The 133,206-nt window shown below is 45.6% G+C and overlaps 20 protein-coding genes and 1 long non-coding RNA gene across 32 annotated transcripts; 12 read left to right on the top strand and 9 right to left on the bottom strand.

The window, feature by feature from the left end:
* The first annotated feature begins 42,403 nt into the window (after positions 1-42,403).
* Positions 42,404-44,509, top strand: LOC9654505. 2 transcript variants are annotated; one of them, XM_024688437.1, is made up of 4 exons: positions 42,404-42,430; positions 42,478-44,084; positions 44,131-44,201; positions 44,261-44,509. In XM_024688437.1, the coding sequence occupies exons 1-4, from the start codon at positions 42,421-42,423 to the stop codon at positions 44,361-44,363; spliced, it is 1,791 nt and encodes a 596-aa protein (XP_024544205.1). In that variant the 5' UTR covers positions 42,404-42,420; the 3' UTR covers positions 44,364-44,509. The 2 variants fall into 2 exon arrangements, with proteins under 2 accessions (XP_024544205.1, XP_024544204.1); XM_024688436.1 differs by lacking the exon at positions 42,404-42,430 and having other exon boundaries at positions 42,442-44,084.
* Positions 44,510-68,754: 24,245 nt separating this feature from the next.
* Positions 68,755-70,101, bottom strand: LOC9654781. Of its 3 annotated transcripts, none has more exons than XM_024688369.1 (4): positions 69,666-70,101; positions 69,531-69,604; positions 69,338-69,470; positions 68,755-69,272 (listed from the first exon to the last, which is right to left on the bottom strand). In XM_024688369.1, the coding sequence occupies exons 1-4, from the start codon at positions 69,777-69,779 to the stop codon at positions 69,270-69,272; spliced, it is 324 nt and encodes a 107-aa protein (XP_024544137.1). In that variant the 5' UTR covers positions 69,780-70,101; the 3' UTR covers positions 68,755-69,269. The 3 variants fall into 3 exon arrangements, with proteins under 3 accessions (XP_024544137.1, XP_024544136.1, XP_024544135.1); XM_024688368.1 differs by having other exon boundaries at positions 68,755-69,254; XM_024688367.1 differs by having other exon boundaries at positions 68,755-69,470.
* A 174-nt stretch (positions 70,102-70,275) lies between these two features.
* LOC9654503 (methionine aminopeptidase 2B) lies at positions 70,276-72,341 on the top strand. Its single transcript, XM_002983324.2, has 12 exons — positions 70,276-70,381; positions 70,437-70,560; positions 70,611-70,644; positions 70,702-70,809; positions 70,875-70,974; positions 71,046-71,191; positions 71,243-71,334; positions 71,393-71,487; positions 71,532-71,628; positions 71,681-71,821; positions 71,872-72,089; positions 72,146-72,341. Exons 1-12 carry the CDS (start codon positions 70,319-70,321, stop codon positions 72,254-72,256), a joined length of 1,329 nt encoding a protein of 442 aa, XP_002983370.2. The 5' UTR covers positions 70,276-70,318; the 3' UTR covers positions 72,257-72,341.
* A 3,728-nt stretch (positions 72,342-76,069) lies between these two features.
* On the bottom strand, positions 76,070-76,784 carry LOC112351110. The gene is made up of 2 exons (XR_002993996.1): positions 76,660-76,784; positions 76,070-76,597 (listed from the first exon to the last, which is right to left on the bottom strand). It is a non-coding gene; the product is annotated as an uncharacterized LOC112351110 (long non-coding RNA).
* Positions 76,785-77,488: 704 nt separating this feature from the next.
* On the bottom strand, positions 77,489-78,823 carry LOC9654780 (blue copper protein). Its single transcript, XM_002983195.2, has 2 exons — positions 78,444-78,823; positions 77,489-78,381 (listed from the first exon to the last, which is right to left on the bottom strand). The coding sequence occupies exons 1-2, from the start codon at positions 78,601-78,603 to the stop codon at positions 77,678-77,680; spliced, it is 864 nt and encodes a 287-aa protein (XP_002983241.2). The 5' UTR covers positions 78,604-78,823; the 3' UTR covers positions 77,489-77,677.
* Positions 78,824-81,849: 3,026 nt separating this feature from the next.
* Positions 81,850-83,848, bottom strand: LOC9654779 (tRNA threonylcarbamoyladenosine dehydratase). 2 transcript variants are annotated; one of them, XM_024688439.1, is made up of 11 exons: positions 83,743-83,848; positions 83,641-83,699; positions 83,529-83,583; positions 83,311-83,458; positions 83,024-83,236; positions 82,836-82,970; positions 82,654-82,788; positions 82,378-82,593; positions 82,199-82,323; positions 82,093-82,150; positions 81,850-82,037 (listed from the first exon to the last, which is right to left on the bottom strand). In XM_024688439.1, the coding sequence occupies exons 1-11, from the start codon at positions 83,841-83,843 to the stop codon at positions 81,933-81,935; spliced, it is 1,350 nt and encodes a 449-aa protein (XP_024544207.1). In that variant the 5' UTR covers positions 83,844-83,848; the 3' UTR covers positions 81,850-81,932. The 2 variants fall into 2 exon arrangements, with proteins under 2 accessions (XP_024544207.1, XP_024544206.1); XM_024688438.1 differs by having other exon boundaries at positions 82,199-82,593.
* A 34-nt stretch (positions 83,849-83,882) lies between these two features.
* Positions 83,883-85,287, top strand: LOC9654778 (ribosome production factor 2 homolog). Its single transcript, XM_024688204.1, has 7 exons — positions 83,883-83,954; positions 84,007-84,216; positions 84,289-84,534; positions 84,596-84,661; positions 84,723-84,896; positions 84,961-85,026; positions 85,079-85,287. Exons 1-7 carry the CDS (start codon positions 83,886-83,888, stop codon positions 85,205-85,207), a joined length of 960 nt encoding a protein of 319 aa, XP_024543972.1. The 5' UTR covers positions 83,883-83,885; the 3' UTR covers positions 85,208-85,287.
* A 98-nt stretch (positions 85,288-85,385) lies between these two features.
* Positions 85,386-89,835, top strand: LOC9654501 (probable LRR receptor-like serine/threonine-protein kinase At1g56130). The gene is made up of 23 exons (XM_002983321.2): positions 85,386-85,510; positions 85,575-85,761; positions 85,821-85,892; positions 85,945-86,016; positions 86,083-86,154; positions 86,215-86,286; positions 86,361-86,432; positions 86,488-86,559; positions 86,611-86,682; positions 86,744-86,815; positions 86,866-86,934; positions 86,989-87,060; positions 87,126-87,194; positions 87,249-87,311; positions 87,370-87,405; positions 87,467-87,534; positions 87,585-87,952; positions 88,009-88,189; positions 88,254-88,421; positions 88,474-88,803; positions 88,858-89,098; positions 89,156-89,306; positions 89,361-89,835. Exons 1-23 carry the CDS (start codon positions 85,405-85,407, stop codon positions 89,751-89,753), a joined length of 3,078 nt encoding a protein of 1,025 aa, XP_002983367.2. The 5' UTR covers positions 85,386-85,404; the 3' UTR covers positions 89,754-89,835.
* Positions 89,836-90,214: 379 nt separating this feature from the next.
* LOC9654500 (hydroxyacylglutathione hydrolase) lies at positions 90,215-92,163 on the bottom strand. Of its 2 annotated transcripts, XM_002983193.2 has the most exons (9): positions 92,008-92,163; positions 91,757-91,960; positions 91,560-91,677; positions 91,390-91,490; positions 91,254-91,328; positions 91,091-91,189; positions 90,831-91,034; positions 90,449-90,777; positions 90,215-90,389 (listed from the first exon to the last, which is right to left on the bottom strand). In XM_002983193.2, exons 1-7 carry the CDS (start codon positions 92,158-92,160, stop codon positions 90,888-90,890), a joined length of 897 nt encoding a protein of 298 aa, XP_002983239.1. In that variant the 5' UTR covers positions 92,161-92,163; the 3' UTR covers positions 90,215-90,389; positions 90,449-90,777; positions 90,831-90,887. The 2 variants fall into 2 exon arrangements, with proteins under 2 accessions (XP_002983239.1, XP_024543973.1); XM_024688205.1 differs by having other exon boundaries at positions 90,215-90,777.
* A 36-nt stretch (positions 92,164-92,199) lies between these two features.
* On the bottom strand, positions 92,200-95,176 carry LOC9654777 (arginine--tRNA ligase, chloroplastic/mitochondrial). Of its 2 annotated transcripts, none has more exons than XM_024688203.1 (17): positions 95,042-95,102; positions 94,878-94,934; positions 94,677-94,813; positions 94,551-94,626; positions 94,388-94,489; positions 94,126-94,341; positions 93,985-94,065; positions 93,851-93,934; positions 93,694-93,798; positions 93,466-93,644; positions 93,316-93,400; positions 93,082-93,265; positions 92,944-93,013; positions 92,819-92,888; positions 92,678-92,767; positions 92,446-92,613; positions 92,200-92,391 (listed from the first exon to the last, which is right to left on the bottom strand). In XM_024688203.1, the coding sequence occupies exons 2-17, from the start codon at positions 94,905-94,907 to the stop codon at positions 92,281-92,283; spliced, it is 1,788 nt and encodes a 595-aa protein (XP_024543971.1). In that variant the 5' UTR covers positions 94,908-94,934; positions 95,042-95,102; the 3' UTR covers positions 92,200-92,280. The 2 variants fall into 2 exon arrangements, with proteins under 2 accessions (XP_024543971.1, XP_002983238.2); XM_002983192.2 differs by having other exon boundaries at positions 92,203-92,391; positions 95,049-95,176.
* A 49-nt stretch (positions 95,177-95,225) lies between these two features.
* Positions 95,226-96,159, bottom strand: LOC112351062 (fasciclin-like arabinogalactan protein 14). Its single transcript, XM_024688206.1, has one exon. It carries the CDS (start codon positions 96,090-96,092, stop codon positions 95,328-95,330), a length of 765 nt encoding a protein of 254 aa, XP_024543974.1. The 5' UTR covers positions 96,093-96,159; the 3' UTR covers positions 95,226-95,327.
* A 287-nt stretch (positions 96,160-96,446) lies between these two features.
* Positions 96,447-99,425, top strand: LOC9654776 (pentatricopeptide repeat-containing protein At1g76280). 2 transcript variants are annotated; one of them, XM_002983320.2, is made up of 12 exons: positions 96,447-96,534; positions 96,592-96,881; positions 96,936-97,043; positions 97,103-97,282; positions 97,336-97,623; positions 97,680-97,775; positions 97,834-98,022; positions 98,070-98,297; positions 98,358-98,504; positions 98,564-98,752; positions 98,815-98,934; positions 98,995-99,425. In XM_002983320.2, the coding sequence occupies exons 1-12, from the start codon at positions 96,465-96,467 to the stop codon at positions 99,364-99,366; spliced, it is 2,277 nt and encodes a 758-aa protein (XP_002983366.1). In that variant the 5' UTR covers positions 96,447-96,464; the 3' UTR covers positions 99,367-99,425. The 2 variants fall into 2 exon arrangements, with proteins under 2 accessions (XP_002983366.1, XP_024544194.1); XM_024688426.1 differs by lacking the exon at positions 96,447-96,534 and having other exon boundaries at positions 96,702-96,807; positions 96,858-96,881.
* A 49-nt stretch (positions 99,426-99,474) lies between these two features.
* On the top strand, positions 99,475-100,649 carry LOC9654775. The gene is made up of 3 exons (XM_024688249.1): positions 99,475-100,368; positions 100,448-100,535; positions 100,588-100,649. Exons 1-3 carry the CDS (start codon positions 99,475-99,477, stop codon positions 100,605-100,607), a joined length of 1,002 nt encoding a protein of 333 aa, XP_024544017.1. The 3' UTR covers positions 100,608-100,649.
* A 613-nt stretch (positions 100,650-101,262) lies between these two features.
* On the top strand, positions 101,263-102,457 carry LOC112351105 (zingipain-1-like). The gene is made up of 4 exons (XM_024688392.1): positions 101,263-101,472; positions 101,524-101,762; positions 101,822-101,962; positions 102,027-102,457. Exons 1-4 carry the CDS (start codon positions 101,274-101,276, stop codon positions 102,267-102,269), a joined length of 822 nt encoding a protein of 273 aa, XP_024544160.1. The 5' UTR covers positions 101,263-101,273; the 3' UTR covers positions 102,270-102,457.
* A 2,695-nt stretch (positions 102,458-105,152) lies between these two features.
* On the top strand, positions 105,153-106,423 carry LOC112351104 (zingipain-1-like). The gene is made up of 4 exons (XM_024688391.1): positions 105,153-105,384; positions 105,436-105,674; positions 105,735-105,875; positions 105,940-106,423. Exons 1-4 carry the CDS (start codon positions 105,186-105,188, stop codon positions 106,357-106,359), a joined length of 999 nt encoding a protein of 332 aa, XP_024544159.1. The 5' UTR covers positions 105,153-105,185; the 3' UTR covers positions 106,360-106,423.
* Positions 106,424-107,954: 1,531 nt separating this feature from the next.
* Positions 107,955-109,873, top strand: LOC9654499 (mannan endo-1,4-beta-mannosidase 1). Its single transcript, XM_024688224.1, has 5 exons — positions 107,955-108,403; positions 108,511-108,705; positions 109,059-109,181; positions 109,230-109,429; positions 109,485-109,873. Exons 1-5 carry the CDS (start codon positions 108,011-108,013, stop codon positions 109,843-109,845), a joined length of 1,272 nt encoding a protein of 423 aa, XP_024543992.1. The 5' UTR covers positions 107,955-108,010; the 3' UTR covers positions 109,846-109,873.
* Positions 109,874-109,941: 68 nt separating this feature from the next.
* On the bottom strand, positions 109,942-113,346 carry LOC9654774 (probable 2-carboxy-D-arabinitol-1-phosphatase). 4 transcript variants are annotated; one of them, XM_024688219.1, is made up of 12 exons: positions 112,846-113,338; positions 112,645-112,750; positions 112,371-112,587; positions 112,188-112,309; positions 112,042-112,134; positions 111,760-111,813; positions 111,607-111,705; positions 111,434-111,535; positions 110,795-111,366; positions 110,654-110,735; positions 110,517-110,599; positions 109,952-110,458 (listed from the first exon to the last, which is right to left on the bottom strand). In XM_024688219.1, exons 1-9 carry the CDS (start codon positions 113,214-113,216, stop codon positions 110,968-110,970), a joined length of 1,563 nt encoding a protein of 520 aa, XP_024543987.1. In that variant the 5' UTR covers positions 113,217-113,338; the 3' UTR covers positions 109,952-110,458; positions 110,517-110,599; positions 110,654-110,735; positions 110,795-110,967. The 4 variants fall into 4 exon arrangements, with proteins under 4 accessions (XP_024543989.1, XP_024543990.1, XP_024543987.1 ...); XM_024688220.1 differs by lacking the exons at positions 109,952-110,458; positions 110,517-110,599; positions 110,654-110,735 and adding an exon at positions 111,913-111,967 and having other exon boundaries at positions 111,009-111,366; positions 112,846-113,346; XM_024688221.1 differs by lacking the exons at positions 112,188-112,309; positions 112,371-112,587; positions 112,645-112,750; positions 112,846-113,338 and having other exon boundaries at positions 109,942-110,458; positions 112,042-112,136.
* Positions 113,347-113,388: 42 nt separating this feature from the next.
* Positions 113,389-114,500, top strand: LOC9654773 (peptidyl-tRNA hydrolase 2, mitochondrial). The gene is made up of 6 exons (XM_024688248.1): positions 113,389-113,460; positions 113,546-113,812; positions 113,870-113,930; positions 114,012-114,048; positions 114,235-114,307; positions 114,426-114,500. Exons 1-6 carry the CDS (start codon positions 113,389-113,391, stop codon positions 114,498-114,500), a joined length of 585 nt encoding a protein of 194 aa, XP_024544016.1.
* A 15-nt stretch (positions 114,501-114,515) lies between these two features.
* On the top strand, positions 114,516-116,700 carry LOC9654497 (DNA repair protein XRCC2 homolog). Of its 2 annotated transcripts, none has more exons than XR_002993984.1 (10): positions 114,516-114,573; positions 114,637-115,068; positions 115,144-115,282; positions 115,340-115,473; positions 115,537-115,610; positions 115,675-115,737; positions 115,793-115,964; positions 116,020-116,142; positions 116,191-116,421; positions 116,467-116,674. XR_002993984.1 is itself a non-coding variant. In XM_002983316.2 (10 exons), the coding sequence occupies exons 2-9, from the start codon at positions 114,691-114,693 to the stop codon at positions 116,233-116,235; spliced, it is 1,128 nt and encodes a 375-aa protein (XP_002983362.1). In that variant the 5' UTR covers positions 114,516-114,573; positions 114,637-114,690; the 3' UTR covers positions 116,236-116,239; positions 116,291-116,700. The 2 variants fall into 2 exon arrangements, 1 of the variants encoding a protein (XP_002983362.1); XM_002983316.2 differs by having other exon boundaries at positions 116,191-116,239; positions 116,291-116,700.
* Positions 116,621-117,142, bottom strand: LOC9654772 (60S ribosomal protein L38). Its single transcript, XM_002983189.2, has 3 exons — positions 117,040-117,142; positions 116,787-116,970; positions 116,621-116,722 (listed from the first exon to the last, which is right to left on the bottom strand). The coding sequence occupies exons 1-3, from the start codon at positions 117,040-117,042 to the stop codon at positions 116,700-116,702; spliced, it is 210 nt and encodes a 69-aa protein (XP_002983235.1). The 5' UTR covers positions 117,043-117,142; the 3' UTR covers positions 116,621-116,699.
* A 48-nt stretch (positions 117,143-117,190) lies between these two features.
* Positions 117,191-118,334, top strand: LOC9654771 (peroxisomal membrane protein PMP22). Its single transcript, XM_002983315.2, has 7 exons — positions 117,191-117,326; positions 117,395-117,493; positions 117,556-117,657; positions 117,716-117,791; positions 117,865-117,935; positions 118,000-118,085; positions 118,140-118,334. Exons 1-7 carry the CDS (start codon positions 117,258-117,260, stop codon positions 118,189-118,191), a joined length of 555 nt encoding a protein of 184 aa, XP_002983361.1. The 5' UTR covers positions 117,191-117,257; the 3' UTR covers positions 118,192-118,334.
* Positions 118,335-133,206: the final 14,872 nt, after the last annotated feature.

The following is a 133,206-nucleotide window of genomic DNA, read 5'->3' as shown; positions in this document are numbered from 1 at the left end:
ATCACCCCACCCGAGGCTTCAAGACCCAGTGCCTCCCAACCATGAGTAGCCAGAGCTAACTCCCCACCGAGCGAGTTCGAAGTGGGAACCTTACTCGACAAAGTCCGTATCGGGCCTTCAGCCTCAGCGTGTTTGATTGCCCGGATGTTTCCCTGATTGATGGCTAGAGCCATCTCCAGGCATCCAAGTGTTCCCACACAGCTTGCCAAGATTCACGGTGTGGCCTTGCCACCAGCCACACCGACTCCTTGGTTGCTTGTCAGGCACCCAAGTATTTGCCTGCCAGAGCCGCTCTTGTGGATTGCTTGGCTTCTTGTCTTTTGCTTCTATTCCGGCCAGTCATCTCCACTAACTTGCCTGGCCTTGTGTCTATTGCTCCTATGGGCAAGGAGAGTACGAGCAGGAATCCCAGGCATCACCCTCGGTTAACTCCCATTTCCCACTCTCCATTCCCTTAGTCTCTCTCAAGGAGGAGAATTCCCCCTCCTCTGATTTTCAGAGGAATTGGTCTTCCTCCTCCTTTTTAAAAAAAAGGTTCCCCCCTTAAACCCCTTTGAAACCCCTTTTAAAAAAATGAAACTCCCCCCCCCCCCCCCCCCCCCCCCCCCCGGGGTTTTTGGCCATCTGGTATGGGCTCCCATATTTTTTTCTGGGAGTGAGTGGTTGACACATCAGCAGGAGCTATACTTATAATCTCTAGTACTACCAGGGTAGTATCTTCCATGCTAATTCTGCCTAGCTAGCTGAACAGGTCTGACATAGTAGGACTCTTGCCACGTCATCATACTACAATTAAATAGATGTCTTTTAGAGAAGTTGTGCACAGCTATTGCCCTTAACTTATGTGTTTTCACATAACACAGTTTACGAGGAGAAATGACAGTTTATGAAAAATGGAGGGAATTGGGAGGGAAATGTGGTTATGGCTTTTGTGTTTAGTTAGGGCTTTTATACAGGTATTTGATTTCTTGATTCAAATATGTCTTCACCCATTAACATTGTACTTACTTTCAGATTCATGCTTGAATGTTTTGCAAGCCGAGTTCAACAAGTAACATCATAAGGCACGAGTCATCGTGGAACAGATGTTTGGGTTGCTGAAGCAGAAGTTCAAGTGTTTGGATCAAAAGCAAAGGATGCATTTGGATGACTTGCCAAATGTTTGAAAGTGCTATTGTATCTTGCACAATCTGCTCATTGATGTCAAGGATGCAGATCTGGAAGGTGAACTACGGGAGCTAGAGCAAGAAATTGCACAATGAAAGGCAAAGCGTACGCATGTTGACTACCGTGATCCAGAACCAACTCTTGAGGAGAACTTTGACTCTATGGTTTAAATCAAAATTAGACGTGTGTATTTGTTGTAGATTAATTTTTAAATTTAAAAAATTTGATATTTAATTACGTGGTTGGTACGTCCCATACTTCACATACATAAAACTTATGTTGTTTTGGTACGTCCTCACACTACATACATAAAAAAACCATATAGTTTTTATGTATGTTATGTGGCCGGTGTGTCCCCCTTACCACATACATAATTCTTAATTATGTGGTTGGTGCATTGGTTCCTCCACATACATAAGTTATGTGTTACTTTTACCTTATGTGTGTTATGTGGGCGGTGCGCCCCCCCCCCCCCCCCCCCCCCGAACCATCTTGCTCTTTAAACTCTGTTTGTCACTTTCCACCTTAAGCTGGTTCACAAGTCTTTGAGCTTTGGTGTCTCGTCCCTTGCATGTCTGCTTCGGTTTTGAGCTTCCAGGTTTTGATTCATCAGAGTCCTGCTTTCCAGCTTTGTTTGACTTCTTCCCGAGCTCAACAAGGGAATCTCAAAGCCACACGGCCGAGTTTGCATTCTACCTCTCCGGTTCCTTGGAGACTGAAGATCAACAGACACAGACTCTGCTTCTGCTTGCTTTGCTTTACCATATCGCTCTTTAATCCGGATTTCATCTCGACCACTGTTGATTTCAAATCCTGTGACCTTGGTCAAGCCAGATGTTTTGCTGAGTTCCTCATCCGTCTGTGGAGGAGGAACTATTGCCTGTAGGAACTATTCCCTGAGGCAATTGTGTTGCATACTGCGGCCTGATGAACACATTGGGAGGTCGCAAGGAGGATTCTTGAGTTGCAGATCTTCAAATTGAAAGGGCAAGCTTGAACGAGAAAGGCAATTCACGGGCAAGAATGATGTGTGAGCGATTGAGCTCAAATCTGATGGTCCATTAGCCGCTCCTTCTTGCTCCGTGTTGCTTTAAGTCACCACATGAACCCGAAATTTGGCAAATAAGCTTTCTCTAAAACGAAATGCAGCACTGAAATTCCCTCAAGCTGGCAACAGCTAGGAGCTAGGGAGCTAGGGTTTTCTTCCATATTTTTCCGATTTTCATTTCAAGGCAGGGGTTTTGACATGGAAGCTCATCATCGCTCTACTACTATTGCAATCAATGAACAATCTAGGCAAGAGCAGATCAACAGCCTCAGCAAGTACTCTTGCTTGATCAAACGTGTCCCCACCCATGAAAGCGGATTGTCCTCCTGCTGCAATTTCATTGAGCATTTGATCATGATTTGAACATTCCTTAAACCTGATCTATGTGATTCTATGGCTGGCAAAATGGCGGAGGATTTTCAATCCTGTTGCAGATTCATTTTCTATTTTGGAGACCTTATTTCTTCATGGATAACGAATATCCAGAAAGGTGGCAGCTACTATAATGAATCGTCATTTTTTCTTTTATCTTTCATGAGCACTCTTTCAAGCATCCACACATTCATTGTTCGCTGAGGGAGAACAAGCTGATTACGAGGGCATGAACCTCAAAATGCAAATTGCCTCCTAAAGAGTTGGTAGACTTGTTGTTGGCCTTTGGCTCTGGTGACTGTAATGATTCTTACTTCTGCATGATTTAGGGTCTTGTATATATCATCTTAAAGATTGCAAGAGCACTTTATTCAACATTTCATTCATTTCAAAATTTTAATAAAATTCAAAATGAATGGATTTCTCTTAAGCAGATGAAGCACTTCTCACTGCTCCTGAGCAGTTGTAGCAGGGTCAAGGAAGCAAAAAGACTTCATGCTCTGATCAGTTTTTGGCTATGGATTTTTATGCTAAATGCGGGAGCTTGGAAAGCTTGGGATTTAGAACTCCTACATTTTCTCATGGGGAATCATGGTTTTGGCATATACTTAGTATGGGCAATCCAATGAAGCAAAGTTTGTATTTAATTTTACCATTTATTAATATTTGAAATAGTGGGATTTTGGTAGCTGTGGGATTGGTTTTAATCCGGACCACTTGCTCCTATATATAACATAAGGTTTTTGAGCTAATTAATATGTATATTTTCTATATTCCCTTTTCATATTCTGAGCACTCACATTGGTGGAGGTGAGGGGCACTTTTGATTGTCCCTAAGGAGTGCTTGGATTTAGGATTTTAGTTTAGATCTAACTTTTGTATCGTCTAGATCTAGCTTTTTTCATTTCCTTCATTTTTTTCTTTTCTTTTAGGATTTTGGTTTAGATCTAATCTACCATTTCCTTCTAGCTTTTTGTTATTTCTTTTGCTTTTTTTTTTTCATTCATCTTCATGGCAAATTAACAATCCCCTCCTTTGACTCTGGAGTAGCACTTGGTACAATTGCTTGATGCTATGCACTTGCAATTGAACAACCAAACTCAGTTGATGGCGGCGTTCATGGCACATGGTACACCTCCTCCTACTCTTGGTGCTAATCCTCTGTAAGCGACTAATTTTTCCATTCTACTTGCTTACGGTCTTGAACCTAGTCACTTAAGACTAGAGTGAACTTAGTCACTTAAGACTAAAGTGAACCTAGTCACTCTAGTCCATGTTCACTCATTCCACTTGCATTAAAGTGTTTATGTTAAATAAAGCAATCTAATAGTGTATCACAACTCCAGGGCATCCCCTACTTGGAAGTGTGCCCAAGCCAATCTCATTGAGAGTTCATGACTACCAAAAATTGAATGTCTTTATATTCCAAACTATCACTACGCTCTAGTGAGTTGGGACTTAAACCCAAGCACTAGATGTAAGCGACTAAATTTTTCCATTCTACTTTAGTCACTTAACCACACCTCCAACCACTTGAAGGAGTCTCATTCACAACCTCCATAAGTCCTATTCAGGACCTAGGGCTTGTTAGCCCCGAAAATGGTATCCATGCCACTCCACCTTTGCACTTGGTCCAAGTGCTCCACATGTCCAATCCCATGACCGACACCCCAAGGTACGACTAACCTCTCAGCCCGTTACGCTAAGGCCATGCCCATTTACCTTGGTCACACTAGTGGTTCGACACCACCTGCATTGCAGTCCTGTCTTTCAAAGACTAGGCCATCCATCCATGAGTGATCATCCCAGATCCACTCCTTAGCATCCTTAGGATGCCCATAGACATAGGGAATAACCTTCCCCAATACCTCTTTTCCAATGCCCATCAGTGGAGCTAGTTTGGCCAGGAAAGGCCAGTTTAGCCCAAGAAGGCTATACCCACCCACTAGGAAGTCCAAGACTAGAGTGAACACGGACCGACAAGCGGGGTAACTTGGTAAAGTGTTCAAGCGCCGACTCTAGTTCCCCCAGGAGATCGAGTAGCCGATGCTCCCGATCCAAGTGTGGGTGGCACTACCTACTTGGATACTTAGCGTGGCCCACTGTAAGCCCATGGCTAGAGCACCAAAAGGTAGAAGGTGGGGAAAGTACCCATGAGGCTCACGTAAGGCCACGGTGTTCCGAAATGTTGTCCCTGAAGGTGAAAAGGAAGAGGAGCAATCCTCTAGTGTAGTGACCAAGGATATGGTCACATGGTGAGGAAGTCTCAAAAGACAGTGGGATTTAGAGGTCGGGCTTGAGGGCCTTGATCTAGTGGCAGTGTTGGTGAACACAGCCATGGATAGAAAGGGATTTGGTGGGGATTGGAAAAAAGATATTGGGGAAGGCTATTCCCCATGTCTATGGGCATCCTAAGGATGCTAAGGAGTGGATTTGGGATGATCACTCATGGATGGATGGCCTAGTCTTTAAGAGACAAGACTGTGATGTAGATGGTGTCGGACCACCAGTGTGACTAAGGTAAATGGGCATGGCCTTAGCGTAACAGGCTGAGAGGTTGGTGGTACCTTGGGTGTCGGTCATAGGGTTGGACACGTGAAGCACTTGGACCAAGTGCAAAGGTGGAGTGGCATGGATGCCATTCTCGAGGCTAGCAATATTAGGGCGTGGCCACCGAGAGAGTGAGAGAGAGAGAGGGAATATTCTAGTCCTTAGAATATTCCTCATCTTCCTTGTATAAAACCCTTGCCTCACAAGGGCAAGGGGGGAGGGGGGGCATTTTTGCAAAGAGCGGTGAAGCATTTCTCGTGTTTGAGCGAGCATTGGGGGAGGTGCCCCTCCTTCCCCCAATAAATAGTGAACCCAGCATGACACACAATACTTTTTGAAGTGTCATTTCTCTCTTTTCTTTTGGCCACAGACTTTGGGAAGGAATTCCTTGTTCGTCTTGCGGTGGTTTTCTTTGATCTTGGGCGTGTTGGATAGATCTAGAGCTCCTCTTTCCAGAAAGTTATGGCGCTCATCAAGCCGTGCAGTATTTGAAGAGATACAACGTTTCTTGGTTCGGTCGGATGAACATTTTGGGGTTTTCACTTTCTTGCCTGGATCCTCGGTCCAATTTCTCAAGGTAGTGCATTTGGGCTTGTAGATTTGGCCTAGATCCATGAGTAGTGGTGATTCTTAACACTAGATTTGGGCAAATTGGTGGCATGCAAAAGGATTTTCTTCTTCGGCTAGATTGGGTCATCTTTGTGGTAGGAATTCGTGCTCCTTCGGGCTTTGTTTTGGATGCCGTTTGTTTCTAGAGGTGCTCCTGGTCCTAGGCTTTCCAGAAATACCAACAGTGCCTCAGTATCAATCTACATCACGGACATGCACATGTTTTTCCACAATGTTGGCGTTTTGGGCTACCTCTTTGTGGATTTCAGGGAATATTGAGGTGGCTTCTTTCCACATTCCTACAATAGAGGGTAGATGGGGCTGAGCCCTTTCCAAGGAGCCCACCAACAGTCAAAATGGAGAAGGATCGAGACTAGAGGACTCATTTTTCTCTTTTGGGTTAAACTTTGTTAGGGGTTCCTTAGGAACGAAGCAATCTTCAAGGAACAGGTAACTGTAGGAATAGGAACAGGAGGAGCAGGAACAAGAGTTGGTATAGGAACAGGGATAGTAGGAATAAGCACAGGGATAGGAGTTGGTGTTGGAGCAAGCGCAGGGGTAGGAGTGAGAGCAGTGGTTACTGGTTACAGGTCATAGGTCCCCAATTACTGGTTACCAGTGGCTGCTACAACAGCTACCCCAGTTACTGGCTACCGGCTGCTCCAGCGGCTACTCCAGTGGTTGCTCCAGCGGCTACCCCAGTTACAAGCTAGCGGCTGCTCCAACGGCTACTCCAATGGCTACTCCAGCAGTTACCCTACGGGTCAAAGGTTACATGTGTTTGAGGCCTACATCTCCTTCCATTTTGACCCTTATTTCTCTTCGTCACAAGCATTTTGAGCAACTTGAGCACTAGCCTACAGTCTTCTTGCTCCTGTCAACTCAGTTGCCTTGACCGGGCATTTGCAGTGTTCAGGGTATTTGATGCCGGTACAAACTAGACATACGACAAATTGGCGCCCTTTTACCATACCTCAAGGCCCTAAGGTATGGAGTAAACTTTCTAACATCCAAAGGCAGCTTAGGTACGACACTGCACCTTCCCGGGCCAAGTCTTCTTCATCCTCGGCAGATTCTAGTGACTTCGATCTACGAGCTATGGCGCAACCACCTTTAGCTCGACCTCAGCTCCATGTTTTTCAGAAGGGAAGTGATTTGCCGACCTTCTCAGGTGTTGGAACAGTCTCTCCAACATCGCATATCAGTCGCTTTGATTACTACTGCACCACAAATATGATCGTCGATGATGATCGTATGTGCCGCGACTTCTTGCAGTCTCTTGAAGGCAAAGCAGCAACTTGGGCAGATTCTCTCCTCCCAGAGGACTGGACAGACTTCCAGACACTACTTGTTTCTTTCAGAGAATGCTTCGTTGAGGAAAAACCCACAAATCGGCTACTTGTCGACCTCTTTTCATTCCGGCAGGGTGCTCATGAGTCTGTTCTTGACTACACCACACGGTTTCGAGCTTACTGGAAGCAGTGTTGGGATCGCAGAGTGGTCCAAGATGAGCAACATGGGATCACATCATTCACAGCAGGTCTCCGTGGAAACTTGCAGCGAAAACTTCTTAAGAAGACATTCAGCTCTTGCCGCGAGGCATTTTCGTTTGCCACAAAGCTGGAAAGAGAGCTTCTGATCGACCTGGGGATTGCTAGAGTTGATTTCAACCAAGCCATCATCCCGTCAGAGTCACCTTGTGCATCTATTCACCTGTCCACATCAAAGCCTGTCGCTATTGAACATACACCTCCGGCTCTTGAGAACTTTGCCAATGAGATGCAGCACCTGAAGGAGATCATTCTTCAACAGCAATCACACCATGACAAATTGCTCCAAGAGCTGGTGGAGTCCAGGAAAGAGGCCGCTACAGCTCGGGAACACAGATTTAAGTCCCGTTGGTGCACTCACTACGAGACGAACACGCACAACACACAGTGCTGCTTCAAGCTTCACCCAGAGCTTCGGCCTCCATCTTCTCAACGTGTCCAACAACATCCTTTCGCTGATAATTCCACATCGTCTCGGGGTCCAGAGACGTATCAGGAGCAGTTGGAGCGACAAGCAATTGAGGCAGCCCCTTCGTCAAGCAAAGGCAAGGCACCAGCCTCATCGGTCAACACGATTTTGGTAGCCAAGGAACTCTATAGGCAACAACAGCAAACCGCAGTCACTCAAGCCCAAGTGAAGAAGAAGGTAGCCGCTCAGCCTGCCACAAATCCCCCAGCGCCAGTTGAGAGCGAATCTCCATTGGCATCAGGCCCAATGACACAGAGGGTGGCTTGTAAACTCCACTTCAAGTCACTTCTCTCTTCTCCTCCTGAGATCTCACCAACAGCTACTCTTGTTCTGGAGCTGGTTCTTCAACAGTTGGTTGACACTCCTGTCACCTTTTCGCTTCGAGATATGTTGTGTCTTGTCCCGGGATTCGGCTAGCGTTTGGAGGAGTTTGCATAGTCAGGAACACCAAAGAGCACTCTCAAGAGGACTCCTCAAGAGGTGCACATTGTCGATATGACAAGATATGGAGGAGATCCTAGTTCGTTCTTCGTCCCAGTGCAGATTGGTACTTCCTCTTGTAGGATGGATGCTTTGGTTGACTCCGATTCTGGAAGCAACATTATCTCTCTCGAAGCTGCCCTTTCAGCACAGCTACAGATCACTGAGAGCTCCTCCATCGTGCTCAAAACCTTCGCCAACCATACTGTTCCTCTAGTGGGAATTTGCTGTGGTGTCAAGGTCTCTGTGCAGGGTGTTATTTCTGAGGTGGATTTCCTCGTGGTTGACTACCAACGTCTTGAAACGTCCTCTTTGAAGGAGTCTATCATCCTCGGCTGCTCATGGCAAGTCACAACCCATTGCACCATTGACAGTGCAAAAGGCAAGATGGAAATTAGCAATGGAACCCACAGTGCCACCTTTCTCAACAACCACGGTAGAGCTCTTTCTCAGCAAACCCAGCAAGCTCAGACTAAGATGGCCTCCACACCACACTTTCCTCTTGAACTCACAAAGGTTTTTCCTGAGTTGGCGGTGGAGTCGACCATCTATATGACGGATGTTTTCTCATGCAATGCGATTGACATGGTTGGAGTAGCCAGAGACATCTCTCAGCTTCACTCTCTTTATTTGAGAGTAAGGCCGAGCCTTTAGCCATGCCCTCTTTATTTGATGGTGGGGCTTATAGAGTACGGGCTGCTACATCTAGCTTTCCGGAGTGTTTCTTGATAGAGGAAGGGCTTCTCGACTCGTTTCTTGCATGGGACCGACTTTCTCTTATGGAGCTAGATGACACAATCACTCCAGACCAGACCCATCTTTCACAGGACAGAACTAAACTCCATTCTCCTCAACAACTATCTAAGGTATCGCACAGCCAGCATCTTCCTACTGAAATTGCGGTAGCTGACGACTCCAAGCGTATTTTGTCATGCTGTTTTTTGGAGACGAAGGATGACATCCAGACCCACAACTGGCAGAAAGAATCAAGCCAATCGAACGTGCTGCATACGAGTTATAGCTCTTGGAGTTCAGAACTTCCTACCATAGAGCACCCGATATTCCAACCACCAGAACGATTTCGTCACTTTCTTGCTGGAGCCCGTATCCATTCCCTTGTCTGTTTTACTGTGCTAACCTTTCTTTTACAGCGATTGGTTCACAGTCCTCATACTTTATCTTGGATTGTGACCATCCAAGAGTTCCAGCCAACTTTTCATATGCCGCGGAAGTGTGTGATGCATCTTCTCCAGTAGCTGCAGATCAAGCACGTGAAGAGTAGCAGCTATTATCCTGAGTGCAATGGTCAGGCAGAGTCCAGTAACAAGATATTGAAGACAGTCATCTCAAAGCTTGTGGAGGATCACCCAAGGCGTTGGCACGAGCACTTGGTTACAACGTTGTGGGCCTTTCGGACGTCCTTCAAAACATCCATCTCTGCAACCCCATTCTCCCTTGTCTATGGGACAGAGGCCATGCTTCCAGTGGAGATCCAAGTGCCATCACTCTCACTTTCACTTTGATACGCAGTAGTGATGCAGCTTAGCAATGAGGACAAGCTTCATGCGACTTGGAGGTTCTTGCCTTGGAGGAACAGCGACGATTCACGACTGAACATCTCTTTCGAGGCAAGTAGAAGATCAAGTCAGTCATCGATCACTAGCAGTTTGCCGAACCATTCGAGGATGGTGATCTCGTTCTACTCAAAGAGTTTACGCCACTTTCGAAGTTCTCCCCTTGCTGGACTGGCCCCTACTTTGTCCAGCGACACATTGGAGGTGGAGCATATGTGCTAGTCGATACTGATGGACGTGAGCTCCCACATGCTCACAACCACTCTTATCTCAAACGCTTCATCTAGTGAGGCATTCCTTTTCTTTTCTTTTTCTTTTTCTTTTTCTTCCTTTCTTTCACTTTACTTTCATGGCTACTTTTCTTACTTTTAGCGGGTGTTTCTCCATTGGACTATGGCCCATGCCTTGGATTTCATGCTCAGGCTGCATTGTTGTTTGTATGGAGGTTCCTCGCTTGGCTCGGTCTATGTTCCAGGTTCTTTGGCCCTTCCTTTATCATTACTATACCCCGCACATTTCCCACACTCATTCCATATCATCTACATTCACAGTTCCATCACCAATCACTTCCAGCAGCGTTGCTCGCACTTATCTCTAGATGCTCGTCTTGCATCTTTCATTCTTTCACCATCATTCACATCTCCGTTTGAGGTCACATTTACATCATACCGCGGACACACATACGTGCACCAGCAGCAAATGACACCACCTCATTTGGACGTGCCATTTCTGAGATATTCGTACAACCATTTGCCAACAATGCACTAGCTTTTTTGGAGCGACTTTCTTCCAACCAGGTGAACCTGTTCACTCAAGGCACCTAGGTGGATCTTTAGGCGAGGCCACAGAGGCCGAAGCCACTTTCTTCTGCTCCAGCACTTAGTGGACACGTGCCACCTCCCTTTACCGGCAACTCAGCGACTACGCCGTCCTTTTCAGCTACTGTCTTCTTTAGTCCGACACATTAGACTGACCACCATCTCGGCGCTCCACCATATCACTCCACCATATTGGTGCTAGAGCTGGCGCCCAGGTAGGAGCGAGAGTAGGGGTCACCGATTACAGGTTACAAGTCCCCAGTTACTGGTTACTAGTTACTGGTTACCGGTTACCGACTACTCCGAGTGGTCAGCACTTACTCTACGGGCCAACGGTTATCAATGGCTACCACTTCAGAGTGCCACCACCATCTCGGCACTCCACCATATTACTCCATCTTTCATCATTTCCACACTTACCACCCTTGGGCAACGCATCCCCTCTTCTACCTCTCTTTCTTTCTCAAAGTCGGCCAATCCTTGGAGCATACCAAAAGTCATCAAGAGGCTGCATTTGCATATTACACTTTCTTGAGCTGAAATCCAGGTACGGGTTAAGTTCTTTGGGTACTTACACTTTTTTTTCCTCTATTTTCCTCCACTTTTCACACTTTTTCTACACTTTTCTTCACCTTCAGGGTCCAGCTTGACTACAGGGTTTCCCATCAGGTTTTCCTCCCTGTCTCCAAACTTCACACCTACCTCTTTTCTTTCTTTTCCACTTTGCTTTCTAGAGTTTCTACTATTTCACACAGCTACCAGCACTTGGCATCAGTAGTAGAGGTACACTCTACACTCTTCGGAGGGTTCTCACGCGTCTAGAGCCAGCGCGATCCACTGTGGTCGCATGTTAGGGTGTGGCCACCGAGAGAGTGAGAGAGAGAGAGAGGGAATATTCTAGTCCTCTGAATATTCCCCATCTTCCTTGTATAAAACCCTTGCCTCACAAGGGCAAGGGGGGGGGGGGGGGGGGGGGCATTTTTGCAAAGAGCAGTGAAGCATTTCTCATGTTTGAGAGAGCGTTGGGGGAGGTGCCCCTCCTTCCCCCAACAGCAAGCCCCAAGTCCTGAATGGGACTTATGGAGGTTGTGAATGAGACTCCTCCAAGTGGTCAGAGGTGTGGTTAAATGACTAAAGTAAAATGGAAAAATTAGTCGCTGACAATTTGGTATTGAAGCTGTTCCTTAGTCCGACTCTTATTGGTGGCTAAGTATATCACCACTTGTATTAGAATTGGAAGGTCCTAGGTATGGACCTATCCTTGAGGAAGAGCATGTCGAGAGGACATGGCTCTCCACTCAAGTTCATACGTGAACTTGTGCGCAATATGGTGGATAGAAAAGGGCTAGTAAGGGAACGACTTTGGGATCTTGGGAATAGTATAAGGGTTTCCTTAAAGAGTTGAGGATGTGATCCAAATGAGCGTTTGACTTAGCAAACTGGCTAATGTAGTTGTGGTAAACAACTATAGTTGGGATCACGGGAAAGATGCAGACTCCAAAACAATAAAGGAGTCACAAAATTATCCTCATATAATTGAGGTTAGTGCTCATGAATTTGAGACCAGAATTAATGACCGTGGGAGGTCAAATACAGAAGAGGACACAAGTCCTTGAAATGGTAACCGGGGCTACCTTTAATAAATGCTGGAACAACCCAAGGAGTTGGGGGTGTACTTAGAGAATAAGTTGGTATTCTCATCGCATGGACAAGTAGTCCTGAGGGGCAAAGGTTGGCCCTAGAGAACATAATCAAGTGTCAGAGTAACACTTGCAAAGATGGTCCTTGTGAGTAGGACATGAATACAAGAAGTTGTATTCCAGTGAGTTGGCAACTCAAAAGTAGGACCTCATGGGTTGTTGGATTGGCAAAGTCCAAAAAGTTTAATGACTCAAATAGAGTCAAGGAATAATCCTAAGGGATTGATGGAAGCATTTGGACTGAGGTGTGTAGTGCCCCATGAAGGATGGGGAGGATCTTGAGATCCAAGCATGAGAATAGTGTGTATCTCATTGATGGCAGAAGGTGCTATGCTAAAGTCGTGGGAAAGAGTTTTCTGGAAGAAAACAACTTTAACACAAAGTTGTGCGTGAACTCTATGGTGTAGTGCTAATGGATAATTGGCATAAAAGACAGCCATATTGGTCTTGGCAAAAAGACCTAGACACAAGTAAAAAGTGTCAAAAAGATAGACTCGTGGAGCCGATGGTGTGGAGACAACGAATATGCCAAGGCGTGCTACCTTAACGTCAAATTGGCAGGTTTATGAGAACCCCTTCCAAAGGAATCCCAATGGAAATTGGAATGGCATAGTTTAAGCTGGAAGGCATGCGGTTAGAGTGTGGTGACCCAAATAATGATGGAGGTGCGGAAACACCAGCAATGAGTTGTAGAACTTGACAACTATGAGACAACTAAACAAAAGGTGCAAAATAATTTGTTAAACTGGTAGAAGGCAACTACCTAAGACTTTTTATTGGGATAAAGAAGTTAGATATACCCTTATGGGGGAGAAATTACTTATGTTGCGAGATAGTAAGTTAATATCGTAAAGGGAATGCTCATTGCCAAAGAGGCCATCATTGGGACACCCAAGCACTCTAGAACACCAAGAGGTGGTGTTTGGGGTCTTGAGGGCACGAATAAAACCCAAGGGACAAAGTCCCTAGTGAATGATGGATAGGAAGTGTTATCCAAATGTTCAAGGTTGCAGAGACGGGAGAAGTCTGTCTACCCAAATTGGACAAAGCCAAAAAGGGAATTTGGCAAAGCTAGTGATGGGCATATAAAGGCCCATAAGTAGCAACAGTAACCCCAATGTATGGGATTACAAGGTGAGCAAACCCGGATTGAGGAACCACTCCCTAGGCTGTCAGGTAGGTTCTCTATGAATACTTGCTAAGTTATGGTAGAAAGTGCAAAGCTATTTTCCTAGTATGGAGGAGAATGACCAAAGGGAATATATGAGCCCAAAAGGCAAGTAGTAAAGGAATAGAACCAAACCATAGGAATTAGTAGGCATGACCAAAGGTAGTTATACAAGTTGGGAGTGGAGAATCAAGTGGGTGCTCAAGCATATTGTTACTAGCGATCGGGATGCCATGGAAAGTCTAAAGCATAAGATTGTCCATGTAGGACTATATAGTAATTGGAAAGGTTGCGAAAGGAGAAACCTTAGCAAGCTAAGGAACAGAGTTCCTTGAACGTTCTCCTAGGTAGATAAGTACTTAGTCAGCCAAGGGTAAATGGTTCATAGAACGCACAAAATCTGAGTGGCGCAGCAGAAGCGTGGTCTTGAAACTTGCCATGAGGCGAAGCTATCGAGGTTGGGGAAGTTCAAAGAGAGGGCTTTGAACGAAAGTCAATGGTTAGGGATTTTCACGCTTATGCATAAACTATGTTACTAAGTGAGGTCGGATGACTTGCTAAGTGAGATTGGCAAGTCGGGGGAACGAATACCTTAGTTGAAGGAGCCAACTTCAAAGGGGTGGCCCATGGGGCCGAGCATGGAGGAGTCCATGCATGATCACAAACATGTCAAGTGGGAGGACTTGGTTGTGTGGAGGAACTAGGTTCCTAAGCTGTGATCTGTAGCACGCTTTAAGTATAAATTGGTGCACCGGCGTGGGGAGTCATGCCAGGCATCCTCTGCGATGCCGTCCGTAGATGCATATACGGAGGTTGGGTTCAAGTCCCAACTCACTAGGGCGCGGTGATGGTTTTTAATATGAGGACACTCATTTTTTGGTGGTCATGGACTCTTAGTAAGGAGACTAACTTGGGCACATCACCAAGTGGGGGATGCCCCGGAGTCGTGATGCATAGTTAGATTGCTTAGTGTGAAAGCTCGGCATATCTAACTTGAACACTTTGATGCAAGTGGCACCAAGGACGTGGTGAATGAGATGGGGACACTCAGTCTCAGTTGCTATGGACCCTTGGCCGGATGGGCTAGCTTGGGTGCACCACCAAGTGTGGGGGATGCCCCCAGGGTCATGGTCAACAACTTAAAGGTCCGGAAGACTTAATACCTATTGGCAAGTCTATTAAGGTGCCAAGGTTAGATCACGAGGTGATCTTATGATTAAAACAAGGATAATGTCCTTGTGAGGTTAAGGGATAAAGTTCCTAGTTCAAAGTGTTGGTTTGAACTATTGATGATAGTAAGGCTTGGTCAAGGTGACCAAGTGAGAAGGACACCTAAGGGAAATGAGCTATGTCAATGTGATGGCATAGAGAGTCCGAGGAAAGTAGTCTGTATAAGATACCCATAAGAGGGTTACAAAGTTGGATCATGGATAAAGCCTATAGCAGAAGATGCTAAAGAGACGTATTAAGGGTGAACACCCTCCGGACTTGGCAAAGCAAAGTCTTGGCTATGGAACTGAAAGGATACCTCGAGAATGAAAGTAACGATCCTATGTTGCTAAATGCAACAATCACGGATAGGAGCAAAAGACTAGTGGCTAAGTAAAGAGCCATGGGAATCATGGGAAAGAATCCAAATGGCAAAGTTAGGCCAAAAACACTAATGTGTTGGGTGCTAACGGATTGTGAGAAAGGCAATGTGTTCCCAAAGATGGATTCCTAATTGCTCTGATTTGGTGAAAGTGGAAACTCCAATTGTGGAAGCGGTAAGGTAGCCAAATGATAGGGTTGTGGACAGCCTTAGCACAAATTATGGTAACTGGAACTTAGTGCCAAATGTGGCACGAAATTGAAGAGAGGATGATGGTGCGCTCAAGTAGAGAACTTTTTATGATGGGGAAGTGGAGTTGCACCATATTTGCAATGCAAGGTGTCAGAGACACCCAGGAAATTGACTTCGAGAAGTCAAAATTAAAAGTTCCAAAGTGCAAGGGTTACATAAATGGAAATTGAAACTACTCGAGAGTGAGTAATGAGTGTAAGGAACCAGCTCGCCGAGGTGTCGTAGGCTAAAGGACCCCCAAAAGCATGACCAAAATGACAAAGAGTTCATCAGATGGGACCGAGTCTAAGATCGAGTCCAAGACCGACTCTGAGACCGAGTTCGAGATAGAGTCCGGAATTGAGTCCGAGGCCGACTTGGAGACCGAGTTCGAGACCGAGTTCGAGACCAAGTTCAAGACGGAGTCCGAGATCCAAGAATCGGGCCCGAGGTCAAGTCCGAGATTGGGTCCGAGATCAAGTCCGAGATCGAGTCCGAGATCGAGTTCGAGACTGAATCCGAAGTCGGGTCCGAGATCGAGTTCGAGATCGAGCCCGAGACCGAGTCCGAGTACTAATACAGGTCAAGGGGTGAAAGCCCAAAGCGTGCGTCTCCCAGGGGGGGGGCTGTAGGGGGTTCCAAAAGTATAGTAGGGATAGTGAGGTCTAGGAACCAATTTTGAAAGAACTCTTCAGTGGGGCTTCCAAACTGACTTGAGGTTGAGACTGGGACCGAGGGGCCTTGGGTGGGAGTGAGCATCGACTTGGTTGGTGCCGAAGACCAATGCCCTGCTGGAGACTCTCGTACGCAAACTAAAGCGTGACGAGAAGCGGAAGAAAAAGCGAAAGACTGCGGATGCTGGCAGCGCAGAAGGTACGGACCCTTCGATAGGGACTGAGGCAGAACCAAACAAGGTCGAACAGACCAAAGTGGAATCAGTCCCTCAAGCTGTTCCCAAGTACAAACTAAAGCCCCTACCAGTCTTCAAGGGAGTGAACGACTATAAGGTGGTGGAGGATTGGTTTTACGATATGGAGGACTACTTCCGAGCGTTGCAGTTACCGAGCTCGGAGAAGGTCCCATGTGCAAAACCATACTTGGTAGATAATGCCAAGTCTTGGTGGAGAACAATGGAGGCCAACAAAGGACCAGTGGCCACTTGGGACATAAGGCGAGGATCCGCGCGACTTACGTTCCTCCAAATGCTACTCTGCATCTAAGAGACGAGCTAAGTAGGCTGAAGCAGACCGGAACCATTCAGGAGTATGTGAATGGGTTCATGGCAAAAAGGATACTTGTCACAGACATGGGGGATATGGATGCATTCCATGCCTTCATATCGGGCTTGCAAACCTGGGCTCGTGGTGAGGTGATGCGTTGGAACCCAACAAATTACAAAGAAGCGTTGGATGCGGCTATCAAGGTGCATTTCAACGATAATCTGCGAAAGGGGAACACGACGGGATCGGGGTCCACGTTTAGCAAAAGGGCCAAACCAAGGGGAACATATAGCAAAGGGAAATTCAAGAAGAGTTTCTCTAAGAATGAGTCCTTGGGGTTCCGAAAAGGCAAATCCAGTGGCCAGTGAGCAAGTACGTGAGGGAGTCAAGCAAAAAGAGACAAACCCACGGATAAGAAGGTCAAGTAATTTAGCAGTGTGGGAAAAAACGTATGCTACAACTATGGTGAAGCGGGACACTTTTCGAGGGAATGTCCCTACCCGAAGAAGGCCAGAGCCAATATGGCCATTAAATCAGGTGAAGTCTAAACTGAGGTATGTGATCCAGTCCCTAGCTCAAAATTACTCATTACACGAGCAATTTTGGTAGAGAGTCGTTTGTGACATCTACTAGACCTCCGAGGGAAGCTTGGAGGTAGCTTTGTTAAGATCCTTATTGACATGGGTGCTTCGGATAATTTTGTGGCTACAGACATAGCCCAGCAAGCCAGACTAATGGTGCAGCGGCTGGGCGACCCAAGGACTATAGAGTTTGTTCAAGGTAGCCAAAGCACCAATGAGGTATTTCGACAAGCGAGAGTCGAAGTACGGACTTGGAAAGTAGACATGGATTTCACCGTGTTGGACATGGCAGGATTTAACGTGATCTTCGGGATGGATTAGTTCAATTGGCTCGTGGTAGCCCTGCATGGACAAGGTAGGAACCTTGTGGTACTAGCGAATGCCCAAGGAAGAAGATCTAGGGTAGAGGCCCAGGATCTAAAGGTAGGGCAATGCAAGGCCAAAGATTTGTGCTTAAACCTGGTGTCCACGAGAGGACAACTCACTAAAGGGACTAAGGCTGCATTTTTGTGCTTACTCTCGGTGGGGAGTGACAAAAAGACAGGAACGGAAGAAGTACCTTTAGTGATCTAGCAGGTGTTGGACCAATTCCGGGATACCATGCTAGAAGAGCTACCGGTGGGGTTGCCCCCCGCACGACCGATAGAACATAAGATTGAGCTGGCTGAGGGTGCTGAGGTGGTGGTTCGTCCCCCCTATCGTTTGAACGAAAAAGAACTTGCGGAGCTCAAACGCCAACTAGAGGAGTTGGTGGACAAAGGGTATGTTAGGTTGAGCAAGTCACCGTATGGGGCACCGGTGTTATTTGTGAAAAAGAAAGATGGAGCTATGAGCATGTGCATAGACTACTAGTTGCTCAATAAGTATACAAAGAAGAACAAGTACCCTTTGCCAAGCATTGAGGACCTGTTCGATAGGTTGGGAAAGGCAAAATACTTCTCGAGGATTGACCTAAGGTCAGGATACTACCAAATCAGGGTAGCAGAGGAAGATGTCGATAAGACAACCTGTCGAACGAGGTATGGGAGCTTCAAGTTTCTGGTGATGCCCTTCAGGCTATGCAATGCGTCGGCAACGTTTTTGGCGTTGATGAACCATATCTTTGTACCCTATTTGGATCACTTTGTGGTTGTCTATATTGACAACATCCTGATCTATAGCAAAACGCTAGAGGAGCATACCAAACACTTGACGAATGTGTTTGAGAAACTAAGGGAACACAAGTTGTATGCTAAAGAGAGCAAATGTGACTTTGCTCAACAAAAGGTAAAGTTTCTCAAGCATATGGTGGGCAAGGATGGGCTCAAAGTGGACCCTGAGAAGGTCCAAGCGATCCAGGATTGGGAGCGACCATCGAATGTACACGAGTTAAGGGCATTCTTGGGGCTATGCAACTACTATCGAAAGTTTATCAGACACTATTCGAGAGTAACCTTGCCCTTAATAGACCAAATGGGAAAAGGGAAAATGGTATGGACAGCGGAATGCGAGGCGGCATTTGTCCACCTCAAAGGGAAATTGAGGAAAACTCCGGTGTTGGCATTACCAGACTTTGGTAAGGACTTTGACGTAGAAACGAATGCTTCAGACTTTGCGTTGGGCGCAGTTTTGAAGCAAGATATTCACCCCATAGCTGTAAGCGACTAAATTTTCCATTTTACTTTAGTCACTTAACCACACCTCCAACCACTTGGAGGAGTCTCATTCATAACCTCCATAAGTCCCAATTAGGACTTGGGGCTTGCTAGCCCCGAGAATGGCATCCATGCCACTCAATCTTTGCACTTGGTCCAAGTGCTCCACTTGTCCGATCCTGTGACCGACACCCCAAGGTACCACCGACATACCAGCCCGTTACGCTACGCCATGCTCATTCACCTTGGTCACATCGGTGGGCTACCGCCACCTGCATCATAATCCCGTCTCTCAAAGACTGGGCCATCCGTCCATGAGCGATCATCCTTGATCTACTCCTTAGCATCCTTAGGATGCCCACAGACATGGGGAATAGCCTTCCCCGACAACTCTTTTCCAGTCCCCACCAAGTCCCTTTCAGTCTATGGCCGTGTTCGCCAACACTGCCACTGGATCAAGGCCTGCAGGCCTGACCGCTAAATCCCACTATCTTTTGGGACTTCCTCACCATGTGACCATATCCTTGGTCATTGCATTAGAGGCCTACTCCTCTTCCCTTTCACCGTTTGGGACTTTGGGACAACATTTTGAAACATCGTGGCCTTACGCAAGCCTCTTGGGTACTCTCCCCGCCTTTCGCCTTTAAGTGCTCTAACCATGGGCTTAGAGCGAGGTTCCGTTGAGCCACACCAGGTATCCAAGTTGGTAGTGCCACCCACACTTGGACTGGGAGCATTGGCCATTTGATCTCCCGGGGGAACTAGAGCCAGCTCTTGAACACTTCACCAAGCTGCCCCACTTGTCGACTTGTGTTCACTCTAGTCTTGGACTTCCCAGTGGGCAGCTCATCACCCAACACTGGGTCCGGCCTTCCTGGGCCAAACTGGCCTTTCCTAGCCAAACTGGCTCCACTGCAGTCCTCCCCCTTACTATACTTTTGGAGCTCACCAAACCCCCCAGGGTCTGGGAGACGAACGCTTTAGGCTTTCACCCTCTCAGACTCAAACTCGGACTCGGGCTCGGGCTCAGTCTCGGCCTCGCCCTCGGTCTCGGTCTCAGTCCCGATCTCGGTCTTGGTCTCGGTCCCGGTCTCGGTCTCGGTCTTGGTCTCGACTTCGGACTCCATCTCGGGTCCATCTCGGACTCCATCTCGGGTCCATCTCAGACTCCATCTCAGACTCCATTTCGGGTCCATCTTGGGTCCATCTCGGACTCCATTTCGGGTCCATCTCGGGTCCACCTCGGACTCCACCTCGGACTCCATCTCAGACTCCATCTCTGGTCCGTCTCGGACTCAATCTCGGATCCATCTCAAACTCCATCTCGGGTCCACCTCGGACTCCACTTCGGACTCCATCTCGGAGTCCTTCTCGGACTTCACCTCGGCCTCCAACTCGAGTCCATCTCAGACACTTCCACGTGTTATGTGTTGGTCCTTTTGGGTCCCTTTTTGGAGCCTCGCTTATTGCTCGCTTCGTGCTCGTTCCTCGAGCACTTTGTTGGGAGTTCCACTCCCGCTCTCGACCTTTCAAGTCGGGGCTTTTAGTCCAAACGTGTTACGCTCGTTTGGTTTTCACTTTGGCCACCATCACATGGCACCCTTCCGGCTCCACTTTGGGGCCTAGGGATTTTGTGTCTCACAGTAGCATTCTTCTTGAAGAAGTTGGACAAGGCTCAACGGAAGTGGCCTGCCCACGAGAAGGAACTGTTTGAGGTGGTCAAGGCGCTCAAGGAGTGGCGACACTACCTTGGGAGACACTTCAAGGTTTACACGGACAATGTGGCAACGAAACACTTTTTGTCACAACCCGACCTAAGGGGGAAACAAGGTCGGTGGGCCAATGCTTTGGCCAAGTTTGATTGCGAGATTCTGTACAAGCCTGGGAAGAGCAACATCGTGGCAGATGCGCTAAGTCGAAAAGCGAGCTTGAAGTTGGCGATATCCAGCGCAACAACAACCTTTTGGGATGATGTGCGGACAGCATATAAGAACGATGGTCTAGCACAAGAAGTGTTGCTGCGGAATCTGGAAGTGCGGGAAGCTCACCAAAGAGGTGAGCTGCCAACGGAAGAGAAAATGGGCTATGCGGAATGCAATGGACTCGTCTATTACAAGCAAACGAGGGTGTATGTCTCAGAAGGGGAACTAAGGAAGGTAGCCTTAGAGGAGTGTCATGACGGACCTCTTGCAAAACACGGCGGAGTGCCCAAAATAATGGGCTTACTCAAGAGGAAGTATCACTAACCAGATATGGCTAAGGACGTCCAAGACTATATAAAGACATGTCCAACATGTCAGCAAGTCAAAGCCGTGACTAAGGCTAGTGGGGGCTTGTTGCAAAGCATCCCAATTCCAGATCGCCCGTGGAAATGTCTTACGATGGACTTCATCACGGGACTCCCCCCAAGCGGGGGGTTCAATGTGATATTCGTGATGGTGGACCGATTTTCGAACATGGCACATTTCATACCCACCACAACAGAGGTGGATGCGGAAAGTGTGGCGAAACTGTTCTTCAAACAAGTGGTTCGAGTGAGGGGAAGGCCAGAAGAGATTATCTCAGATTGAGATAAGATCTTCACCAGTAGGTTCTGGAGAACTCTCCTAGAACAGTATCGCACCAAGTTGAAATTCAGCACAATGCTCTATTTCGTTAAAGTGGGATTTATTCAGTAAAATGGGACTAGGTACAAATTTTCAAGTATTTGAAAATGACGTGAAATTATATATTTTTTGTCTAGGGGCTAGACATATCTAGGGCATGGTGACTAGCGCAGTGACTTTGTGTCCAGACTGAGTCCATCTGGTTGTATAATAAATCTCATTGTCAAGGTGAACAAGCCGAATCTGAAGCTAAAGAAGAGCGATGGCATGCGCGCACACACTATTTGTTTGTTCATTGAGCGTGTGGTGAGCTTTCCAAGATGAACGTCATTCCTATTAGCCAGACATATAACTTAATGGTGAGAACATTTAGATATTATTCAATGTTATCTTTTTCTAATGAATCTAATTGTGAAGGTGTAGCAAGAGGCATTGCTAGTCTGGAGAAGTCATTTAACTCATTTGACCCTTAGTGTATTTTCATGAAACTAAATAACATTCATATTATTAAGGAATTTCTCTAGTACCTTTTTTTTACGACATAGAGGCTTGCATTTCTTTCAAAGGTGATTTAGTAAAAGGCCTGAGGGCACATGCCATTCTATTTCTCAGACCGGTATTAAGATATACTAGTGCAAAGGGAAAAAGGTATTTGGTGATCAAGTAAATGGCATGAGGGCACACACCATTATAAGCCTAAGCGCTAGTGGACACCTCCTTTTTGGTACTCTCAGCGGTACTATCATCCTTCTCCAGGTCAATTGTTTTGCTTTGGATTGTTGTCTCTAACGTTACTGGGGCGTTCTCGATAGTTGTTAATGTTGCCGTTTGTTCAGAAAAATGATCACCTGGAGTATAGTACGGGGAGTTTGGAAGACTTATATATTCTACATCTTCACCTATCTCCTTCTCCGTCTCCTTTTTTGCCTCACTTACAGATTTTGTGCTTGCTATAAGAACGCTCTTCACCCTAAAATATGGAGTTCGTTGTGTTATAAAAGGAAACCAACACACACGCTGCAAGGGAATGATGGTACATAAAGCACGTAAGCCCACAATATAGGTTTATGTGCCATTAATATAGGCCACACGCCATATTATTAGATTTATGCATGTGTGATTGGTAAATGCATATGTCACATCATCTTTGTTTTACCTCACACACTATATCAGGCCTAATGAACCATATCACATGTGCGCACATGCTATATATATGGAGAAGTATTATGCAAGGATAGAAAAATTCAATGCATGATTGTGGAGAGCAATGGCATGAAGCCACATGCTAAATAACATTTTAGAGAAAGAATTAAAATAAAAACATGCAAACAGTACTGAGTGGACCAAGACTTAGAAGTGCACAATTGAATGAGGTATTTCTAATAAATATTTCACTCACCTCATATAGGAATGGCTACCACTCTCAAATGGCGTATCGCCTCATGCCATCACCTCGCAATTTGTTATAACAATCCGATGAATTCATATTCGGCTTGTTCACCTTGAACTTTAAGTAAGATTTGCTAGAAAAACTAAGAATTTATACTTGTTATTTGTATCATCTCACCTAGGAATAGCGTAAGGCCACATGCCATCATGCCTCCTCTGATTCAGATTCGGATTGTTCACCTTGAAATAAAATACATTAGAAACTTAGTAAAGGAATATTAATGAATCTCACCTTGAACCCGGGTTATGAATGCTCTTGCTGCATCTCTTGCATGGTCTGGCAAGGTGATGGTGGCACTCTGCTTTCGCATCCAACCATGCACAACATTATCCACCGATATGCTCATGCTGGGATCCCTTGGATTCAGCACCCATTTCTTTTCTAGGCAATCCTTCGTATATCTGGAACTTGGCTTGAACCACTCCACAGTTACATTGAAGGAGTTAGTTTCCGCGTCCTCCTCTACATCAGTGATGCAGCGCCCCACCCATATCATTTGTTTTTTATTACTGGGTCTGACAAGCACGACCATTCCTTTGCAGACCTGTACTGGATTGAATGCTGAATCCGGCTTCTTGTTCCTCGGCCCACAATAGTGATCCTCAACATCGTTATCTGTCATTGCATTTCCAGAGGACATTGTTCCGCTACTATCTGGTGCTCTGGGTTCTGGCCAAAAGGACTCTTCCAATTCTTCATATACAACCGGCCCATTTTGGATAGCAAATATAATCTTCTCCTAGTATTCGATCAAAGGTTTGCACCTCTGAAAATAGGATTCTCCACCAAACACCAACCCCGTCTTCCAGAAGGCAATATGCTGTCTAATCCCGACCACTATACTTTCCTGGTCTTTGAGTCCATCCGGGTGCATCGGCCGTGGGGAACCCTGAGGAATCATAGGTTCCCCAGTTATGGGATCTCTCTTGAAGAGTTCAATGCCGTCCACTAGCAACCACACTGTGTCCCATTCTCTCATCTTGTACCTCATCACTGGAGCACTGTCACGCATGCTGAAATGAAACTAAAGAGGCTTGGAGTGGCCAATCAGCGTTTCGGATCTGTCCCTGATGTAGCCTCTTACAAACCCCTTAAAGTCTGGAACCTCTGTCATAAGTGCAACTTCAATAGTGCCTTTGATGCAATTTTGGAATTCATCGTAGAGTTGTGGGAGGGTGAGGACATTGGATCGCCAGAGGGACTCTGCCAGGTGACTGAACATGGCATCGACGTCTTCATGAGTGTGCCCAACCATGAGAAAGCCAAGTGTAACCATTTCAAATATGCCTTTGGCAACAAGCATCGCCAAGTATGCGAAGACGTACATGTTTTTGTTCTCACTGCCAGCATTGTCTGTTTGGAGCAGAAGATGGGGTGGAAGGCCACATCGGCCGCAAGAACTTCCTTGAGATTCTGCTTCGTTTGGATGAGGATGTGCATTCACCGGGCGACTAGCCTCGTCGGAATGGCATAAGGCCTCACGTGATAACCCTACAATCTGACGGCCAACATATTCACTGGGATGGCATGGGGCCCCACGCGATACTGCAAGCCTTTGCTCCTCCTCCAGCTGAACCCTGTATGGGGTTCGATCGACAAGGGCCTTATGCAAGGGTTGGCCGTTCAGCTTAGTCTGCACACTTTGCAGAGACCTTAAGTGTTTTGCTAGGGATGCAATCATCATGTTTGCACCCCCGCCACCCCATAGAGGTACAAAGAAGTTCCCATAGTTCTGGGCACCATGCCCATGAGCAATTATGCCAAACAGAGACACAGGCAGTTGCATGGATGAAGAGATTGCCTTGGGGGCAGGATTGAGTCGAGGTAAGCACGTCTTTTTCTGGTCCATTTTGTCGTGGATGATGCAGAGGTAAGAGTCAGGTCTCTCCATGGAGAGAATCCTGTTATGATAATATGCAGTCCTGCAGCTTCTCTGCTCGATGTTGTGGTCGAGCCGCCTTCTAACCAACGTCTCTCGCTCTTGAGCGATGCAAGAATTCTTCGACAAAGCCATTTTGATAGCAGTGCACTCGTCACACTTTGAAAAGCTAGAGTACTTTCCTATACTCACATCCCTGAACCTGTTGCTCCACAATCTACTAAATCTAGATTGGCTCAGCTTCCTGTAGCCATTACTCTGGAGTTCCCGATTCACATCTTCCAATATGGCCTCCTTGGTATACATGGAAGGGAGAACTCGTTGGGTGTCTCGAGTTCCATCTTCCAAGAGGTGGGTTTTATGTGGTTGCTGCTCGCTACATGTCTCGACAAACCTCTTGAAGATTGCCTCTCCATATACAACATGACCCCTGGTTTTGTGAGTACCATCGTTCCCATGGACTGCCTGTTGAACCCTTTGTTCCTCGAACTCAGTTTTGATTCTGTAGAATGTGGTTAGAGGGACTCCATAAATGATTCTCCATGCCTTCATGCAGACCAAACCCCTCTGGAAGACCATGCCCCCCACCTGATGTTTTGAAGCATCAACAGATGACCGTAATGCCTCATACACAAAATTGCGAGCTACCTTCCAGGACAATGTCTTGTATCTTGCTCTCTCCTCTTCAATAGCATCCCAATCAGCATTGTGAATCCTTCACATTCTCAAACACTAAGTGCCTCAATTTCCACTGCACAATGCTTTCAATAGTCAGACTATTTTCTTCTGTGTCAACAACCTCTAAAATCGCAACTCCAATATCATCCAAGCCCAATTCTTGATTAGCAACCGCATCTCTTGGATCGACAACTGTGGCTAAGCCCTCAGCTACCACCTCCCCCTCGGGGTTGTTTAGAAACACCTTTGTCTGAATCCATGTAGCATGGTTCTTAAGATCCACGGAGGGAACATGCGTCGCACTTGCGAAGGCTATTCTGAAAGTGCAGAAAAGAAGTTAAGACCATACAAAAAATGATTGGAGAATGGCCTAAATCATAACATACCAAACAACCTCAATAGCATGAGGCCACATGCCATTATTCAAACATGCTATTGACACCCACGTGAAATTTCGCATTCACAAAATTGGCATGAGCCCTCATGCCATCTTGATATACACACAGCTGCAGGCAAGTAAAAACATACATGACAATATGCTAGCCTGTTGCTATATTCCTTTTACCTTGCTGCAACTGTATATATCTTTGTGTGCGTGACTACTCACCCATACAAAAATATATACAGTTGCAGCAAGGCAAAAGGAATATGGCAATAGGCTAGTAGGCGCCAAAGATGGCATGAGGCCTCATGCCATCTTGATATACACACAGCTGCAGGCAAGTAAAAACATACATGACAATATGCTAGCCATGAAATTGCAAGGGCCCAAGATGGCATGTGGCCTCATGCCATTTCTAAATGTGGTCCTAAGCCATTCCATGGTGAACATACCAGGAAGCACAAGTGCCGAATATCAAGAGGAAGCGGTAGCCACACCAAAGACAGTGCCGCTCGCAACACCGCAACTACTCGTAGCGCCGCTCGCAACACCGCAACTGCTCGTAGCGCGGCTCGCACAAACTGCCACTCGCATAAACTGCCGCTCGCAATGGCGCTCGCAATGCCGCAACCGCTCGTAGACGCATAAACCACAGCTCACAATGCCGCTTACACAAGCAGTGCTCACTGCGCTCAGCGGAACCAAGAACACGGCGCACAAAAATGATAGACCTAGGAATGAGTTCGAGAATTCAAAAATAACACACGCTTGAACGTCACATCAAATCCTCTGACAAACCAGATCTTATGATTCCTTTGACAAATTTCAAACTGAGTAGCTTCTAGACTTTGCTGTCGGAGGTTGAACTTTGTCACATCATGTCCTTGCCTCGATTCAGCTGTGCCATGTCAGTGATTCGAACTTTGCCATGCCATGTCAGCGATCCGCGCCAAGATTATACGCCGTGTAAAGGAATAATTATGTTGTGTGTGTACGTCCATTTATGGCAATATAAGGCCACACGCCATTCAAAGAATAATGCTAGTCGAGCATTTTTTGGTGCATTTTTGGGTTCAAAATTGCATGAGCCCACACGCTATAAAGTTTACCTGTACGAAAAATAAAAACAGCTTTATTTACTTGGGAATTTAAGTGGTTGAGGCATTTTTAAACTTACAAACACATGCCCTACTTACATTCCTTTGGTTGCTTAAAATTCAAAAATATTATAAACCTTTCTTTTTGCATTTTCAATGTTTTCAATTATGGTTTTTGATTTTCGCAGGACCAGCCTAGTAATCTATTTGCATCCCGTCATGTTTATAGCTATCTTTCGTTTGTCCCCTTCGCTAGCCTGAGATACATCTGCTCGGCATCTGCCTCTTACAGCATTTGCCCAGAAAGGGCATCTTTCTTCACGCAGCATTTGCCACATGTTTAGGGTTTAGGGTTTAGCAATTCAGTAGCTTGATAAACATGCAAATACAGAACTTGATGCAAAATCCTTTGATATGTCAGGACCATAAACACATTTCAATAGAGAGGGTCCTTTCATTTCATAACTCCTTACGTAGATCTTGGTGAAACCAGAGTTAGTGAAGTTGGTTTCTTGTGATCCCACATCTGATTGTGATGTCCCTTTGCAGTATCGATGGAAAGGTCAATGCACACCAAACTATAGAATCTTGGAGCAAAATAACGGTCGGATCTATGGCAAATGCCCCTGAAACATTGTAAGGCTCGTGTGGTCTCATGTGGTGTCCGATCGAGATGCTTCTTTGCAGGGTCATCAAGAAGGACATTGTGTACCATTCTTTATTTAGTTGAACATCTGGCATTTTTGGAAATACAAGATGCTTTGGAATATCCAATCATGCATGGTATAAATATAGCGAGGGTATTAAATGATATCCCAATCATGATCTTTCTTTTGGATTTCGCGTGCATGCAGTCCGAGGAATGATGACATTGCGGATTTCTTTTGGATTTCACGTGCATGCATGCGGGCGGCAATCCAGAAATTAATGGTGGCGCCCAAGTCCGAGGAATGATGACGTGGCGGGATTACCAACCGTCATGACATTTCGCGCGTGTGAGGTTAGGTTTTACATCGTACTCGCGCTCGCACACTCGCGCTCACATCGCGATCACACTCACATTCGCGCTCATCTACTTTCTCTACAGGTTTCTCGTGTGCATCGGCGTCCACTCGCGCTTGCATCACACTCGCGCTCGCATCGCGCTCGTGTGCATCGGCGTCCACTTCAAGACACACCCAGTTTGTAACTTCGCCGCCAACTCCCCCGCCCACTCCGCCACCCACACGCAGCCCACTTGGCGTCCCGGGAGATTTCAGCGCCACTCTCCAACTGTAAGTGGCAGAGTAGCCTTGCTGTTATGATCCACTGCACACACAATGCACATTCGCCAGCGAGTCCGGCCTCGATTGTCATGCCTCCATTCGGCTTCAAATGGTAAGTCTTTTAGGCCAAGTAGAAAATGGCATGAGGCCACATGCCATTCAATAGCAACATTGGCATGCACCGATTGGGCTCTCGAGTGCAGTTCGGTTACAGATGGCGTGTAGCCTCACGCCATCTTAGGATGCAGCCTCAAGACATCTGATGCAGTGGTGAATGGCGTGTGGCCTCACGTTATTTCCAGCTGCTAGCTTTTCATCTGTCAGCTCTAATTGTTGTGCATTTCTGAACAGGCGAGGAATTGCGTTCTTCTTCCAGCCACTGTCAATGTGGATGCAGAGAAGGGGGAGGAGCTCACCAGTTGGACTTTCGGGATGGAAGGCGAGGATCTGAGGCTGTACAACACAGATGGTGGGAGAAAAGAATGCATGGGGATCCTCATCCAAGTGACAGACACTCCATGCAGTTCCATGCAAGAATATGGACTGGCACTTGTGGTAGAGACAGCATCCGCCTTCAAGATCCACCTTGCACATCCTAGCGGCTTCCCGGAGGGGGGCAGCGGCTATAAGGAATTCCTAGAGGGAGCTAGGGAGAGGTTGTCCAGGAGGCCCACAATTTCAAAGACGCTGCGGGTCTATGAAGATCACATGGAATCCACGGACCTCACCTACGGCGATGTTCAAAAACTATATTCCAACATTGAGCCGTTGAGAGTGCCTCCAGTTCACGAAGCGAAGGGGAAGGGGGTCGATCTAGAAACTACCCCGAAGCAGAAAAGGGTGTTCAAGCTCAAGCCGACGTCCGACTCTCCTGCTCCAAAAAAGAAGCTACTCGATGATGCCATTGCCTCGGGTTCGAACACTACACCCACCAAAAAGAAGAGCCGCAAAGAGCAGAAAGAGCAAGAAGAGGCAGCAAAAATCGTCGCAGATAATAGTACTTGTTACTATTCCAACAAAGTATATACAATCGACGTGAGCCGTATCGACATCCAAAGCAAATACAACCACAGGCTAGTATCTGATGAGTGGGTGGAGAAACTGAAGCAGAAGATGCTGGCAAGTCCAGTAACACCCGACATTGCAGACGTGATCCCCTACTACCGAACAATGAAGGGCGAGACGAGGTTTCCAGACTTGATCAATAGGAAAGTGTTGGACGATCAGAACATCCGGTTCTATGCCGTCTTCGGGCAGCATTCTAGCTTGGCGATGCAAGAGATAGTTGTGGATATTATGGTGGGCGAGGAGGTGAAGAAAGTCTTCAAGACAAGAGTTGTCCGCCTGATAAAAGGCAACTCGCCCCTCCGATCTATCATATACATCTCCCACGCGCAGAATGTCAAGCAAGAAACGTACTACAAATCGGGTCTGCACGAGACATTGGCACGAATACGGAAGCTCTGGGTTCAACTGAAGAAGCCACAAAAACCAGGACAAGGACATGCACTAGCAACTAGCGCCTGGCAGGTAAGCCTCGTTGCATGTGGCATAGCATGTGGCCTCACGCCATTTCCATTGCAGGAATTCTCGAGTCTTCTCTCGAAAACACTGGGGGTCCATGACACACTCAGCATCCATAACATTCTACTCGCGACAAAAGTTGTTTTTGACAAATGGGTAGATGTGCTGAGGAGGTACCATGACGGGGAGTTGCTAAACTCAATGGGTGTGGAGGACGGCCGGAAGCCCAATGATTTGAAGCTCAACGCCTTGCGTTTCTTGCGGTCTCTAGACGACGACGACCTTCTGATAGTGGCTAATGCTCTTCTACGTGGTGAGGTAGTCTTCAACAAGACCAAAATGACTCCCAGCCATATTGTGACATACGAGGACTTGTGCACGACTCTGAGAGCTCGTGCGCTATTGAAGGATTGGATCTTCGAGCAAGTGGCCGTGGAGAGGGTGAGCATCGACACCACGCAAGAGATGATGGAAGAGCTGGAGTTGTCAAATGAAGACATCGACAAGTACGTGAAGGGGGCCCCCAAGTTCATCGATCTGCTACGGGATGCCACGAAAAGTAAAGCTGAGAAGTTGGATCAGTATCCAAATTTCATTAAGAGGGATGTCGACCGCCGGCTTCAGAAACAGCTCGACCCCATAGCAGAGGCCTATCGAGAACTTTACCGGGTATACGTGAATTCCGATGAGGATCAAAGGTGGAGGAGCATCGTTTCCCGCGGAGATGAGCAGGTCAAGAACATCTTTTGTGTGATGGACTTCACAAACGAGGAGATCACTCATGCAGACGAAGTTAGCTCCATCATTAACTTAATGGTGGGACTTGCGGAGGTGGAATCTTCAGTCCACTATATGATCTACGACTCCGAATCCTATCACAAGTTCTGGAAGGCCTTGAACGAGGTGAAGGCTCGGTTGAAAGGCAAAGAGATGTAGGAGATCCATGGGATAATGGCTAAGAAGAAGATACCGACGAATGTCTGCATCTTCACACTCGCCCTTGTTATTGGTCCTGCAGCAGAGTGGGACTAGAGTGACTTCCCAGCTTCGTTCGACAAGGCCGATCGAATTGATCTGAGGGAGGTCAATTTACCTGTGCCTGAGGAACTGAAGACGGCTATGGAGCTTTCGAATCCAGAGAAAGCTCCAGGTGCAGCATGGGAAATGCTCAGCTGGGTCTTCAACGCAATAGCGGGTGGGTCACCTGCTTCCGACTCCAAGGGCAAATGCGTTGTCGAGTACAACTGCGGCGGACTATTCTTTCGAGCCGCACTACTCAAGGGTGTCCCGTGTGTTGCGGTGACAAACTCCATTGAAGAGGTGACTTCAATGGAGCATATAATTACAGTTGCCAAAGAAAAATAGTATCTTCTCTGCGAACCTGGTGAGTACGCACTTTAAGTTTAAATGTTATCTCACAAGCTCTGTATGCAGGAGCGTGGCCACCCCCAGATGCTGAAACGGCGTTAACAGCTACTGTTGAAGATACCCATGTTGGGCCGAGCTCACAACCTGCACAAGGTAAGGTCACGTGAGGCCTCATGCCATTTTGATTATAGATCGTTGTGAATATTCAGACATGAGGACTGAAAAGCACACTGGTGGCGCGTCGAAGAAGGACAAACAGACAAGCAATAGGAAAAAGGAGGTACAAATTATATTTGCAATGGCGTGTGGTCTCATGCCATTCCTTGCAAGAGACACTTCTTCAAAGGCAAAACAGGCAAGCACCAGCCAAGCTCAAACTGGCAGTGGTCATAAAAAGCGAAAGCACGTTGGACAGTCGTCGGGATCAGAGGCGTTTGATTCGAAAAGGAAGAAGGGCAATGAAAAGATGATAGGTAATGCCTCGCGGTTATGGCGTGTGTGCTCATGCCATTCATTGCAGATCAAGGGCTGAGTGAAGGTAGCCAGTCACCACCTCCTGACTCAGATTCCTATGGCGGACTCCCCTTCCCCAATCTCAATGGAGAGGTACAATGGATGAGGGATGCTTTTCAAGTCAGGGCCACGTTTTTCTCATCTCGTCGTCTTCGAAGGGTGTAAGAATGTGCAAAAACCATGTTAAGACAGTCGGGTGAGGATACGGTCCTAGGTCACGCACTAAAACAAGCTATGGATGTCTTGTATTTTGAGATGGAGACTCGGCCAGATGATTTTCCCAAGATGGTCCTGGAAGAACAAGCCATCCAGCCTGAGCAGCCTATGGAAGAAATGCAGGAGGGGGATGAGGAGCCAGAGAAAGATAATGAGCAGGAAGAGCAGAAGGACGAAGAGGAGGACAAAGAAGAGGAGGACGAAGAAGAGGAGGACGAAGAGGACTTGGATGGTCCTCACAATGGTGACGATCACAATAACGACGACGACGATGATGACGACGATGGCCAGCCTGAGGTGGCCAAAGAGCAACGGAGGAAGGTCATACAAGACAAACCATCAGGTAAATAATAGTACATCCATTCCTAACCTTTTACCATTTCTAACATTGTCCATGTAGGTTGCAAAGCAAATGGTAAGTAGAGATTATTCAGTTGAATTAAGATACAAACTCTAGCCTTTAGTGTCGAGGAAGGATAGTGCCAAACAAGGGTCGAAATGTATGTCCAATCCTTCAGAATCAGCAATGCGCCCAAGTGATATCGGTCCTAGTTCCTCAATAGCAGTTGATGGTAAATACAGTATAGTCGATTCAATGTGTTAATGAGTTTGTTTTTAGTAGCCAGTAGGGAGGATACCATCTCAATCGAAGGGAGATATTTGGACATGCATATGGATCCGCCAGTGGACTCTACTTGCCTGCAAGAGTCATCAGAGCTGGTGGAGGCTACTATCCATATCAACGCCAAGCAAGCTGACCACGCTCCACTTGATGCTGCCCATACCACTGAGTCAATCTTGTCCACGTATCCAACTGACGGTGACCAGGCGCCATTGGACTCGCATGAGGCTGCCCTAGCCGCCGAGCCGGTCGTATCCTCATTTCCAACGGACTCAACGTGTGCCCAATCGTCTGACTACGCGCCGTTGGAACCTCCCTACACCGCCCCTGCTGCCTGTTCGGTCATGTCCACTTTGCCAACGGAGGCACCAGCTGAAATGGCGTGTGATCACACGCCATCGGAACCACCCCATGCCACTGTTGAGCCAGTTGTACCAGAGTCTACAGCTGAAATGGCATGTGCCCACACGCCATCGGATGCGATTGACCCATATTGCAGAGGAGAGTATTTCCGCCCTTCACGTTTCCTCGACCAAAACCCTTTCAACGACCATCGGGAGCACCATTCGCTAATATTGTAGATGGTAAAATTGACTTGTACCATTTTTTATGCTGACGCATTTCATTTCAGAGTCACGGCGAAGGTGCTGTATCGTTTTTGATCTGAACGGTGTCCTTTTCTCCCATGAGCGTGGCTCGTCCTCAAATGTCACTGCACCCTCCAAAGCCTACGGTCGCAAGTTGGTCAAAAGAGACAGATTCACATTAATCACACGGGAGAAACTGTGGGATCTAATAATGACCATGTGACACTTAAAAAAGAGGGCCAGGTTCAATTTGCAATTGGGAGTTTGGACATCCATGATGCGCCACAATGCATTAACGTTGCTACAGATGATGCACGATCAGATGCGAGTAATATTACCATTTGACTTTCTCCTAACGCAGGAGGATTGCTTGACTATGGTCCATGTGAGGGGTAGCAAGCCCATCTTCATCAAGCCAGAGGCTGTAGTGATGAACCGGACTGCTAGGTCAAGTGAAATCCTCATCATCGATGACTCGCCGATTAAAACTGCAGCGAACACGCACACATATGCAGTGCACCCCATCTTTTGCAGTATGGAAACTAGGGAGAAGAAACCGTATGTTCTGGGGGACTTTGCAAAACGGCTTGGAGCGATGGTGATAGAGAACCGGCCAGTCCAGGAGGTGGCTGCAGAAATCAACCAAATGGCAGATGGAACGGTATATCAGAAGCCATTTGATCGGACAAACACCAGTCATCATTTATGGCATGTATATTGTCTAGCCAAGCACTATCCGCATCTCCATAATCTGCTCAACCGGATGGGTTCTTCGACCACTGAACATGAGCGTGAACGTATTAGAGAAGAGATGGCATTACTATTGGGTTTAAATCCTGATAGTGTGGAGAGTGATGAAATTCCAAGATTATTGTATAGGCGTTGGAGGCAAAAAATAACAGTCTGAGTTGGCATGTATTTATTTAAAAATGTAACTTATTATGGCATGGGGTTCCATACCATTGTATTAATATTAAAAGACAATTCTTTGAGAGGATTTGCATTATACTAAAAGTGTTACAGCATGTTATTGGAAGTCTACGAAGTTGTTTTATTAATAAGGGGAAAGTAAAAATTGAATGGGGACTTGGGCTCCACCTAGACTCGGAGCAACTAAGCCAATATTAAAAGGATGGAAAGAAATTGGACGACGATGACAAGGAGAAGAGAAAGGTGAAGCAGTGGCAGGGGGAGGAGAAGTGATTGAGTAGACATTTCCTTGTTTAAAATAAAATGGCATATGCCTTAATACAGTTGAATTTTGTTATATTTATATACTATATAAAGGTTTGGAAACCTTATTTTACAAGTGGGATAATGACAATTCCCACTTTAACGAAATAGAGCTTCACAGCCTATCACCCACAGATAGGTATGGGGTATTAAGTCAAGTTTGATGGCACTAACACTTCTTGACAGACGAACAAACGGAAAGGGTGAATAGGCAGCTAGAGGATTATTTGCGATGCTATGTCTCGGGAAACCAGACCGATTGGGAAAGTCATTTGGGACTTGCGGAAATGTGTTATAACAATTTACCACATTCGAGTATCGGGGTGAGTCCATGGGAAGTCATCAATGGGCGAGCTATTGAAGGTCCTGTGGAGCTCGGTGTGGCCGAGTATCATGGAGAGTTACCCGCAGTGGAGGCATTCACGGCGAAAAGACTCAACATTTGGAATCTTGTGAGGGATTCCTTGGAATGAGCTTAACAAAGGCAAACCAAGTACGTGAACCAGAAGTGTTAGGATGTAGATTTCCAAGCTGGGGAGAAGGTGTGGCTAAACACCAAGAATCTCAGGCTACCAAGCGGGATCAGTTGGAAATTGACCCAAAGGTAAAAATGCATGTATTCCGTAAATGAATTGATCTTGAGTTCCTTAAGCAGGTTTGCGGGGCCTTATGAGATTGAGGCACAAATCGGTAAAGTGGCTTACCGTCTCCGACTTCCTCGAGAGATGGGGAAGATGCACCTAGTGTTCCACGTGAACTTACTCAAGCTATACTTTGAGGATCCGCTTCGCAAGGACCAAGTAAGGCCTTTACCTGAGGTTATCCAAAGGGAAGAGGAATACAAAGTCGAGGCCATCCTCAATGCGCGCAAGAGCAAGTGACAAGGACGCGAGGTGAGAGAGTTCCATGTGAAGTGGAAAGGATTTCCACACTACAAGGCAACATGGGAACCGGAAGAGAACCTAGCGAATGCGCAAGATCTAGTGGAGGAATTTCTACAAGGCAGAACTCTATGTACTTATGCAAAGTTCAATTAAAGTATCAATTTGTGATGTTGAGCAATGGCATATGTTGGGACCCAAAGGTGCGCCGAAGGTAAGCTAATTAGCATGGGTTAGCTAAGTTGAGCAAGCGTAGGGAACTACACCCGACTCCCTGCGGGGATGTTAAATCCGTAGACATATTCTACGGAGGTTGGGTTCGAGTCCTAACCCCCTAATAAAGCAAGGCTGGGTTCAAATCCCAACCCCATACTAGGGCGTGGTGAGGTGAGGAGTATAGGGACACCTATATTCCGTTGTCATGGGCTCTTGGCCGGGGAGGCTAACTTAGGCACACCGCTAAGTGGGGGGATGCCCCCGGAGACATGGTCAACAAGTCGTAGGATAGAAAAGAGAGACGTTCGATGTGGGCATCGAACTTCTTCTATGGGTGGTGGAGTTGTAAGGAACTAACTCGCCGAGGTGTCATAGGCTAAAGGACCCCCAAAAGCATGACCAAAATGACAAAGAGTTCATCGGATGGGACCGAGTCTTAGATCGAGTCCAAGACCAACTCTGAGACCGAGTTCGAGATAGAGTCCGGAATCAAGTCCAAGGCCGACTCGGAAACCGAGTTCGAGGCCGAGATAGAGTCCGGAATCAAGTCCAAGGCCGACTCGGAAACCGAGTTCGAGACGGACTCCGAGATCCAAGAATCGGGTCCGAGACCAAGTCCGAGGTTGAGTCCGAGGTCGAGTCCGAGATCAGGTCCAAGATCGGGTCCGAGATCGAGTCCAAGATTGAGTCCGAGACCGAATCTGAAGTCGGGTCCGAGATCGAGTCCGAGATCAAGCCCGAGACTGAGTCCGAGTACTAATACAGGTCAAGGGGTGAAAGCCCAAAGCGTGCATCTCCCGGGGGGGGGGGGGGGGGGGCTGCAGGGGGTTCCAAAAGTATAGTAGGGATAGGGAGGTCTAGGAACCAGTTTTGAAGGAACTCTTCAGTGGGGCTTCCAAACTGACTTGAGGTTGAGATTGAGACCGAGGGGCCTTAGGTGGGAGTGAGCATGGACTTGGTTGGTGCCAGAGGGGTTATCCAAGGAACTGCTCAAGAGTAGCTCCCACTCTCGAAAGGGAAACCGACTACAGTGCTCCTAGCTCATGTGGAATGGTGCCCCACTTGAGTACCATATGGCTCATTGGTCCTCGCCCTTCCTAGAGGCTTGGACCTCCCCTTCGGGATGGAAGTGGGGGGTAGAGCTACCCATACCGGGCCGTTAGGCCACGGTGTTTCGCCCCGGCGTCCCGAAGCAAGTGTTGCACCCAAGACTTGGGATTTAGAGGGTCCCATGATCAAGTCTTGTGGTACCAAGGGATGTTAGGAACCTGGAAGCTTGGTGTGTTTGGCTGCTTGTGCTTGTGGGGAATGTAGCCGAACCTTCAGTCCAGTTTAACCCAGGGAGGGGGATTGGGAGAGATTTGGGAATCCGTGGATGGATGGCTAACACTCCGTTGCTTGTGCAGTGAGTAACTGAAATCAAGTAGAACCAAGTAGGAGCTGGTACCATAGGCGGGAACTTTGGCGAAGGAACTTAGCAAAAGCCAAGACAGTATTGGACAGATAGACGAGGTAAGCTGGCAAATTGGAAAGGAAAATTTTGTGGCTTATAGTGAGATTGAGTTAGATAAGGTGTCTCTAACAGGTTTAGCGAGAACTAAACCAATAAAAGGAGAGAACCACCACAAATGGTCGAATGAGTTTCTAAGTTGGAGAGACTATGCTCCTTAGAGGATGAACAAAGCATGGTGAGCCTTTGGTGTCAAACCATTAACGAATGTTGGCGAGGTGCCAAGGATGGAAAGGGTAATACATGTTGGTATTACTTTATGAAATAGTCTATCGTTCGATGAGGACATCGAACTTTGTCTATGGGTGGTGGAGTTGTGAGACACAAAATCCCTAGGCCCCAAAGTGGAGCCGGAAGGGTGCCATGTGGTGGTGGCCGAAGCAAAAAACCAAATGAGCGTAACACGTTTGGACTAAAAGCTCTGACTTGAAGGGTCGAGAGCAGGAGAGGAACTCCCAACGAAGTGCTCGAGGAACAAGCACAAAGTGAGCAATAAGTGAGTCTCTAGAAAAGGGATGCAAGAGGACCAACACATGACACGAGATGGACTTCGAGATGGACTTGAGATGGAGTCCGAAATGGAGTCCGAGATGGACCCGAGATGGAATCCGAGATGGAGTCCGAGAAGGAGTTCGAGATGGAGTCCGAGATGGACCCAAGATGGAATCCGAGATGGAGTCCGAGATGGAGTCCGAGATGGAGTCCGAGATGGACCAAGATGGAGTTCGAGATGGACTGAGATGGAGTCCGAGATGGAGTTCGTGATGGACCGAGATGGACCGAGATGGAGGGGTGTGTGTGGTGTGTGTGTGTGTGTGTGAGTGCTTGGAATATGAAAAGGGAATATAGAAAATGTGCATATTAATTAGCCCAAAAACCCTAGCTTATATACAGGAGCGAGTGGTCCAAATTGAAATCAATCCAACGGCTACCAAAATCCCACTATGCTAATATTAGTATACGGCATCGTAGCCATACACTTGGCCCTCACATCATCCCCTCCTCTCGGAATAATGGAAGACCATCAGCGTTCTCTTGTAGATGGGCCGGGATCTGGAGGAACGTCAGGAGGAGGCATTAGTGGATTTGTAGGTGGTATTAACTCCTCATGATCCCTTTGTATGAAGCGTTTCAGCTGCTGCACATGCACAATCTCTAGAGGATCGGCCTACTGAACGTCATGCCGAACCTCATAAACTTGTGGTCCAACTTGCCGCAACACTCGATACGGTCCTTTCCATTGCGCAAAAAACCCCTTAGATAAACCATGTACCGTGAGATGGGGAAAACGGACTAATACCAAATCATCCACTTTGTACTTTGCAGGTGGACGATAATGGGAGTTGTAGTGCCATTGTTGTCCCACTTGTACACAGCCTAAGTGTTGGGTAGACTCTGCTCGGACAAATGGAAGAATGCTCGTCAAATACTAATCCCATGACCTAGCATCGGCAGCTCGTGGCAATCGCGAAGGTAAACCCAGCTCCATTGGTAATATTGGATCATGACCATATAGGAGTTTATATGCTGAAGCACTAATAGAACTCTACACCCCTGTGATATATGCATACCGAAGAGACGGCAAATAACCATCCCAATCCAAATGTTGAAAGTTCACATACTTCACAATCATCCCTTTGAATGTCTGAACGAGCCATTCCACTAGACCGTCTGATTGTGGATGATAAGCACTTGTGAAAGTGTGGCGTATCCCCAACCGAGACATCAAAACATGAAATGCCTCAGCCATAAATGCGGGACCATTATCCGAAAGAATCTACTCTGGACAAGAATGTTGGAACACCACTCGATTGAGGAGGAAGTATCCAACAGCAGTTGCAGAGGCACTAACAAGAGCACCAACTTCCACCCAACGACTCAAGTAGTCAGAAGCAATAATAACATACTCATTGTCAGCAATTGACCGTGGAAAAGGTCCCATAATATCAAATGCCACCAACTCAAACGGACGGGAAACCGCAATTGACTCCAACCATCCTTCGGCAGCATGAGGGGGAGTATTACGAGCATGGCACCAAATGCAGCTACGCACATATCGGATAATATCATGTTGCATCTCCGGCCAATAAAAAGACTTGTGCAGCTTTTTGGTTACACGACGATGTCCCATATTCCCACCTAGAACAGGAGAATCATGGTAGACATGGAGAAACCGCGGAATAAAGACAGAAGGCACCACCAGCCGTAAATGATCATCAAGATCCGTCCCCACAAAATAAAGAAGGCCGTCTTCAAGGTGATATTGAGAATGTAAATGCTAGAAAGGCAAGTCATCAGTAAGTGATGCAGGATTCTCAAACCCATCTCGAAGCCTTCGAATCCACGGTTCAATCTTTTGAGCATCGCGAACCTCATCATTCACACACTTCGGAGTAGGGAACTTTAGAACAGCCACAAGTTTGTCATGATCAACTTGCAAACCCTCACGTGAAATACGATACCCAAGATAAGTTGTGTCCTTGGACCCAAACACACACATCGACCGCTTCAGTTTTCAACCAACATCGCGTAACCGATCCAACACTTTACAAACATCATGAACATGCTCCTCCCACGTCCCCTCTGAGTGGATCAAGACATCATCAATGAAGTCAATAGCCATTGCGTCGAGTGTAGTTAGGATATGCCAAAACTGAAGGAGTCATCAATAGCTCTTTGAGATCCATAGACACCTGCTCACAATCTGGAGACCAGATGAAAGATGACATTGATGACTTCAGCAACACTCGCAATGGTGTAGTGCAATTAGAAAGATCATCCACAAAACGACTGAGATACTACACCTTGCCCAAAAAGCGCTGCACATCATTTACACACTTCGAAGTAGGGAATTTTAGAACAGCCACAAGTTTGTTATGATCAACTTGCAAACCCTTATATGAAATACGATACCCAAGATAAATTGTGTCCTTGGACCCAAACACGCACTTCGACTGCTTCAGTTTTAAACTAAGGTCACGTAGCCGATCCAACACTTTACAAACATCATGAACGTGCTCCTCCCACGTCCCTTCTGAGTGGATCAAAACATCATCAATGAAGTTAGCAGTCACCTCCGGCATATCGCAAAGAACCTCGTCCATCATCTGTTGGAAAGTTGCTAGAGCATTGTTCAAACCAAACGGCATCACCAAAAACTCGTATAAACCAAATGGCATACGAAAAGCAGTCTTAGGAATATCTTCTTCGGCCATCGGTACTTGCTAATACCCAGAAGCAAGATCTAGCTTGGTGAACCAATGACTTCGCCCAAGACGATCCAAGAGAAAAGTAGTGTGAGGAAGAGGGTACACATCTAGGATCGTCACTTCGTTTAACGAACGATAGTCGATATAAAAATGAATACTCCCATCAGGCTTCGTCACAAGATGAGGTTCACATGCCCAAGGACTCCGCGACTTCCGAATAACACCCTTCTCCAGCATCTCCTTGACGTTTGCATGTAAAATCTTAATTTCCTTGGGTGACCGACGTGAATAGGAACCTTGATTGGACGAGCATCCCTAGTTGGAATCGGATGACATGTGGCAATCTTGGCCCTAGACAATAGGTCAAATTCAAAGAGATCAGAATACTCCTTCATGAGCCGGTCAACCGCAGCAACACAAAGATTGTCAGAAGGATCGTAAAAGAAAAGAGCAAAACAAGACGGAAACATAAGAGGAAATAGTGGGGGGACAAAAGTAATGGAAGCAAAGGTAAAAGTAAAGGGATGAAGAGGTACGGAAATGAGAGGAATGGATGAAACATAAGTATGAGACAAGGGGGAGAAGCCTCAAAGTCACACTTGGCATGATTACTCTGCAACCAATCTATACCAAGAATGAGGTCAAAAGCTTGACTCGGCACCACCCGCAACGACTGCAACTCAAGCTCGAGATCACCCACACGCACAACTAGGTCCGCCTCATCCCGTGCACATGCATGTGTATGGCCGTTGCCATAAAGAATGAAAATTGGTTCAACCGTATGATGCAAGTGTAGACGACAACATGTGGCAACAGGTCGAGCAATAGAAGATAAACTCGAAACTGTATCAACCAACACGGAGAGAATAATAGAAGACCTCTTGTTATAAAAACGAGCTTGGAAAGTAAACACTGGATGAACCGGTGCCAAGTGAACCCCTTGATGATACTCCCGAAACACTGATTTATTCGCGCAAGGTCCCTCCATTACTCGCGTGTCTCCTCGTTTCCCAGATGCATCTCGGTGTCTAGAGCTTCCACTGCAGTAGCACCCATGGGACGTTGCTGACGCCAAGGTCTCCACCCAAGAAATGGAGGTTGCCAATCTAGAAAACGACGACAACGCCGATAAGTATGACCAACTTCATCACATGCCCAGCAGTGAACATCACGGCTACGACCACGTCCTCGTGCTTGTCCTTGGACTCGAGCAGCAGCAGCATCAACCTTCATTGGAACAGGACCATCACCTATAGGAAGTGGAGCGGAAAGACGTGCAGTGAGAAGAGGAAGAGGCGATGTCTCATAACGTTGTGCCAAGCGAAGAGCATCGTCAAGGGTGGCAGGAGCAAGTGCATGCACAAGTCCAACAAGATCTTGACAAAGTGTTGGCTACAACATTCCTAGCTTGATCCTCTTCAACATATTTGGCTCTGCACGAAGCAAAAGACTTTGGAAACAAACGCCAAATTGCATCACCGACTCAGATGGCCCTTGGCGAAGACGATGCAATTGTTGGAAAGCATCATCACAATCATCAACATGTCTGAAGGCGCATTTGAAGACGTCCGGGAGAACACTTAAATCCCCACGAGTGGCTGCGCTCAAACCATTGTACCACTGCAATGCCGTCCTTTGGAGACACGTGGGAAACTCACGCAAATGTCGAGCATCATCCCAAGAATGATATATGGCAATCACCATAAAGTGATCGAACCAATGGTACACATCATCCCCAAGATCCCCGCAAAAGAACTCCGGCCGAACACAAGGATTAGCACCAAGAGTAGGAGGAGTTGTACTACGTGCCGTGAACACCACCATCAACTAAGTTTGGTTATTCAATTGCAAGCGCATAGCATCTTCTATTTTAGCCCTCACATATATTTTAATTAGCCTGAAACCCTAAACCCTAAACCCTAAATATATGGTTTTATTCTTATTTTTTGCAAATCAGGAAATGACTGATTTCATTGAATTCTCCTTAGTTTTTTGCTTCTTCCAGATCATAATGACAACAAGCATCTTCTCTTTCGTTTAATTCCATTTTTCTTCAGTCCAAGAAATTTATGAGAAAGTGGATTTGAATTTCTGTTTGGGAAAGTTACAAAAGTTTACCCCTATATTCTTAATTATTCAGGTTGGCTTATCCAGCAAGAGTTAATTACAAAAACACCCCTCTATTTTCTACAAATTACAAAAATGCCCAAACTACAAAATCTAAATAACAGTTAATCCACGCTCTTGCAAGTCATGTGATTATACAAATGCCCAGCGCACCACCCTCTTGTGTCTATTTGGCGAGTGTGTAAAAGATGGCAACAGATTTCCTTCTTGAGGTATAAGTGTAATGAGTTTTTGTAATCGAAGGTAGAATATTCTTAAGAGTTCTGCCCTAGCCTAGGGTTTTAGTTGAAGCAATATGGAGCGCGGTAAGTCTTGATCTTCGAAATGTGTGTGCTTGATTTAGATTTCGCAGGCCGCCACAACTACTTCGTCAATTTCCACCTCTCCGAATTTCAGACCTTGGGCGACGATGGGTTTGTGACGCTCGACCCGAAGAAAGACGACATTGTGGGCTCCTTCTTCATGATCAAACTCGGCCGCAACATCAGGGACGTGCCCAAGAGCCGCTGCCTCTATGTTCGCGAGGAGTGTCTGGAGCTTTACGAGAGCGTGCTGGACGATGAAGAGGAAGGAGACAAGACTCAGAGGCTGTACGTCGGGAATCCAGGCGTCGGCAAATCGGTGACGGGTCTCCAGCTTCTGTTCCTTTTTGCTGTGGTGGGCAAGCGCACAGCAGTCTACTACAAGGAGAAGCTAGCTGCGGGAGTGTACTTCCTGTTTCGTGACGGCAAGTTCGACTCTGTTCTCGATCTCCATGGGGCGAGCGAGTACTTTATGGACTCCTCTACAATGTACATCCACGACGGGAGTAGGATTCCAAACTCGGACTCCATCGATGCCCAGACCCTGCTGATCTCAAGTCCTGACGTGAAGGTATACAAAGAGTTCAGCAAGGTTTCTGGAGGCTCTGACGCTTTTTATGCTCGGCTATGGAGCAAAGAAGAGCTCATGGAGTGCTGGAGTGTTGCATACAGTAGTAAGCTGGAATGGAGAACAGTTCAAAAGCACATTGACGTTGCCGGTCCTATTCCGAGGCTCGTGTTCCAGACACCAAAGAAGTTCAAGTGCGTCCAGCAGGCCATGAAGGGTAATCTCCTGAAGACAGAAAACTTACTGTCGCTCTTCTCCCTGATAGGAAACCATGATCTGGAGAGTACGTTTTCGCACCAGCTCCTTCATTTAGACAGGGGAGGCGACTCATCTGAAGGCTGCACGAAGATTGCTTCAAACTTCGTGAAGGAGCAGTTGCTGCTCCGGCTTGAGAAGGAACACTGGTCAGAGATGATCAAGCAGTACAGCAGTCTAAGGGGAGTCGGCGGCCTGGCAGATTTCCGGGGTACTTTGATGGAACTACTCATGCACATGACCTTTCCGAAGTACCTCGTCAGCTGTGAACGAATATGCGATCTACCGAAGCGTGGCCAGAAGCACAGACATGTGTCGAACAACGCTGCGAACGACCTGTTGCTGGCAGATGGAGTGGATGACCTGCATGTCATCTTTTATCACGACTTTGCGGACCTGCAGAAGAAGATTCAGAAGTGCCTCAAAAAAGGCTATGCAGCTGCTTATTTTTGGCCCAGGACGAAGACGGAGGCTGCCATCGACAGCCTCTACATAAACTTCAAGACCAAACGGGCGTACCTCCTCCAGGCGACTGTTTCAGAGAAATATCCAGTCGTGTGGCATCCCGTGGAGCTACTGTTGAAGCATTTGAGCAGCAACGGGATCTTCATTGTGGGACTTTTCTTCATCGTCTCGGGGACCAATTATACAACGTTCAAGCCTCAGGCGTGGAAGAGAAAACGTAAAGTCAGAGGTGCATTCGTGGACCTCAAGACATCCCCGAACTTGTGTCAGTACAAGGTGAAGTTTGAGCTACTTGGCGATGATTTACAGAAGATCCATATGCTGAGGGACTACGTGGACAACATAGACGGCAACGACAAGGCAATCATGGTAAGAAGCCTGGTTTCTTTCGCTCTAACTGCACTGTTCCTGCTAGGAATCTATGAGGGATGTGCCTGAGGAGCATGTTCGGAAGCGCAAGCGCGATGGTGCTTCATCGTCTGATATGTAAGCTGTAGTTCACACTGCTTGATACTCTGCTGACTAGTGGTGGTCATTTTTCTTAGCACGGCTTCGATGCCAGCGGAGTCTGACTCGGAGTACGACATGGAACTGTTGGAGGGAGAAGAAGATGAGCTGTTTGACCAGGAAGCCTATGACGACGAGTAGAAGTAACTCTGGCGAAAAAAACACTTTGAATACTAGAAAGTGGGTCTTACAAACGGTACTTTGTCTTACGATACTCCAACCAAGGGATGCAGCTCTTCTCAATGTCTTTCACTGCCGCTCTTGAATCTTCAGAATGGTTTCCATAACCTGATGTGGAGCTTTCTGACGATGCATCACCCTCAACACCCTGTGGAATCAGTGCCACTTTCAAAGGTCTGGAGTCGTGCTAGCTTCCCTAGATGGACTTCAGGCAAAGTTGAAAAGAACAACCATATTGTCCCCTTCCCTTTTTTGCATTCAAAGCCCTCAAAAGAATATCTTGAAAAGTGTGGACTGAGTATATTAACCCGGCTACCAAACTTCAGAACAAGGTTGCATCGAAAGGTTGGTCGTTGTAATCCTTGCAGCACCAACCTCCATGGGGGTCGCTGAAGAGTTGAAATCTTGCATATTGTGCTTGTGAGAAAAGTTTGTGAATGTAGTCAGGCTAATGCGGAGGTAGGTGTTGGTGGTCCCAAAAACCGGCCAACTGGTAAGTCTTGCAAAGGTGCTAGATAACCGCCACTTCATCTGCAAAATGTAATCAGTGGAATGAGGAGAAGGTCATCAACATAAAGATAATGATGGTGATGGCTTGTTGACGCCAGTCTGAGATGTACACGTTGACATCTGCAGCTGTGTTTCCAAAGGAATGCTGCCACAGCAAATTGTTGAACGTTTGCTACCAAATGTTTCAAGCCGTACAAGGCTTTGCAAACCAGTTGCTCCTTGCCTGGCTCCAAAAATCCTCCAGCCTGACGCATGTATATCTCATACTCGAGCTTACCATTCAAGAAGGCCCTGCCGACATCCATCTGATGGATGTCCCAGTCATGCTGTGTTGCAAGGGCTAAGAGGCTGCAAAGACTTGCCATGTGAGGAACCAGGGAAAAAGTCTATGTAGTGGATGCCAGCCACCTGCGTGAAACCCTTAGCAACCAACTGAGCCTTGTAGCTGGTGGATCTGGTGCGCGGTGCCTGGCAGGAAGAGGAACAAGAGAATAGGTACCATTCTTGTGAATGGCATCAATTTCATCGTGCATCTCCACCTGCAATAATTCAGCTTCATGACTCGCTGTGGCTTCAAAAGCGGTTAGATTGCCTTCAACGCAGCCAGAGAGTCGGCATCAAGAACCTGTTGAAGATGCTGGTCCAATTTGATGCTCTCAAGCATGCGTTGTGACGTGCATGGTACAAGCAGCTCAAGAAGAAGAGGATCTGAGAGTCCGTGGTGACAGAATGCCAAGGGGTTATGTGCATCAGGGTCCTGGAAGAATCTGTGAGGAGATTCCTTGGAATCTCGTCTGGAAATATTATAGGATAAAGAAAGGGCCCTGCAATCAAGTGATCACCCTTTTAGGTAGTTGGCTTAGGGTGTAAGGGATAGGATCCTAATATTGGTATCAGAGCCCAGTTCGATTCTCGTGGCTGACGAGTGGGGCAGGGATATTCTAAAAGAATATTCAACATGGTGAATCTAGGGGGAGAACCAAGGTTTGGTAGACCCTAAGAAAAAGACATTGGCAAAGTTGATTTAGAAAACAATGTCTTTTTTGGAGGATTGTTAGGCACCAAGTCAGGATAAAGAAAAGCACCAAGTCAGATAAAGAAAGGCACCAAGTCAGGATAAAGAAAGGGCCCTGCAATCAAGTGATCACCCTTTTAGGTAGTTGGCTTAGGGTGTAAGGGATAGGATCCTAACATTGGCAAAGTTGATTTAGAAAACAATGTCCTTTTTTTTTGCATCGGCAACAAAATCTAATTTCTTGAATTTCTAAATTTATAATTATAATTTTAAATTTAGATATGAGTCTGCCTAGGGATGACTACCCTTTGGTAGGGCTTCATCACTTCCCTCCACAGTCTCCCGTGAAACAAGACGGAGCAAGAACTAAGTACTCTACTGTTCTTCTATTGCCAAGAGGGAAAATTCATAATGGAGCAGCAATCACATGCTCTCATATATAAAATTGATCTGAATATAGGGGGGCTGGGTAGTTTTTGAGCTGAGCTCAAGTCAATGAAAGTCAATGAAAATCAATGTAATCCACCAAATACAAAAGTTGATGTTTAAATGATTGGTTTGGGATGAACCAACAATTCTATTCAAAACGTAAAACATATTTTCAGTCCAAGAAAAAGTTAAATAATATAAGTCTAATAAGAAAATAAATATCATAACTCAAAGAAGAAACTCTATATTACCACTAAAGAATTTGACTAAAGAAAAACCTAAGTCTTCCTCAGCATCCACATCCACAAAAAGAGGAGTTTGTATAGTATTATGCTCTTTAACTGTGGACTCTTGTTATATATAAGCTTGTGCCATTGTTTCTGCATAATATGGCAAATTATAGCCTATGTCATCGATCCACCTAATATACACAACCATGATGGAATTACTATAATGAGAAACTCATACTTTATTATCACCTGTTATGAAATGTCCCAAGAACACCTTCAAATGCACTTTCCTTCTCTAGTGCAAAAATTGCATGGCCAGTCTCTTTAGCCACTAGCACCATTGAACTAAAACCTACTATAGCATCAAGCACAATTCCCTTAGGAGGACAAAACAACTCTAGGAGGATTTGCATAGCCTTTGGTGAATAGTGTCGATAGCCAGGGAACTCTATCTGATGGTCCTTGTCAATGACATTCGGGATGATATTTGTTAAGCTATCATATCCTGGCAATGCCAGACCTGCACACTCATCAACTCGTGTAATATTGTGACAGCAAGAGTAGCGGTAGAGAGCATGGTAGTTCCATGCTAAAACCTACAATGAAAAGAGGCAATCAATTTAAGATATGAAAAATAAGGAAATGCAAACTTTTTGGATTTGGCCACTTGCTCCTTTTGTTTTAACCAGGATGTTTGAAAGTAGGTAGCCTGATGCAAACTCAACCAATCTAGAGTCATCATTCTCCACCAACGTTGCAAGAAGACCTCCCCAAAATAAAGAATGGGGAAGAATGACTAGCCTAATGCTCTCGTATCGCAACACCTTGGATGCCACATCCACTGCTTGAAACATATGGTCCAGTCGAAGGATGTTCTAGGATGGAGTGTCGCCTTGTAAAGGTGGTAACCCATCAAGTAGGTCGAAGAATGTGAGGTTGATGCCAAAAGTATTGTTCATTCCCAATCCTCACATCCATCGATGGAACATAGAAGACTCTCGGCTCACGTTGTTGAAAAGTTGAAAGTAGTCCCCAATAATTATTTCCACGTTGCCAACACTTCCCGTAGAAGAAAGAGGGCAAACCTGAATAGTGTTCAAAAATGGGAAATATTAAAGTTAATACATGTTTTTTTTCATACTTGTTTATGTGAAGCCGATGAAGATAACTCTTGGAGGTCATCCTCTGTAGCAATGGGGAGGGATGGAAAGAATGCATTTGTACATCGGCGTATAGAGTGCTAGTTGGTTTCTCCAACATCTACAACCAAATTACAATAAGCAAGGTCATTGAAAATCAAGTTCTTACTCTCTTGGACATCCTCACTATGGAGTTGCCTTTGTACATTTCGAGCAGTCAGGGTTGGATGAGCAGTGGCAGTAGGATCTGGGGAATGAGCAACTGCTGTAGGATGAGATGGGGCAAGAGAGTTTTCAGCCGGGTTCTCCATTCATTCGTCTTCAGTCTACTCAATATGAATCTTGTCCCTATCTTGAGGCATCTCCACTCCCTCCAAAAGTGCCTCTACAATAAAGTAGAAACATAAGTTACTATTAGGAAATTTTACTCATCAAACCTGGATGACACTTGAGGTAGAGATCAAGCTTAAAAGGTGACGATGGCATTTGCCTCCACAACTCTAAGTACCATGGACAAAGTTCTCACTCTTGCACAGTGGGACAATGGAACTTTGGCTCATACATGCCAAGTTTCTTCCCACCAATTAAGAGCTTGAGAAAAACACTTGCTATGTACACTGGAGCACCTAAGCAATGATTTAAATATCTACAAAAGAGCCATGATTAAATAAACAAATCAATTTCTTGCAATATACCTATATGCCATGTGGCGCGAGAAAAATGGTTGGCCCAGCTGGTTCTTGAAATCCATAGAGCTTGAGCTGCTATCAAAAAGCCATCCATCCCCAAGCTCTTGAAGGGAAGCTCGGACATATTCTGGAAGTGTTATGCTGGTGCGGGCACTAGTAAGGAACTTCGTATCCCATACTTGAAGTAGCTCCTCAGCAACTACAATACTTTGAGTGATATAGAGCTTCTCGTTCATCATATTCTCAAACCTGCTCTTCAACCGCTTATCATTGTTACGATGCCAAGTGTTAAAGAGCTCCAAACAAAAGGTTTGTTCATTGAAGGAGAGCTTGCTTTTTGTGATGTTATAAATTAATTCTTCAGGTGCTTTATCTTACAAAGACAAGGATTTCAAAGTGGAATGAGAAAGATAAAAGGGACTAACTTACTGCCACGAGAATATATCTTTGCAATGCAATCTAGCGAGTCTTTATCATGTCAAATGTCTGCAATTGCAAGTAGCTTCTTCACCTTTGATTTCTTCGAGTTCAAAATTTGCTCAAACCCTAGCAGTAAAACCCTAAAAATTAATAGTCACAATCAATGGTCATGATCAACGGTCACAATCAATTTTTTAATAGTACTTGGATATATTTATAGGACATATCCACTATAAACATAAATTTCACGTGTTCTTTCCAAGGAGACAATCATTCAATGCTTTAGATATTAATTGTATTATTAAAAAAACCGCACACGAACCAACCTTTTTGAGCTTGAGTCTCTCTCACTTATCACAAAAGAATGAAACTCTTTTGAAGGGAAAAGAGAATGGAGATGAGAAGGAGAACAAGTAATTAATGCTACAACTCTCGTGATTAATCAACACCTCTCGCGCATAACCCCATTCATTTCAACAGTATTATTTCTCTCACAATCAATTATACAATTAATATGGGTGGCTCTTTAACATTCTCATATATCTCTAGATTCTAAATGGTTGTATATTTTGTTGAAATATTTAACTTGTCCTTTGCAAGGACACAACTAATTAAAGTTCATAATACAGAAAAATATCTTTGTTCTTTCTTGTCAATTTCTCCCCAAATGTTTTCTAAATGCTCGAGCAAGGAAAAGATATGAGAGAATTTTACTTGAAGTTCAATCAAGAGCCTCTAATTGTTTTTTCTAAGAATGTTATAAGAGAGAGCTTCCTCTGTAGAAAATTCAAGTTGAAGCCAAAATCAATTAGTTTAGAGAATGTATGTCGGGATAAGGGTAATCAAATAGAAAAATCCATTCTTCTCAACAGTGGTGTGGGAGAGAATGGGATTCAATGGGATTTTGATAGATGTATAGGTCAAGAGATTCTAGTTACAAGATCTCCGAAGCAAGCAAAGGAGAGTGCCAATTTCACAACCAACTATGCAAGGAGTGAAAGATAAAGTTGTTATTCTCTCTAATGACAAAAGTGAAGAACATGAGCTTCCCGACATAACTTCTCAAACAAGTAGGTGCATTCTTTCTGGACCAGTTTTTGAAGTGGTGGATAAAGCATTTTAGCAATCTCGATCATTACAGTTGGAATTGAAGGAGTTCCAATACATGAAAGATGAGGAGCTTCCATCTTCCTATAATGGGAATATATTCTTTAAATTTCCACCTGCCAATTTGTCAAGCAGAAAGAGGGGCATGGAGACGCGTCTTGATCCACATAATTGGTGCAAAATAAAGACGACTCACTTCTCCCATTTTAACAAATCTGTGTCCATAGTCCATTGTGGTAGATAGCTTCAGTGTGTTGTTGAGAAATGCATTTTTGATCATGGCAAAAATATGTGTTTCTTTGAAAGCTCATCAATCAATCCCCCTAGGCATGATGAGGTTGCTACAGGGTTTAGATATCGCAAATGTGGGGCAACACCTGTATGTCAAGCATGTTGCGATGCGAAAATGTATTATTTTCTTCTATGGGATGGATGTTTACGCAGAGTAGCAGTGCATGTTGGATACCACCAACACGCAATAGAGGAAGGAATCCACCGTGATTTTTTTCGTAATTTGAAGGCTACTGTTACTATAGAGGTTGGGAAGAAAAGTGCCACAACTCCAAAGTGTGTTCAACAGTCTGTACTAAAGGACTATGTGGTAGACACGTTGCTACAAGTTGATAGTGAAAAAGAGTTCATGGAGAACAACTTGAAGGACTTGCTTCAAAATATAAAACCCATGACAAATTTAAACAAGTATAAGTTAATACTAACTCTACTTTGTCACTAGAAATGCTCTTTTTTTTTTGCAGAATAAAGAACTAGATGCGAGAAGGGCGAGATGGAAAACTTCAATCTAGATTGGATGCAATTTTGGAGTTAAAAAGAAAATGTCCTTATGAATTTATTCATGGGAGTTTGATCGTTGGCCAAGTGACTTTGAACAGTCAACGCCCTTTCATCTTTAAGATGTCCACCCTTCGTCCTACTTCTAGTGTGGACCTTGTACAATGAATGGATATGGATGGAGATGGGCACTTGGTTAATTCCTGGATCCATTTCGACTATATGGAATGAGTTATAGGCTGGTCAACAATGGGAGCTCATGTTTATGATCACAAGTAAGTGGTTATTCATTTTTAAGGATTCCATACTGATTTACATTATAACCATTCTTTCTATAGGTTGTAGTGTAACTTGACTATAGTTATAGCCGAATTCAAGGTTCAAGATTTCCCAGCACAAATTGTCTTTTTGTTGAACAGCGAACTGGGAAGAAACCCAACTTCCGTGGTTTCATGGCAAATGCTGCTAATGCTAACTGATTGGCTATACAACAAGTATTTAGAGGTGATAAAAGTCAACCATTACAAGGTAGAGAGAAGAGTTGTGAGTTTCAATGGGCAAAGAGCATCAATAAACATTGCTTATGCATCAAGTCTAATTTCTATCATGAGTTTAAGCAGCTTTGTCAAGAATGGATGGATGCACCAACTAAAGAGGAACATGAAGCAAAAGCAAATGAAATGCACATATGGTGGCATGAAGGAGACAAAGTGCCAATTGAACACCTTTCACAAATAGAGTGTTGGCTTGTATGGTGGGAAGTTCAAATGTTTCAGTAGGGCCATTATATTCTCTATATAAGTTTTCTCTCATTTTCTTTTTTTGTCACATTTAAATGTTGCATTTTTCCTAGGATCAACCACTTGACAACATTGCACTTACACCAACAATTAATCTCTCTGAGAGCAAACATTAGAGTTGGAGAGCTTCCAAAGTAGAGAAAGGAAAAGTGTCCCTCTATGAAGCTACACTCTCTAACTTCACTAGATCTCTTGAGCAGTTATCAAAAGCTTTGGCTGCACAAGAAGCAAGGTTTGCTACTACAAGTCCAAACTTAGACAAGCTTTGAGAGTAGGTTGGTAGAAGGACAACACCAGTAACAAGGTCAATATCTAAGATGGTGGGGGAAGTTGTTATTGGAACTCCTATGGAATCAAGTTATGAACCACTTAGGGACATGAGGAGCGTCAACAGACATTTAAAGTGTCAATAGACATTTGAAGCATTAACAGACATTTGATGGGCCCAACATCACTCCTTCTAGCTCTCACTATCCAGAGTTTGATTACCATTCTGTTCCATGAGACCGAAGAAGAACTAAGGAACATGGAGTGGAGGAGGTGCTAATTGTTACACAAGTAAATCCAATGCTAGAAGTTAAGAAGATTATTGCTCGTAAGCCAGTTTCTCATATCAACTGGGCAATTCAAAGAGTCAGTGCCAAGAGTAATGTGCGTTACTCCAAAATGATTAGGAGTCGAGGCCAATGTCTTGCATGTGTACACTCAAGTTCAAGTTCTTCAACAATACCATGTTTTTGGGGCTGTTGAGATCTAGGGGTAAATGGCCACCAGTCAAGTTGGATTTACTATTATGGGATTGATGTTACTTATACAAACTAGATCCACAACTCAATTATCTCAAAGCTAGATTCTATGCCAGAGGAGTGGCCAGTTGAGTGAAGCTACAATCTTTTGAAAAAAGAGATTGAAAGTCTGGAAAGAGCTGGTTTCAAGCTGAAAACTTTCTTAAATGTTACTATTGATACTACTATGCCACCAATGTCAACACTAGACTGACATACACAACCAACTAGAAATGAGAAGGTTGTACCTATTTCAAAAGGTGCACAAGAGAAAATCAAGCTAGCAAAGGCATTGAAATGCACAATCACAAGGATAAACTATATCAGTGCCGTGGCTAAAGAGTTTGTTGTTGTGACTAAGTCATCAAAGGGTATGAGCTACACTATCAGAATCTGCAAAAATCCATTCTGTACCTTTCCAGATTTTACACAAAGGGAAAACAAGGTGGTGTGGTCTAGAATGATAACTGCAGCAGCAGCCCGGGTCCTACAACTGGAAAAGAGAGGAGGAAGAAATGGCCCAGAAAAAGCAAAAAAAGAAGCGCAGATCTGGCATTTTTTGTGGAAGCAAGGGGAGGCAGGTACTCGGGAATGGATGTGGACACCGCCGGATGAATGGTTCCAAGTGACGCATCTCGGAAGACCTTCAGGCGCCAGTTCACGAGCAACCCCCCTTTCTGCTGGTACTTCCATTGTAGGCTCCTCTAGATAAAGGCTCTTTGCTGGTTTTGTGCCCAACGAAACCATGCCCAGTCTTTTTGGTTTTTTACTGGAAAATAAAAAGCCCCGTTTAACAAAGGGAAAACAAGGGAAAGGTATATTTAGCCTGCAAGTATATCTATTACATTTTTATGCAGGAACTAAATCAAGATTTCTAAAGTCAACCATTACATCCATCAGGCAAACCTTACAATTGCAAAGCTTGAAAAGTGTTTCTAGACCGCTTTTAGTGTTCAGATCTATATTTATATTTGTATTTTATTGATCGAATTTACTTAGAAATATAGATAAAATCAAAATTTGAAAAATGAAAAAATGTTAATTCGGGACTAACCAATGTTTTCCTTGTGTTTGAGAAGTTGTGAACTCAACTCATGAGCTCAGCTCGTGAGCTCATGAGCTCAAAACCTACCCAAGCTCAATATAGGCAGAAGAACAGGGTATTGGAGGTACATCACTATGTGTTACCCATCGGTGAATACTAGATACGTGAACTGCTGCCAACACTTTTGTGTTTGCTGAACAACCTAAGGGGATTGGTTGCTCAGGCACTCTGCCTGTTCAGTATAAGGAGTCAGCGAGGATCTCTCCATACTTAGTGGGAAAGAAACACCAACATTCAGCAAACAAGCGTCTAACCCAGGTTACCCAGCTAGCAGGGAAGGGCATACATCCTGCAACGAACTCCGAATTTAGCACAGCTAACAGGCGAGCAAACACCTCCTGCAGCGATCAAGGAACTTAGCCCAGCTAGCGAGTGAGGGAACACCTCCTGCAACGAACAAGTGACTTAGCCCAGATAGCTAGCAATGGAACAAAACAAGGGACTTAGCCTAGCTAGCGAGCGAGAGAACAAGTCTTGCAGCGAACCAGCCAGCTAGTGAGCGGGGGAACACATCCTGCAGCGAATAAGAAACTTAACCAGCTAGCCAGTGAGGGGATACATCCTGCAATGACTAAGGACTTCTCCAAGCTGGTCTGATGAGACTATGTTGAGGAACGAGGAACTAACCAAGCTAACGAGCACCGGTCCAACAAGCAAGGTAAGCTTAGCTAGTGAAGGAATATTTTCCAGCCAGCAAAGTACTAAACAAGCTTAGTCGGCAACATCCATCAAAATAATAAACAAGATTAATCTGCAACATCCAACAAGGTACTAGACAAGCAGGGACTGGCCAGTTGACAACGGTATCCACCTTTTTTAGATCCACTTCAATGCCATGCGAAAAAACAATATGGCCAAGGTACTCTACATGTTCCTTAACAAGTTCACACTTCGACTTCTTTGCATAGAGCTTGTTGTCACGAAGAATGTGTAACACCTTCCACAAGTGTTCACAATGTTTCTCAAGAGTTCAACTATAGATGAGAATATCGTTCAGGAACACTTCGACAAAGCTACCACGAAACTCCCGCTCGTTCATCAACTGCATGAAGGTAGCTGGAGCATTGGTTAACCCAAAGGGCATAACCGTAAACTCATAATGGCCAAAAAGGAGTGTTAAACACAGTCTTTGAAATATCAAAATCCCGCATCTTGATTTGGTCGTACCCATTTCTCAAATCCAGCTTTGTGAAGTACTTCACACCACCCAACCGATCCATTATCTCGTCCACACGAGGCATAGGAGAATGGTTGGCTATCGTCCGTTTGTTCAGAGCATGATAGTCTATACACATGCAAAGAGAACTGTCCTTGCAAACCAACAGAACCAGTGCACCATAAGGAGACTTACTGAATAAAACCAAGTGCAAGAAGCTCTTCAATCTGCCGTTTAACCTCTAACAATTGAAGAATAGGTGGAGTACACCCTTCACCTTTAAGCAGCAGAGTTCCACTCTCACGATGAAACACCTCCTTGGTCTTCCAGTTAACATCCGGGTTAAAAGTCAAGCCAAGCATTAAATCATAACGATGAAGATCAGCAAGATAAAAGTCCTTTTTGACACACAAAGAGTCACTGATGTCCACACAGAGCTGCTGATTCCACTCCTGTAAAGCTGTTGCAGCCCCTTCAATCTTGTATTGAGACGTCTCAGTCGTAGTTACGCCTTGCTGCCTCACATACTTGGCCGGTGAAATGAAGTTGTCGCTACTACCTGGATCAAGTAGAACCAGAACAGGCTTACCGGACACATGAGCCTCGAACTTGATCACTTGACCAGGACGCTTGGCCATGGACACACGACACCAAGTAACACTCAACTCACAAGCGATGACGGAAAGTGCCTTACGCTTCCGAGACGGGCTTGGAGACGGATAACGCTTCTCAACAGTTCAGACTGAGTTAGGATCAACACGAACTTCAGACTTCAGCCTTGAACCTGAAGCTTCACCTTTAGCTCCATGATCACGAGAACCTGGATTTGGACAATCCCGCGCAAAGTGTCCACGTTCACCGCAATCATAGCACTTCGGAGCCGAACCAGAACCTGTTTTCTCCTGTGAAGCCTGAGACTTATCCTTCCTGAACTTATCCTGGAAGAAATTTCTCTTGTATTGGTTCGCAAAGCGCCAGCTTCTGGTCCTTGAAATTCCTACGGCTACAACCGTCATGATGATCCTTATATTGATGACCACGCTCGTCACCCTTTGACTGAGTTTTATTAGGACTCTGAGATAAAGTCCTAATCCGAATAAAAATAAGAAAATATTTTTCTCATTTTCACTGATTAACTAATTAACCAGGATTTAATTAACTATTCCTAATTATCTGGTCAACTTAAGCATGTATTAATTAGCATATTATTGTTAATTATTATATAGTTAGTTTTAATTATTCTTTAGCTAACAAATTATTTGTTTGCAATGACAATCAATACTAAGATAAACACTAGTTGGTAATATAATTATCAGATTTTGATTCATGTTTCTGAATTTTTTTCCAATTGACATGTGGCTGATTCAATTGCATGTTCCAGAAGTGTTAATAATATGCAATGCTTTTTTTTTAAATCCATGATAGTGGGTAAATTTGAATAAACAACTAAATACGGAAATGTTAACCTGTTTTTGTTTTCTGACACACAGTTGTCCATTTGCAAAAGTAAATTTCCTTGGTAATGGAGTGAACTCTGTTGTATCTTAGACAGAGGCTTGATCCAAATACACATCGTGTAATACAGATGTTGTATCCATCAGTGCTTCATTAAGTGACTGCTGATCATTTCTTTTTACTCGTAAATCACCAGTGTAATCTTTTTTTTATTCCTCCAAATTGTGAAATACTCTTGCAAGGAATGCAACAGTAAGATTCGGATCTTTCGGCCAGTGTGGAAGACAAAAATGACCGTAGCTTTCATCCCCATGTCCATGAGTCAGGACTCCAAGCAAATTGATATGAAGAACCATCGAGTTGGAACTGCATTTTGGAACATGCATGAGCCTTGGAACATAAGTTTTTGCGTAATCCATGACATCGTGAATGATGAATAAGTATTTCGAAGGTGACATGCCAGCATTTTGTTTCCATAATACTGTGTTCTGTATTTGCGTTGTTCAATTTGATGTTTCTTAAATAAACCTTAAAAATGTTTTTGGTCCTCCTGATTTCTTGATGCAGCCATTTGTTCTTTTAATTCAAGACAAATGTTGTATTTCGAAAAATCGGATTTCTTAACAATGCTAACCTCCTTGATTTATTTGTTCCATATTTTGTTGAATATAGAATATGAAATAGGTTTCACACCAATGTTGTCAGTCAATTTTGTTACTTCTTTGTGTAGTGAAACTTGTGTAAATCAAGCAGGAAGTATCTTCTGTGCCTCCCGAATTCCCTCAGATATTATCCTTGTTTTGTGTGGTATTTTGTATGGTTGGGTTGCTGGGAACATGAAGCTTTGTAACTGCCAGAGGAGCGTGGACCATACTTGAGTTCACGAGCTGAAGAGTTGAGCTCACGAGTTGAGCTCAATTTTCAATTGTAATTTAGTACAAACATTATAAACTTTAAAATTTTAAAGTTATGGTGAACTTAATAATTTTATAACTCTCTATATATTATATAGATAAAAATTTTCTAAAGGACACTTCTTGTTCTAATAATTTAAATATTTACTACATGCAATAATAGAGACGTTTGTTAGAATATAAAATTAAATATTTGCAAAAAGAGTATTCTTATCACTTCTTAAATTTGTACTCTGTGCTTTCTAGCTAGTAAATGTCAGGTTCATCAGAATTTTTAAATTATTAAATTTGAATTAAGATTCTATATAAGGCCATATAACCATTTGAAAGGAAAAAAAAAAACTGTGATGGTACATATGCTCTCACAATACATTGTAACATCATACACCTGAAAGACTATCACGAAATATTTTTTGAGAAGGTAAAGACAAAAATGGAGACTCACAAATACTATGGGTATTATTGCGAAAAAAACCTTACAAGTATATGAAATGAAAAGTGAAATAATAAAATATTTTTATTAATTATATAAGGTATAATTAGTTTATATTATTGATAGAGAATAAACATCGATAGTGCTGGAAAATCTAATTAGCTCCAAAAGTTTTCTGCAACTCAGCAATAGTAAGGCTTGCTTGGTGTATATGAATATCCACTTTAGGATCCTGGTGCAAGATGTTGATGAAGATGTAGTACATATGCTTGCAAGGAGCATATGCCTTCCCATGTTCCTCGCGCTTCGTAAAGTCTGGACATGTGCAAGAAGGAAAGTTTTGAATGGCAATTGTGTACTCTCCACCTTTTGTTTTGACTGTGTACTCCTTTGCGAGCGCAGTGATGTACTTCGTGGAGAGAATTTCACACTCAAGTGTTTGAGCCAAGTTTATTTTACCTTGCTTCTGCTTGGAGACGGTACCAATAAATTTAACTACCTTACCTTTTCGTGCTGGCCTTCTGTGCATCTCTGTAGAAATAGTCTTGGTTCTGTCACTCATATCTCTAACTCTCCTCTCAAGATTGAAACCAGATTTCTCAAGGTTTTCAATCTCATCCGAGGTGAGCGCAACCCCATTAGCAACCGGCCATTCTTTAGGTACTGCATCAGGTTTAGTCACTATAGTGTCTTCAAGCCGCTTTGTATGGTTGACATCAGAGTTGCAGCAATATAACCAACACCATCTTGAAAATCCTGCTTGCTTTCGTTCCCCATGGAAACATGGGGCTGGAACAGAAGCAGACTTATCACCATGGATCCAAGCCCAACACTTGCCCCTTGGAAGCATCCCCACACACTTTACATTTGATTTCGCTGGCACTCGACGGATTGCCCATTGCTTCGGCTCCACACTACGATAAGCAATTTCAACCTGTTGTGATGCACTTTCTTCATCAGCCACTTGAGGTGGTTCGGTTCTGGGGCGATGTCTTGGAGCAGAATAATACTCAACATCAGGCCTGTGAGAGCTTTTTGCTCCAAGATCCGTGCCAACATCTTCACCAGCAAAGGAAAATCGACGCTTTGAGCGGACGGTCTTCATATCACCAATAGAAGCCCGAGGAGTGTACTCCATAGATGTGCCGCGGACCACTTCCTCCACTGCAGTTGCCATTGTTCGTGCTGGTGGAGTCACTTTCTTCTTCATCCGATCGTGTAACATCTCAACCGAAGGTCCTGTTCCCATGTATCTTCCTTCCTCAAATGCCAAGGCTTTTGAAGACTGCTCTACAGCGCGTATCAAATCTGATAGACATGCTTCATATAGACTCATCTTCCCTTTCCCTGCCTCAGAGGAACGCCAGCTCCAATGTTTACTCTCTGAGAGATTCACAGTTGGGGTGTATGCAAGATCCTCAAGTGGTTGATCCTTATAAAAAGATGATAATAAAAAGCAATAAAAAGAGAGGAAAAAAAGAAAAACCAACCTGAAAAGAGTGATGTCCCCATTGGAACATTCTAACTTCCCACCACCCCAACCACGACTCAAGTTGTGGTAGACAACTTACGTCAGTATGGCCATCTTCACGCCACCACATTCGGATCTCGTTTGCTTTTGCCTCATGCTCTTCTTCAGAAGGTGCAACCTGCCATTGTTTGCACAACTCCTTAAATGCTAATTGGAAATCTGGCTTGATAAGGTGGCAGTGTTGGTTTAGGCTCTGAGCCCAATGGAACTCACATGTCCTCTCACGACCTTCTAGGGGTAGACCATTCCCAAAGACTGCCCGGACACCATTCCAATTAGCCCCAGCCCCATCTGCCATGAAACCGCGAAAGTTGGCAGGCTTACCAGTCCGCTTCAATACAATGTCGAAGAGGGACTTCCAAAATATTTCTTGAGCCATCTGGTCTTGTACTTTAAACTCTGCCGTTGCAATTGTCAAGTTACAACGTAGCCTGTGAAAAGTGCAATGTTTAAAACCATTTTAAGATAATGAGAAAAAAAACTACCTTGGATCATACACATGAGCTCCCATGGTTGTCCAACCTGCCACCCGCTCCATATGGTCAAAATGTACCCATGCATTAGCAAGGTCACTCGACCCAGACATATCCATTCGGGAAACAAGATCCACACTAGAAGCAGGGCCCATGGTAGACATTTTGAAAACGAAGGGGCGCTCTTGCTCACTAACGACTTGATCTGGAAATAAACTCCCATGGATAAACTTATAGGGACAAGTCCGTTTTAGTTCAAGGATTGAGTCGATTTTTGATTGGAGTTTCCCCTCTCGAGATTCACACATCCAAGACTTTATCCTAAATAAAACAAAATGTAAGAGAGATATTATTGAAAAGTATGTAATAATATTTTCATACCTTTTAAGGCTAGTTGCAGGTTGCACATGTCGTAATAACTCCCGCAAGCTAGCCTCATCCAGTTGAGTATTCTTGTAGTCCGGATCAAGTAAAGTATTTGCGATAAAATCCTTGAGCACTATCTTCTGAACATGCTTCGGAGTTGCAGATGAGTTTCTCATAGTCTCTATCTACACTGCATCTTTGAAATGGTTGACTGAACTCCTTTGTATCCCTTCTTGCATTGGATGTGTGTGCGTGCCAATATGTACTGCAGCTCTACCAACCTCTCCATCCCGTGGAAGAAAATAGTACATCTTGGCCCTGCAGATGGCACGACACAATGGAGCATTCTTGCAAAACCGACACTTGAATCCAACACCAATGGTGTCACAGAGGGGAGGATTGGTTGCAGATCCTTCAAAAAATATGGAGTTTTTACCACGCTCTTGATTGCATGCTTTATTCACACAATCCAAATACCCACCACAATGAACCATGGACACTGTGCCTTCGAAATGCTGGAAATGTGTGGTCTTGATCTTGCACCAGTTGTGGACATCCTGCTTCGTCTCCATCCCCTTTCGTTTTGAGCTGACAAGAGGTGGTAGTTCAAAGAAGATATTGCCATTGTATGTAGATGGGAGCTCGCTAACGAGCCTATGCAGAAAGGAACGCACGTCAATAGAGAGGCGGGAAAACTGGAAAGCGTTGCAAACAACTTGGAATATCAGTGAAGTTGGAGTTTGGAAATTCTTGGCTCGCACTGGACTAACATCTCCACTAGAACTAGAAGAGGAAGAAATGATGACGACCGACTCTTGCTTGACATTCACTTTAGCAGGATCACAGCCTCGCACTTTGATTGGAGATCCAAAAACTTGAATCTCTTTTGACTTGGAATGTTGCAAATCCCAATGTTGTCCACCTTCACCTACACCCGAAAGAAGAAACTCCGATCGTTCAACTACACCAATGTTGTTGCGAATCACAGCTTCCAATGAAATAGAACCGAGAGAAAGATTGAAACGTCGGCAAAGAAAACTTTCTGAAATAAGACTCTGGGAGATAGAAAGCGGTGGGTGATCTTGGTAATGCAAAAGGAAGCCCTCCATTTTGTTGCCTTTAGGTTTTGGAACTCTAAACTTTTATAACGAAATGTCACCTCACATGTGCTATGCCATTATGTGAAAAGATAGGGCGATTTTATTCTAGGATCTAACATCGAATAATGTTGTTATAATAAATTCTGTATGAAGTATATAGGACTATGTTGTACAATATTAAAAGTCTATATACATTGAATTCAAAGACATACTCAAATTTATTATATGCACTAACTTTTGGTAGAACGGAAAGAAATATCACCTCAAGCATGTGCCATAATATGAAAGATAGGAATGATTTTATTCTAGGATCTACCATCAACCAATTTTTGCCAAATAAATTAAATATTGTACATATTTTCAGTACTTCATTAAAGCTAGAAATCATCACATTCTTCTGAACTCATTTAAATATATTCCATCTTTGTACTACCATCTATCTATCACCTATAGTAAATTATCTATATACATTGCTTTGGAAATAACACCATACAATTTAATAATCTTATATTTTCTAACAATTTCGTACTGTGATCAATTCAACACATGCGTCTGTGACATTATTTCACATTATGACATAGTCATATTAGAGCACACCTCCATTATTAAATTACAATTCAAAAGGACTTTCAAATCTAGGGCGGAATAGAAATTGTACAGTGCTAGATTTATTATTTATTGTACAGTGAAGATTTACTGCATCCATGATGAACGGCTGTGATGAAAGTTAGGTTAGGGTTAGGGCAGCTGCCGGCGTTAGGGTTTTACAGAAAGTATCGCGGGAGATTGGGAGTGACTGCGGGAACAGAATGCCGCCAAGAGTAAGTTTTTCCTCCTCCTCCACTCCCTCTCCTCCCCGCCCAGTGCCGCCGCGCCCAGTGCCGCCGCGCCCAGTGCCACCGCGCCCAGCGCCCCTGCGCCCACGCCATGCCCAGCGCCACCACGCTGCACACACCACGCCATGCTCAGCACCGCCACTGCCCAGGCTGCCGAGCGCCGCCCACTGCCATGCCACGCCCAGCGCAGTGCTGCTTGCCCAGCACCATGCCGCCGCTGCCGTGCCGCCGCTGCCTAGCACCGCCACTGCCATGCCGCCGCTGCTGTGCCGCCGCTGCCCAGAATCGCCCACGCCACGCCACGCCACGCCACGCCAGTGCCGCGCTGCCTAGGGCCACTGCTGCCCAGCACCACTGCTGCCAAGTGCCCAGGCCGGGCATTTGGCTGGGCACTCCGCCTAGGCCGGCCAAGTCCACGCAGGCTGGCCAAGGCGCTTGGCTGGCAAAGGCGCCAAGTGCTTGTGCCAAATGCCCACGCTGGGCATTTGGTGCGAGCCAGCTAAGTCCAAGCGCCAAGGCTGGCTCGCGGGCGGTTGGCCTTGGCGCTTGGTGCGGGCGCCAGTCCGCCTCCAAGTGCCAAGGCCGGCTCGGGCCAAATGCCCGGGCCCGGCACTTGGTGCGCACTGGCCTTGGCACTTGGAGGCGGGCCGGTTCGCCGGCGGCGCTTGGAGGAGGGCCGGTTCGCCAGCGAACCAGCCCTCCTCCAAGTGCCAAGGCAAGGATCTCGGGCGGTTGGCCTTAGCGCGGGCCAGCCAAGGTGCTTCGGGGAGGCTTGCACCGAGCCCACGCCCTATTCCCCTCTTCTTATGCATTTGTAATTTATAATGAGTTTTTTTTATTTTCAGAAACGGAAGCAACTACAAAAGGAGAGGGATGTTGGATCAAAGAGAAGACATGAGGAAGATGAGATCCAGGACGACAATCAAGTTAACCTTCAGATAGAGATTTCCACAGCGACAACTCTACCGTCTTCCCAACCACATAGCTCCAGTCCACATGCACCCCCACCACCGCCATCGATGCCACCACCACCATTACCACCGCCACCACCGCCACCACCATTACCACCACCGCCACCTTTACCTTCATCACCACTATTACCACCACCGTCATCACCACCATTACCACCACCACCGTCATCACCACCATTACCACCACCACCACCACCATCATCACCACCACTAGCACAACCATTGTCATCACTACCATTGCTGCCACAACCACAAATGCCACTACTCTTAACATATTCACAAAATATGGCAGAAACGGAGCAGTGCCCAAGTAGCTCCGTAGTAGCGCCTGATGGCGGTGTTGGGCCCGAGTCGGGGGCTAGATCTGATAATGGTGCTACTGGAGGTGTAGCTGAAGCTGAAAGAGAAGTGGAGCTACCTGAACACATTGTCGACAAGCGCTTCCAAGAGACAGTTTTGAGAACTAAAAAGAAGGCCATTCACACGACTCTGGAGTCTCTCAAGTCTTCCTAGGTATGCATGGCACATCATATGCATGTGGAGTAAATTGAGGAGTGGTATGAAAAATCTATTTATTAATGATACATTAAAAGACAATTGAATGCAATGAGAAAGATGTGTCACATGTCAATGTGATAATGATTGTGACACTGACAGTGTCAGTGTAGCAGATAGCGACAGTGATAGTGTCAGTGACAGAGACAGTGTCAGTGTCAGAGATGACAAAGTTACAGTGTCAGTCTGTCAAATTTCATAATTACTAGTATTATCAGTTTATTATCTATAGGTAATACAATTTTGTTAATAAAAAAAAGGCGAGAGGGGGGGGGGGGGGCATGAATAATATCATAGTGTAAGAATTATTAGTGGCTGGAATTTTCAGTAGGATGGCCTAAAAATACCATATTCAGCACTTGTGGGTGTAGGATTTACTAACGGAATATTGTTCCTCACCATGAAATGATAATGATTGTGTGTTCTTAACTCTTTCTTGATTTTCTTATACATCCATTTATGCACACCTTCCACACTAGTTCTTGGGCAGTTGTGACAGTGTTCTAGAAAAGTTTCTAGACCCATACAGCCTTCCGTTTTATCTAAATAAAAGTAGCAGATGGGACACTGGAGATAATATGTGTTCATTCTTTCAAAAGTTTCAACCATATCGGGAGCAAGATCTTGAAGAAACATTTGGCATCGCTCTTGAAGCACATGAGGCAATCCATCTTTAGTAGCAACATCTAGAACATTATCTGGAAGAGGGATCTCTTGTTCAGTCACACTTGGGGCTACAAAAGAAAAGGCCTCACAACGATTGATGTATGGAGGGAAGGGTGGAATGTTGGTAGAAGTTGGAGACGGAGGTGGAGACTCATATGAAATGCATGGGGGCCAAGTGCGAGTAGCAATAGCATTTTCCCTAGCCATTCCTACACTCTAAACAAACTGAAATTTCAATGTTGAAAGCACCCCTTGTTGGTATTTATACTAAGAAAAGATCTAGGGGTTCTTGAAAGTTTAAATTGTCAATCTCAAAAATGGGACTTCAGAATTATAACAATGTCAGAACCACTTGTATATATAATAATATCTTTATACATGCTAGAATAATATCATTCTCGAAAATATAAGATTCTCCACTTTACTCATAAAGAATTAACCTTTTGAAAAACTATGCATGACTTTCACATTACATTAAAGGGTGGCCTAAATATCCCATATTCAGCATTTACTGATGCAGTGTTCACCAATGGAATATTGTTCTCCACCATGAAATCATAATAGCTGTGTGTTTTTAATTTTTTCTTGATTTTCTTATACATCCACGTGTGCACACCTTCCAAACCCGCTCTTGGGCATTTGCGACAATGCTTAATAAAATTTACCAAACCCATGCAACCATCTGTCTTGTTTAAATAAAAGTTGCATATAGGACACTGAAGATAATATGTATCTACATTAAGCTCCCCTGCCATATCTGGAGCAAGATCTTGAAGAAAATATTGACATCGCTCTTGAAGCATTGGAGGCAATCCAACTTTTTTAACAACATCATAAGGAAGGAGTTTTTGTTCAGTTGCACTCGAGGTCGCAAATGGAAAAGCCTCACAACAGCCCTCAAAATGAAAAGGAGGATTGTTGCGTAGAGGTGAAGGTGGATTATTGGTTGAGATTGGAGATGGAGGTGGAGACTCATATGAGAGGCCTTCGGGACCAAAAGTAAACTTCTTCCTAACCATTGCAACACACAAGAAGAATTAAATTTCCTAGCAATAAGAATTCTCTCATTAATATACTATATTTCAATCTCGGGAATGATGTTTTATTATGACATGACACTATAGTGAATGATAATTGTCAGTCTTAGTAATTACAACCTACTATGAGAAACAAGTGGCTATAGGGTTTCAGAAGCTAAAAACTAGCATATAATTAATATGTAGCTTTATTTTATATAGTTGGCCTGCCATATATAATAATAGCGAATATACACAGGCACGCGAGTATGCCTTTTTGCAAGATTACCTTTCAATCCCAAAATCATATATAGATTTAATTCTTTGATTTGTCTACATCATATATCTTTGCAAAGACAAAACATATCAAAAGGAATAAGATATATATAAAAAACTTACATTTTTTTATAATATTTTAGTGAATTACAAAAGCCATTGAAAGGTTTATAGAGTGGATTTATTAGTGCTTTCCGCTGTGCTGTCCATTTCTTCTTTTCTCTTGCTCTGGATTGTTGTTTCGGAAGTAACAGGAGCATTTTTATCAATAGTGACAGTGGTCTCCACATTCCTGGATGGGTAATAAGGACCAGGCGTGTAATATGGAGATTGTGGTAGTGAAACAAAATTCACATTCTCACATTTCTGTATACTAGAACTACTTACAGATTTTTTGTCTTCCTTGCTTCCCATCTCTGTAAACCCTAAAGAATGAACAAGTGAATCAGTGTTTCGAATTATTTATATATTTCTGGTCAATTGTTGAAATGTTAAAATGTTGAAATGTACAATAGAAATTTTCCGGTTCATTCGAACTTCAATATTTCCATTTTATTTGGGACCAATAAAGCCCAAAAATTTCTATGGGTTTAGACGAACTTCTAATTCTAGAAATTGTATAAACTGCATTAGAAAGATTCAAAAAATAAAAATCTCTCTGAACCATTGATACTTAAACTCATAAATTTCAAGTTCACCAAAGAATAACATTTTTCTGACTTAATATTTCCTTATAAAACTTATGGTTGACTATGTTGACTAGCATTGACTTGAGCTGAATTGAGCTCAACTCGTGAGCTCAACTCAACTTTGGACCATCCCCCTGCCAGAGCAGTTGGATAATTAGGTGGCAGTGGCACGGCCTGATGGAGCGCCTGATGAGTCGATGACGGAGTGGGCGTTGGGTCAGGCGTTAGGCAAGGCGCCTGATGCTGCTGCGCCTGCGCTGGCGCTGCCTGACGAATTGTTGGGGCAGAAGGAATGCTGCTCGGGTGCACGTGAAGCTGTGATGAAGACGCAGGAATTGGTTCGCTGTCGGAGCCATCGTGCTCGATGACAACTGGAGACGTTGGTCGTCGGTGCTGCCTGGCTTCGCGGGCTTTTGATAGCAGAGGATCTTCCTGTGCCTTCTTCGCGCGCTCCTTGCGGCGACGTGTCGAAGATGATGGCGAAGGGGCAACGACGGTAAAGCTGCCATCGGGATTCACAACAGCAGTCTGTAGAGGCAGTCGATGCAAAACGAGATTTTGCAGAAGATTGTATTGATGAAGTCGCTGCAGAATCGGAAAAATTCGAGTTGAAGCAGGCTTGCGATCCTTCTACTTGTTGTAGAGCTCGCAAAGCGTAACATGAAGCTTGGTGTGAAGATACGCTGCGAGGTTTAGGGGGTTTGTTGTTGTTGAGCTCGACGTACATAACTGACAAGATCATACTAGCAGAAGTATGTGAGAAACGCGGAGCTCCAATATGTCTGCAACAAGCTGCACTTGCTGACGATGCTCAGGCTTGATGTGGCGAGTTTGTAGCCCAGTCTTCCCATGGACTCCCACTAGCGCCTCCTCTGCAACGAATGCATCAGTTTCTACTCCATCTTGCCAGGATGTCAAGCAGGAATTCCTTCCTCTGCCTGATTTTCCCTGATTTGTTTTTCTTTTAATTAATACTTGAATTTACATCACTAACAATCATCAACCGTTGACAAGCAGCATGCGACACATGATCGTATGTATGGACACGACATCCAGACAAAGAGGATACAGAACATAGAGCGTTCCCAGAGATACTTTGCCCGGGAGCTCCGCAACCTCGAGCACACGCGGGAGCAACAACAACGGTTAGAGGGACGAAACATACCCCCGACCCAATGAGAACTTGAAATCAGGCAGCTTTTACGGTGGCAACTAACAACCGACAATGCTGCACACATCAAAGACTTGATCAACAGTTACTTCGCTCCTCCAAGAGAGACTCCACCGAGCCCGTTTGACTCCGTGACGGTTACTACACCGCCGCCCCAGCAAACAATTCATCAAGAGCAACGACAGCCAGAGACTTCGACCTGGCACACACCACAATCGGCAATTCATCCTTCGCTGAGTGCACCAGCACAGCCTTCTGCCTACTCAACACCTTCATCAGCACCTGTTACTGCCGACGCTGAATTACAACAAAATCGCTTCGCTCATAGTATTGAGTGGAGTAACGTCATCAGCAATTGGAGGACACAACTCTTAGGCAACCCCAGCAACCAGACCACTTCCGACATAGCATTGGACTTCTTCAATCATCGCGACCACGAATCGCCAACAACATTTACATTAGATCATCACCACAATTCTCCATCAACACCCGAGCCAGACAATATCTTTGGCGACTATCAAGCAGCGCCTGATTTACGACCTTTGCTCTACATTCAAGACTCGCCTGACAATCAACCTTTGCCTGACAACAATCAGGCACACCTTCAACATCAGGCCAAGACTCATTCTTCTGGCCTCGACACACAAGTTTCAGGCAGCGATCTAGCAGCTCTTTTTGGTGAAATACAACCTCCTTCCCCACGATTAGGCACGATGACACTCTATATACCCGGTACTGCCATTGGCACAGTCATCTCCTACCCCGCATTCAGTGGTCTTCGGGAGGAAAGTCCAGAGAAACACGCACATTTCTTCAAAGGAGTTGTCGTCACCAATGGCGATGAACACAACGCCCGCAACATTTTCGGCTACACACTCAAAGGACGTGCCTTGGACTGGTACAGCCAGCAACCATCATCCAGGATCATTGATGAACTCTACCAAGACTTTCAAACCGAGTTCAAGTCAGCTACCACAGAGGAGCAGTACCTCGACAAACTGCAGACTATCAGGCAGAAATCGAATGAAGACGTTTCCGACTACAGCATTCGCTACACCAAATACGTCAACAAACTTCCAACGAAACCAATCGATAGTCTTCTTACACGATGGTACATTCAAGGCCTTCGCAAGAGTCTTCGCAAGGCGGCAGCCTTCCTTGCGGAAACCAAGTACACCGATGTCGCTGACCGTATGACGACGGTGGAACTCCGCAAGAAAAACGCCAGCTTTGGCGATGGCGACACCAGTAGTGATGATGATGACACTCCCTCACACAGACGGTTGAAGGAGAACACTAAACAGGACAGGCTTGTCAAGAAGCTCAATGCCGAAGCTCTTGCTGACGAATCCAATCTACGCACAGGCGTATGGTGCACAACTTGCAAGAATGAGGGACACTCAGCTCATCAATGCAAGCTTCAACTTGCTACATGTCAACTTTGCAGGACAAATGGTCATGATGCAAAGGCATACCGTTCTAACCCAGCCCCTCAAGTTAATCTAGTTTCTACTTTTCAACCTCCTCCTCCTCGACCACCTCGACAAATGGGTTTCAACGACCGTTGCATGTATTACCAGCAGGTCCACCACCGCCGTACAAGAACGAGAGGAGAGGACCACCACCTCGGCAAAACTACTATCCACGTCCATGGAATGGCCCACCTCGTCGCGACTACTATCAGGATGATCGCTACAACAGACCTCCTCGCGATTACAACTACTACAACAACCACGACTACAATTACAACAATCGTGATTTCTACAATCGACAAGGCGGCTACAACCAAGGTGGATACCAATACTATCGCCCCACTTACAACCCGAACCGACAGGGGCAGCGGCAGGATCAAGCACAACCAGGTCCTCCTCGATTAGGCCTGCCTGCCCAACAACAACATAGTTTACCCGCAACAACACAGTTTACCTGAAGCAGTAACCCCGTTGTACCCGTGAATACTTGATTTTCCAAACTTTGCAGCCTTCCACTGGTCCAGAACATCAGCTTGTAAAGACTCTATTTCTTCTGTCATAACTCGCACTGCCCCTGTCATTTCCACTACATGCTGCTCAAACTGTGACTGGAAGTTTTCACCCAGTTTCCTTATTGTTTCGTCCTGCTCCTTGACTTTGGTTTGCAGCTCTGAACTGACCGCAGTCAAGTTCTGGACTCCTCCCTCTAAATCTTCAACTCTTTTGGGAAGAGACTCGACGGCTGCCTTCAATTCTGCCAAATCCCCAGTCACTGTCTTGATGCTTACGGAATTTTCTTCCATTTTGCAATGAAAGCTTCTGTCAAGTTCCACTCACCAAGTACGAAGCATAGCCTTTTTGAACAGCGTTGATACGATCTCCAGTGACTTTAGCATGCGTATCGAGCTTCTCAGCCTGCTTTTGGACCTCGACCTCGGTGAAATCTTTGCACTCTTTAGCCGTGTTTTTACTGCATTGCGTCGCGTCAGGGAAAGAAAAAACAGAAAAGAAAACGGGTCAAATTTCATACCAGACTTCGTAAATCCCCTCCTTGAAAGCTTGAAAATTTTTGGCGAGCTCCTCAGCTTTCTCAAGCCGTGCTGTCTGTGGTAGCGATGGTTAAAATCAATTTCTCTCCTCTGTTCTCAATGGAGCTACAACTTACATGAGCTGTGAGTCGATCGCAGACAGATCGCAAAAGACTTCTCCACTGCAACTGCGCTACGACTGGTACATGGGTGACAGTCAAAATCTCCCGAATGATCGCAACATCGTCCATGGCTGCAAGATTACACCTGTCCTAAAATCGCCGAGAACTATCTTCCCCAGAATCCTGCCTGCTTTTCAAGCTCCAGCGCACCAGCATTGCCATGTCCCATTAAAATCCCCCCCAGGATCAAGCAAAACCCTGAATCGGGCAATGTGAGACTCATAGAGTACTTTCGATGCGCAAGCAGACGATCGGAGCCATTTCTTGTTCCAGCGAGTGATCGCTCGAGATCTGGCAATGGAATGCCGACGAAAAAACAGAGCTCCGGCGGTACCGAAGCCTCGGCGCTCCCACGCTAGCCCTGCGCCAATACCCTAATCCCTCGCTAAGAGCTTCGTGTGACCATGCCCTTTCTGGCTCTTCGTCGCTTTTGTCGACTTGGCAGCATCGCGGCGGTCCGTCGAGTGGAAAGAACCGAATCCCGGCCGTTGATGCCTTCTTTCGTCAATTCTAATGGCAACGGTCATGAGAGAGAAATGCGGGTGCTTTGCCGTGGCTCATATAAACACCTTATTTTGTTGACCTCAATCTTAGGTTTTAGGCCGGCAATGGGGGATGAGAATGCGCCAGACGATGCTGCTGAGGAGGTCGTGGATCCAGGCGCTGGACCGGTATGCCAAATCCTGTGCGTTGTTTCTTGGATTTTGATGCGATATTTTGGCGCAGGATGCCGTCGCAGCCAAGAAAAAGAAGAAGAAGAAGAAGAAGAGCGGTGCTGCTGCCGTTGTCGCTGCTCTAGCTGGTGATAAGGAAGACGACGAAGATGAGAATCAGCCCGAAAATGAATCCGGTAAGGAAAGCTCCGAGCTCACTCCTTTTTCACTTTCTCTTCGCTTTCAGCTGAAGCAACAAAGAAGAAGAAGAAGAAATCCAAGTACGTTAAATCACTACACTGGGGTGTTTGTTTACTGATGCTTAAACATTTTATCAGGAAGAAGAAAGCAGCGACTGAGCAGGCAGATCCTCCATCAGTGGCTGTAGCTGATCTCTTCCCATCCGGAGAGTTTCCAGTCGGAGAGATACAGCACTACAAGGATGAGTAAGACAATCGACTGACTTCCTCACTAATGATTTATGCGGTCTTCGTGTTCTTCTACGTGACAGCAACCTCTGGAGAGAAACATCGGAAGAAAAAAGAGAATTGGAAAGGCTAGAGAAGCCCATATATAATGAAGTTCGTCAAGCCGCAGAAGTTCATCGTCAGGTACCTTTTTTTTAAAAAAAAAATAAAAATGCGATGCAAAATTTTAAAATTTCTTCCCTTCCATATGCTAGGTGCGGAATTACATTCGCAAGTACGCAAAGCCCGGAGTTGCAATGGTCGATATTTGCGAAACACTAGAAAACATGGTGCGAAAACTTATATCTGAAAATGGATTGCATGCGGGAATTGCATTTCCAACTGGCTGCTCTTTAAATTGGTACTGCGCATATTATCTTGATAAAATTTTGTAAATATTTTTGTGGCTCAGGGTAGCTGCGCACTGGACACCAAATGCTGGAGACAAAACAGTACTTCAGTACGATGATGTTATGAAGCTGGATTTCGGAACGCATATCGAAGGTTTGTTTCTTTTTGTTTTTCTTTTTGCAAAACCTAAGTTTTCAAATGTATTATTCAGGGCGTATAATCGATTCCGCATTTACACTTGCCTTCAATCCCATGTTCGATCCTCTTTTGGAGGCTGCGCGAGAAGCAACGAACACTGGTATTCGGGTACGTATTTGCAAATTTATCCTTCATTTAACGTGCATTTCTAGGAAACGGGTATCGATGTGAGGCTTTGTGACGTTGGCGCTGCTATTCAAGAGGTAATGGAGTCTTATGAAGTTGAGATAAATGGCAAAACTTTTCAAGGTAAACGTTCATGTCTTATGTTTCGTATAACAATTTTATTTTGAATGTACAGTGAAAAGTATAAGAAATTTGAATGGTCACAGCATAGGACAATATCAAATACATGCAGCTAAATCTGTTCCTACTGTCAAAGGAGGAGAACAAACAAAAATGGAAGGAGAATTTTATGCCATCGAGACTTTTGGCTCCACTGGTTTGCAATTTTAGTTGGTTGCCGTACTTTGTCGACAACTGTTTTTGCAGGGAAAGGCTATGTGAGAGAAGATTTAGAATGCAGTCACTACATGAAGGATTTTGACGTCGGTCATGTTCCTTTGAGGCTGCCACGGGCAAAGCAGCTGCTGGCAACCATCGACAAAAACTTTTCAACGCTGGCTTTTTGTCGTCGGTATCTGGATAGGCTGGGTGAGACGAAATACTTGATGGCTTTGAAAAATCTGTGTGACGCTGGCATTGTCCAGGTAAGTCGACGTTTTCCTTATGGTTATGCTGTCACTAAGTACGTGATTTCTTACAGCCATGTCCACCCGTATGCGATATCAAGGGTAGCTACGTTGCTCAATTTGAGCACACGGTCCTACTTCGGCCAACGTGCAAAGAGGTATTGTCCAAGGGCAATGATTATTGAACGGGAGATGCCATCGTGTAGACGTTGCTCTTTGTACAGTAACCGTTCCAGGTTAAATAAAGTTTCCGGATGAAAAGTTATATAATTGCTCGAGCATTTGGTTGATCGAGTTTCGGCTGCTCCTGCTGTACGGCAAATTTAGTTTTTTCATTACGGACATTCTCTGATCAGGCAATCTTTGTGTTAACTGCAGTTAATTTAAGGCAGCCTGACAGCAACTGTTTCTTCAATGCATCTCTAACAGGTGTTTCTGGGGTTGAGTGAGAAAGCAAAAGCCTGGGATCGTGGGATTATGCCATCATGAACTTTGAAAGTTTCGGACACTTGCTCCTTGCTTGACAGATAAACAATTAAACAGAGAAGATCCGTTACTAACAGGTACGTTGGAAGTACTTCATTCTTATTGACTTAACTACTGTTGTTCATGCCGGTGCTTAAACCGAAGTACAAGGTAAGCATGAAGTCTGTAGACGATAACGAAAATTGCCGTAACGCCCAGGTTCATCCACTTGCTGAAATGCTCTAGGCCAGACTCGGCCAGTACTGTATGTATACAGGAGCGAGAAGACGAAAGAAGAAAGCATAAGCAGAACATGACCATGTTGGCAATCACATATGACGAGACCCTGTATGTTCCCCTAGAAGTTTCACACTTGAGGACCTGGTGCTCCACAAGAAACATCGGCAGTGACTCACTGGTGGACGTGAGCAGGAACATGAGAGTGAAGGCAAAGAAGCTGTAGTGTTCCCAGATGCCCATGACGTTCTGTCCTAGGTGGTGAATACTGAGCCAAGAGTAAAGTCAGCACCAAGTGCTTGTGCTGTCCTTGCCAATGACAACTACTTGGTCTTCCAACACTGGCTAGACAATAGCAAGATCTCTTTGCATTGAGAGTTGGCTATATGGCTAGAGTGGGGTTTTAATAAACTATTAAAGTATCCAAATAGGTAATGTTACCCACACTTGGACTATTTCATCTTTTGGAGGAGCTATAATTGGCTTTTAAACATTTTATTAAATCATTTCATTTGTTATCTATATTAAACTCTTAAATATTTGTATCATCATCCACCATATGAATATAGCCTTTTTCGGTCACACTAGCATTCCCTAGTCATATTGGTTTTGCTAGAGTCCTTATTCTACAGGGACCCCCTAGAGTCTGGGTATATGAAAGAAACATTAATTAGTATTGATATAAGTTTGGTACACTGATATAAAGAGTTACACTAACCATCTTGTGTGATATTTTGTAGAGGCATATGTGGAGGTTGGGTTTAAAATCTCAACCTTTTAATGCTTGGAAGGCATTTAGTTTGGAATATAATAACACGATTCTTAATAAAGAGGCTACCTTAAAAATAAAGGACATAGTTAATATATTTAGTATGAAAGTTCAATAGAAAAATGTGGTAAATAGGATGGAGACACACAATCCTGGTTGTTACAAACCTTTGGTTAAAAGGGTTGACTTGCTAAGTATGGGGGATGCTCTTGTAGTTAGTCAACAACTCATGAGAAATCTATATGGGATCACTAGATGATCTTATTGCTAATCAAGAATAAGTTCTTTATTAGGTTAAGGAACATATTTTCTAATTTATAGTAATGATTTGAACAATTGGTAATGGTTGGTGATTAAGTGGACCTAAGGTGAAATGATCTATGACAATATAATGGTATTATGAGTCCAAGAAAATAATCTTCAAGGAAAATTCCACAAGCTTAATCACTAAGAAGAGTTAGAGGCTATCGGCATTCTTCACTAGCATGTCGTAGGCCACACGTTAAGGAGAAGATTTAAGGCATGCATAAAGGAGGAAGTGAGAAGGAAAAGAGGGCAAGAATGCCTACCGGGATTTCTCCATTTCACAAGATGCCCAATCACAAGAATTGTGAATGCTACAATGGCAAGGAATGGAAGCCTAATTGTGACATGCTTAGCCACTAAGGAATCTGCATGGAAGGCGTGGCTATGCAGCTCCACCATGAAAATATTTCCTACCTATCTACCTAGAAGCTCAATTGATTAAGGTTCTTGGTTACAAAATTGGGCTATAATTATATCCACAATGGAAAATGATGATAAGAGTTACTAGGGGTGAATATGCCAAAGTAGAGCCTTTGTTATGAAATAAAAATGATACCCCAAATATGGAAGTAGCAATCCTATATTATTTGATGCAACAATTAAAAGATAGGAGCAAAATACCAATGGCCAATAAAACTTTGGGAATTGTTAAAGTGATTCTAAATTATGAGTTAGGCAAACAACCAACATAAGATGGATGCTAATGGATTAGGAAAGGTAATAGAATTTTAAGGGATGGCATTCCCAAGTCCTTTAATTTTGTGAAATTTGAAAACTCCAAAGATGAAGTGGCAATATAGCTAAATGATAGAGCCATGAGTAGCTCTAATATAAATTATGGATAAGTGGAACTTACGAGATAAAAGAAAAAATATGATGTCCTCAAGTAAAAAACTCCTTAGGATAAGAAAGTAGAGTTTGCACAACAAAAATGTCTAATGGAAGTGTTGAAGACACTTACAAATTGGGATAAAAAGTCTATATTAAAATTCCAAATGACAATCCATACATTGATATAGTTTAAGATTACTCTAGAATGAGTAACAAGATTAAGATATAAAAGGTGTTTCTAATAAGTTTAGCGGGATCTAAACTAAGAAAGTGAAAAAACCATCACAAGTGATTCAATGAGTCCCTAAATTAAGGGGTCTATGCTCTTTAAAGGATATGCAAGGTATGATGAGCCTTTGGTGTTGAACCATTAACAAATAGTAATTTATAATGGACTTACTTTAGAAAATAAGTTATCATTTAATAAAGATATTAAATTTCATCTATGGGTGATTTGTAAGACACAAATCCTTAAGTCCTAAAGTAGAGCCAAAGGTGAACAATGTGATAGTGGCCAAAATGGAAGTTTAATGAGCGTAATACAAAACTCCAACTCAAAAAATCAAAAGTGCAAAGAAGTGTTTGAAAAACAAGCATGAAGTGATTGATAAATGAGTTTCTAGAAAGGGATAAAAAAAGAATTAATACATGGCAAGTGTTGTAACCTATGGAAGTGTTAAGTCCAAGACCAAGTCTAAAATCGAGTTCAAGATTGAATTTATGATAAAGTCTGAGATCTAATTTGAGACCAAGTTTGAGAATGAGTTCAAGATTAAGTCCAAGACTGTGTTTGAGACTAAATATAAGATCAAATCCAAGATTGAATAATAAATATATAGTTACATGGTGAAGAAGTCCTAGAGGTTAATGGGACCTAGTGGAAAGGCCTTTGAAGTCCTAGAGGTTAATGGGACCTAGTGGAAAGGCTTTTAAACTCTAACATTAGAATATATATAACAAAAGAGTGAGATTCTTTAGAATATTCTATTGTTGAGGCTGTGAGGATATTCTAATGGGGGATATACCCCTTTCTCCAAAGTTCAAAAAGAGATGTTTAAACTTGATTTTAGAGCATAAGAAAGTGTTTTCCTCATTTGTTGAAAAAATCCGCTGTCAACATTTGGTGACTCCACTAAGGAGGATTACTTTCTAATCAATCCTCCCCTTTATTCTTTAGTTTCTTGGGTTTTGGGGTGAATTTGTGAAAGATTTACATTGTGGTGATAACACCAGTATTAGAAAGATCCTAAAAGCAAAAACATGTGTGCCCAAATGCAAAATTCTAAATGTTATGCTTGAATTTTAAGGACTTTTTGAGTTTTCCTTCTTTTTAAGCCAAAAACAATTATTTTCTCCTTTTAGTGTCTTAGTTGCTAATTTCTTTCAGAGATTGAGCTGATAGCTTTTAACTTTAAGTCAATGATGGGTACCCTCCCAACACTTATGGACATGCTGCAAGAATGCCACAGTACCTTTGTCCACCCTACAACATAAGTGTGCACCATGCTTTTTACTTTTCTAAGTGTGGTGGCCAGATAGAAATGTGGTACCATATACTGGGGAGAATGATGCACTTAGCTGTTGGAAGTCCAAGCTTCCTAGATGACCATTTCTGGATTGCCATTCTAACCTCTTGAGCAGCATTTCATCCTGCAGTGCGAGAGCACCAATACCTGGGGATTCAGGTAGAAACTCACTTCAGCCCCATGATTCAATCCCTAGCTTTCCCCAATTGATCCCAACGGACTTGTTCCAATATTTCCAATTTCCATCCAGGTTCTTAGCAACCAGAAAGAGGGTGGTGTCGTCAGCAAAGGGTCCATCCATGAGCTCCTGAGGCACTCCTGCCGTCCCCAGCAGCTGCTGTCTCACCGAGCCAGAGCTGGAGTGGTATCATGAGATCCTGTGGAAGGGAGTGCTGCAAATTCCATGTTGGGGAGAAAGAATAATCTCCCTTTGAAGACAAATTGTCGAACATACCTCTTGAGCTCCTAGTCCCATCATGCCACAAACCCTAGCAGTTTGCTACACTGTGACAGCCTCAAGCTCCCACCTACTTGCCAGACAAGAAGAAAGCTGCTTATGGCTCATTGTCCTCTTGCTTCTTGAGCTTGTGGTGGAGGCTGTTAACCCATCAACACTTCAAGTTTTTTTGCAAGTCCGATGTGTTAGCTCCATTTTCACGGTGGAATCCACAGAAGATGGAGCCATCAATTGTGATCGACACCCCTCATTTCACGATGGTTCAAAAGGCATGATTAAACCAACTCAATGGTCTTGTGCATTTCGTTGTGGGAAAAAAACGTCATGTTTCACCATGGATTAGTTACTAAGAAGGCTTTTTAGGATGTAAACTGGGTGTTTTAGAAGCTTTCTACGCCGAATTTTTCTTCGTAACTTATATCAAAACGCTGTGGGATTATAGAAATCCATCTATAATGTCATTCATATGTACATGTTGAAATCAGACGGCTCTTGCCATACGTTTTTTATACCATATGGGCATCTGGAGAATATTCTAGAAGGATGCCAGCAGGGGCTGGACGCCATACTCCATCGCTCTCAAGCAGTGTCAAGGCACTAAACAATCATTCAATAGCTTTTGCGTTTAAGCCCTGGTGGTGAATTGGAGGAGCTGCAGGTGATCATAGGGACGGCCGCGAATGTAACCAAGATTTGCGCTACCAAATAAAGATATACAACCCCCTTCCTCTTTTCCTCGTTTTTATCTCCTCCTTTCCTTAGTTCTGCTCGTCAGTGTCCAATTCCTAGTAGTTCTTGTATGAAAGAACGCCTCCTGGTGCAAGAAAAGAATGAGAATATATTTTATCAATAGTGATGGATGATCTTAGAAGCTCGCCATGAATCATGAAAGAAGAAACTTCTTTGTATACATGATCGTCCGAGATCTCTGCGTTCACTAGTAGCTACAAAAAAATTATAAAAAATACAAGGAATAAAAGGAAAGCGATTGGATTTGAAACGGAATGGTTCTATTCTAGAGAGCAAGAAGCAATCCAGCTATGGTGAGGCCCCAGCCGATGGAAACCAGCTGCACGGAGCTCGAGGGCGGAGAGGCCGGAGGAAGCGCATTGGTTGGAATACTCGCCGGTGGAAGAAGATCAGAGCTTGGTGGCGATGGTGGAAGATCTGGAGCTGGGATCACGGTCGTCGATGGCGCTGGAGACGATGATGCTGACGGTGACGGTGAGGGCGATGATGCCAACGAGCTCCGTGGTGACGGTGACGGTGAAGGTGCGAGTGAGATGCTTGGCGATGGAGATGACGGTGACGGTGAGGGCGATGATGCCGACGAGCTCCGTGGTGATGGTGACGGTGAAGGTGCGAGTGAGATGCTTGGCGATGGAGATGACGGTGACGGTGAAGCCGGGAGCGAGCTCGTTGGCGATGGAGAGGGTGACGTCGCGAGCGAGCTCCTTGGAGAGAGAGCCCTGCCGCCAGATCGCGCGGATGGCGATGGAGCTGGAGCAGTAGCAGTGAAAGTAACATTGATTGGAACTCTCATCCCCGCTGCGCAGTGGCCGGGAATTCCACACAGGAACCAGTGAGCTCCTGGCCTCGAGAGCGTGACGCGAATGGGACTGGCGGTGGCATAAGTAGTGACGGCGTTGGATCCATCGCAGCTATCGTAGTCGGCTTGACTCACTTCGCGAACGTCGTGGATTGATGTGTAAGGAAACACTGCAAGGACACGGTCGATAGAATTTTAGCTCGAGAACTAGAAAACGAGGACTATCACTTACCGAGAATGTCTCCTACTCGAAAAGTTTGCGACGAAGCCCATTGTGTGTAGTTAACTTGGAAAGTCCATCCGTTGCTATCGCCGACTGTGAACTCCACCGCAGAGGAAAAATGTAGGAGCGATAGCAATGCCAGTGCTGCGAGAAGACTCTTTGAAGCCATCTTTGATCTTCCTGCTGCTAAGTTCGCAGAGAAGAAACAAACCGAAACGTTTTCGGACTATGAGTGATGTTAGAATCAGGAGGAAACGAGGGAGCCTATATAGATGCTTAGAAGGACGCGGGGAGATGGAAAACTCAACAACAATAAGGTGTGAAAATCTTGACCTTTCTTAGAACCGGCCCGTGTTGCCGCGTGACGAGCGCGGTCACGCCACTACCACCACCACCACCGCCCACCATCGCGGTCAGACAATCTATCTTTTTTTGCAATTCCCCTGTAGAAATATGTCTCAGTGAAGGTTCCCGGAACTGATCAAACATTCTTCTTTAGTTTGTGACAACACGACTGACCTGTTTTACCGTGTTGTGGACTGTGATCCACCTAGTCAAACGTCGAGAAGACCTCGATTACTGATTCAGCGTGTCAAGTCAAACCACTGTTTAAGCTCCCCTGCAAAACAGAAGTAAACTTTCTTTCTTGCGATCCACTGCAAAGACTTGTCTCATCTTGGATCCCTAGAAGCAATGTTCCTCACCGGCATCGATTCCACAATCGCTTGGGATTTCGAGCTCTGCAAGGAGAACATTCCACGAGACGACTCCTTGCTGTGGCATTCTCGCAAACATTATTTTCGCTTCGAGTAAATCCTTTTTCTGCGTATGCAGTGCTGGGTGCATTGCAGCTAAAGTGCTGCCAGACGGGCATCTTGTCAAAAGCAATCATTTCTTTCTCCAAATGCCCACATCGGGAAAGTGTTGCGATGATCGCATTCCATGCGACTATGTTCTGCTCGGGCATCACGTCTTAGCACTGTTGAAACCTTTGCTTTGTGAGAACACTGAAGCATTGTGGGCACTTCGGCATCTGTCGTGGAAGATATCTTTGGATCAGGCTGGTGTCTCTCTCTGGCATCGCCGCGATCACGGCGTTGCATTTGATCGGACGCGGTCCTGGCTTCTTCTAGATGCCCGCTGTGCAAGAGCTCGTGATGTCCAGGAGAAGAGATTGGTGCTTTTCATGCCGACGCATCCTCTCACGGCGTCGGCGATCTCTTCGCGATTCGTGGCTGCCGGTGGAAATTTATCAACACCATTGTCTTGCAGAGGGATGGGGAAGAAGAATCCGGATTTCAAGCGCCGGGATCCGGAATTCCCAGGAATGTGACGTCGTCGGGCGGTATATCGTCGCAGTTCATGGAAGATCTCCAGCACGTCCCACCATGCCACAGCGGACGAGGAGCGTCGTCCCCGACAAAATTTGCCTTAGATTCCAAATTTCTTTTAGGGCTCTAGAGATGTCGAATGACGATGGTAAGCGCTTAACAGTTTTCTCGAACTGCGTCCTGATTGCTATGTGTTCCAGCTCTGGTTAGGCTGTTTGCGAACTTTCACAAGTCGGAGTTTGTGGAGCACACCCCAGGCGGGATGAAACGTATTGGAGACGAGCCCGTAGCAGGCTGTTTCTTCGTACCGACCTTGGGGGACACGACTTACTGGGATGTCCCAAGGAGTAATCTTCTGTATGTTCGGCAGGACTGTGTGGAGCTTTTTCACGAATTAGAGGACGAGCTTCGTGAGCTTCATGAGCTTCGTGAGCTGCAAGCGGAAGGCCGACGTGGACTTGGGGCACCTGTCCCGTTTTGGACGCTCTTCATAGGACAGCCAGGAACAGGAAAGACGGTTATCGGCTTGCAGCTGCTGTTCACCTTCATGAAGAAGGGTTACACTGTTGTGTACCACGAAAAGAAAATGGGAACCGGCTATGCAGTCTTTAAAGAGAAAAAGTTTGATTCTGTGGGGGATAGAGCCGAGGTTGACAGGTACTTGATGGACCAGCGGACAATTTTCATAAACGACAGTGAGCCCATCACAACGTTTTTCCTGGATCCCAACACGCTATTCATCACAAGCCCGGATAAGACTGTGTATAAGGAGTTTACCAAGATTACCAGTGGCTATAAATTTTTTTATAGACGTTTGTGGAGCGAAGAAGAACTCAAGCAGTGCCACGCACATGTGTTCCTGGATGAACTTACTTGGTCTAATGTTCGGCACCATGTTTATTATGTTGGCTACATTCCAAGGCTTGTATTTGTAAAACGATGGCAGTTTTCTTCTATTCTGCACAGCTTAAAGGATGAGATCTCTAGCCAGAAAAATCTACTTGACATGTTCACCCTAGTCGGACGGTGCACAGGCAAATCCCACAAGATCATCCACTTAGATAGGGGTGAAGAATCGATTAAAAACTGCATGGTGATTGGTTCGACCTTTATAAAGGAGCAGCTGCTTCTGAGACTTGACGTCCAGCACTGGCGCCGCATGGTTATCTCCTATAGAGAGGTGGGACGAGTCAGGGGCTTTCGAGGAGAAATCATGGAATTGTTGATGCACCTCACGTTTCCGAAGTTCCTCACGGACTGTGAGCAGATTGTGCCTTGGACCCAGCGTGCTCGAGCTTCAAACACCGTCCAAAACCTGGTGGTCGATGAGGAGGAGGATCTTCACGTCTGTTTCTACTCGGATTTTACGGACCTGACAGCCAAGGTGGAGGAATATACCAGGGAACGAGCCAAGTCAGCTTATTTCTGGCCGAGGTTGCAAACGGAGGCGGCCATCCACAGTTTGTATATTGACTTCAAGCGGAAAGTTGCGTACCTCCTCCATTCAACTTTGGCAAAGAAGGACCTGGTCGTGTGGCACCCAGTTTATATGCTGGTAAGTACCCTTCACCGAAACCAGATACAGGTCGCAGGGTTGTATTTTGTCACATCAGAGGCCAACTGTGCTCGCTTTGACTACCATACATGGAGGAAAGTGAATAAGACCACAGGGGAGCATGAAGATCTGTTGATACTGCCAGATCTTCCTCAGTACAAGGTGAAGTTTCAAATGCTCGAGAGTGACATGGAGGACATGACTCCAAGCCCAATCATGCCTCACATATGTCCTGCTCAAAGTAGGTAAGCCAACTAACATTTGCAGGCAATTACCAAAAACTCATACCAGAGTTTCCTCGTCCATCTGAGTCGTCTGCTTTCGCTTGCAGACCCTCCTCTCAGGTAGATCTTTGCCATTCCTCTGCAAACAATGATAGTTTTGAGCCAGGTTCAGTCATCTATGAAGTTCATGAGTTCTAATGTACTTTCTCCTACAGAAATGGAAGCTATGGGGTCAAAGAGTATTGCCATGCAAGGACTAGAGGAATTGTTTTTTTGCAAGGTTTAAACTTCTGCATGCTAATTTATTTTCTAGAGTTGAGTTTTCCACCTTAAATTTACTATAAATGAAGGTTTCTCCATCACGAGAAAAAGAATGCCAGCTTTGCCTTTAAAACTCTTTCTTTCCACAATTAAGGGTTTCTGTCACCATAGCGTAGAAAGCTGGTTCCTGCTCTTTGATTTCTTCAACGCTTGAAGCCTCATGTTTTTCGGCCTGAGGCAAGGACAAACATGAATAAAGAAAGAAAATCTCTCGAGTTTCGCCGTACCTCTTGAAATGTGAGCAGGATTAAGTTCGAAACACTGGGAGGCTGTTTGTGATCCCATCTGCACAAAGAGCTGAAGGAACTGTAAGACTGGAACCGAAATGCAAACCTCGTTAGTGTCAGTTTATTCACCGATCGCCACATCCCTCTGCCAACATCGTGAGAATCCTGGTTCCTTGCGCTTTTACCACGCCATAGCTCTCGGACAACATAGGCAACTTCCTCCTTGTCCACCTTCAAATGCAAGCTTTGGAGGAAACAGCGCCAAGAAGCCATGAAACTGCTCACCTCAACAGCGTCGGCTGTTCCATAAAGCAGCTCTTCCCGTTCAATCAGACGTCGATGAAGAACAGCATAGTGCTCCACGTCTAGATTAACCACGGGCTCTGTTTCAACTTGAAGCCCTGCAAGCTTCGCAATTGTGTAAGAGGCCATGACTTGGCCAAAAATGGCTGGGATTGTTCCGAGCACGGGAATTATTCGAACTCGAAAACCTGGAACTATCTGCTCATCGTCAGCTCGATATTCACATAGCATACAAGCTACTTACCACTAACTACTTACTTGATAATCTGAAGGATTTCCTTCCTGTCCATCGACGCCATTCACAGGTAGCAGCTTTGCTTTCGGCCTCTCCATGGAAAACACCACCGGAACTCCACTTTCTATGCCATGCAAGCGTCTTAAGCGATGCCTCACCTAGTATTTATTCTAAGAGGAAGAAGAAGAAATTTAGACGAGCATACCGCGCGAGAAAGAGGATCGATCGATGATTCACAAATGTCCGCAATACGAACACGAGTCGGGTCAGCTCTGGCCCCAGCACCCGTCGCGGACAAAACTCGAAGCGATTTTTTCTTACACGTAGCGATCAAAAAAACCTGCGCCACGAACTCATGATATAAGTTGCAAAGTTAGAGTAGAAACATCTCACCTTAGTGTCGATGTTGTCAATGCAGTCTAAAACAAAATCTGGTGACCCCGAAAGTAAATCCTCCGCCGACGACTCGTCAAAAAGCTCGCTGCAAGCCTCAATAACGCATTCAGGATAAATGCGAGAAAAATGTTCCTTTAGACAAACTGCTTTAGGAGTCCCAACATCGTCTCTCGTCGCCACAGCATGGCGATTAAGCGAAGACAAAGAGACCTGCGCGAGTAACAAAGCATTCTCACACTGAATGAAAGGAGGAAAAACCAAAAAAACGATGGAAGGAAACCAACCTGATCAAAATCGATCAAGCGAAGTTTTCCAACTCCAGACCGGAGGAGCATCGCGGCGGCATGGCTGCCCACTCCTCCAAGTCCAACGACGATCACGAACGAAGCTTGGACTCTTTTCTGTCCTTCCAAGCCAAAAAATTGGACATTCCTGGACGAGAGAGAAGTTCCTTCCTAGTCCCAAACAATGGGAAAAAAAAAAAAAGCAGCGTGGAACATACCGTGTAAATTGCTCGACTAGAATCTCATCACTTAAATCAGGAAGAATGTCATCGACTGCGCAATGAAAGTTCTTCTGTGAAGAGAAAAAAGAGCTAAAGAAGGATGACATACCTTTGCTTGTGTCCAATGCTACTGTAACCTTCGTCTCTCGCCGAAAGAAAATCCATTCTCTGCCAAAATCATCCGACCAGTCCAGAAAAACCGCGTACACACCTTGATTTCGGATCGGAAAAGGAATCCCAGTAGCGATTCACAGCGATGCACGCGACGGATCCAAACACCGCTCCCGCGCACAGCCATAGCGCCTTGTCCATGTTTTGATAAACCCTAAATATTTTGCTAGGGTTCTTGAGAAGATGCTGCGCGTTGTGAAGCCCAAGACGAAGCAAGCGAGGCGGGTGCTGGAGAAGCGCGCTCCAAAGATTGTAAGTTCTGTTTCTCCATCGCCGATCCATAGGTCTGATTCCGTCGCCGCAGAAGGAGAATGTAAAGAAGGCGCTCTTGCTCCACGGCACCTCGACCTCAGCGGTTGTGAAGGGAGTTCTTAGCGATCTACACCACATCAAGAAGGACGGCGGCAATGCCGTGCATTGGACCCGGAAAAACGAGAACATCCGGCCTTTCGAGCCAGCGGGCGCTGCTCCTCTGGAATTCTTCTCCAAGAAAACAGATTGCAGCTTGGTAGTGGTGAGCATTCCTTTCTTTCTTTCTTTTTTTCCCTTCTCGATCGAGCTCTCCTGACGTGAATTTTTGCTGCAGTTTGGATCTCACTCGAAGAAACGGCCAAACAACATCGTGTTTGGGAGGTTCTATGACAACCATGTCTATGATTTCATGGAGCTTGGAGTTGAGCGGTATAAATCGGTCAAAGATCATGGAGGTGCTCGAAAGTTCTCTCCACAAGTTGGATCTAAACCGTGCTTTGCCTTCATCGGTGAAGCATTTGAGTCGGATGAGAAATGCAGGCAGTTCAAGGAGATGATGCTAGATTTCTTTAGGGGAGAGGTATGATCCTTTCCAAGTCACTACCTTGCTAACTTGGTTTTTTTGTCTTTTGTTTCTGCAGGAGGTGGACAGGATCAATCTTGCTGGTCTGGATCGTGTGTTTGTTTGTGTTGCTACAGCAACTAAGGTGATTTCTATCTATTTTTTCTTTCATTCTATCCATGGTACTCACGACAGGAATCAAGCAGGTGTTGTTTAGACACTGCGCCATACGTTTGATGAAATCGGGTACCAAGGTTCCACAGATTGTGCTCGTAGATGTCGGTCCATCGTTAGACATGGTGTTTCGACGAAATCAAACTCCTGGCGAGGAGTTAAGAAAGGAGGCTATGAGAACCGTTTCAAAGGCACCACAGAAGAAGGTACTGTCGCTTTATCACTTGTGGAAATAGTCGCGTCTGATCCCTTTACTGTGTGTGTTGCTAGATTAAAAACGTAAGCTCCGACATGATGGACGGCAAAGTTGGAAGGATCTACATGCCTAAACAGGAGGTACGATGCCGTGCATCTCTTTGCCACGGACGTGAAACGAGACTATTTACAGGTTGGAGAGATCGCGCTGAAGAAAATGAAGGGCTTAAAAAGAGAGCGTCGCGAAGCGGCTGCAGCTCTTCCAGACGGGGAAAGGAAAGATGAGGCCAGAAAGAAGCTCCGACAAAACGATGAACAGTAAGCACTTGTGCTTTCGGTCAATTTTGTGCTACGAGTGCAAGTAGCGCACCTTTTTCTTTTTTATGCCAGCCACCGTTTTCATACTCGGTGCCAGCCCAGTTGACCGAATTCGTCATTTTTCGCTACTTATAGTACGGAGACGATCTCATCCCATCCCACTGTTGATCAAAATGTGTTTTTTCTATCTCTTCTAGCTCTATGGGGGTTTCTCTTGGCGCAGCAGCGCTTTGGGTGCTACTTTTCTTCATTGCCTTCCATGGTCGAGCAGCAGCACAAGCAACAACAACAACAGATCCTGACGAGTGTAAGATTCATTTCGAGTCTTAGTAGAACTGATATCTCACTCTCTATGTCGTGCTTGTCTACAGTGGCGGCTCTGAGAATCCTCGCAGATAGTTTGCGCATTTCAAAGTTCTGGAACTTTAGCGTGGACCCTTGCAGCGGCTTGAACGGATGGAACAACACAGCCACCGCAAATTCTTTCAACAACCCGATCACTGGAATCGAGTGCAACTGCGGCAGGGGAAACTCCTCGCTCTGTCATGTCACCAGGATGTAAGAGACCTTTCGGCTTTCTTCTTAACTCGTTTTGCTCTTTGTTTTCTCGTTTTCAGAGTGGTGGTGAGCATGAACGCAGCTGGACAGATCCCTCCTGAGATTGGGAATTTCCCCCAACTGAACGACTTGTAAGTTTGATTCCGGTAATCGTTCAATGCATCATTCCTTTGGGGCTTTCAGGAACTTGGCACAAAACGTGCTCACGGGACGGCTGCCGGACGAAATTGGCTCGCTATCCAACTTGCAGTATCTGTAGGCGAATTCTGTCTCAGCTCTAAGGCGGTTCAGTTGATCCTGCTTACTTTTTTGCTCGTATAGGACGGTGGGAATTAACAAGTTGAGCGGACCATTGCCATCTAGCTTGGGGCGGCTTACAAATCTGGTCAGCATGTAAGAAATTGAGTCGGTACGTGGGCCTAGTCTCTTCTCACTTATTCCTCTGTTTCTCAGAGGTTTTGGATCGAATGATTTCTCCGGAACACTACCAAGGGAGATTGGAAACTTACAGTCTTTGCGCAAAATGTAAGCTTTTAAAGCGTTGTTTTTTTTTCGTCTTCTTCTTTCTTCGGAAAAAATGAATCGTGGGGCTGTTTCAGATACATGGATGCGTGCAACCTAGGCGGGGAGCTACCCGAAGAATTTGGAAATCTGACAAGCCTTGAAATTCTGTAATACTGTAAGCTTTCCACGTTTTTCCTTCTCTTACAGTTGGCTGGAAGCCAGGTGGATGGCTGGAAACAATTTCAATGGGACATTTCCGGAGTTCATTGGAAGACTGGTCGCTCTTCAAGATTTGTAAGCTGAGCCGTGATCCGTGAGATGTAAATGTTAAGAAACGTGTTGCAGGAAAATGCATGGGAATAATTTCCAGGGACCGATTCCCTCCAGTTTAGGAAACCTTCGCAACATAAAGACATTGTGAGTGAAGTATTGTTCTTGCGTTATGACTGACAGTTATGTTCTTGTGTTCAATCTTTAGAGACCTGGGAGACATAACATCAGGAGGTGCAATTCCATCGAGTCTCAACATGTTGAGCGGGATAAACAAGCTGTGAGTTTTCCCTGATTTTGTTAGTTTTAAACTTTCTGTTTAATCTTCAGGATGTTGCGAAACTGCGAGTTGTCTGGTTCCATTCCTGATCTTGGAAATCTAAGTACATTGGCACACCTGTAAGAACTACGATCTAGTTTCAGAAACTAGCTTACACGTTTAATATTTCCCAGAGACCTGAGCTTCAATAATTTGACCGGCGTCATCCCGTCATCCTTGTGGGCGTTTCCTTCTCTACAAAATCTGTACGATTTTGGTTTTTTTTTCTTGTGACTTGTATGTCGGCTGAATTTGTCATTTTGTTGTAAAGTCTCCTTGGAAGCAACCGCCTCACTGGACCGCTCCCTTCTCAACTTGCATCAAGAAGTCTCCAGCGCCTGTACTGCGTTTTTCTTCAGCTTATTTATTCTAGTTGGTTGACATTTTATTGCAGGGATGTCTCGTTTAACGAACTGTCTGGACCCATGCCAAGCTGGATAAGTAGAATCGCTCAAGCGTACGTCACTAACATTTTCACATTCATTTTTCTGATTTGCATTTTTTGTTGATTTTAGGAACACCATATGGAACCAATTTAATCTTAATCCAGAGTATGTTTTGAAGTATTCTATTTTCCTGAGAACATCATGTGATTTTCACATTTGCGTGCAGCATTAGAGCAGCAGCTTCAAATTGTCTGCAGTCGAGAGCAAACTGCAGCAGAGTGAGAGATGGACGAAGTAAGCTAGAAAGCTTTTCGCTTTTCGTTCTCTGATTAAAATGGATATAGGTTATCAATTTGCTATCAATTGTGGAGGTCCACAAATAACATCGTCTTCAGGGACGATGTTTAGCGAGGATACAGCAATGTTTACTATGGGAACGTTTACTTCAAACGATCAAGCATGGGTAGTAGGCAGTACAGGCTATTCGGATGGCTTTGTGAGGGCTTTTGAGAACACCACTGTGCCGGTGCTGGGGACAGTTGATCGGGGGCTCTACCAAACTTCAAGAAGTGCTCCCAGCTCGCTAAGATACATAGGCCTTGGGATGGTAAATGGTGCATACACTCTGGAGTTCCATTTTGCGGAGATTCAGCTGGACAACAGCACCACTTGGCTCGGTATAACTAGGAGATTGTTTGATATTTATCTTCAGGTAATTCTGTTATCTCTTATGGTAGGCGTTTTTCTTATTCACACACACTCTTGCAGGGAACGCAAAGGGTGAAGGACTTTAACATACAAAATGAAGCTGGTGGTTCCTCCAGAGCTCTAGTGAGAACCTTCAGAAATGTCGAGGTGACGAATAATGTTCTCGATATGCACTTTGTATGGAGGGGTAAAGGTACCTGTTGCTACGGTCCTCTGGTGGCTGCAATTCGGGTGACACCAGGTACGCACTTAATTGTTTTTGTCTACTTTCCAGGCTCGAATAAGTTGGATTTTTTATGTTCCAGTCTTTAGCACTGCTGGTCTGGAAGCACCAGGATCCAAATCAAAGAGTTCGAAAGCTGTCGCTATGGGCGTAGGGATAGGAGCGGCCGTTCTTTTCGTTATTCTCTTTGCTGTGTTTCTGATAGTGAAGCGACAGCAGAGACGGCTTAAAGCTTTATTGGAAGACGAGGGTACGTACATTTTAAAACGCCTTGTGGCAAAATACTCAAGCTTTTGTTGCAGATTTGAAGCATCTCGAAGGCAAGCCGGACCTTTTCACATACAATGAGTTAAAGAACGCAGCACGGAATTTCTCCTCGGAAAACAAGCTGGGACAGGGAGGTTTTGGCGCAGTCTACAAGGGTGTATTGCCTAATGGCACAGTGGTTGCAATCAAGGAGCTTTCGTCCAAATCTCAGCAAGGCTCTCGCGAGTTCCTGAACGAGGTGACAGTTATCTCGTCTGTGCAACATAGAAACCTGGTGAAGTTGCACGGGTGCTGCATTGATGGCGATCACAGGCTCTTGGTCTATGAGTTTTTGGAGAACAACAGCCTTCACCACGTCTTGCTGTGTAAGCTGTTTCAAAATGCTTATCGAGTTTGATGAACTGATTCTCTTGATCCAGCTTCAAGGCGCACAAAGCCCGATCTTCTTAACTGGCCAACACGGTTCAGCATTTGTCTGGGGATTGCTCGAGGACTCTCATACTTGCACGAGGATTCAAAGCCCAAGATCGTACACCGGGACATCAAAGCCCACAATGTTCTCCTGGACAGAAACATGACTCCAAAGATTGCAGACTTTGGCTTGGCAAAGCTGTTCCAAGATCACGAAACTCACGTTAGCACTCGAGTTGCCGGCACAATGTGCGTAAGAGGATGTAAGTTCCATCGAGTCTGCTAACTCTTGTTTTTGTTTTCCAGAGGCTACCTTTCTCCTGAATACGCAATGAGGGGCCAACTTACAGAGAAAGCAGATGTCTACAGCTTCGGAGTCCTGGCTCTGGAAATCGTGAGCGGGAGGAGCAACTTGGACACAAGCTTGCCAGCAGACATGGTCTACTTGCTTGAATGGGTAAGCCAAAACGAGGAAAACATCGGTTTGATCTTTTAAGTTGTTTCCAAACAGGCATGGAACTTGTACGAGAGGAAGCAGGAAATGGACATGGTAGACAAAGAGCTCACAGACGTTTCTCAAGAGGAAGCGGCGAGAGTGATCAAGGTGGCCCTCTTGTGCAGCCACGCCGTGGCTTCCTCGCGTCCGGCGATGTCTCACGTCGTAGCGATGCTCGTCGGGACGTCCCCGGTGGACGTGAGCTCCCTCCGCCCAGGCTACTCCGCTCTCAAGGACGCGGCCCCGGGATTCTTCTCGGACTCCGGTGGAAAGGATCGAAGCCGCAGCGTCGATAGCGTCGATCAGCCCAGCAGCAGCAGCGCCAACACCTCATACGTTTTTAGCTCGCAAGCCTCGCAAGCGCCTTTGAGCTACCAGGAAGAGAACTCCATCGTGGAAGCAAGGTGAAAGTGTTTCCCACTTAACTTTTGGTTTAGTTTAGCTCGCTAAGCGAAAAAAGCATATTCTGTAAATATGCGGATTTTTGGTATATGCTTTGCATTCAAATCTTGGCATTCCGGTCAAAGCGTTCTGGAAGGCAATTTTGTCGTCGGTGGGAACTTGGAACCTCCTACCTAAAGGAAAGAAAAAATAATTGTCACTTCATTCCAAAGCCTGGCCTTTTGACGATTTATTCGAAGTTTTTTCTCTTTTCGCAACACGCAGGGGAACGAATCTGACACGAATTTGGTGCGAGAAAAAGATGGTTTTCATGGGCCCTGTACATAAACCATGAAGAACTGAACTCCTCCAAGCTGCCCGAGTGTAGACTCATTCTCGCTTGCAAGTGGTTTTGTTCTATCATTTCTTTTCTTCTTCCTTTTTTGTTTTTTTATTTTTATTTTTATTTTTCTCGAGTCAGACTTCACTGGCCAGCAGGAACGACTTTGAAGATTTCGTCTTGTTTCGCGCAATTTTCCTCTCGTAGCAGCAAAAGGAGTTTGCTTTGCTTTCCTCGCCACTTAATTCTTCGCAAAGAGAAAGCGCGACTTTGGCAAGAAAGGAAAAGATCTCCTCCTCTTTTCTCGAATTCTTCCACTAGATCTGTAGAGGCGAACAGTAAAGAAATGGAGAGCTATACTGGACTTCTCCCTGTTGCTTACAGGAGATTGAAGACGAGGCAATCGGCGAGGAGCTACAGCAGAATCGATGGCACTGACAAGTGTTCTGGAAAGCAGCAACAGCAGCAGCAAGCAGCAAAGGGAGGATCCAGGATGAAGAGCAGGCCTCACCGGAGGAAAATGAGAGCGTGGAGGATCAAGCGTCCAGGCGTAAGGATTGGATTTCTCTCGGCCTGGAAGAAGATGAGGGACGTTTGTGCCAAGGCGCTGTTCTCGCTGTCTCTAGGAAACCAGAAAGTGGTGATGATCCGAATGCGCGATGAGGGGCTCAATGATCTCAAGCACTGAGTCGAAGGAAGCTACTGTTCTTACTGTAAAAAAATAAACTTGTGATCTCTAAAGATGGGACTTCATCAACTCTTACCTCGCTTCTCTATAGCTAGCTGATGTAAGATCTCTTAGCCAGCGTATTCCTTACGTATTAGGCTCTATCTTTGGCTTTCCTCACGGCTGTGAAGACATCGCTATCACTAGCATCATCGGAGAGGTTCAAGCTCCTCCGGATCTCCCGACTAGCTGGCCTCAGAAATGGATTAAACTTCTTTTCTTCTCCCACTGAGGACGGTATCTACACATACAAACCAAGCAGTCGTCACTGAAAGTACTTGTTTTCCTAAGCAGTACCGTGGCAAGGCCGCTGTCTCGGAGCTGCTTGACTTTCTCAAAATGCGAATTTAAGGCCGGGTTGTTCGGTTCAATCGTCATTGCGAACTTCGCGTTCGACTGTAAGAAGCAACCGTGAAGAGAAATGAACCACCTTAATAGAGAAAAAACGATTTGTCCATACCAAGGTATACTCATGACCACAAAAGACCCGAGTTTCATCCGGTAAAGCCGCGAGCTTTGAAAGAGAGGACCACATCTATGAAGAAGAAAAAGTTGTAAAAAAAATACGTGTCAATAAGCTAAATTCAAAGCTCCACCTGTTGAGCAGAACCTTCAAATAGTCTTCCACAGCCGATTGAAAAGAGCGTGTCACCAGTAAACACAGCTCTCGAATCCGCGAAATAGTAACTGACGTGACCTGAAACGCAATCTCCAGATATAAGAATCATGAAACAAAACTTGTGAAACTAAGCAGAGAAAGAGCTACCCCGTGTGTGACCAGGAGTTCCAATAACTTTCATGGCATGCTCTCCAAGCATCCACGTATCTCCATCTTTTAATGGAACGTCAATGCCGGGGATTCCATCGCCAGGAGGAGCAACAATCTACACGACCAACCAAGTATAGTTTAGTTCTTCGCAAAAGAAAAGAGGACAAGAGAAAGAAAAAGAAAAATTCTCGTGCCTGTGCACCATAGCGTTTCTTAAGATCGGCATTACCACCTGTGTGATCCCAGTGATGGTGCGTGTTTATAATGTGCGTGAGCTTGAGGCCCCGCCGCTCGAGAGCTTCAATCACAGGCTGGGCCGTCGATGGATCCACCACTCCAATCGCGCCGGAGCTCGCATCACGCAGCAAATACGCATAATTGTCCTTCAAGCAAGGAATCTGGAAAGAAATTTCTATAGCTCTTCTACGATTTTCGTTTTGCTTACCAGCTCAATCTCCAGCGCGGCGCTAGCCATAGCCGATTGCGAGGAGAAGCAGCAGCGTGACAATCGATAGCGCGCCCCTGAAATCCTCGCGTGCCTCGATGATCGACCGACGAGAGGCGGCGCCAGCGCCACGCGAAATGCCAAACTCCCCATTTCCACTTTAGGGCAAATAAGGGTTAAAGAACAATGACAAAATGTTTAACAGTAACATAATCTTTTTACTTTGAGGTTAAACAAAACTCGTTCGAATCAAAAATCGAATATACCGAATCATCATAGACGTTCCAATGGAGTGATCCCGAGGAGCTTGAAGCACTGCTTCATGACAATGGCAGTCGCTTCACACAGCAGCAATCTACTCGTCTCTTCGGGGCTCCCATTCACCTACACGAAACACAACCATGAGCTTCGATGATCAAACCATTGATTTCTTCCCACCTTGCAGCTCGTGTAAAACCTCGTGAAGTTCTCCGAGAGGTTGTACAGGTACTCGCACAGCGTGTTTGGAAGGAGCCGTGTGACAGCGTCCTCGACGACTTCGGAGAATTGGATGAGGAAGAGACCGAGAGCTCTCTCGTCTGGATGAGTCAGTACAATCGCACCATTCTGGAAAAAGATAAAAAAAAAAAAAAAACGCATACAGCTTAGAAAGATTGAGACACTCGCAAACCTCTTTGAGCTCATCGATGCTTTTCCCCGACTTTCTGATAATGGAGCGAATTCGGGCGTACGCGTACAGAAGGTACACCGCGGTGTTGCCCTGTTAAAAGGATTACAGAAGATAAATGATGGAGACAAACATCCAACTTACTCTAACATCCAGCATCTGCTCAAAGCTAAACGTATAGTTGGTTTCCCGATTGTTTTTCAAGTCGGCATATCTGTGCAACCCACGGTGACGTTCTGAAAGGAAAAAAAAACAGCACAAATTTTTACTTGACTGCTCCGTAGCCCACTGATTCCGCAGCAGCATCCAGGTCCTCTGGACTCCATTCGTCGTCTCTTCCTGTAAAAACAAGGAGATTAAAAAGTTAAGGAAAGAAAGAAAGACAAGAGAGGAAGAGTTAGCTTTACCGCGCTCAATCAGAGCAGTTTTGCTTCGAGACTTGGCTTCATCCAACAAGTCCACAAGCCGCACAAGACCGGTACCTTGTCTGGTTCGAAATCGCTTTCCATCTGTGCCTAAGACCAAACCAAAACCAACATGTTGAGTTCGAGGATAGCCCTCTTTGGGAAGCCACTCTGCTCGCTTGGCAGCCTAATTTGAAATTGTTCAGCCTTGATAACAAAATAAGAAGCACACCAAACCTTAAAGAACATGTCAAAATGTTGGTGTTGTCCAACGTCAGTAACATATATTATCCATTCCACCTTCTCTACGTTCAGCCGATACCTGAATTGAAAGAAAAAAGAAAATGTGGGAAAACAACATGAAACCAAATATCTGGATGCACGTACCACAACGCTGCCAAATCTGTGCTGGCATAATTGAAGCCCCCATCCCGCTTGATTGCAATAAGCGGTATCTTGTGCCCATCAACGAAAATAACTGTTGCGCCATCGCTTTCTTCCAGAATTCCCTTGTCACGGAGAATTTGAATCGCATCGGGAATGTAAGGGTTGTAGAAACTCTCGCCCTGTGCCAAGAAGTTTAACGTTGCCGCACAAAACTCAAAAGGTTCAAACCTTTTCCTCCAGGGAAACTTTCAATCTGTCATAGACTTGCTGGAACTCGTTCCTGCTAATGTTGCAAAGTATCTTCCACGCAGCACGATACTTGGCATCACCACTCTGAAGACGTGGGCAACGTCAAAAACAATCAAATGAAGCGTGCATATTCTACCTGCAGCTTGACCACGGCTTGCTGTGCCTTCGCCTTAAACTCCTCGTCAGCGTCGAATCTCACTTTAGATTCCTTGTAGAACGCCTGCGAAGCACAGTATCAAACAATGTGCTGGTATAAACTAAGGAAAAAACCTGTAAATCTCCAATTGCTTGATCTCCAATGTCCTCCCAATTCGGAAACATTTCAAAGAGGTATTCTATCAGCATTCCAAACTACATACACAAAAACGTATAAATACTTTAGTCACAACAACAAATACCAGAACACAGTACCTGAGTTCCCCAGTCACCAACATGATTTCGCCGAAGAACCTCTACTTTGCAGTACTCGATCATGTTTGCAAGGCAATCTCCAATGATCGTCGAGCGCAGATGCCCAACATGCATCTCTTTTGCTATGTTCGGTGACGAGAAATCCACGATCGCTCTTTTCACAGGCAACACTGGTGCCCAAGTATCAATCCCATGAAGCAACAGCTCGTTCAATCTCTACAAAAGCACAGTTAACAAAAAAAGATAATGAACACTGTCTTACCTTCGCAATGTAGACAGATGAGAGCTTGACATTTATGAAACCAGGTCCAGCGACGCTAGTTGTCTCCACAAATCCAGTTTGAGGGAAGTTTCTCGTAATGCTCTGAAAAGATTAAACGCAAAGCATGAATGACAGCCGAAGGAACGCGTCACAAGATGGTCACCTGAGCAATCTCTCTTGGATTCCTAAACTCCGTTTCTTTGCCTTTGATGGTGGACCATATCCCCATTGCGTTGTTGCTGTAATGAAATTCTTAAGAAAGAGAAAGAAAAGAAAGCTCGATCATTACATTTGGTAGTCTCCAAAGTTTGGATTCGCACACACGGCGACGGCAGGCTCCACGTTTCCCCATTCCCCAAGAGTAGTCTGAAAAGACTCCCTTGCTATCTTTGAGAGCTCCTGCCTGATAGTGTCGAATCTAATCTCCTGTAAGACAAAAATTGATGGAGTGCACCGTAAGAAATCACAAGACGCAGCAAAGCCAATTTACCAGCGCTGGAGCAGCCGCATTGTCCTGCATGGCGCCGAGGCAGCACCTAAATCTCCGCTGCAAGAGCACGACGCATTAGTCACGATGAGCCCTAGAGCACAGCGGCTAGAAAATCCACAGCGAAATCCTACACTCCCTGCAAATCCCTCACGATCGGGGCTTACATGCGACCTCGAATTTGTGAATCTTGGTGCCGCTGCCGCTCCCGCCCGCCAAGGCACCCAGGAATGGCCGCTCCAACACGCAACAAGAAGGTCTCATCGCTTCCAGGGTTTAGGGCTCTTAAGTGGCGCTACCGTACACCGATGTTTTGGGCCAGGGTTTTACAATATCGTACACGCACCGAAGTTCGTACAAATTCGTACAAGTTTCAAATGCAATCTTTTACACACACAGACACACACACACTGGATCTAAGCGACAATGGAGCCCAACCGATCTAACCCTAAACTAGAGAACGATCACGATTGCGCAACCCAAGGCGCCCAATGCGCCCCAAATCGCGGTGGAGCTCAGCCGATTGGCTAGAGATGGAGGGCTGTCCACGTTCTCATCGTCCGTGGAGGAGGAATCCTCGTCGGTGGAGACTGGGGGCGGCGGGGCTTTGGCCGCCACGGCAGGCGCGAGCGCCCCGTCAGGAACCACCGGCCTATCCTCAGCCTCCACGACACCATCCGGAGCCACGTAGTTGCTGACCTGGACAATGCTGAGGTCGAATCCAATGGTCCTGACGGCCTTTGTGATGGTCGTGTTGGAGCCACCGGCGGTCACGATTTCGAGCCCACTGCCCTTCTTGGTCCGCGTGAGATTGGCGATGCCTTGGTCGGAGATGGCAGTCCCGGCGGCCTGGTACATGGAGCTCACTTGCTGGCTGCCGTTGATGCTCCGCGCGGTGTGAGGGTTGGATGGATCGATGAATGTGAGGAGAATCAGCGGGCGGATGAAGGCCGCCACGCGCTTGATGTCCGTCGAGCCATTGCCCAAGGTCGCCTTCAAGCTCTTCATCTGCGAATTCGTGAGGACGCACACCGTGATGGATCGCCGCGCGTTGATGCTGCGCGCGAGGCCGGATTCCGTGAGCGCATCGTTGAATTCCGAGAAATTGGGGTGACCCTCGAGCTCCTTCGTGATGTTGAACGTTTTCGCCGCTGCCCTAGTGGCGTAGATCGAAATCCAGGCGGCGAGAGCGGCGAGGAGAAGGGAATGGATCCTCATCGCACAGCGCTACACTCAATGCGGGTAGACTTCGCCCCCTTCTCGCCTCTCCCCAAAGTATTCCCCCTTTTTCAAAGTTTAAATATTCCCAAGGCTGATAAGAATATGCGTCAGAGATCGACGGCTTGATTTGAAATGGACGGCTGGCGATTGGCGGGCTGTTGGGAGGTCAAGCTGCCATCACTGTAGTCGTTGGTTGCGCGATGTCTATCGCTACCTTGACATATTATCAAATTTACTTTGTCCTCCAAGCCAAGGTCTAAGGTAAGTTTGATCGCGAGTACCATCAAAGGTTCCAGCTACCAAATATTCTTACTCTAGAAGAATTAGGTCTACACCGGGTTTAGGGTTTATCGTGTCATTCATGAGGAAATGCTGCTGCGATGGAGGGCCGCGGCGAGGCTTGGAGTGCTAAATCGCCGGAGTTTCTGCCTCAATCCAGGTGAAATTCGTCTCTAGGATCGCGATCTTGCTTTTTCTTACACACATTTCCGGCCAGGAAGCAAGCCGGAAGGTCCGAAATCGACCGCGCATGGCGTTCCTGATTCTCAGAAACACAATGCGGAGGATCATGAAGCAAAAGAACCGTGTGGAGATGGGGAGTCGCAGATTGATGGCTTTGAGAAGCTCAAAAATTGGAATTTGATGTCGCGGCTCGTCGAGGCCATCAGGGCCGGGCAGAATGACAAGGCAATGGAGCTCCTTCCGGATCTAAGTAAGTATGAGATGCTGACTGCTACAAGCTGTAACGAGTTTCTCTATCAGTGCTCCCTGGCTGGAAACTTTCAGGTAAGTTTGTCATCTCTTGATCCTGGGATCACTCACAGAGACAAGTCTCTCCAGCTAGCGAGGCAGATAATTAGATTCATGAAAGAGCTTGGCATGGAAACCAACGAGCGGTGCGACACTCATCTTCTTGGTGCTATGAGCCGTGCTGGAAATCTGGACGAGGTATCAAAAGCTTCATTAATGCCTGGAAGGTCATTACACTGTTCTCATGGTCCTCTCAGGCCATGGAAATGCTGGAATCTGCGACTGGGGGTGATGGTGTGGATTACGTCTTCATGTTTAACAGTGTGTTGAACGGTTGCGCATCCGCTGGCAGCAGCATTCATGCAGATAAGTGTCTCAAGTTGATGACCAGTAGAAAGGTGGAGAAAAATCAACAGACTTACATTGAACTTCTCAGGGTAAGTCGAGATAGATTTTGGCTTAATTTCGACCGCTGTAACTCTTTTCGCAGCTTGCAGGAAAAAAGCAAGATCTTAGTTTGACAAAGAGCTTGTGGATCGAGCTGAAAAGTATTTATTCCCCTTCGTTTAACTCTTATCGCACTTACATCATATCGCTTTGCCGGGGAAGTGATCTTGGTGAGGCACTAATCATTTTGCAAGAGATGCTGGATCATATTGCTGAAGAAATGAAGCTTTCCGAAAGTATTCCTCCGGCGGTTACTGAGGTTTTCAACGCAATCATCAGCACAGCAGGCAAAACGGGTCAGTATCAACTAGCAGAGATGATGTTTTCGGAGGTAAGGTAATGCAAATTTGGTTTCGATACTCCATATTAATTATTTGATTACTACAGATGAATCGGATGGAAATACCTGTAACGATCGTCACTTACGACGCTGTCATTCGAGCTGTTGTAAAAGGGAGAGGTGTAGAATATGGACTTAAGCTTGTAAGCAGCAGTTCTGAATTTCCTGAATCGTTATGACATTGTCCCTGCATTTTACCAGGTTCAGAACATGGAGTCCAGAGGAATAGAACCTGATAGTGCAATCTATGGTGCTATCGTGGAATGCTACTGCAGAAACTCAGAGCTAGATAAAGCTGAGAACCTGTTGGAACAAATGCTGAAAGCCAAGCCTAGTCAACGGCCCACTGCTCATGCGTTCAACTTCATTTTTCAGGCGTGCTCACTGACGGTATGAAAGATACTAGGAGTACTCTGACCTTACTTTTTCTCTAACAGAATGAACAAGATCGTGCCCTGCGTGTACTGAGAACAATGAAAACCGCGCGTGTACCTCCGGACATCTGCACGTACACGGCCCTTTTTTGCAATTTTGGTAGCGTTAGCGTCCCATATGCAGGGGGTGATCAGTCGTCTCACGAGGACTTGACTAGCAGACTGGGAGCGCTTGAAGCAGATATGCTGGCCTCTGGCATTCAGCATTCACGTCAGTCTCTGACGGCTCTGGTATGTAAAACCTTATGTTCATAGCGGCTAATTGGTTCCTTCTTTTCATCCTTCAACTAGATGCGAGGATTAGGATCAGAAGGAATGCTTGGTCCTGCTCTCAAGCGGCTATTAAACGCAGAAGCTTTCTCTGCAGAGGATGGAGCTCCATTCTTGGACGCTTTTGCATACAATACTGCAATGTACTCATGCATTATGTTCGACCAGGTTTGCACGTCCCATCTTTAGAGTTTGGCTGCTCTATACGTCGGTCTAACCCTTCACAGTTTTCAGAAGCCAAGGAACTCTTTACCAGGATGTCTGCAAAGAATCTCAAGCCAAATCTTCACTCGTACAACATTATGATCTATGGATGCCTGCGGTCTAAAGATGTAACTTATGCCAACGAGCTTTTAAAGCGGCTACAAGACAACGGCCTTAGTCCGGATTCGGTTACATACAATTCGCTCATCAAGGTCAGCAGCCAACCTGTTTAGTTTTTCCTTCTATTCTATTCTGATTCGGCTGATACATCCAGGTTCTTTGTGCTGCAAACGAGCTAGAATCGGCACTGGAAGTTATCCAGACAATGGATAGAACGGGCATAGAGGCGGATATCTACTCGTTTAACACAATCATAGGTGCTGCGGCAGTCCGGGTGAGCTATCTTGCCTTTCGTTTGCGGGTTTACCTTTTCTAGTCTAAATTCTCTTCTCAGGGTCGTATCGACATGATCGAGTTCTTGATAGACGACATGAAAGACCGCAACATCCCTCCAAACTCCTACACCATTCTCAAAGTCATGATCACGTACATATACCTCAAGAGGCTGGACGACGCGATCGAAGCCGTGCGAACGCTGAGCTCCCGAATGCTAGAGGGCGCCAGCAGCAGCGGCAAGAGCACGATCCAGAGCGCGGTGGAGGTGTTGATGCAAGACAACAGCGAGCTCGTGTCGGAGATGACCGAATCTCTGGGCAAAACCATCGAGGAAACCGGGGATCCGGAAGCTCAGGCCCTCTACACTTTAAATCTAGCGAGCCTTGCCGCTGGGACAGACGAGAAGTGGGCGAGCGAGAAGAACTCCTAACACTCGTCTCGCGCGTAAAGTTTTAATGTTTTAAATTCAAATTCAAAAACTTCCCGCCATTTCTCTAAAAATAAAATTGTTGAGTGGTGTCAGCCCTAATGCCTATGGATGGGCGCCAGGAGCAATGCGCTCTCGCCTGGGCTGGATCATGTATGGCAACGGCGCTGCCGCCTACTTCCTCGATCGATAACAGCAGCGCCGAGCTATCGACATCAGCTCCTCCAGGTGAGGGTAACAGCGATCGCCTTAAGAAATCGGCCCTTAGGTCGGGGCCGAGCCCGATCGCGCAGTAGCTTTCCAGCGCGCGAAATCCCTGAAATATGGCATTACTGCGCTCCGATCAACCTTCCGTCCCGGGACATCGATCGCCATGGCGAGAATGACGCGGCGAGGGGCTGGAAGGCATCGTGGAAGAACGGGGTCAGAGTTACGAGGCCGACGAAGAGAATGGGAATGGGGATCCATATCTCGGGATTGGCACAAAGCCGGCAGCTCCACCGCTGCCCTTGCTCATGGATTCCGGGCACTTTAGGGAGATCTCCGAGGCCGAGTTTCCAAGCTCTTTCGATTGCTCCTGGTCATTGGAATCCTCTCCGTGGCTGCTGGGCTCGTTTACTACTTGGTCCTCTTGGATTTCCAGCTCTACCACCATCCTCGCCCGGCCGTCCAGTTCATGGAGATGATGTATGGACAGGTGATCCCAGTGGATCCAGAGCTTGTGGAGCAGCAGCAGCTAGAAGGGAAAGGAAACCACTACGCTTACACGCTGAGGTTCGTCATGTTTTGCATCCTCAACACCACCAATCCAAGCAAGAGCGTGGATTTCTACCATGCGGATCTCGAGATACCGAGGTGAGGTCTGCCTACTGGCTATGCGATTGTGGAGGACGTTTTTCACCCGCGGTCTTCTTGGATTCAGCCCGAGTTTTTCATAGGTTCTATGGGTGTGCCTTTGCCTCTGTGGGAGATCCGGATCCGGAGATCCACAACTACGACTTTAAGGTACCCGAGAGTGTTTTTTTTTTCTTTCTTTCTTATTTTTTTGTTGTGTTTTGGTTCTTACTCGGTGTGTTTGATCCAGATGCAGGTGGAGGTGATCACACATTCGACCATAGTTCGAACGGCTGGGTTGAAATCTCAGCGCTTTCGTATCTATCAAATGCCGACAGGCAAGCTTTTGCAAGATTGCAAGTACGCGAGTGCTGATGAATGGTATTCCAGAGATGCGGAGCTCAAGCTAGACTGAAAGTCTGGATTCGAGGAGCCGTACAAACATTTCAGAGGTAGAGTTTAAATTCTCTCTCTCTCTCTCTCTCTCTCCCCTGTTTGTTTTTGCGATGCCATTTTGTCTTGAGCCAAGGATCCTCATTTGCATTGTATATCCTTTGCCAACTTGCAAAGAGTCTTCAGTTTCATGCAATGCACGTTTATTTGTCCCAGCCATAAGATCGACAGTAGTGCGACCGCATGAGTCTCGTGGGATGCTGTAACTGCTGTAATAACCCTTCGTTTTAACGAGATAAGCCACTCTCTAAGAATGTCTCCTCGCCTCTTGGTCTCGCTTTCGTTTCTCCTACTGCTTGCTGCAAATGCAAATGCCGCCAGTGATAGTAATCTGGATGGTGATGCACGCATCAGAATGTTTGGCCACGTTGGCTCTGATCCTCCCAAATCCATCGACTGGAGAACTTTGGGAGCCGTCACACTGTGAAAGATCGTAAAGGATGCCAGATTGTTTACTTGCCATGCCAGTTCTTAGCCAGCCTCGTGCATTGTCTATCCTTGACTCATTCTCAGTAGCAAATCTGTTCACGTCAACCAACACTGTTCACCCGCATGAGTCTCGTGGGGTGTTGTGACCTGCTAATATAACCCTTCGTTCTCTCGAGATAAGAAACACCCTAAGAATGTCTCTGCATCCCTTGGTCTCGCTTTCCATCCTCCTATTACTGCTTGCTGCAAATGCAAATGCCGCAAGTGATACTAATCCGAATGGTAATGCAGGCATCAGAATGTTTGGCGACGTTGGCTCTGATCCCCCCAAGTCCATGGACTGGAGACGTTTGGGGGCCGTCACACCTGTGAAAGATCGCAAAGGATGCCAGAGTATAAATCTTTAATCCTTTTTTCGCACTTTAGTGGTATATCACGATACAGATGGTAGCTGGGCTTTTGCGGCGGCAGAAGCCATCGAGGGAATCAACAAGATTGCGACTGGAGTGTTGGTGGAGCTGTCGGCGCAGCAGCTGCTGGATTGCTCCCGCAGCTACGGCAGCGATGGCTGCCACAGCGGGTTTCCCCAGAACGCATTTGCATATCTTGACGACACAAGGAATGGCCTCTCCACCGCATCAGATTACCGCTTCACAGGATTCAATGGCACCTGCCGAAAACACGTAAGTGCGTGCGTGCTCTTGTGTTTCCATTGTTTTTCACTAAAGTTGTGCTCTTCCAGAACCGCTACTCCGTAAGCATTGACAATTACGACAATTTCTACGGCTCCAGCGACGACACTGAGATCGTCAAGCAGGTTGCCAAGCAGCCAGTGACAGCTCTCATCGATGGCAACGCGCCGGAGTTCCTTCGCTACAAAGGGGTATGAGAAAAATCATTCGTTTTTGAAGGAAAACTCGCTCAAGCCCAAAGTTCTAAAAATGCAGGGGATTTACAAGGGCCCGTGCAAAGACGACCAGGCAACTCCGTATCTAGCAGTGCTCATCGTCGGCTATGGATCCGAAAACGGCCAAGACTATTGGATCATCAAAAACTCGGCGGGGACAAGCTGGGGAGAGAAAGGCTACATGAGGCTGCAGCGTGGAAACCATGGCCTTCCACTGGGTCGATGTGGAGTAAATGGCTCCGTCTACTTTCCTGTCAAAAAGAAGGTACGACCATCTCCATAGCCACCACCACCACCGTCATCTTTGCCGCCACCCTCTCCTCGACCTTCCGTGGGTTAGCTGCAGTTTTATTTTGCCGTTCCACACTTCGCGTTAAAATGAGCTACTCTCTTTAAACATGACTAAATTCCCTTAGATGTCACGAATTCCAAACTTCAAACTTGTTTAAAAGAAACTCAAATTAGCGTTCATTTGATCCCATCCCACCATGGACTTGCATAGCATTTGGTGAAATACGTCGTTAAAAGTTTGCCTCCAGACCAACGACTGAATAATGGTTTTAACGTCCAAATTTATAGAGGTTGTTGTGTAAGCATGTGCCCTTAAGCCACCAGACTTGCAGAGAAAACTTCCATGGTTTTAAACTTTGCATGTCAGCATCTCTTTTGGAATTGGTACAACTATGACAATATCTACAGCTCCAGCAATGACATGGACATCCTCAGGCCGTAACAGATGAATTTAACTAACAAAGGGGTATGAGAAAAATCATTCTTTTCTTCTTTTGTGAAGGAGACCCTAAAAATGCAAGGCCCGTGCAAAGACGACCAGGCAAGTCTATATCTAGCAGTGCTCATCGTCGGCTATAGATCCAACAACAGCGAATACATGAGGTTGCAGCATGGAGCCCATTGCCTCCCACTGGTTCGATGCAGGGTGAACGCCATTGTCTACTTCCCATCAGAGAACCATCTGCATGATCGTCTCCACCACCACCGCCATCTCCACCGCCGCCCTCTCCTCGACTATCTCTCTCCGCCATCACCCCCAGTTCCGTGCTACAAGAGGATTAGCTGCAGCTTTGTTTCGTCCCGGCCCCTGGTGGAACAAATAAATGTACTGCATATGGATGCTCTCCTTAAACATGTATGTATTTTTCTGTCATATCTTTTAAACATGTTTAAAAGCTAGTCACTCTCCTCATCACCAAAGTTTTCCTCATTCTCCTCATCACCAAAGTTTTTCTCAATCAGCGATTTGGGGTGAGTTCTGCAGCACGTATCTATCACAAACTGGGCTTCAATTACCATATCCTTTTTCAAGAGTTTATTAGCCAGAAGCTTGCATGTCTTTTCATTTGGCTCCACCAGGTTACAGAAGGCCTCGAACTGGAACATCAAACGAGCAACTTCGGGATTCTTCTCGGTGCAAAGAATCTCCTCCAAAACCCGAGGGAAGCCCTGACTTGTTGCTCTTGTTGCGAGCTCAAACACCACACCGGCACTGGAGTTGTGATCGTCTAAACTCTTGGCTAGTGCCTCGTCGTTTAGCTTAATCAGCCCCTTCTTTAAGTTTGTGACGAGAAAATGCTTCCCCAGCCTTTCCTGGAGATCAAAATACAAATGCTTCTTGACCAGCTTGGGTGTAACATCCAGTGCCATTCCCATGCAGATGGCTTCTCTGATGATAGACGTGACAACATCAGCGTCCTGGGATTTGTTCAGCATGATCTGATAAGCTTGCACTGGCTCCTCGACAATCTCAAGTACTAGACCCATTATCTTCCTCCAATCATCATCACTATAACCACTGCTACTTTCTAAGAGGTTTGAGCTTACCACCAGCTTGACGCCCTTGGCCCTGGCCTCCTTTGCAACCAAGTGTTTGAAACTTAGCTTGTGCGAGGAATCGAAAACTTTCTGGTAGACACTTAGCTCTGCTGTTATACAAGGATGCTCATTGATCATCTCTCGAAACAGCCTCTCCAAATCCTCAGGAGCAAAGTGCAAATGGACCAGATTCTCAAACACCAGAATCTCCCTCCTCAGATTCAGTTTCCTCATCTTTTCCATGGCAGAGGACACCTTGTGCTTCAGCACTCCAGTGTATTCCCTGTGATTATATTGGTGCGGGTGCGCAAGAACTCTTGTAAACGTCTCCTGGTCGCAAGTTTCGTCCAGCATGTCTAGAGCCAGCATCATAAAACCGCCATCAAGAACCCTCTGCACCATCCTGCTGTGACATCTCTTGTTGGTCACCTTGTGGAATCCCCATGCATGCAGTGGCATTGCCCTATCCAAAATCACGTTGATTACCTCGTCCGGGAAGAGCTCCTCGAATTCTAAGTAGAGTTTGCCAAGCGCACTGCAGAAATCCGTGTCCAGCTCCTGATTCTCTATCACCACAGCCAAGACCTCCCTCGCCCTCATCCCTTTTGGAACTTTTAGTAATAGGTATGGATATTAGCCAAGGTAACTTTTCCAAAGGCCATATCGATATCCGGGTGACAGTGATCAATCCCGCCATGGCGATTGTAAAGCTACTGAGATCATCGTGGAAGAACAGGGTGGGTTACGAGGACAATTTGGGATCCATATCTCGGGATTGGCACATGCACAGCCGCCAGCACCGCTGCCCCTGGAGCTCGTCTTCCAGCTCATGGGCGGATTCAGCCCAAGTTTTTCATTTTTCATACACGCTGGATCCAGATTCACAACTACGACTTTAAGGTTCTCGAGAGAGTTTTCTTGTTTTGGTTCTTACTCGGTGTTTCCATTCAGATGGAGGTGGAGGTGATCACACATTTGACCATGTTCCGTACGGCTGGGTTGAAATCTCAGCGCTTTCGTGTAAGATTCGATGTCTTCTCTATTGCGAGGCTGCAAACGCGGAGTTCTGATAAATGATATTCCAGAGATGCGAGTTGGCGAAATATTCAAGCTGTGGATTGGACGAGCCGCCAATATTCATTCAAGCACTTCAGAGGTTCCCAATTGTTTACTTGCCATGCCATTTCTAAGCCAGCCTCGTGCGTTGTCTATCCTTGACTTCATTCTCAGTAGTAAATCTGTTCAAGTCAACCAAGTCTCTATCAATGTGTTAGTGTGATGGACAGTGTGTTCACCCGCATGAGTCTCGTGGGGTGTTGTGACCTGCTATATAACCCTTCGTTCTCTCGAGATAAGAAACTCCCTAAGAATGTCTCTGCATCCCTTGGTCTCGATTTCCATCCTCCTATTACTGCTTGCTGCAGATCCAAATGCCGCAAGTGATACTAATCCGAATGGTAATGCAGGCATCAGAATGTTTGGCGACGTTGGCTCTGGTCCCCCCAAGTCCATGGACTGGAGACGTTTGGGGGCCGTCACACCTGTGAAAGATCGCAAAGGATGCCAGAGTATAAATCTTTAATCCTTTTTTCGCACTTTAGTGGTATATCACGATACAGATGGTAGCTGGGCTTTTGCGGCGGCAGAAGCCATCGAGGGAATCAACAAGATTGCGACTGGAGTGTTGGTGGAGCTGTCGGCGCAGCAGCTGCTGGATTGCTCCCGGAGCTACGGCACCGATGGCTGCCACAGCGGGTTTCCCCAGAACGCATTTGAATACCTCGTCGACACAGGGAATGGCCTCTCCACCGCATCGGATTACCGCTTCACAGGATTCAATGGCACCTGCCGAAAACACGTAAGTGCGTGCGTGCTCTTGTGTTTCCATTGTTTTTTACTAAAAGTTGTGCTCTTCCAGAACCGCAACTCCGTAGGCATTGACAATTACGACAATTTCTACAGCTCCAGCGACGACACTGAGATCGTCAAGCAGGTTGCCAAGCAGCCAGTGACAGCTCTAATCGATGGCAATGCGCCGGAGTTCCTTCGCTACAAAGGGGTATGAGAAAAATCATTCTTTTTTGAAGGAAAACTCGCTCAAGCCCAAAGTTCTAAAAATGCAGGGGATTTACAAGGGCCCGTGCAAAGACGACCAGGCAACTCCGTATCTAGCAGTGCTCATCGTCGGCTATGGATCCGAAAACGGCCAAGACTATTGGATCATCAAAAACTCGGCGGGGACAAGCTGGGGAGAGAAAGGCTACATGAGGCTGCAGCGTGGAAACCATGGCCTTCCACTGGGTCGATGTGGAGTAAATGGCTTCGTCTACTTTCCTGTCAAAGCGAAGGTACCGTCTCCGCCATCTCCACCACCACCATCTCCGCCCCCGCCGCCACGACCGCGACCATCTCCACCGCCATCACCCCCAGTTCCGTGCTACAAGAGAATTCACTGCGGCTTCACAGGCATTCCGTGTTGCTTTTCCTGGAAAGCCGTTTGCTGCCCCATGTGGAAGCGATGTACTTTCTCTGGATGCGCTTAGGATTTGTTTTAGATTGATTTTTATGTTTTGAATTGTCTCTTGGTTCTTGGGCTTAAGCACTTTAGGGAAAAGAAGGATTCCATTCTTAGGATCATCCCACAGCGTCGTTCCTCCAATTTAAGTCTTCCCACTCTTCCGCTCTCTGCTTAAGACGAAGTTTGAGTTTCTTTTCAGTTGGATCAAGCACCACTCCCTTCTCACAAGCTTTTCTAACAATGGAGACAACGTCATGTAAGTTTTGAGCACTGTTCAACGCCAACTTATAAGCTGTTGCTGGTTCCTCAACCATGTCCAGTACCAAACTCATATCATCAGATGCTCTCAAATGCAGATTGCTCAAACTTTTTGAGTCCAGCTCCACGCCTTTAGCTCTTGCCTCCTTGAAGACCGAGTGAGCGGATGGCGAACTGTCAAAAACCTTTTGGTAAACCTCTGGTTTTGCAGCAAGATTAGGATGTTCGTTCACCATTTCAAGGAAGATATGCCCTGGTTCTGAATAGAGGAGCAAATAATCCTCAAACAGGACCATCTCACGCTTGTATCCTAGACTCTTCATCGTGTCCATTTTCTGCGCTAGTTTCTCCGTCCACCATCCAGGTTTATCAGCTATGCATTCCAGGATCACACTTGTGAAGGTCTCTTGATCACACTTCTCGTTCAGCAAATCTAGAGCCACAGCTAGAAACCCTTCGTCAAGAATCCTCTTAATCATCTTGCCATGGCACCTCGTTCCCGTGAGATTGTGAAAATGCCATGCTTTGAGTGGCATGGCCTTATCAAGAATTAAATCGATCAGCCCATCCAAGAATACCTCCTTGTGCACTGAGCTCGCCAAACTTGTCAAGGAGCTCCCTGTCTAAATTCACGTTCTCCAGAACGACGCCCAACAAGCATCGTAGAACCCTAGAAAAACTTATCTCTATGAAATTTTTACATTGTTCCCAAGAATCTTAGCAATCATGTTACCATGTCGTAAAGCCACAAAAGTCTGATGTTTGCGCTTGGAAGCATGCAAAGAGCCAAGCTTTGTTTTGTTTACGTTCATTCCGATTAATCAATCCTTTGTTCCTTGGGAGTAGCATATTAATGCAAGCAAAGGCGTGGGATATTCTTTTACCCGGTCGCCAACGGTCGTAACATGCACCACGTTCGTTCGTTACGAACCGAATCAAAGGGGGGATGGATTTTGACCAATTTTGCTCGAGTGATCACTGCAATGTAACAGAGGGGGAGCTCAATTCGCTCTCCCACGCTTTTAAATCACTCCCATTCAAAAGTATTTTTTAAGGAAATGGCGATCACTCCTCCTTGACAATTCGTCCCCTGCATTGAGCCGCAAAGCTTTGCTCAGAGAAACGTTTTCCTCTTTTATCTCATTGGCTTCGTTCTGTTCGGAGTCCAGGAGGAAGAAACACCAAAGATCTTAAAAAACTGTGAAACGAGCTCACACACGTTAGTCTGTGTCGGTTTTCTGGCCTGCATTGTGGAAACTGTTTGGGCCGTTTTGCTGCCAGATCCTAGAACACATGACTTATATAAGTTCCCTCAAGAGCAAACCTGTAACATTTCTTAACAAGCCCTTGCCTGGTAAAACAGTGAAAGACTCCAAGTTCTTCCACTCCCTCCTTGAGATTCTTGCGTTTCCAAGACAATGCACTTAGCTAGATCAAGATCATCACAGTCACGAGCACAGGTTGCTCTACTTCTTCTGATAGTCTCGACTCTTAGAAGCTCAGTAGCTAGTTCTAGTCTAGCTCAAAGTAGCAACTTCGACTCAGAGAAGATCAGCCCACGACCGATCGGGGGAGGATTCGTGACACGAAGCGGCACGCGATTCACTCTCGACGGCCGCTTGTTCTACGTCAATGGCTTCAACGCCTACTGGATGACCCGAGTGGCCTGCGAGTCGAGAGATCAAGTCAGCGGCTTCCTCCGGCAAGCCTCGAGTCTGGGCCTCACCGTGGCACGAACTTGGGCTTTCAATGACGGTGGCTACAACGCCATCCAGCTCCGCCCCGGAGTTTACAGCGAGCAATCGCTTCAGGTGAAACAACAAAACTCTTTGTCTTTGCTCATTGTCATATCTTAGTTCTTTGTTTAGAGATGTATAAACTCACACTTTGTTTTTGTGATCTTGTCTGGACTTTGAAGGCGCTCGACTTTGTCATCGCTGAAGCGAGGAGTCAGGGTGTGAGGCTGCTGCTAAGCTTGAGCGACAACTACGATTCGCTGGGAGGGAAGAGCCAGTACGTGAAATGGGCTCGGCAAGCAGGCATTGCTTGCAGCTCCGACGATGCGTTCTTCAGCGAGCCCACCATCAAATCTTACTTTCGGAACTACATCCAGGTCAGTAGCTCGATCGAAAAGTTATGTTTTTTTTCTTTGCGAGGAGGGAGATCTTTGTAAACTTCTCCCATCAAGGAAATAGCTTTCAAGCTCTACTTCTTTCTTGGTGGGAGAAGTTTGGGAAGAACTCAAGAGTGATAGAGATTAGGAACCGCTTGAAAAGCCAAAGCCACATAGTCAATCTTATTTTGAGATTGATTATACAGTGAAGTTTGTCTTTAAACTTAAGACCTCTGTTTCATCTTGACTCGAGGGTCACGGGGATTCCATAGAAAAATGAAAGCTTTCTTTCATTGGAAGTAAAATGGAAGAACATAACAAGATTGCTCAAAATCCTCTATTTTCTTTTGCAGACAGTGGTGACGAGAGTGAACACCATCACCAAGATCGCGTACCGCGACGACCCAACAATCTTTGCATGGGAGCTCATGAACGAGCCAAGAATCCCCAGCGATCCATCCGGCAACACCCTCGAGGCAAGCATCTATAACTCTCTCGATCACTAAAAAACACTTTTTTTCCAGGCCTGGATCAAAGAGATGTCATCCTTTATCAAATCTCTCGACGTTAACCACCTCGTCGACGTTGGAATGGAAGGCTTTTACAAAGATCCCGCAAGAACAAGCCCTGGAAGCTGGAGTAGCAATCTGGGCAGTGATTTCCTGCGGCACAACCAAATCCCCAGCATCGATTTTGCCACTGTCCACAGCTATCCCGATCTCTGGTATGACAAAAATCCCACCTTGATCAAGTGAGAGTGACGATCTTTCTTCTCCCAGGCTTCCGGGAGCGAGCATCGATGCCCAGCTCCAGTTCCTCTCCTCCTGGGTCCAAGAACACATCGACGATGCCACGACGGTGCTCCAAAAGCCCGTGCTCTTCGCGGAGTTTGGCAAATCCGACCGGCTCCCCGGCTATGTCGTGGGGCAGCGCGATCGATTCCTCAGCACACTCTACTCCACTGTCTACGCATCGGCCAGGACCGGCGGCGCCGCGGCGGGATCTCTCGTGTGGCAGCTCTTCGCGGATGGGATGAGCCCCGCCTGGGACGATGGCTTCCAAATCTTCGTCTCACAAAGCCCCTCCACTGCCCAGATCATCGCAGCCCAGTCGAGGAGATTGTCCTCGCTCAATCGATGAGGAGATTCTAGAGATTAGATCGTCCAGCTGCCGGATTTATTCTAGAGGATCCCTTTCTTAGCAAACTAGAGAGAAATTGGAAGAACACTACCTGCATTTTCGCGAGGAAAGAAAGAGCGATCGATTAGATCCCATCGCGCTGGCGGCTGTTCGCGGCGGCGGCGGCGGCGGCGGACTTCTCAGCGGCCTTGTCCCAGGATCGATTGATCGTGTAGAGATACCCCAAGGCGCCCATCCAGCCGATTGCGAGCGCGTAGATTGCCTTCCTGGTGAGAATGACGCGAGGATCCACCATCACCTCCGCGGCAGCCTCGCTCCGGAGCTGCTGGCGCCGGCTCCTCACTTCCTGGAATTTCCTCAGCCCAGCCTCGATCCATTGCTTGGTATCCATAGCCGCGAAGAACCCTAAAATCTCAGCTAGGGTTTATTATTCGCGAAGAGATCTTTCCTATTGTCTGGAAGCGCTCGCGGGCTCGCCGGAGAACATGTGCTTGACACGAGACAAGATGGAGTCTTGCGATGGATCGTAGGGGTGATCCTTGGACGGGATCTCCAGAATCGCGGGTATGGGATTGCTGTAGGCGTCGATCGTGAGGCGAATCATGTTTGCGATCTGCCAAGAACAAGCAAGAGATATGTTGTTGGAGGATTGGATTTGCGAAGAAACTCACGTATTGCGAGATCAAGATGACGGCAATGTCCTCCCTGGTGGTGAAATCCCGGAATGTCTCCTCAATCGTCTTGACAGTCGTCTCTGCGGAGGAAGAGATCACAGATTCTTAGCAAACAAAGGGGAGCTGGGCATTACTGGAATCCACGAGGAGATAGTTCGTCTTGCGGCGCAGATCCACATTCCCTACTCCTGCCAGCAAGAATCCCGTCACGGTGTCCTGGAAAACCCCAAAATCATTCAGCCCGGATTCTCGCCAGTGCCTGCGACGACACACACCTCGTCCGCAATCACAGCAATGAGATTCGCCCCGCGCGAGGATATCTGCGCTGCCACCGTCGCCATGGAACAAACGAAGAACCCTAAATTGGAGACTAGATTTTGTTCCCTTATGCCGGGTTTCGAACCCCCGACCAGCTTCAAATTTAAAATCTTTGCTTTCGCGCGTCTCCTTAGAACTCCTCGTCTCCCAGCGTTGGGCGCGTAACCGGGACCGCCCATCGCCCGAGATGGGCCGTGTAGTTCCAGCAGCGAACCACGCCCTTGCCGGAGTATCCATCGGGAAAATCGATCACGCACACTCCAGCGGTGTCCAATCGAAAGGATCCGAGGAAGGCCTGCGAGAGATCGAGGCAGTGGGCGAGCAAAGCCGTGAGAACCGTCTCGTGAGCCACCACCACAGCCGTGCTGTTTTCTGTGCCTTCCAGATCCTTGAGGCTGAGCGTGAGTTTCTTCCAGGCGTTTCCAGCTCGCTCCCACAGGTGTGACAAGCTTTCGGCTCCCTCGACGGTCTCGTGCTGGAGAAAGTCCTGCCATCGTTCATGATGGGCGACTTCTTCTTTCAGTTTCCCCTGGAATGTCCCATGAGAAAATACACAGTTTAAGACAAAGAGTGAGTCGAGAATGGGAAAAACTTGCCTGCCAAGCTCCCCAATTCATGTCGTCTAATTCAGGTAGTGTTTGAACCTCTACGTATCTGGGAACGCAGTCAGCTCCCAGACAATCAGCAGCCTCTTGAACCTGCGAGAAAAAGGAAAAAAAAAAAGAAAACGTTTAGCTTGAAAAAGAATTTCAGAGCATATGAAAGAAACCTCGGCGATTGAAGCTGCCGTGCTCACAGAGCAAGGTTGCGGACCGGAAAAAATGTTTCCTGCTCTAACATCAAGCAGTAATTCTGCTGTCTTACGTGACTGTCAAACAGTGCATCCTATCAATACATGAGCTTGTGTAAAAAACTACCAAACCTGAATAACTCCCAGCATGTTCATGGTTTCCTTGTCCGAGGATGGAAATCGCTTCTGCAAGCACAAAAATATTCGATCAAGTCTAGTACTAGAAGACATACGCAATGCAATTTTCGCATCTATTAGCATCACTTTTCAAACACAAGCGCTTACCGCAGTCTCTCAACTTTTTAATCCCATGTCACATATCCTCGCAGCTTAATTTTTTCTGTCAAGTTTTGCAGAGACGAACACAATCACGAACAACAAATAAAACGCACGCATGATTCTCAAGTCTGTTACCTGAACAGTACTTTCAGTAGCTCCGTGGCAAACAAGAACAAGGCAGCACCGTGCTTTTCTTCCTCCACCCGCAGCAACTGGTGGACTTGGAGTCTATTACAGAACTGGAATCAGCAAAAGAAAATAGAAGCAACTATAGAATATACCTGATTAAGTCTGTCGAGACAAGTGTATGGAGGCCCATCACCACTAAAACGTGGTGTAAAATCAAGCACGGTCACTCCACAGTTGCTCTGCAAAAGTTGTCTAAAGTAATGTGGTCCCAATCCTGTCAATCACCACATAAAAGGTGAGAGAAAGAAAAAAGAAAAAAGGAGCTCCTGGTATACCAGCGGCAGTGGCAACAAGTGCCTGGTTCACAGCATTGTGAGCCACCACAAGAATTGAAGAGCCTTGGGAGCTTAAAATCCTGCTCCAACAATTCTGTGCCCGGACCCAAAGTTCTCGGACTGGAAAGTGACCATCAATGACAAAGTTGGGAGCATCGATTTGCCATTTCCTATATGCATCACCATAACGCTGTTTTCCTTCATTCTTCATTAGACCCTGCAAAGGAGAAAGAATGATAGGAACATCGACCAAACAGAATATTTTTTCACGCACCTGAAAAGCATAGAGATCAATCTCACGAAGGTCATCCACTGACAACATTGGACGTGGTCTCGCAGCCCATATTATCTCCGCTGTTCGTTTGGCCCTTGCGAGTGGGCTGCAAAGAGGAAAAGAAAAGTATGAAATTGTGATCGCCTGATCATGGAGAAACGAAACGAAATTCCTACAATGTAAGAAAAGAATGAGAAGAACCTGTGAAAGCAGGCATCAAAGGAGTCCCCAATCAACATCTGCCTGGAAGTCTCGGCTTGAATCTCACCTTTGGGCGTGAGAACAGCGAAATCGGAGCTGCCTTGGATGCGTCCTACCTCATTCCACGTACTCTGGCCATGGCGGACAAGAACAACACGCTTGGGAGCTTGAATCGATGGCAGCGCCTCGTATTCCGCCAGATTGAGCCCGAAATCCCCCACTGGGGACGTCGAAGTCTTGATCCCACCCCCGCCTCCACTGCTGTTAGCCGCAACAGGGACTCCTCCATGGCCACGCCGGCGATGATGCTCGCGATCCCTCGAGAAGGAGCTGGAAATCCCTGGAAATGCTGCGCCAAGCGATGCCGCCATCGCTGGCTTAGAACTTCCTTAAACTTTCTTTACTTGAAGAGATTCGAACCTTCGAATTTTAATGTGTAATTCAGGAGATTCGAACCTCAAAACTTTGTGTCGAGATTCGAACCCTAGACTATACTTGAAGAGATTCGAACCCCACAATTTTGGTGGAGGAGAGAGAGGGATGATGAAGCGCGAGGAGAAGCCGCATTGGCGAAGCCACAAGCAGCCACTGCAGCGCTCGCCCCGAGCTCGTCAGGTATTTCCTCGCCCTAATCTCGTCAATCGAGCGCATTCCTTCGCCGTATCGATCGAATCGATTCGATTCTTTTCTTTTCCGGCAGGAAATCGGCGCCAGCGCCAGCGCCAGCGGCAGGGAGACCTGGCTGACGATTGCGCTCAAAATCTCCTACTTCTTGCCGGGGCTCATACTGGGATTCACGCTGGGATTGTGGACAGAGCTTCCAAAGAATGCCGGCAAGGCTCTTTTTACCCCCGCTGCTCCTCGTTCTGGTAGCAAGGCTAGAAGAGGCAATGCTGCTGCGTCTGGATCGTCCAGCTCTAGCGGTAGCAGCGTTATCAACTCGGATCAAACTGGCGAGCTCAAAATGGTACTGTTGTCTCTCCTCGACCTTTGAATATCTGAGCTCTTTCTTTTGTTTGCGCAGGTGTTTGTTGTGCGAATGGATTTGAAGATGGGAGGAGGAAAGATTGCCTCTCAGTGTGCTCGTGAGTTTTTCTTCCCAAAGTGTTTGCTTCTTTCTTTTCTCCTTTGCTTTTCCTGACGATTTTGTGAATTCTTTCCTCCAGATGCAGCAGTGGGCATATACAGCGATCTCATGCAAAGGTACGTTCTCGGTTTATCGCAAAACTTCCTCACACGTTTTTTTCATCCAGCAATCGATCGCTGCTGAGCAAGTGGGAATCTTGCGGCCAACCCAAGATCGTTGTCAGCTGCAAGCACGAACCAGAAATGTGAGACTTAAAACCATTCCCAGAAAGATCATCGCTCGCTCATCATAAATCTTAACAGGAATGATCTGAAAGCAAAAGCCGAGAGAGCCGGACTGCCAACTTTTACAATCGCCGATGCAGGTCGCACTCAGGTATGGTGATCTCTTTTAAAATCTATAGTTCGTCTTCCACTTTTTTTTCTTTCGTTCTTCTTTTGTTCTCAGGCTTGCTACTGAAAGAAACAAAAATACTTGTGTTTGATTCAAACAGGTAGCAGCAGGCTCGAAGACGGTGCTGGTGATTGGACCAGGTTTCACACATTTTCCCTCGTTCGATTTTGCGTAACTTGCATTTCATCCGCAGGACCCAAACCTCTCGTTGATTCGGTGACAAGACAATTGAAGCTTTTGTAAAACTGGTAAGCCAAAACTTTTTTTCTCTCATCTACTTGGAACTATCGCTGAATTCATGCTTTCTCCAGGACAATTGGATCTATAAACTTTACGTTTAATTCTTTTCATATACTTAGGTTGGAATGCCGAGAAGGAAGAAAAGCGAGGGATGGATACGCAAGCGCCGTGCTCCAGTAGCGCCGCGATGGCGCCGGAGGTCGCAAGCAGGCGATTCCAGCTCCAGCAGGAAGAGAGAATTGGATGTGGAGAGCGTGACTGTGACGCCGGATCAAGTTTGCGGGTGGTGTGCCACGGACGAGACCGCTGTGGACGCGTTCCAGGGCTGGGCGAGCAAGAGGAGCGAGAGCAGGAGAGAATGTGGGATTGGAAGAGCAGGAGATTTGAGGCGGCCTCCGGTTGTTTCGATTGCTCCTCCTCTGGATCGAGCTGCGCTCAGGCCGGGGCATGTCTTGGAGATTGCTGGGCCTAGTGGGTCTGGAAAGACTGAATTGCTTATCCAGGTTCGCGCTTTCGTTCGTTCATTCGCTCGTTCTTTTTCTAGACTTTGTGAATTCGATCGTCTTTTCTTTTTCCAGGCTGCTGTTTCGTGTATTCTTCCAGCAAGTTTTAACGGAGTTTCTTACGGAGGATCGGAAGCTGTGGTTCTCATGTTTGATCTGGATGGGAGATTCGACATAGCGCGTCTGACCAGCGTGCTCAAAGCTCGTATTAATGGTAAACTTTTCTATCAGTTTCTTAGAGAGCAAAGTTCTGACGTTTAGAACACTTTAGCGGCACATAAGGATGATACAGCTTCGAATTCGATTTGCTTGGAAGAGCAAGGAGAGGAGGTTTTGAGGGCCAGCCTGAGACGCTTTTATTGCTTGAGGTGTTTCAAGAGCTTTGAATTCCTGGCATCTCTCAAGGTAAGGAACCGGCAGTTTTCATTCAAGTCCTCGGTCGATCTTGTCTCTTTTCTTGCTTCCCAGAGCCTTCACATCCAGTCAAGCAGGATATCTCAAGAGCACCACGGCAAAGCAGTACAGCTAGTTCTTATCGACGGGTTCTCTTCCAATTTACTCAGACAATGTCGAGAAATGGTGTGTAACTTTGGTGTCCTTTTGCAGTATTGGCTCGTTTTATTGGCTGGATTGGATGTCTAGCTGTGCTGCTGCTTACACCAGTCGAAGGTAAGAATAAGGGACCTCTTTCTTTTGAAAGCAAAGGATATCATCTCGTTTGCAGAACGCTCGGTGTCCAGCGTTTTTCCGAGCTGATTGTCCAAGAGCTACGTAACCTTCGCAACACCAAGCTTTTCTTGGTTCTGGCAACGAAGGCTCTCCTTTATGCACCTCCCAAGAGGAAAGCCATCGCTTCTCGCATCCAGTACCGCGAGTACATGCCGGCAGCTTGGCAGGTATCTTGTGTTCTTTTCACTTGTGGACTAACCTCTGAGAAAATAAAGAAAGCAGAGATTTGTGACGCACAGACTTTTCCTTCAGCCGCCGCCCCAGGCGGCGTCAGGAGCTCGCGTCTTCACTGCTCAGTGGGACAAGCCTTCACTGGTGGAAAAAGACGAGTTTTTCATACACAATGTAAGCGAGCTAGCTCTCTTTGTCATGGCTAACTAGCTGCTTTCCCAGCATGGTGTCCAAGTTGTCACCAAAATCGTAGACGAGCACCTCTAAGAACGTAAGAATGTTTCAGATTTGGGAGTCTTGTGTATAGTCTTTTGTGTTTGAGGCTCTCTTCGATCTCCTGATCGCCCCTGTAAAATGCTGCGAGCATCCAACATGCTCCCACACTTTGTCTCGTGGCTCGCCTTGAGCTTGTTCTGTCCATGACGAATTTCGGAAGCGGAGCATGGTCCGCAGGTACACTTCCATCTATTTTTCCTCTTCATGACGAATGCTATCCAGGTTGATATTTCTCAATTCTGGTGTTGGGAATCGAAAGAACTGGCTGGCGGATGATGAAAGCATAATCGGCAGCACCTTGGAGTTGGGAAAACTCGGCAACTTTGAGCTCACCAAGTTCCAGAGCTAAGCTTTCTTCGAAACAACACAGATCAAAGACCCAAAGCCTTCGCAACAACGTCAATTCAACTTAAGCCATTCTCTTACAAAATGCGAGCTTCCTTCTCGAAGCTGTCCTAGAGATCTTGCACAGTCAAGCCTGGAAAAGAAAAACAAAGAACGGATTAGCGAAGAAGAAGGGGCGAAACGATGAAAAATCCCACCAGGCGGAAGCGATTGCTTGAGCTTGTCGGCCTTGTCCGAGTCGAAGACGCACAGGGTGTAGAGGTACTTCTTGCAGCGGACCTTAAACTTGACGACATTCTTGCTCCTCTTGATCTTGACGGAGCGCGCGTCCTTCCGCCTCACCGTCAGCAAGAAATCCTTGATCTCGCTGATCTGCTTCGGCTGATAGCACGCGCCGAGAGACGAATCAATCCCCTAGGCCCAGCTGCAATCTGAGAAGGAAGAGCTTACCATCGCGGAATCCCTGGCGCAATCGATCGATCTCCAGCCGCCGCCAAAACCCTAGAGCGCCCTAGGGTAATTCTCGGGTTCGATTCTCCTGTCAAAAACTACTAGCATATTCTTGGTTTATCCCCGATGTTTAAGAAAGGCTAAGGCTCGAAACCTTTTAGGGAAAGATAGGCGCAAAACTATAACTAGAAGAGAGTGGGGAATTTTGGAGGGGAGGGATGGAGATCGTCAAGCTCGCTTGGCGCAAGTACCTTACTTCCTTGCAGAAGAATCCTTTGCCCACCAAGGTAGGCCGGAGATCGATTCTTTTTGCTCGATTTCATGGAATTCCTCCCTCCATTTGATCGATTTCCAGGCGCTCACGGCCGGGACGCTGGCTGGATGCAGTGATCTCGTCGCGCAGAAGCTCATGGGGGTCAAGAAGCTCCAGCTGAGGCGCGCCCTTCTCATTGCGGTAAGAAATTCTTCGTGTTCTTCGTCCTAGATCTTAATTTACTTTGTTTTTTCTTTGTCAAGCTCTATGGCTTGTTGTATGGGGGTCCATTTGGACACTTTTTCCACAAGCTCATGGACTACGTCTTCGCTGGTAAACGCGACCAAAAGACGGTCACTAAGAAGGTTTGCTTGAGAGAAAGAAAAGGGGAACTTCTCTCTTACCTTGCATTTGGATTTCCAGGTTATTGTCGAGCAGCTCACATCGGGGCCTTGGAACAATTTTGTTTTCATGGTGTACCTCACTTCCGTGATCGAAGGTAAGGCTCTTTGCGTGTTTGATCGTCGAGAGTTTGATCATTAAGCTCCGTGCGTGTTATTATTTCTACGCAGGAAAGTCATGGTCGTTTGTCAAGAGAAAACTTCGCAATGACTATCCTTCTGTGCAACTAAATGCTTGGAGGGTACTAAACTTTACTGGATTCAGTGGGAAGATTAGTGACTGCTTGGTTTGATTTACATGCGCAGGTGTGGCCGCTTGTTGGCTGGATCAATTACACGTACATGCCGATCCAATTCCGAGTCCTCTTCCACAACTTGGCTGCTGTCTGCTGGTAACAATGAGTTTCTTCTTGATAGCCATTGATTACGAGATCTGCAATTTATAGGGGCGTATTCTTGATCACGAGATCCCGCACAACAGCCTTGAAGAGTGCCTGAGAAAGGATCTACATTTCGGGTTTATGGTTTAAGTTAAACCCTCTGAAGAACTAGTTGCACAACTGTTTTTTGTTCATTATCCTCAACTCATAATATTGTGCTTTCTCAGGATAAACAAAAAATTTCTTGGTGGTCTTTAAGAACCCAGGTGTAGATGGATACTTTCTAGAGTCTATAGAATATTTATGATGGACAAGGGGACAATCTACTGAGTTTCTGACACTTATAGATTGAGATATCATGTTCTCATGCTTTAAGAAACCCTTGATCTCAACAATCTTTGCGAAGCTTCTAGCCAAAGGTGTCTTGTGTGCTGGACAGAAGACAAAAGATGTAGAGTGAGAGGGCAGGCTGGGTTCCAACTGCATTATAGTTGCATTGACCACTTAATGATGCGGCGGGTAGCCACTTCTGTGGACCTACTTCAGTTCATGTATGCTACATCGACATAGTAAAAGCCTTTGACAAGCACACAGCTTCAAGAGATAAATGTCCCAACCAGAGCTCATCAAGCTCATTTAGAGGCTTTACGAAAACGTGAAAGTGGACATCCTACAGCATACTAAGACTGACTATGACACAGGTTGCCCCACTCTTTATGCCTATTCATCAATGGGCTAGAAATGCTTATGGCAGGGCACACTCCCTCCTCAATCTTGCTTCCTGGGATGATTCTGTAGTTGCTCATAAATGTGGATATTGGTCCCCTCACAACTGGAACTTCAATGCAACTAAGACAAAGATGATGGTTTCTAGCCTAGATATAGCAAACAACTTCCACTAGAAGGGGGAATGGATTTGTTGTTAAACATATGAGTAAGACAAAGATAATGGTTTTTGGCCCAAACACAACAAATAAATTCTAGTATAAAAGGGAATGGATTTGTAAGTTTTTGAATTTGGACTTCCCTAGCAAGTTACAAGGGGGAAATGATTTATAAGCGTTTGAATTTGGACTTTTAGGGGGATTACCAAAAATCCTTTGATTGGAAATAAAAGTGCATTTTTGTTAATGGACAATTTTCCTTCAATCATTATCTTTGATTGTTTATATGATTGAGCACACGAAAAATGTCATAAATGTAACTGCAGGTATCAAAAATTATTTGTCAGCTAATCCTTTTGAATTTTTTTTCCCTACTACCAAAAGGAATGGGGGGATATAAAGGGTTCTAAATTTATAATAAGGGTAGTGGTAGGTTGAGCATGGTCAATTAACCTAAGGCATAATGTAGTTTATACTTGCATGTCTATTTTTATTCTGCATTTGGCTTGGGTTTAAGCCTAAATTCCATTCCATATTAATTATATCCTCACATTAGTATGCTAAAATAGTGTTAAATTCCATTTAGCTCCATTTTGTATGTTAGTCCTAGCACTAGGATGTTAAATGTTCTAAGATTGTTCCAAGTCACTCCGTGCTCTTGTCTCTTCATTCCTTGGGTTATATGCTTAAGAGTTACTTTATCCTCCAGTGCCATTGCTCTGTGCTCTAGTGCCGTTGCTTTGTGCTCTAGTGTTGTTTCTCTATGCTCTAATACCATCACTCCTTAGTTCCATGACTAGAAGTTTGGCTTTGTTTCTTCATTCAGTGGCCTAAGGCCATGAAACTTGGGTTTTGCACATGGCATATGGAAGAATTAGGTTCTGCTTTGTGATTATCCTATGGTAATTCACTATAAGATAAAGGGTGAAAGCCACATTTGCTATTAAGAAATATTATACCTGGTATACGGGGGGATATAAATGGTTTCAAATATATAATAAGGATAGTGGTAGGTTAAGTATGGCCAACCAACCTAAGGCACAGTGTAGCTTGTATTTGCATGCTTGTTTTTATTTTGCATCTGGCTTGGGTCTAAGCCCAAATTCTATTCCATGTTAGCTGGTGGAATACTCATAGCCTCATATTAGTTTACTAGTATGTTAAAATAGTGTTAAACTTCATTTAGCTTTGTTTTATATGTTGGTTTTAGCATTGGGATGTTAGATGTTTTAAGATTGTTCTAAGTCACTCCATGCTTTTGTTTCTTCATTCCTTGGGTTATATGCTCAAGAGTCATTTTATCCTCCAGTGTTGTCGCTCTATGCTCTAGCGCCGTCACTCCTTAGCTCCATGATTAGAAGTTTGGCTTTGTTTCTTCATTTAGTGGCCCAAGGCCATGAAACTTGGGTTTTGCTTTACTGTCCATTAACACATGGCATGTTACATATGGCATATGGAGGGATTAGGTTCTGCTTCGTGGTTATCCTGTAGTAATTCACTATAGGATAAAGGGTGAAAGCCATGTTTGTTATAAAGAAATATAATACCTAAGATACGGGGGGATATAAAGGGTCCAAATATATAATAAGGATAGTGGTAGGTTGAACATGGCCAACTAACTTAAGGCACAATGTAGCTTGTATTTGCATGCTTGTTTTTATTCTGCATTTAGCTTGGGTCTAAGCCCAAGTTCCATTCCATGTTAGTTGGTGGAATACTCATATCCTCACATTAGTTTAGTTTACTAGTATGTTAAAATAGTGTTAAACTCCATTTAGCTCTGTTTTGGTGTTGGTTCTAGCATTAGGATGTTAAATGTTTTAGGATTGTTCTAAGTAACTCTATGCTCTTGTCTCTTCATTGCTTGGGTTATATGCTCAAGAGTTGCTCTATCCTCCAGTGCCATTGCTCTGTGCTCCAGTGCTATTGCTCTATACTCTAGTGCCATCACTCCTTAGCTCCATGATTAGAAGTTTGGCTTCGTTTTTTAATTTAGTGGCCCAAGGCCTTGAAAGTTGGGTTTTGCTCTACTATCCTTCAACACGTGGCATGTGGTACATCGCATGTTACATGTGGCATATGGAGGATTTAGGTTCCACTTTATGGTTATCCTATAGTAATTCACTATAAGATAAAGGGTGAAAGCCACGTTTGCTATAAAAAAATATAATACCTAAGATACACCATTGATTAATGCCTACCATGGAAAATTTGAGTAGAAGAGTATATCATGTTAGTGGCAAGGGCTAGTGCACTCCTCTAATCAAATTACCATAAAGCAAACACACCTAATACATGACAAGGTAACAATAGTGGCCTCGGATGGAGCAAAAAGTTGGGGTTTAGGATTAAGCAAGACTATGTGAAACAAGCTTAAGACAATCAATAAATGTTTCATCTCAGGAAAATTTAGGGTATACAAGGCTCTATACCCAATCATAGTTCTAAAGACAGACTTAACTCCCAATGAAGATTCTCACTAGGTGACATTACATCATGTATGTGCAAAGTGCATACTTTCTCTACAAACAAAAACTTGTAAATGCAGCTATTGTTGAATCAAGCTTTTAGATAAGGTTGGTGACACACTCTTGAGGTATGGACAACCACCCTTGGCTATGACCTCTTCACTCTGATGATGGAATTGATTGAACAATTAAAGTTTTGGACATGGCAATCTCTCCAATATTGGTGCAATGCTGTAGCGCATGTGGTTTTGACCTTTTATCCTATGGTGATTTACCATAGGATAACACCACAAAGCGGAACCTAAACCCTCTATGTGCCACGTGACAAATGCCACGTGTCATATGCCAAATGTCTATGCCACGTGTCCATAGGAACCCGAGGTTCAAGGCCTTGGGCCACTGAATGAAGGAACGGTGCCAAACTCCCAAGCACGAAGCCAAGGAGTGACGGAACTGAACCACATAACAACTCCCGAGCATAAAGCCTAAGGAGTGAAGGGACAGGAGCCCGGAGCGACTTGGGACAGTCCTAGAACAACCAACATCCCAATGCCAAGACCAGCACGCAAAACGGAGCCAAACGGAGCCAAATAGAGTCTGGCGCTATTTCGGCATACTGGTGGCCTAATGCAAGGACATGGGTACTCCACCAACTAGCATGGTGTGGAACTTGGGCTTAGACCCAAGCCGGACATAGAACAAGGACGGGCACGCAAGTGGAAGCTAGACTATGCCTCAGATTGGTTGGCCATGCCTGACCTACCCACTATCCCTATTATACATTTGGAACCCCCCACAACCCCCCCTCCTTTTGAGGAACACACGCTTTGGGCAAGCCTCCCTTAGTATCAGGAGTTAGTCTCTGGGACAAGCTCGAAACTTATTAAATATGGAATATCCCTAGATTATGAATTTGGATATGGGACGAACACCATTGTGTTCAGGACGATCTCTACATTTCGTAGATATGCCAAATGAGCAAATCTGGACACTTTCCATAAATAGTATTTGGGACCGAAATGAGACAAACACAAAGGGCATGATAACGAGGGTGTTTGGCAGACACGGTAAATTATCATGTAGTGATATTGAGGGACCAATCTCAACATGTGAGGGTTCTTGTCAAGCCAGTGCAAGATAGAGCAAAAGAGAACTAAAAAGCTAGGCCAAGTATGCTTGACTGAATAGACACTTAGGAATTCCGTCCTTATGCTCATCCAACCAAGTACAAATGCAAAGTCTAGTTTACTAACACTTGAACAAGAGGGGCTGCAATACCGACCTCCTGCCATCGTGGCAGTAAGGTAAGAGTGTCCGTAAGGACTGGTTAACAGGTAACTTTCGATACCCGAAGTCATAGTCGCAACACTCTCCCCCCCCTAGGGAAGATCGACGTCCTCGTCGATGCACACTCGAGTCTAGAATACCACTAAGGAAACAACTCCAGCTTGCCAAGATAGTCCGGTTCCTTGCGTCGAGTCGGGCTCGGTGGCCTCGATCAAGCTCGGCTTCCGCGACACGGCCTCGGTTAGCCGAGGCATTCACGGTATTCACACTATGTGAGAAATGCACCAACTTAAATGAGTTAGGAGGCAACCTCTTTGTCTAACGCAGATGCGCTACCAGCTCAGACACCTTCCGACCGTCGCCAACAAGGAAATGACTAAGGGAGTTAGCCACCTTTGCTACTCTGGGAGTCACCCAGCTTACAAAAGTGTGATACGCCCATGCCTGCAGGGACATAGAGAGAGAAGCTAGAGGCCCCAACCCTTCTGCCATCTGTAAAGTTTAGATAGACTACTGTAAACAAGCAATTAGAGTTGTTTACACGGTCACGCCCTTTTAACAGAATAAGGAACATCGACAGAGAGGTGAGTTATGTGACCAGTTGACAGTAACTACCCCATGACTAAAGATTTCACCATGCACACGAAGTGCCGAAGCCAGTCTGCCTATACTAGCCCAAACTCAAAGAACAAGAGATGGACAATATCAAAGTCATAAATAATGATATCTTAGAGATTTAATCATCAATGAATAAAGCTTAGATTAGAATACAAAAGTATTCCAAGTAAGTTATCATCCGATAAACTAGTATTATAGGATAGAAACCACCAAGATCATCATAATTGGTAAACATAAGAATCACCATCTAACAAAATTCAATAGCAAGCGTATCATCGAGAAAACTCAATGACAAAACTTAACTACTAAAGATGGCAGATAGTATGCTAAACAATTTATGAAAAATAACTCAAAGAACTCAAGGTATTGACTGGCAAGCAAAATGCTCGCGAATGTATCACCCAAAAGTAATAACATCCCAACCTATCAGAACTAACTCGAATAATAATCAACAGAACAAAATGAAGGTGGCAAGACCAACAAACACTCATTCATGTCAACTATCACACTAGGCAATCGGAATAGATCCTGGTTAACAATACGAAGGAACCAGAGTTGCTTAAGCAAGTGTCAGCAACATCCTTTTGATGTCTCAAACTCAACAGACCAATCCAGAGTAAACCACAAAGAACATATGGTATTGCGAAAAGCCAAAAGCCATCAAGGAGAACAATTAACCATCATGAAAGATCATCAACTATCCCACCAATAAAGAGATGTATAATCATCATTGAAGAAAGAATCTACCATCTTGAAGAATGGCAACTCAGTCTATATTAACAATAATCAAGCAAAATCCTTTTGACAAGGATAATCAACTATCCCAAATGATAATCAATCATAACCAATGATTGCCAGATGCAAATACTAACTTCAACATTGAAGCTAAAGAGCCAAAAATGTCTTCCCCAACGACTTCTAACAAATGGAACAATGAGCATAAAACTCAAAGAACCAAAAGTTCGAAGAAGCCTATAGCCATGTGCCTAGCAATAATCACGAGTCTCACATAAACTAACTTCAATGTTAAAGAAGAAATCATAGTATAACCCACAATATCTTCCTCAACACATCTATAAACTAAACTTTGTAATGCCAAAGCTAATGAAGAGCATGTGTGCATCAATCCAAAAGCTAAGTATAACGAAGCTATGCTCAACAAGTGATCACCAAATGATCCTCCATGAATCCATTTATAGCAAGACGTAACTCACTTCATAACAAGCACAAAAAGAATCATCAATGATCGATATATTCTAACTCAAATCCAATAAGGATTCAAACATTCCAATATCAATCACTAACTCTTCCGCTTGTAGAGTTAGCATAGTCCACAACTGAATCACTTTTCAAGGAAAAGCCAAATCTTAACCCCTACTAAATAATCTCGTCTAGAACACAACTAACTCAAACTTGCCACTTAGTTCATTTAAACGTCAACACAGTTGCTAACTAGCAAATGCACGAATGCTAATAACACAAAGCTATAGCCAAATCATCAACACTATCTTCATCAAAACTAATGAAACTCGACATCAATCTTGCGGAGAAACATCTCATTTCACTAAAATTTCAACATCAACAATGTCAACAACAAGGCATCACTTCAATGCCATCAACACTAAAACAAGGCTAGAAGAAAGCACGAGTGTATTACCACTCAAAGCTCTCTAGCAACCAAGCTAACCAAGGTCAAAGATACTTTAGTTAGTATCCGAGACCAATCCTTTAGCAAAACTCAATTACAGATAACACTTCCTCAAGGAGTGATTCATCACGTCCAAGACTCAATGAAATCCAACACTATGAACTAAACACAACTAAATGATATCAATAGAGGTAGAGTCAACATGCCAATATGGAAAACCATGTAAATCTAATGACATGATCCTCCGCAACCCCATCCGGTAAAGCAAACCCATCACTGCTAAATTATCATCGAGTGAAGCAAGTGTTAAAAGCCCTTGACAAAGTCTACAAGCAATCACTAGTTGCAAAGCAATCAACAATCACTTGTCTTGCCTTTCACAAAACCCAAACACTAACTCATGCCATTGAGTTACACACTTGTCCAACATGAACGTGATACCCTAGGTCGAGATAAAGGTTTATGGACAAGCACGAACTAAATGACCACTTGACTCCAACTCAACCGCAATAAGCTCACCAAAACATTTAGCCATTAGCTCTGAGCATGCCTTAGAAAAGGCTAGTTATGCATGATCAACACTTAGTCGAAGCTAAAGTGAAGACCATGAGATGGACTCATATCAGTACACAACCTCCACTTAGACAAAGCTTGGAAAATTTTCCAATCCTAGAGAAAGAATGATTCTCGGTCTAGGAATACAAACTTCCAAGACTCAACCAACTTCCTCCTACTAACAACTTCATAAAAGTTCACCTTAACACAAATTCTCATGACCCATAGTATGCTTAAGCCTCGAACATCTTTTTGCCCATACTTTTGATGTCTAACTCCGACATCTGCAAAATGCAAAGTGAATATCCAAGGCTTGATCACGAAGACCACATCTTCGGATATCTATATTGCACTTAACACTTTTTTTCAACCACCTTCAAGATCCAATGTGAAGCTTAAACACTAACAAGAAAAATGACATGGAAAATCAAGCTCTAAAGAAAATTCCTCATCACTCAACATGACAATGTCATCTCCACTAACACAAGTGCTAGTGCTGTCAATGCCTCAACTACACACCTTCTCAATTCAACAATCTTCTCCAAGTGTTAATAGATCAATCGATGAGCTATAGCAAATGAATGCTACAACCCTTTCCAACACCTTATGGACAAACCCTCATGGAAACAAGGTACCAACTTAAGTTTAGCATAATGGACCACTATCGAGAATCCAGTCAAAGCTACTATAATGTTACTTTGTGCAAGTAGACTAGCTTCACCATCAACCACTTTGGGGTTGATGATCATTTAACCAAGCAACTTTGTAAACATATTGCTCATTGTCACATGGATATGATATAAGTATCACAATGACTTAATCATCAATTGAGTAATATCACAAGCAATACCTATGTCACTACTTCAAAGGTTTATGTGAATATCAAGTGCTAACTCAATTCAACAAAATGCAACATAAATGCCATACTCCACTGATAGAGATTTACAACACCCAACACCACTAACTTTTGTTCACAACATGGACAAGCTCATGCCACTCGCTATTTGACCAAACTCAAAACTTAATCCAACACTAAGCTACTCAAGGAGCAATAGCAAAGTTCCCCGGAAAAGAATTGAGCATTGCAACCCAAATCTTCCAATAGCAAGTTGTGAGACACAAAATCCCTAGGCCCCAAAGTGGAGCCGGAAAGGATGCCACGTGGTAGTGGCCAAAGCGAAAGCCAAACGAGTGTAACACGTTTGGACTAAAAGCTCTGACTTGGAAGGTCGAGAGCGGGAGTGGAACTCCCAACAAAGTGCTCAAGGAGTGAGCACGAAGCGAGCAATAAGCAAAGCTCCAAAAGGGGACCCAAAAAGGACCAACACATGACACGTGGAAGTGTCCAAGATGGAGTCCGAGATGGGACCCGATATGGAGTCCGAGATGGAGTCCGAGGTGGACCCGAGATGGACCCAAAATGGAGTCCGAGATGGAGTCCGAGATGGGATCTGAGATGGAGTCCGAGATGGACCCAAGATGGACCCAAAATGGAGTCCGAGATGGAGTCCGAGATGGACCCGAGATGGACCCGAGTTGGAGTCCGAAGTCGAGACCGAGACCGAGATCGGGGCCGAGACCGAGACCGAGATCGGGACCGAGACCGAGACCGAGGCCGAGGCCGAGTTCGAGTCCGAGTCCGAGTTCGAGTCCGAGTCCGAGTCCGAGTCCGAGTCCAAGTTCGAGTCTGAGAGGGTGAAAGCCCAAAGCGTTTGTCTCCCAGACCCTGGGGGGTTTGGTGAGCTCCAAAAGTATAGTAGGGGGAGGACTGCAGTGGAGCCAGTTTGGCCAGGAAAGGCCAGTTTGGCCCAGGAAGGCCGGACCCAGTGTTGGGTGATGAGATGCCCACTGTGAAGTCCAAGACTGGAGTGAACACGGACTGACAAGCGGGGTAGCTTGGTGAAGTGTTCAAGAGCCGGCTCTAGTTCCCCCGGGAGATCGACTGGCCGATGCTCCCAGTCCAAATGTGGGTGGCACTACCTACTTGGATACCTGGTGTGGCTCAACGGAACCCCGCTCTAAGCCCATGGCTAGAGCACCCAAGGGCAGAAGGCGAGGAGAGTACCCAGGTGGCTTGCGTAAGGCCACGGTGTTCCGAAATGTTGTCCCAAAGGCCCAGACTGTGGAAAGGAAGAGGAGCAGTCCTCTGGGGTAGTGACCAAGGACACAGTCGTGTGGTGAGGAAGTCCCAGAGGACCGTGGGACTTAGTGGTCGGGCCTGTGGGTCTCGATCCAGTGGCAGTGTTGGCAAACACGGCCAGGGGCAGAAAGGGACTTAGTGGGGACTGATAGAGGGACATTGGGGAAGGCTATTCCCCTTGTCGGTGGGCATCCTAAGGATGCTAAGGAGTGGATCTGAGATGACCACTCACGGATGGTTTGCCTAGTCTTGGAGAGCCAAGACTGTGATGCAAGTGGTATTGGACTACCAGTGTGTCAAAGGTGATTGGGCATGGCCTTAGCGTAATGGGCTGCCATGTCAGTGGTACCTTTGAGTGTCGGTCATGGGATCGGACACGTGGAGCACTTGGACCAAGTGCAAATGTTGAGTGGCATGGATGCCATTCTCGGGGCTAGCAAGTCCCAAGTCCTGGATTGGACTTATGGAGGTCGTGAATGAGACTCCTCCAAGTGGTCGGAGGTGTGGTTAATTGACTAAAGTAGAATGGAAAATTTAGTCGCTTACAATTTGGTATCGGAGCTGTTCCTTAGTCTGACTTTTATTGGTGCTCAAGTATATCACCACTAGTGTTGGCATCGGAAGGTCCGAGGAGTGGGCCTATCCTTGAGGAGTAGCAAGTCGGGAAGGCATGGCTCTCCAGTACAGTTCATGTGTGAACTTGTAGGCGAGGTGGTGGATAGAAAAGGGCCAATAATGGAACGACTTTGGGATCTTGGGAACAGTGTAAGGTTTTCCTCATTGAGTTGAGGATGTGATCCGGATGAGCATTTGTCTCAGCAAATTGGCTAAGGTAGTTGTGGTAAACAACTATAGTTGGGATCACGGGAAAGATAGAGACTCCAAAACAATAAAGGAGTCACAAGATTATCCTCACATAGTTGAGGCTGGTGCTCATGAAGGTGAGACCAGAATGGATGACCATGAGAGGTCAAGCAGGGGTGAGGACATGAGTCCTTGAAGTGGTAGCTGGGGCTACCTCTAATAAATGCTGGAACAACCCAAGGAGTTGGGGGTGTATTTAGAGGATGAGTTGGTATTCTCATCACATGGACAAATGGTCTTAAGGGGCAAAAGGTTGCCCCAAGAGAACAAATCAAGTGTCAGAGTAACATTTGCCAAGATGGTCCTTGTGAGTAGGACCCGAATACAAGAAGTTGTATTCCAGCGAGTTGACACCTCGAAGACTAAGACCTCGCAGGTCATTGGATTAGTAAAGTCTAAAATGCTGGATGACTCAAGTGGAGTCAGGGAATGGTCCTAAGGGATTGGTTGAAGCATTTGGACGGAGGTGTATGGTGCCCCATGAGGTATGGGGAGGATCATAAGATCCAAGTATGAGAACAGTGAGTATCTCATTGATGATAGAATGTGCCATATTAAAGTCGTGGGAAAGATGTTCCCAGAAGAAAGCAACTTTGGCCCAGGGTTGGGTGCAAACACTATGGTGTGGTGCTAACGGATAGTTAGCATGAGGAACAATTATATTGGTCTTGGCAAAGACCTAAACACTAATAAGTAGTGTTATAAGGATAGGTTCGTGGAGCCGATGGTGTGGAGACACCGAAGGTGCCAAGGCGTGCTGCCTTGAGGTCAAGTTGGCGGGTTCATGAGAACCCCGTCCAAAGGAATCCCAATGGAAATGGGAATGACATAGCCTAAGCTGGAAGGCATGCGGTTAGAGTGTGGTGACCCGGATAATGATGGAGGTGTGGAAGCACCAAGCAATGAGTTGTAGGACTTGACAATTATGGGGCAACTAAGCAAGAGGCGCAAGATAATTGGTTAAATGGGTAGAAGGTAGCTACCCAAGACTTCTTAATGGCATAAGGAAGTTAGATATACCCTTACGGGGGATAAATTGCTTATGTTGCAATATAGTAAGTCAATGTCGTAAACGGGAATGCTCATTGTCAGGAAGCCATCATTGGGACACCCAAACACTCTAGAACACCAGGAGGTGGTGTTTCATGTCGCAAGGGCAATAGATAAGGCCCAAGGGACTAAGTCCCTAGCGAATGATGGATAGTAGGTGCTATCCAAATGTCCAAGGTTGTGGAGACAGGAGAAGACTGTCTACCCGAATTGAACAAAACCAAAAATGGAATTTTGGCAAGGCTACTGATGGGCATGTAAAGGCCCATAAGCAACAACGTTAATCCCGATATGTGGGATTATAAAGTGAGCATGCCCAAGATTGAGGAACCACTCCCTATGCTATCGGGTAGGTTCATCCCTAAGAATACTTGCTAAGGCATAGTAAAATGTGCAAAGCTATCCTCCTAGTCTGGAGGAGAATAACTAAAGGAAACATATGAGGCCAAAAGGCAAGTAGTATTGGGATGGAACTGAACTATAGAAATCAAAGGGCATATCCCACAGTGGTTATGCAAGTTGGGAGTGGAGAATGAAGAGGGTGCTCGAGGATGTTGTTGCTAGCAACCATGATGCCATGGAGAGTCTAAAATATGGAATTGTCCATGTTAGACTATATGGCAACTATAAAGCTTGCGAAAAGGGAGGCCTTAGCAAGCTGAGGGACAGAGTTCCTTCAAGGTTCCCAAAGACAATTCTAGGTAGCTTAGTACCTAGAAAGGCCAAGTGTAAATGGTTCATGGAACGCGCGAAATCAAAGTGGCACAGCAGAAGTGTGGTCTTGAAGCTTGCCATGAGGCAAGGCTATCAAGGTTAGGGAAATAGTTCCCGAGTGTTCAAAGAGAGGGCTTTGAACAAAAGACGATGGTCAAGGACTTTCACGCTTATGCATGAACCATGTTACAGTGGTCGGAGGACTTGCCAAGCGAGATTGGCACGTCGGGGGAACAAATACCCTAATTGAAGGTGATAACTTCAAAAAGGGTGGGCCATGGGGGCGAGCATGGAGGAGTCCATGCATGATCACAGACATGTCAAGTGAGAGGACTTGGCAGTGCGGAGGAATTAGGTTCCTAAGCTGTGATCTGTAGCGCGCTTTAAATATAGGTTGGTGCACCGGCGTGGGGAGTCACGCCAGGCATCCGGTGTGATGCCATCCGTAGATGCATATACGGAGGTTGGGTTCGAGTCCCGACCCTCTAGTGCTTGGGTTCGAGTCCCAAATCACTATGGTTTGGAATATGAGGACACTCATATTTCGGTGGTCATGGACTCTCAGTGGGGAGACTGGTTTGGGCACACTGCCAAGCGAGGGATGCTTCGGAGTCGTGATGCACGGTTAGATTGCTTAGTGTGAAAGCTTGGCATATCTAATTTGAACACTTTGGTGCAAGTGGCACCAAGGACGTGGTGAGTGAGATAGGGACACCTAATCTCAGTTGCTATGAACCCTTGGCCGTAAGGGCTAGCTTGGGTGCACCGCCAAGTGTGGGGGATGCCCCCGGGGTTATAGTCAACCACTTGAAGGTCTAGAAGACCAAGTACCTCTTGGCAACTCTGTTAAGGTGCCAAGGTGAGATCACTAGGTGATCTTATGGCCAAATAAGGACGAGGTCCTTGGTTGGCTAAGGAATGAAGTTCCTGGTTCAAAATGTTGAAATTGAATTGTTTAAGGTGGTGTGGCTTGGTCATGATGACCAAGTGGGAAGAGCACCTAAGGGAAATAAACTATGTCCGTGCGATGGTATAGTGAGTCCGAGGAAGGTAGTCTCTATAAGAAACCCATGGGAGGGTCACGAAGTTGGGCCGTGGATAGAGCCCATAGCAGAAGATGCTAAAGAAACGTACTAGGGGTGAACATCCTCCGGACTTGGCAAAGAAGAGTCTTTGCTATGGAACCGAAAGGATACCTCAAAAATGAAGGTAGCAATCCTATGTTGCTGGGTGCAACAATCAAGGATAGGAGCAATGGACTAGTGGCCAAGATTGGGCCATGGAATTTAATGGAAGGGATCCAAATGGCAAAGTTAGCCAAGGAACACTAATGTGTTTGATGCTAACGACTTGTGGGAAAGGAAGTGTGTTTCCAAGGATGGATTCCGAATTGCTCCGATTTGGCGAAAGTGGAAGCTCCAAGGGAGGGAGCGGTAAGGTAGCCAAATGATAGAGCCATGGACAGCCCTAGCACAAAGTATGATAAATGGAACTTAGTGCCCAAGGTGGCACGAAATAGAAGAGAGGATGATGGTGCCCTCAAGTAAAGAACTTCCTAAGATGGGGAAGTGGAGTTGCACAAAATGTGCAATGCAAGGTGTTGGAGACACCTAGGAAATTGACTTCCAGAGGTCAAAGAGTAAAAGTTCCAAGGTGCAAACGTTCCATAGATGGAAATTGAGACTACTCAAGAAGGAGTAGTAGGATTGACTTAGAGAAGGGTCTCTAAAAGGTTTAGCGAGAACTAAACCAAATAAAAGGAGAGAACCACTACATATGGTCCAATTAGTCTCTAAGTTGGAGAGATTACCCTCCTTAGAGGATGGGCAAGGCATGGTGAGCCTTTAGTGTCAAACCATTGATGAATATGCAGAAGGCATGGTGAGCCTTCAATATTAAACCATTGACGAATACAGAGAAGGCATGGTGAGCCTTCAATGTCAGACCATTGACAAATATTGGCTAGGTGCCAAAGATGGAAATGGTAACACATGTGGGTGTTACTTTATAAAATGGTTTACCGTTCGATGAGGACATCAAACTTCGTCTATGGGTGGTGGAGTTGTGAGACACAAAATCCCTAGGCCCCAAAGTGGAGCCGGAAAGGATGCCACGTGGTAGTGGCCGAAGCGAAAGCCAAACGAGTGTAACACGTTTGGACTAAAAGCTCTGACTTGGAAGGTCGAGAGCGGGAGTGGAACTCCCAACAAAGTGCTCAAGGAGCAAGCACGAAGCGAGCAATAAGCAAGGCTCCAAAAGGGGACCCAAAAAGGACCAACACATGACACGTGGAAGTGTCCGAGATAGAATCTGAGATGGGACCCGAGATGGAGTCCGAGATGGAATCCGAGGTGGACCCGAGATGGACCCAAGATGGAGTCCGAGATGGAGTCCGAGATGGAGTCCGAGATGGGACCCAAGATGGAGTCCGAGATGGGACCCAAGATGGAGTCCGAGATGGACCCGAGATGGAGTCTGAGATGGACCGAGATGGAGTTCGAGATGGACCCGAGATGGAGTCCGAGATGGACCAAGATGGAGTCCGAGATGGACCCGAGATGGAGTCCGAGATGGACCCGAGATGGAGTCCGAGATGGACCCGAGATGGAGTTCGAGATGGACCCGAGATGGAGTCCAAGATGGACCCGAGGTGGAGTCCGAGATGGACCCGAGATGGAGTCCGAGATGGAGTCCGAGATGGAACCGAGACCGGGACCGGGACCAAGACCGAGACCGAGACCGAGCCCGAGCCCGAGTCCGAGTCCGAGTCCGAGTCCGAGTCCGAGTCCGAGTCCAAGTCCGGAGCCTGAGAGGGTGAAAGCCCAAAGCGTTCGTCTCCCAGACCCTGGGGGGTTTGGTGAGCTCCAAAAGTATAGTAGGGGGAGGACTGCAGTGGAGCCAGTTT

Source organism: Selaginella moellendorffii, unplaced genomic scaffold (genome assembly GCF_000143415.4).
Source record: "Selaginella moellendorffii unplaced genomic scaffold, v1.0 SELMOscaffold_57, whole genome shotgun sequence".
Taxonomy (NCBI): Eukaryota; Viridiplantae; Streptophyta; class Lycopodiopsida; order Selaginellales; family Selaginellaceae; genus Selaginella; species Selaginella moellendorffii.
This window is presented reverse-complemented; position numbering and strand designations above follow the sequence as displayed.

Excerpts from the sequence above, each read along its gene's own strand:
- LOC9654505 (XM_024688436.1), top strand. The coding sequence starts at position 42,450 with ATGTGTGTGCTTGATTTAGATTTCGCAGGCCGCCACAACTACTTCGTC. Across the intron at positions 44,085-44,130 it reads GCAACGACAAGGCAATCATG|GAATCTATGAGGGATGTGCC; the intron begins GTAAGAAGCCTG and ends TGTTCCTGCTAG. Across the intron at positions 44,202-44,260 it reads GGTGCTTCATCGTCTGATAT|CACGGCTTCGATGCCAGCGG; the intron begins GTAAGCTGTAGT and ends CATTTTTCTTAG.
- LOC9654781 (XM_024688367.1), bottom strand. The coding sequence starts at position 69,779 with ATGGACGATGTTGCGATCATTCGGGAGATTTTGACTGTCACCCATGTA. Across the intron at positions 69,605-69,665 it reads GCGATCGACTCACAGCTCAT|ACAGCACGGCTTGAGAAAGC; the intron begins GTAAGTTGTAGC and ends TCGCTACCACAG. Across the intron at positions 69,471-69,530 it reads GAGGGGATTTACGAAGTCTG|TAAAAACACGGCTAAAGAGT; the intron begins GTATGAAATTTG and ends GACGCAATGCAG.
- LOC9654503 (XM_002983324.2), top strand. The coding sequence starts at position 70,319 with ATGGGGGATGAGAATGCGCCAGACGATGCTGCTGAGGAGGTCGTGGAT. Across the intron at positions 70,382-70,436 it reads TGGATCCAGGCGCTGGACCG|GATGCCGTCGCAGCCAAGAA; the intron begins GTATGCCAAATC and ends ATTTTGGCGCAG. Across the intron at positions 71,192-71,242 it reads ACTGGCTGCTCTTTAAATTG|GGTAGCTGCGCACTGGACAC; the intron begins GTACTGCGCATA and ends TTTGTGGCTCAG.
- LOC9654780 (XM_002983195.2), bottom strand. The coding sequence starts at position 78,603 with ATGGCTTCAAAGAGTCTTCTCGCAGCACTGGCATTGCTATCGCTCCTA. Across the intron at positions 78,382-78,443 it reads TCGAGTAGGAGACATTCTCG|TGTTTCCTTACACATCAATC; the intron begins GTAAGTGATAGT and ends GTGTCCTTGCAG.
- LOC9654779 (XM_024688438.1), bottom strand. The coding sequence starts at position 83,843 with ATGGACAAGGCGCTATGGCTGTGCGCGGGAGCGGTGTTTGGATCCGTC. Across the intron at positions 83,459-83,528 it reads CTAGTCGAGCAATTTACACG|GAATGTCCAATTTTTTGGCT; the intron begins GTATGTTCCACG and ends TCTCTCGTCCAG. Across the intron at positions 83,237-83,310 it reads GCTTGATCGATTTTGATCAG|GTCTCTTTGTCTTCGCTTAA; the intron begins GTTGGTTTCCTT and ends TTACTCGCGCAG.
- LOC9654778 (XM_024688204.1), top strand. The coding sequence starts at position 83,886 with ATGCTGCGCGTTGTGAAGCCCAAGACGAAGCAAGCGAGGCGGGTGCTG. Across the intron at positions 83,955-84,006 it reads AGAAGCGCGCTCCAAAGATT|AAGGAGAATGTAAAGAAGGC; the intron begins GTAAGTTCTGTT and ends CCGTCGCCGCAG. Across the intron at positions 84,897-84,960 it reads CAAAGGCACCACAGAAGAAG|ATTAAAAACGTAAGCTCCGA; the intron begins GTACTGTCGCTT and ends GTGTGTTGCTAG.
- LOC9654501 (XM_002983321.2), top strand. The coding sequence starts at position 85,405 with ATGGGGGTTTCTCTTGGCGCAGCAGCGCTTTGGGTGCTACTTTTCTTC. Across the intron at positions 86,017-86,082 it reads CTATCCAACTTGCAGTATCT|GACGGTGGGAATTAACAAGT; the intron begins GTAGGCGAATTC and ends TTGCTCGTATAG. Across the intron at positions 86,287-86,360 it reads TTACAGTCTTTGCGCAAAAT|ATACATGGATGCGTGCAACC; the intron begins GTAAGCTTTTAA and ends GGGCTGTTTCAG.
- LOC9654500 (XM_024688205.1), bottom strand. The coding sequence starts at position 92,160 with ATGGGGAGTTTGGCATTTCGCGTGGCGCTGGCGCCGCCTCTCGTCGGT. Across the intron at positions 91,329-91,389 it reads TTGAAGGTTCTGCTCAACAG|ATGTGGTCCTCTCTTTCAAA; the intron begins GTGGAGCTTTGA and ends TCTTCTTCATAG. Across the intron at positions 91,190-91,253 it reads GTGGTCATGAGTATACCTTG|TCGAACGCGAAGTTCGCAAT; the intron begins GTATGGACAAAT and ends TGCTTCTTACAG.
- LOC9654777 (XM_002983192.2), bottom strand. The coding sequence starts at position 95,138 with ATGAGACCTTCTTGTTGCGTGTTGGAGCGGCCATTCCTGGGTGCCTTG. Across the intron at positions 94,066-94,125 it reads TTGGTGACTGGGGAACTCAG|TTTGGAATGCTGATAGAATA; the intron begins GTACTGTGTTCT and ends TTGTGTATGTAG. Across the intron at positions 93,266-93,315 it reads ATTTTGACATGTTCTTTAAG|GCTGCCAAGCGAGCAGAGTG; the intron begins GTTTGGTGTGCT and ends ATTTCAAATTAG.
- LOC112351062 (XM_024688206.1), bottom strand. The coding sequence starts at position 96,092 with ATGAGGATCCATTCCCTTCTCCTCGCCGCTCTCGCCGCCTGGATTTCG.
- LOC9654776 (XM_002983320.2), top strand. The coding sequence starts at position 96,465 with ATGCTGCTGCGATGGAGGGCCGCGGCGAGGCTTGGAGTGCTAAATCGC. Across the intron at positions 98,505-98,563 it reads CATGCATTATGTTCGACCAG|TTTTCAGAAGCCAAGGAACT; the intron begins GTTTGCACGTCC and ends AACCCTTCACAG. Across the intron at positions 98,935-98,994 it reads TAGGTGCTGCGGCAGTCCGG|GGTCGTATCGACATGATCGA; the intron begins GTGAGCTATCTT and ends TTCTCTTCTCAG.
- LOC9654775 (XM_024688249.1), top strand. The coding sequence starts at position 99,475 with ATGGGCGCCAGGAGCAATGCGCTCTCGCCTGGGCTGGATCATGTATGG. Across the intron at positions 100,369-100,447 it reads TCCACAACTACGACTTTAAG|ATGCAGGTGGAGGTGATCAC; the intron begins GTACCCGAGAGT and ends TGTTTGATCCAG. Across the intron at positions 100,536-100,587 it reads TATCTATCAAATGCCGACAG|AGATGCGGAGCTCAAGCTAG; the intron begins GCAAGCTTTTGC and ends ATGGTATTCCAG.
- LOC112351105 (XM_024688392.1), top strand. The coding sequence starts at position 101,274 with ATGTCTCTGCATCCCTTGGTCTCGCTTTCCATCCTCCTATTACTGCTT. Across the intron at positions 101,473-101,523 it reads AGATCGCAAAGGATGCCAGA|ATGGTAGCTGGGCTTTTGCG; the intron begins GTATAAATCTTT and ends ATCACGATACAG. Across the intron at positions 101,763-101,821 it reads ATGGCACCTGCCGAAAACAC|AACCGCTACTCCGTAAGCAT; the intron begins GTAAGTGCGTGC and ends GTGCTCTTCCAG.
- LOC112351104 (XM_024688391.1), top strand. The coding sequence starts at position 105,186 with ATGTCTCTGCATCCCTTGGTCTCGATTTCCATCCTCCTATTACTGCTT. Across the intron at positions 105,385-105,435 it reads AGATCGCAAAGGATGCCAGA|ATGGTAGCTGGGCTTTTGCG; the intron begins GTATAAATCTTT and ends ATCACGATACAG. Across the intron at positions 105,675-105,734 it reads ATGGCACCTGCCGAAAACAC|AACCGCAACTCCGTAGGCAT; the intron begins GTAAGTGCGTGC and ends GTGCTCTTCCAG.
- LOC9654499 (XM_024688224.1), top strand. The coding sequence starts at position 108,011 with ATGCACTTAGCTAGATCAAGATCATCACAGTCACGAGCACAGGTTGCT. Across the intron at positions 108,706-109,058 it reads ACTTTCGGAACTACATCCAG|ACAGTGGTGACGAGAGTGAA; the intron begins GTCAGTAGCTCG and ends TTTCTTTTGCAG. Across the intron at positions 109,430-109,484 it reads CACAGCTATCCCGATCTCTG|GCTTCCGGGAGCGAGCATCG; the intron begins GTATGACAAAAA and ends TTCTTCTCCCAG.
- LOC9654774 (XM_024688219.1), bottom strand. The coding sequence starts at position 113,216 with ATGGCGGCATCGCTTGGCGCAGCATTTCCAGGGATTTCCAGCTCCTTC. Across the intron at positions 112,310-112,370 it reads ACTTGTTGCCACTGCCGCTG|GATTGGGACCACATTACTTT; the intron begins GTATACCAGGAG and ends GGTGATTGACAG. Across the intron at positions 111,367-111,433 it reads TGAATTGGGGAGCTTGGCAG|GGGAAACTGAAAGAAGAAGT; the intron begins GCAAGTTTTTCC and ends GGGACATTCCAG.
- LOC9654773 (XM_024688248.1), top strand. The coding sequence starts at position 113,389 with ATGAAGCGCGAGGAGAAGCCGCATTGGCGAAGCCACAAGCAGCCACTG. Across the intron at positions 113,931-114,011 it reads GATTGCCTCTCAGTGTGCTC|ATGCAGCAGTGGGCATATAC; the intron begins GTGAGTTTTTCT and ends TCTTTCCTCCAG. Across the intron at positions 114,308-114,425 it reads CCGATGCAGGTCGCACTCAG|GTAGCAGCAGGCTCGAAGAC; the intron begins GTATGGTGATCT and ends TGATTCAAACAG.
- LOC9654497 (XM_002983316.2), top strand. The coding sequence starts at position 114,691 with ATGCCGAGAAGGAAGAAAAGCGAGGGATGGATACGCAAGCGCCGTGCT. Across the intron at positions 115,069-115,143 it reads AGACTGAATTGCTTATCCAG|GCTGCTGTTTCGTGTATTCT; the intron begins GTTCGCGCTTTC and ends TTCTTTTTCCAG. Across the intron at positions 115,738-115,792 it reads GCTGCTTACACCAGTCGAAG|AACGCTCGGTGTCCAGCGTT; the intron begins GTAAGAATAAGG and ends TCTCGTTTGCAG.
- LOC9654772 (XM_002983189.2), bottom strand. Across the intron at positions 116,723-116,786 it reads CAAGCAATCGCTTCCGCCTG|GCTTGACTGTGCAAGATCTC; the intron begins GTGGGATTTTTC and ends TTTCTTTTCCAG.
- LOC9654771 (XM_002983315.2), top strand. The coding sequence starts at position 117,258 with ATGGAGATCGTCAAGCTCGCTTGGCGCAAGTACCTTACTTCCTTGCAG. Across the intron at positions 117,494-117,555 it reads GGCGCGCCCTTCTCATTGCG|CTCTATGGCTTGTTGTATGG; the intron begins GTAAGAAATTCT and ends TTCTTTGTCAAG. Across the intron at positions 117,658-117,715 it reads AAAAGACGGTCACTAAGAAG|GTTATTGTCGAGCAGCTCAC; the intron begins GTTTGCTTGAGA and ends TTGGATTTCCAG.